We start from the raw sequence: 144,179 nt of genomic DNA, 5'->3' as shown, positions 1-144,179 counted from the left end.
AAAAAGAACCGGACGAATGTGGCGTCGTCGCTGATCCTTTAATAATCTCCGAGAGCAGTGTATTGGAGCAGAAGCGCGACTGATGTCCCCTCTACCACAAGACGTTATTCAAGTTGGGAGAGGGCTCTTAGACTTGACGTAAAAACAACACACTTTTTTTCCCTTTTGTGGCGACGATATGACGAAGCTACGAACCGACTTAATTTGACACTTTTAGTAATCGCGTGCTTGTAGGCTATACATATCACAATACCATCACGACACATTGATTTATCAACGATGTTGCTCTGTCGGAAATATTAAAAAAAAAAACCCACCATAATCTCCTGCGTTAAATAGTTTGTGCTTTCATAATTTTTAAATGAAATATGTCAAACTAATTTAGAGGAAAGGCTAAACATTGGATTTTAATCTTGTTTATCATCATGTCGAAAAAAATGATTGAACATCTCAACGTGCATACAACAAGATGGATTTAATTTTCTCTCTGGTAGGAAATGTACAATGTCTCATTAGTGACGTACATTTCATTCAAATAGTTTGAAGACAATTTATTTTGAAAAAAAAAGATATTTTTGCACGTTGTGTAATTCAAGTCACATTTTGTGATATGTGGCACACTGATAATTTCTTATGTCACGGATGTCTTCAAATATTCCATAACACAGCCGACAAATTATCGTGTGTCTACAGAGGCAATGGGGTCTCTGGTCTAAGAATGTATTAATTATTTATCACGTCGACTTGATCTGATCTAGCGTCATCTCCTGGTGTAAAGAGAGCCGGGGTTGTTGAATGCAGGCATGTCGTGTCGTCCGCGGTGAAACATGCAAGATTTATCGCAGGCTTGTCGGGCTCTTGTTGTCTGGATCAGATGGGACGACTGGCAGAATTAGCTGCTAAACTATACACAATATCCTACCCGAAACCTATTCTAGTGAAAGGGAATTCGGCGAATTTTCTTCTGCTTTGGAAATCGAAATAAAAAACTGAGTGGGTCAGTCAATAACTATTTCAAATAAATGACCAATATTACAACTGACCAACACTCGCTATATGACTGAAATGCTATGAAACACTTGTCACCTGAGAAAATTGACACTTGAATTATCGTCCTCTCTCAGTTTCAAGGTTCACTGAACGGAAGCTCAAACCATGCTCACCTGGACACAGTATTTTATATAGCGGGCCCTCTACTGTATGCCATCATATAGTGGGTCCTCTACTGTATGCCATCATATAGTGGGTCCTCTACTGTATGCCATCATATAGTGGGTCCTCTACTGTATGCCATCATATAGTGGGTCCTCTACTGTATGCCATCATATAGTGGGTCCTCTACTGTATGCCATCATATAGTGGGTCCTCTACTGTATGCCATCATATAGCGGGTCCTCTACTGTATGCCATCGAATAGCGTGTCCCCTACTATACCCTATCGAAAACTGGGTCCCCTGCTGTACCCATCGAATAGTGGGTCCCAGCTGTACCCCATCGAATAGTGGGTCCCCTGCTGTACCCCATCAGATAGTGGATCCCCTGCTGTACCCCATCAAAAAGTGGGTCCCCTGCTTTTGAAAAGCTTTGTAAAATAAAAAAACGAAACACAATATTCTATTTATTTATATTAAATTTATAAACTTCTCGGTCGACGTAAAACAAAAGCAGTGTTTATCTTAATTCTTCTTTGAAGTTCCCTTCAACGCATGATTAACTTAGCTATGAAATCGAATGTCTCGATTGCCGTCGTTTATAGCCCAACATGAAGGCACGCCCCGGCCAGTGGGTTGTGTAAACGGTCTCAAGTTTGGCCGCGGCTGTAAGGTTGGCCCTGCGCTGAGAACAGGCCCACATGTTCCTCTAGCTCGCGTCAAGCCGTGCAAACATAGCCCTACAGCCGATCATCGCCTCAGATGCCACTTGTTCGGATCTTTTCATTACCACACTCAGGACACCCTTAAGCTTTTCTAATACATTCTTTCATATTTGTCATGCTTCTAAATTTGATTCTACTACTATAATAATATTCGCACCAACCCTTTCAATAAAATTCGAATTGTGCAAGTATTCAGTTTACTTTATAGTTCCAAAACCACCGTCTAATTTATTATATCATCAAAAGCAGCGTCTAATTTATTATATCATCAAAACCACCGTCTAATTTATTATATCATCAAAACCAACGTCTAATTTATTATATCACCAAAAGCAGCGTCTAATTTATTATATCATCAAAACCACCGTCTAATTTATTATAGCATCAAAAGCAGCGTCTAATTTATTATATCATCAAAAGCAGCGTCTAATTTATTATATCATCAAAACCAACGTCTAATTTATATAATCCAAAGCAGCGTCTAATTTATTATATCATCAAAACCAACGTCTAATTTATATCATCCAAAGCAGCGTCTAATTTACTATATCATCAAAAGCAGCGTCTAATTTATTATATCATCAAAAGCAGCGTCTAATTTATTATATCATCAAAAGCAGCGTCTAATTTATTATATCATCAAAAGCAGCGTCTAATTTATTATATCATCAAAAGCAGCGTCTAATTTATTATATCATCAAAAGCAGCGTCTAATTTATTATATCATCAAAAGCAGCGTGTAATTTAAATGCGGAAAAACTAAACTGCAGCGAGACGAGGCTACCGACATTCTCCGGCACTTGGCGTTGAAAAGACTGGAGGGAAGAGCCGTGAGTTGGGCCACTTTGGTGTCATTTAGAACCTACCACTTGGCAGGTCTAGAGCTCTTTATGCCACTTGAGCCAGCATTTTCTCAGTTTACTGAGGACTGGGACACAAAAGAAGGAAAACCATCTTGAGAGAGACGCCGCACACAGGCCGGGTACTTGTGGCGGTTCGGGTTCTCCGCATAAGCCCGTATCATGTCTGTGGTGAAGCGCCGTATCGTGACAATGGAATCAGCTGAGACTGAAGCATGATATCACAGTCTCATGGCGCTCTCATTGGACGCCACAATTAGCTATTGATTTTAGCCTCGTGATAACAGTTGGACAACAACCACCTTAGTACTCACTGCAGCGCATTCTATTAACATTTTTTAAATCAACTTTTAATTATGAACACCATGTTAGTTATTAATAGGACCATCAATTTTTAAATATGTAAATTTATAAGCAGCAACCCACAAAGCGGAACACGTTATTCTTTTTATCAACAGTTGTAAACATTTTTTCTTCAATTTTTAAATGGTCAACTTTACTTTTTATAAGCTAGCCATATCATGTACATTGGATGAGATGGATTTAAAATTTTAGATCTTCCACCCTATATATTTCGTCAACAAGCCTTACCCAACGCCTCCTTGCTACAGGTGTGTTGTTTTGAACCACCTCATACCTGCGTGTATAGGGTGTACAACAGCCGTGTTGAGTTTACCCACCCGTTATGTATGAGATATACTTTTTTTCTTACTTGATGTGATGCCTTGACACGTCCCCCTTACATGTAGGGTATAAAGTGACGTGTTCAACTCACCCCCCCCCCCCAGGTAGCGGATCGTTATGTGACGTGTTGGAATATATCCCCCTCCCCCACGAAGTATATGTGACGTTGGGAGAGGTTTGGATAGTTTTTGAAAGCGCCAGGCTTAGCTTTACCCGCCCACCAGCCCAGTGAATGCGCGGTGATAATGAACATTTAATAGTGGTGAACAATCTGAAATAAATGTTCACCTTCAGATATTCGAGTTTGATAGAGAAATTGGAGAATGATGAAAGATTGAATCTTGCTGTGAAGAGAAATACGAGGCAAATCGCATTTTGCTTTTGTGTGTTTAGTATTGTGCTGTGTATAAAGAAGTGCTTTAGACTTAGCTGTGTATGGACTTGTGGGTTAAATTTGTTTTTAGAATTTGTAGGTTAGCGGGTTAATTTTTCACATAGTTTTCTCCTGTAGGCTAGTTTTTTAAGAGAGGACGAAAACAAATGCAAATAACTAATACGGCTAAGAAACTGCTGTAGGCGTTTAGAAAATAGATGACATGACAGCAGACAGGCGTAGTCGCCTCACTGGAGTTCAGATACAATCTGGCCTGATAGTATCAGTCTACATGTCAAATGCCACTACAAGCATTACCTCTCAGCTATACATTTTCAGTCCTATACCTCTTGCACCTCTCGGCTACAACATTATGGTCCTACGACCCTTGCACCTCTCGGCTACAACATTATGGGCCTACGACCCTTGCACCTCTCAGCTACAACATTATGGGCCTACACTCCTTACACCTCTCGGCTACAACATTATGGGCCTACACTCCTTACACCTCTCGGCTACAACATTGTGGGCCTACAACCCTTGCACCTTTAGGCTACAACATTATGGGCCTACGACCCTTGCACCTCTCGGCTACAACATTATGGTCCTACAACCCTTACACCTCTCGGCTACAACATTATGGTCCTACACTCCTTACACCTCTCGGCTACAACATTATGGTCCTACAACCCTTACACCTCTCGGCTACAACATTATGTACTTACAACCCTTGCACCTCTCAGCTACAACATTATGGGCCTACAACCCTTGCACCTTTAGGCTACAACATTATGGGCCTACAACCCTTGCACCTTTAGGCTACAACATTATGGGCCTACACTCCTTACACCTCTCGGCTACAACATTATGTACCTACACTCCTTACACCTCTCGGCTACAACATTATGTACCTACAACCCTTGCACCTCTCAGCTACAACATTATGGTCCTACACTCCTTACACCTCTCAGCTACAACATTATGGGCCTACAACCCTTGCACCTTTAGGCTACAACATTATGGGCCTACAACCCTTGCACCTTTAGGCTACAACATTATGGGCCTACACTCCTTACACCTCTCGGCTACAACATTATGGGCCTACACTCCTTACACCTCTCGGCTACAACATTATGGGCCTACAACCCTTGCACCTTTAGGCTACAACATTATGGGCCTACAACCCTTGCACCTTTAGGCTACAACATTATGGGCCTACACTCCTTACACCTCTCGGCTACAACATTGTGGGCCTACACTCCTTACACCTCTCGGCTACAACATTATGGGCCTACACTCCTTACACCTCTCGGCTACAACATTGTGGTCCTACAACCCTTGCACCTTTAGGCTACAACATTATGGGCCTACAACCCTTGCACCTTTAGGCTACAACATTATGGGCCTACACTCCTTACACCTCTCGGCTACAACATTGTGGGCCTACACTCCTTACACCTCTCGGCTACAACATTGTGGTCCTACAACCCATGCACCTACGAAGGTGATTCCATTATGATCCTGCTGTTGACTTGGAGAAAAGACACCCGTTCTGGGTGTTCCCGTGGAGCCCTGCGAGAAGAGACCTATTAATGTAATGAACATTTCTAAATGCTGGGGGCGCTCTAATGTGACGTGAGAGGATTTGCCTGTCTGACAGGGATGGTCGAGTGCGTGAAGCGACGTGTCCTACCCTCGACGATTAAGTTTCCTGCAGATAAGGATCTCGGTGTAATCGAATCTCGCAATTATCAGGTTGACAAAAGTGACATTGTTGACGAAATACATTGGAGACTCGATGTATTCCTTAAGGTGAAATGAGGGTCTGTATTTTGACGAGGGATTTCAAGTGTTTTAAGATGAATCTTTCTCTCACCCTTTTTTAACACACTTGCAACAGATAACGGGAATTCGTAGAGGTCCTATAGTGCTTTATACTTTTTATGGTTGCTTAGTTTTTCTTTTAATTCCCTATGTTGGAAATGTAAGTATAATTAAAATGTAAGGAAGTTTCATACATCTTTATGTGTAGACAGCTATATGTCTAATTTATTCACTAGGATATAGACAACCAATCTACAACTTATCGATAGTCTGTTAAAATAAACTTTATTAATGTGTTGCTTTTCTAAGTTCTGAAGTCGTCTCACGTTTGATAAATGTAACCTTTGTTTTAAAAAGAGACCACTAAAGTTGCTTATCGAACAATTTTAATTATACAAAATAAAATTAGTGGTATTCTTATTTAGTTTTTGTACCACCTAAACCACAGCTCTGGTGTATGACCTCAGTACTACCACTCTCTGACCCCCAGCAAACCACAGCACCATCTCTCAGTATCTGACTCCCCTCCCCTCCTAAGCCACAGCACCATCTCTCAGTATCTGACTCCCCTCATAAGCCACAGCACCATCTCTCAGTATCTGACTCCCCTCCTAAGCCACAGCACCATCTCTCAGTATCTGACTCCCCTCCCCTCCTAAGCCACAGCACCATCTCTCAGTATCTGACTCCCCTCATAAGCCACAGCACCATCTCTCAGTATCTGACTCCCCTCCTAAGCCACAACACCATCTCTCAGTATCTGACTCCCCTCCCCTCCTAAGCCACAGCACCATCTCTCAGTATCTGACTCCCCTCCTAAGCCACATCACCATCTCTCAGTATCTGACTCCCCTCCCCTCCTAAGCCACAACACCATCTCTCAGTATCTGACTCCCCTCCCATCCTAAGCCACAACACCATCTCTCAGTATCTGACTCCCCTCCCCTCCTAAGCCACAGCACCATCTCTCAGTATCTGACTCCCCTCCCCTCTTAAGCCACAGCACCATCTCTCAGTATCTGACTCCCCTCCCCTCCTAAGCCACAGCACCATCTCTCAGTATCTGACTCCCCTCCCCTCCTAAGCCACAGCACCATCTCTCAGTATCTGACTCCCCTCCTAAGCCACAACACCATCTCTCAGTATCTGACTCCCCTCCTAAGCCACAGCACCATCTCTCAGTATCTGACTCCCCTCCCCTCCTAAGCCACAGCACCATCTCTCAGTATCTGACTCCCCTCCTAAGCCACAGCACCATCTCTCAGTATCTGACTCCCCTCCTAAGCCACAACACCATCTCTCAGTATCTGACTCCCCTCCCCTCCTAAGCCACAGCACCATCTCTCAGTATCTGACTCCCCTCCCCTCCTAAGCCACAGCACCATCTCTCAGTATCTGACTCCCCTCCCCTCCTAAGCCACAGCACCATCTCTCAGTATCTGACTCCCCTCCCCTCCTAAGCCACAGCACCATCTCTCAGTATCTGACTCCCCTCCCCTCCTAAGCCACAGCACCATCTCTCAGTATCTGACTCCCCTCCTAAGCCACAACACCATCTCTCAGTATCTGACTCCCCTCCTAAGCCACAGCACCATCTCTCAGTATCTGACTCCCCTCCCCTCCTAAGCCACAGCACCATCTCTCAGTATCTGACTCCCCTCCCCTCCTAAGCCACAGCACCATCTCTCAGTATCTGACTCCCCTCCTAAGCCACAACACCATCTCTCAGTATCTGACTCCCCTCCCCTCCTAAGCCACAGCACCATCTCTCAGTATCTGACTCCCCTCCCCTCCTAAGCCACAGCACCATCTCTCAGTATCTGACTCCCCTCCTAAGCCACAGCACCATCTCTCAGTATCTGACTCCCCTCCCCTCCTAAGCCACAGCACCATCTCTCAGTATCTGACTCCCCTCCTAAGCCACAACACCATCTCTCAGTATCTGACTCCCCTCCTAAGCCACAGCACCATCTCTCAGTATCTGACTCCCCTCCTAAGCCACAGCACCATCTCTCAGTATCTGACTCCCCTCCCCTCCTAAGCCACAGCACCATCTCTCAGTATCTGACTCCCCTCCCCTCCTAAGCCACAGCACCATCTCTCAGTATCTGACTCCCCTCCTAAGCCACAACACCATCTCTCAGTATCTGACTCCCCTCCCCTCCTAAGCCACAGCACCATCTCTCAGTATCTGACTCCCCTCCTAAGCCACAACACCATCTCTCAGTATCTGACTCCCCTCCCCTCCTAAGCCACAGCACCATCTCTCAGTATCTGACTCCCCTCATAAGCCACAGCACCATCTCTCAGTATCTGACTCCCCTCCCCTCCTAAGCCACAACACCATCTCTCAGTATCTGACTCCCCTCCCCTCCTAAGCCACAACACCATCTCTCAGTATCTGACTCCCCTCATAAGCCACAGCACCATCTCTCAGTATCTGACTCCCCTCCCCTCATAAGCCACAGCACCATCTCTCAGTATCTGACTCCCCTCATAAGCCACAGCACCATCTCTCAGTATCTGACTCCCCTCCCCTCCTAAGCCACAACACCATCTCTCAGTATCTGACTCCCCTCCCCTCCTAAGCCACAACACCATCTCTCAGTATCTGACTCCCCTCATAAGCCACAGCACCATCTCTCAGTATCTGACTCCCCTCATAAGCCACATCAACATCTCTCAGTATCTGACTCCCCTCATAAACCACAGCACCATCTCTCAGTATCTGACTCCCCTCATAAGCCACAGCACCATCTCTCAGTATATGACTCCCCTCCCCTCCTAAGCCACAACACCATCTCTCAGTATCTGACTCCCCTCCCCTCCTAAGCCACAACACCATCTCTCAGTATCTGACTCCCCTCCTAAGTCACAGCACCATCTCTCAGTATCTGACTCCCCTCCCATCCTAAGCCACAACACCATCTCTCAGTATCTGACTCCCCTCCCCTCCTAAGCCACAGCACCATCTCTCAGTATCTGACTCCCCTCCTAAGCCACAACACCATCTCTCAGTATCTGACTCCCCTCCTAAGCCACAACACCATCTCTCAGTATCTGACTCTCCTCCTAAGCCACAGCACCATCTCTCAGTATCTGACTCCCCTCCTAAGCCACAGCACCATCTCTCAGTATCTGACTCCCCTCCTAAGTCACAACACCATCTCTCAGTATCTGACTCCCCTCCCCTCCTAAGCCACAGCACCATCTCTCAGTATCTGACTCCCCTCCTAAGCCACAACACCATCTCTCAGTATCTGACTCCCCTCCTAAGCCACAGCACCATCTCTCAGTATCTGACTCCCCTCCTAAGCCACAGCACCATCTCTCAGTATCTGACTCCCCTCCTAAGCCACAGCACCATCTCTCAGTATCTGACTCCCCTCCTAAGCCACAACACCATCTCTCAGTATCTGACTCCCCTCCTAAGCCACAGCACCATCTCTCAGTATCTGACTCCCCTCCTAAGCCACAGCACCATCTCTCAGTATCTGACTCCCCTCCTAAGCCACAGCACCATCTCTCAGTATCTGACTCCCCTCCTAAGCCACAACACCATCTCTCAGTATCTGACTCCCCTCATAAGCCACAGCACCATCTCTCAGTATCTGACTCCCCTCCCCTCCTAAGCCACAGCACCATCTCTCAGTATCTGACTCCCCTCCTAAGCCACAGCACCATCTCTCAGTATCTGACTCCCCTCCCCTCCTAAGCCACAGCACCATCTCTCAGTATCTGACTCCCCTCATAAGCCACATCACCATCTCTCAGTATCTGACTCCCCTCATAAGCCACAGCACCATCTCTCAGTATCTGACTCCCCTCCCCTCCTAAGCCACAGCACCATCTCTCAGTATCTGACTCCCCTCCTAAGCCACAGCACCATCTCTCAGTATCTGACTCCCCTCCTAAGCCACAGCACCATCTCTCAGTATCTGACTCCCCTCCCCTCATAAGCCACAGCACAATCTCTCAGTATCTGACTCCCCTCATAAGCCACAGCACCATCTCTCAGTATCTGACTCCCCTCCCCTCCTAAGCCACAACACCATCTCTCAGTATCTGACTCCCCTCCTAAGCCACAGCACTATCTCTCAGTATCTGACTCCCCTCCTAAGCCACAGCACCATCTCTCAGTATCTGACTCCCCTCCTAAGCCACAGCACCATCTCTCAGTATCTGACTCCCCTCCCCTCCTAAGCCACAACACCATCTCTCAGTATCTGACTCCCCTCCCCTCCTAAGCCACAACACCATCTCTCAGTATCTGACTCCCCTCATAAGCCACAGCACCATCTCTCAGTATCTGACTCCCCTCCCCTCCTAAGCCACATCACCATCTCTCAGTATCTGACTCCCCTCCCCTCCTAAGCCACATCACCATCTCTCAGTATCTGACTCCCCTCCCCTCCTAAGCCACATCACTATCTCTCAGTATCTGACTCCCCTCCCCTCCTAAGCCACATCACCATCTCTCAGTATCTGACTCCCCTCCCCTCCTAAGCCACAACACCATCTCTCAGTATCTGACTCCCCTCATAAGCCACAGCACCATCTCTCAGTATCTGACTCCCCTCCCCTCCTAAGCCACATCACCATCTCTCAGTATCTGACTCCCCTCCCCTCCTAAGCCACAACACCATCTCTCAGTATCTGACTCCCCTCATAAACCACAGCACCATCTCTCAGTATCTGACTCCCCTCATAAGCCACAGCACCATCTCTCAGTATCTGACTCCCCTCCCCTCCTAAGCCACAGCACCATCTCTCAGTATCTGACTCCCCTATCCTCCTAAGCCACAGCACCATCTCTCAGTATCTGACTCCCCTCCTAAGCCACAACACCATCTCTCAGTATCTGACTCCCCTCCCCTCCTAAGCCACATCACCATCTCTCAGTATCTGACTCCCCTCATAAGCCACAGCACCATCTCTCAGTATCTGACTCCCCTCCCCTCCTAAGCCACAGCACCATCTCTCAGTATCTGACTCCCCTCCCCTGCTAAGCCACAGCACCATCTCTCAGTATCTGACTCCCCTCCCCTCCTAAGCCACAGCACCATCTCTCAGTATCTGACTCCCCTCCTAAGACACAACACCATCTCTCAGTATCTGACTCCCCTCCTAAGACACAACACCATCTCTCAGTATCTGACTCCCCTCCTAAGCCACAGCACCATCTCTCAGTATCTGACTCCCCTCCTAAGCCACAACACCATCTCTCAGTATCTGACTCCCCTCATAAGCCACAGCACCATCTCTCAGTATCTGACTCCCCTCCCCTCCTAAGCCACAGCACCATCTCTCAGTATCTGACTCCCCTCCCCTCCTAAGCCACAGCACCATCTCTCAGTATCTGACTCCCCTCCTAAGCCACAACACCATCTCTCAGTATCTGACTCCCCTCATAAGCCACAGCACCATCTCTCAGTATCTGACTCCCCTCCTAAGCCACAGCACCATCTCTCAGTATCTGACTCCCCTCCCCTCATAAGCCACAGCACCATCTCTCAGTATCTCACTCCCCTCCCCTCCTAAGCCACATCACCATCTCTCAGTATCTGACTCCCCTCCCCTCCTAAGCCACAGCACCATCTCTCAGTATCTGCCTCCCCTCCTAAGCCACAACACCATCTCTCAGTATCTGACTCCCCTCCCCTCCTAAGTCACAGCACCATCTCTCAGTATCTGACTCCCCTCCCCTCATAAGCCACAGCACCATCTCTCAGTATCTGACTCCCCTCCCCTCCTAAGCCACAGCACCATCTCTCAGTATCTGACTCCCCTCCTAAGCCACAACACCATCTCTCAGTATCTGACTCCCCTCATAAGCCACAGCACCATCTCTCAGTATCTGACTCCCCTCCCCTCCTAACCCACAGCACCATCTCTCAGTATCTGACTCCCCTCATAAACCACAGCACCATCTCTCAGTATCTGACTCCCCTCCCCTCCTAAGCCACAGCACCATCTCTCAGTATCTGACTCCCCTCCCCTCCTAAGCCACAGCACCATCTCTCAGTATCTGACTCCCCTCCCCTCCTAAGCCACAGCACCATCTCTCAGTATCTGACTCCCCTCCCCTCCTAAGCCACAGCACCATCTCTCAGTATCTGACTCCCCTCCCCTCCTAAGCCACAGCACCATCTCTCAGTATCTGACTCCCCTCCCCTCCTAAGCCACATCACCATCTCTCAGTATCTGACTCCCCTCCCCTCCTAAGCCACAGCACCATCTCTCAGTATCTGCCTCCCCTCCTAAGCCACAACACCATCTCTCAGTATCTGACTCCCCTCCCCTCCTAAGTCACAGCACCATCTCTCAGTATCTGACTCCCCTCCTAAGCCACAACACCATCTCTCAGTATCTGACTCCCCTCCCCTCCTAAGCCACATCACCATCTCTCAGTATCTGACTCCCCTCCTAAGCCACAGCACCATCTCTCAGTATCTGACTCCCCTCCCCTCCTAAGCCACATCACCATCTCTCAGTATCTGACTCCCCTCCTAAGCCACAGCACCATCTCTCAGTATCTGACTCCCCTCCTAAGCCACAACACCATCTCTCAGTATCTGACTCCCCTCCCCTCCTAAGCCACATCACCATCTCTCAGTATCTGACTCCCCTCCTAAGCCACAGCACCATCTCTCAGTATCTGACTCCCCTCCTAAGCCACATCACCATCTCTCAGTATCTGACTCCCCTCCTAAGCCACATCACCATCTCTCAGTATCTGACTCCCCTCCCCTCCTAAGCCACAGCACCATCTCTCAGTATCTGACTCCCCTCCCCTCCTAAGCCACAGCACCATCTCTCAGTATCTGACTCCCCTCCCCTCCTAAGCCACAGCACCATCTCTCAGTATCTGACTCCCCTCCCCTCCTAAGCCACAGCACCATCTCTCAGTATCTGACTCCCCTCCCCTCCTAAGCCACAGCACCATCTCTCAGTATCTGACTCCCCTCCCCTCCTAAGCCACAGCACCATCTCTCAGTATCTGACTCCCCTCCTAAGCCACAACACCATCTCTCAGTATCTGACTCCCCTCCTAAGCCACAGCACCATCTCTCAGTATCTGACTCCCCTCCCCTCCTAAGCCACAACACCATCTCTCAGTATCTGACTCCCCTCCTAAGCCACAGCACCATCTCTCAGTATCTGACTCCCCTCCCCTCCTAAGCCACAACACCATCTCTCAGTATCTGACTCCCCTCATAAGCCACAACACCATCTCTCAGTATCTGACTCCCCTCATAAGCCACAACACCATCTCTCAGTATCTGACTCCCCTCATAAGCCACAGCACCATCTCTCAGTATCTGACTCCCCTCCCCTCCTAAGACACAACACCATCTCTCAGTATCTGACTCCCCTCATAAGCCACAACACCATCTCTCAGTATCTGACTCCCCTCATAAGCCACAACACCATCTCTCAGTATCTGACTCCCCTCATAAGCCACAACACCATCTCTCAGTATCTGACTCCCCTCCTAAGCCACAGCACCATCTCTCAGTATCTGACTCCCCTCCCCTCCTAAGCCACAACACCATCTCTCAGTATCTGACTCCCCTCCTAAGCCACAGCACCATCTCTCAGTATCTGACTCCCCTCCCCTCCTAAGCCACAACACCATCTCTCAGTATCTGACTCCCCTCATAAGCCACAGCACCATCTCTCAGTATCTGACTCCCCTCATAAGCCACAGCACCATCTCTCAGTATCTGACTCCCCTCATAAGCCACAACACCATCTCTCAGTATCTGACTCCCCTCCTAAGCCACAGCACCATCTCTCAGTATCTGACTCCCCTCCTAAGCCACAGCACCATCTCTCAGTATCTGACTCCCCTCCTAAGTCACAACACCATCTCTCAGTATCTGACTCCCCTCCCATCCTAAGCCACAACACCATCTCTCAGTATCTGACTCCCCTCCCCTCCTAAGCCACAGCACCATCTCTCAGTATCTGACTCCCCTCCTAAGCCACAACACCATCTCTCAGTATCTGACTCCCCTCCTAAGCCACAGCACCATCTCTCAGTATCTGACTCCCCTCCTAAGCCACAGCACCATCTCTCAGTATCTGACTCCCCTCCTAAGCCACAGCACCATCTCTCAGTATCTGACTCCCCTCCTAAGCCACAACACCATCTCTCAGTATCTGACTCCCCTCATAAGCCACAGCACCATCTCTCAGTATCTGACTCCCCTCCCCTCCTAAGCCACAGCACCATCTCTCAGTATCTGACTCCCCTCCTAAGCCACAGCACCATCTCTCAGTATCTGACTCCCCTCCTAAGCCACAGCACCATCTCTCAGTATCTGACTCCCCTCCCCTCATAAGCCACAGCACCATCTCTCAGTATCTGACTCCCCTCATAAGCCACAGCACCATCTCTCAGTATCTGACTCCCCTCCCCTCCTAAGCCACAACACCATCTCTCAGTATCTGACTCCCCTCCTAAGCCACAGCACCATCTCTCAGTATCTGACTCCCCTCCTAAGCCACAGCACCATCTCTCAGTATCTGACTCCCCTCCTAAGCCACAGCACCATCTCTCAGTATCTGACTCCCCTCCCCTCCTAAGCCACAACACCATCTCTCAGTATCTGACTCCCCTCCCCTCCTAAGCCACAACACCATCTCTCAGTATCTGACTCCCCTCATAAGCCACAGCACCATCTCTCAGTATCTGACTCCCCTCCCCTCCTAAGCCACATCACCATCTCTCAGTATCTGACTCCCCTCCCCTCCTAAGCCACATCACCATCTCTCAGTATCTGACTCCCCTCCCCTCCTAAGCCACATCACTATCTCTCAGTATCTGACTCCCCTCCCCTCCTAAGCCACATCACCATCTCTCAGTATCTGACTCCCCTCCCCTCCTAAGCCACAACACCATCTCTCAGTATCTGACTCCCCTCATAAGCCACAGCACCATCTCTCAGTATCTGACTCCCCTCCCCTCCTAAGCCACATCACCATCTCTCAGTATCTGACTCCCCTCCCCTCCTAAGCCACAACACCATCTCTCAGTATCTGACTCCCCTCATAAACCACAGCACCATCTCTCAGTATCTGACTCCCCTCATAAGCCACAGCACCATCTCTCAGTATCTGACTCCCCTCCCCTCCTAAGCCACAGCACCATCTCTCAGTATCTGACTCCCCTATCCTCCTAAGCCACAGCACCATCTCTCAGTATCTGACTCCCCTCCTAAGCCACAACACCATCTCTCAGTATCTGACTCCCCTCCCCTCCTAAGCCACATCACCATCTCTCAGTATCTGACTCCCCTCATAAGCCACAGCACCATCTCTCAGTATCTGACTCCCCTCCCCTCCTAAGCCACAGCACCATCTCTCAGTATCTGACTCCCCTCCCCTGCTAAGCCACAGCACCATCTCTCAGTATCTGACTCCCCTCCCCTCCTAAGCCACAGCACCATCTCTCAGTATCTGACTCCCCTCCTAAGACACAACACCATCTCTCAGTATCTGACTCCCCTCCTAAGACACAACACCATCTCTCAGTATCTGACTCCCCTCCTAAGCCACAGCACCATCTCTCAGTATCTGACTCCCCTCATAAGCCACAGCACCATCTCTCAGTATCTGACTCCCCTCCCCTCCTAAGCCACAGCACCATCTCTCAGTATCTGACTCCCCTCCCCTCCTAAGCCACAGCACCATCTCTCAGTATCTGACTCCCCTCCTAAGCCACAACACCATCTCTCAGTATCTGACTCCCCTCATAAGCCACAGCACCATCTCTCAGTATCTGACTCCCCTCCTAAGCCACAGCACCATCTCTCAGTATCTGACTCCCCTCCCCTCATAAGCCACAGCACCATCTCTCAGTATCTGACTCCCCTCCCCTCCTAAGCCACAGCACCATCTCTCAGTATCTGACTCCCCTCCCCTCCTAAGCCACAGCACCATCTCTCAGTATCTGACTCCCCTCCTAAGCCACAACACCATCTCTCAGTATCTGACTCCCCTCCTAAGCCACAGCACCATCTCTCAGTATCTGACTCCCCTCCCCTCCTAAGCCACAACACCATCTCTCAGTATCTGACTCCCCTCCTAAGCCACAGCACCATCTCTCAGTATCTGACTCCCCTCCCCTCCTAAGCCACAACACCATCTCTCAGTATCTGACTCCCCTCATAAGCCACAACACCATCTCTCAGTATCTGACTCCCCTCATAAGCCACAACACCATCTCTCAGTATCTGACTCCCCTCATAAGCCACAGCACCATCTCTCAGTATCTGACTCCCCTCCCCTCCTAAGACACAACACCATCTCTCAGTATCTGACTCCCCTCATAAGCCACAACACCATCTCTCAGTATCTGACTCCCCTCATAAGCCACAACACCATCTCTCAGTATCTGACTCCCCTCATAAGCCACAACACCATCTCTCAGTATCTGACTCCCCTCCTAAGCCACAGCACCATCTCTCAGTATCTGACTCCCCTCCCCTCCTAAGCCACAACACCATCTCTCAGTATCTGACTCCCCTCCTAAGCCACAGCACCATCTCTCAGTATCTGACTCCCCTCCCCTCCTAAGCCACAACACCATCTCTCAGTATCTGACTCCCCTCATAAGCCACAGCACCATCTCTCAGTATCTGACTCCCCTCATAAGCCACAGCACCATCTCTCAGTATCTGACTCCCCTCATAAGCCACAACACCATCTCTCAGTATCTGACTCCCCTCCTAAGCCACAGCACCATCTCTCAGTATCTGACTCCCCTCCTAAGCCACAGCACCATCTCTCAGTATCTGACTCCCCTCCTAAGTCACAACACCATCTCTCAGTATCTGACTCCCCTCCCATCCTAAGCCACAGCACCATCTCTCAGTATCTGACTCCCCTCCCCTCATAAGCCACAGCACCATCTCTCAGTATCTGACTCCCCTCCCCTCCTAAGCCACAGCACCATCTCTCAGTATCTGACTCCCCTCCTAAGCCACAACACCATCTCTCAGTATCTGACTCCCCTCATAAGCCACAGCACCATCTCTCAGTATCTGACTCCCCTCCCCTCCTAAGCCACAGCACCATCTCTCAGTATCTGACTCCCCTCCCCTCCTAAGCCACAGCACCATCTCTCAGTATCTGACTCCCCTCCCCTCCTAAGCCACAGCACCATCTCTCAGTATCTGACTCCCCTCCCCTCCTAAGCCACAGCACCATCTCTCAGTATCTGACTCCCCTCCCCTCCTAAGCCACAGCACCATCTCTCAGTATCTGACTCCCCTCCCCTCCTAAGCCACATCACCATCTCTCAGTATCTGACTCCCCTCCCCTCCTAAGCCACAGCACCATCTCTCAGTATCTGCCTCCCCTCCTAAGCCACAACACCATCTCTCAGTATCTGACTCCCGTCCCCTCCTAAGTCACAGCACCATCTCTCAGTATCTGACTCCCCTCCTAAGCCACAACACCATCTCTCAGTATCTGACTCCCCTCCCCTCCTAAGCCACATCACCATCTCTCAGTATCTGACTCCCCTCCTAAGCCACAGCACCATCTCTCAGTATCTGACTCCCCTCCCCTCCTAAGCCACATCACCATCTCTCAGTATCTGACTCCCCTCCTAAGCCACAGCACCATCTCTCAGTATCTGACTCCCCTCCTAAGCCACAACACCATCTCTCAGTATCTGACTCCCCTCCCCTCCTAAGCCACATCACCATCTCTCAGTATCTGACTCCCCTCCTAAGCCACAGCACCATCTCTCAGTATCTGACTCCCCTCCTAAGCCACATCACCATCTCTCAGTATCTGACTCCCCTCCTAAGCCACAGCACCATCTCTCAGTATCTGACTCCCCTCCCCTCCTAAGCCACAGCACCATCTCTCAGTATCTGACTCCCCTCCCCTCCTAAGCCACAGCACCATCTCTCAGTATCTGACTCCCCTCCCCTCCTAAGCCACAGCACCATCTCTCAGTATCTGACTCCCCTCCCCTCCTAAGCCACAGCACCATCTCTCAGTATCTGACTCCCCTCCCCTCCTAAGCCACAGCACCATCTCTCAGTATCTGACTCCCCTCCCCTCCTAAGCCACAGCACCATCTCTCAGTATCTGACTCCCCTCCTAAGCCACAACACCATCTCTCAGTATCTGACTCCCCTCCTAAGCCACAGCACCATCTCTCAGTATCTGACTCCCCTCCCCTCCTAAGTCACAACACCATCTCTCAGTATCTGACTCCCTAAGCCACAGCACCATCTCTCAGTATCTGACTCCCCTCCCCTCCTAAGCCACAGCAGCATCTCTCAGTATCTGACTCCCCTCCCCTCCTAAGCCACAGCACCATCTCTCAGTATCTGACTCCCCTCCTAAGCCACAACACCATCTCTCAGTATCTGACTCCCCTCCTAAGCCACAGCACCATCTCTCAGTATCTGACTCCCCTCATAAGCCACAGCACCATCTCTCAGTATCTGACTCCCCTCCCCTCCTAAGTCACAACACCATCTCTCAGTATCTGACTCCCCTCCTAAGCCACAGCACCATCTCTCAGTATCTGACTCCCCTCCCCTCCTAAGCCACATCACCATCTATCTGACTCCCCTCATAAGCCACAACACCATCTCTCAGTATCTGACTCCCCTCCCCTCCTAAGTCACAACACCATCTCTCAGTATCTGACTCCCCTCATAAGCCACAGCACCATCTCTCAGTATCTGACTCCCCTCCCCTCCTAAGCCACAGCACCATCTCTCAGTATCTGACTCCCCTCCTAAGCCACAGCACCATCTCTCAGTATCTGACTCCCCTCATAAGCCACAGCACCATCTCTCAGTATCTGACTCCCCTCCCCTCCTAAGCCACATCACCATCTCTCAGTATCTGACTCCCCTCCCCTCCTAAGCCACAGCACCATCTCTCAGTATCTGACTCCCCTCATAAACCACAGCACCATCTCTCAGTATCTGACTCCCCTCCTAAGCCACAGCACCATCTCTCAGTATCTGACTCCCCTCCCCTCCTAAGCCACAGCACCATCTCTCAGTATCTGACTCCCCTCATAAGCCACAACACCATCTCTCAGTATCTGACTCCCCTCATAAGCCACAACACCATCTCTCAGTATCTGACTCCCCTCATAAGCCACAACACCATCTCTCAGTATCTGACTCCCCTCCTAAGCCACAGCACCATCTCTCAGTATCTGACTCCCCTCCCCTCCTAAGCCACAACACCATCTCTCAGTATCTGACTCCCCTCCTAAGCCACAGCACCATCTCTCAGTATCTGACTCCCCTCCCCTCCTAAGCCACAACACCATCTCTCAGTATCTGACTCCCCTCATAAGCCACAACACCATCTCTCAGTATCTGACTCCCCTCATAAGCCACAACACCATCTCTCAGTATCTGACTCCCCTCATAAGCCACAGCACCATCTCTCAGTATCTGACTCCCCTCCCCTCCTAAGCCACAACACCATCTCTCAGTATCTGACTCCCCTCATAAGCCACAACACCATCTCTCAGTATCTGACTCCCCTCATAAGCCACAACACCATCTCTCAGTATCTGACTCCCCTCATAAGCCACAACACCATCTCTCAGTATCTGACTCCCCTCCTAAGCCACAGCACCATCTCTCAGTATCTGACTCCCCTCCCCTCCTAAGCCACAACACCATCTCTCAGTATCTGACTCCCCTCCTAAGCCACAGCACCATCTCTCAGTATCTGACTCCCCTCCCCTCCTAAGCCACAACACCATCTCTCAGTATCTGACTCCCCTCATAAGCCACAGCACCATCTCTCAGTATCTGACTCCCCTCATAAGCCACAGCACCATCTCTCAGTATCTGACTCCCCTCATAAGCCACAACACCATCTCTCAGTATCTGACTCCCCTCATAAGCCACAGCACCATCTCTCAGTATCTGACTCCCCTCCTAAGCCACAGCACCATCTCTCAGTATCTGACTCCCCTCCTAAGCCACAGCACCATCTCTCAGTATCTGACTCCCCTCCCCTCCTAAGCCACAGCACCATCTCTCAGTATCTGACTCCCCTCATAAGCCACAGCACCATCTCTCAGTATCTGACTCCCCTCCCCTCCTAAGCCACATCACCATCTCTCAGTATCTGACTCCCCTCCTAAGCCACAGCACCATCTCTCAGTATCTGACTCCCCTCCCCTCCTAAGCCACATCACCATCTCTCAGTATCTGACTCCCCTCATAAGCCACAGCACCATCTCTCAGTATCTGACTCCCCTCCCCTCCTAAGCCACAACACCATCTCTCAGTATCTGACTCCCCTCCTAAGCCACAGCACCATCTCTCAGTATCTGACTCCCCTCCCCTCCTAAGCCACATCACCATCTCTCAGTATCTGACTCCCCTCATAAGCCACAGCACCATCTCTCAGTATCTGACTCCCCTCCCCTCCTAAGCCACAGCACCATCTCTCAGTATCTGACTCCCCTCCTAAGACACAACACCATCTCTCAGTATCTGACTCCCCTCCTAAGCCACAACACCATCTCTCAGTATCTGACTCCCCTCCTAAGACACAACACCATCTCTCAGTATCTGACTCCCCTCCTAAGACACAACACCATCTCTCAGTATCTGACTCCCCTCCTAAGACACAACACCATCTCTCAGTATCTGACTCCCCTCCTAAGCCACAGCACCATCTCTCAGTATCTGACTCCCCTCCTAAGCCACAGCACCATCTCTCAGTATCTGACTCTCCTCCTAAGCCACAGCACCATCTCTCAGTATCTGACTCCCCTCCTAAGACACAACACCATCTCTCAGTATCTGACTCCCCTCATAAGCCACATCACCATCTCTCAGTATCTGACTCCCCTCCCCTTCTAAGCCACCACAGCACCGCTTTGGGTTAACCTTTGATGATAGCAACCCAGTCTAAGGCGTCACGTCCACGTCACCAACCTGTGTGGTGTATGTCGCTCATTCTCCCAACCAATACCCCCAGTCCAGCAAATGCTCAACAACAAAAAAAAAAAAACCTGATCAAATAAGGACTGACAAGCCCGGGACGTCTTGTTGCGCCGTCTGGTGAGAAACAAGGTTTGAAATGTTCATTTGACAAATTATACTTCAAAGGAGTTTGCCCGCTGTTTGAAAGCTAGTGTAACAAGTTGAAACAAAAAAAATTGATATCTAGAACTGTGTTGTTTTAAATTTAGAGAAAGCTTTTTGTTAACGTTTGCTGTGTATTTACTAAAACTAGGAAGAGGACACAATAGTAGACTCCATGATTTGAAACTATGAATGAAGACACATTGTATACGCTGGTTGATTAGTTTATTGCTGTGTTTGTAATGAAACGTTTACACTTTTTGTTGAGGGATTTATACTGGAAATTATGCTCTTTTCTATATAAATTCAATTTCGTTTGAGGGGGGTAAACTTACTTCGGAACCCCCCCCCCCCCCCCCCCTCTCCAACGAGGTGGCTGGAAGAAGCTCTGAAAAAGATAAGCTCGATTTATTCATCACCCAAGAACACTGAGCGTAACAAGAAAAGCTTTGATCCAGCTCAATTAATATTGGGGGAAAATATACAAAAATAAAACGTATGAAAAGAAAATTGTAACTGTTCTGGTGAAAAAATTGTTAAGAGGAATAGAGAAGTTAAGCTGAAGTGTGTCATTTTAGGCGTGCGTGTGGTGGTGGTGGGGGGGGGGGGGGGAGAGACGGATTGATTTTCGTGAATATGTTTGACGATGAGTGTGTATATTCGATGACAATGCAACTACAAAGTTGGTATTAGTATTAAAAATTAATTTTGACTACTCTGTATAAATGCACACGGAAAATAACTAGGTTGTAGAAACCAGGTGAGTTGATGTTTAAGAAGTAATTACATTTTTTGACGAGCTTATCGCGGAGTTTGTACTGTAGGTGAAACAATTGTATGAGGCAAATAATCAAGGCGATTTGTTGTGATTACCTTTGTACCGACTTTAATCTATGTTTAAATAATTCTTCCGATTGCTGTACAAAAAAAAAGAATGTTTAAAGCGTTTATTGTAAAAAAAAATTGAAATGCACTAAAAGTGGAAAGTCAATACATATTTATTAGTTCTAATAGATCACTGCACATTTCCTTTAGTTGTAATAGCAGATCAATATACATTTGTCTTCAACTGTATTACAACACACAATCTTATCATGACCAACGTTTTATATTTTTCTCTCCCCTGAGAGCTCTTTAAACTTCAAAAAAAAAAAGTTTCCTTCTAGCTCTCAGTTGCTGCTTGTTAGTCTATTGAGTGCGACCATTTCATGCGTCTAAAGCAATGGGTCGACACAATATGGCTGTCGTGTGATGCTACACCATGACTCGACTGGGCTAACGACGGGCCTGTTAGTGAGCTACTCGACCACCAGCCTCCACTTCCTTCCCGTCTGCCCAGGTTTTATAGTCCCATTGGCGCATGCGTGACCTGTTAGATTGTGTCCCCAGCTGCGGCCTGCCATCAATTGAAGCGTTTGATCCCTTCCGTTCCTCCCATGGTGTTTGGGGCTACAGTTTCCTGCCTCGGTCACTTACACTTTTTCTCTTTTTTCTTTTTTTTTTTTTAACTTCTGTCACTTGGACAGTGCTCGATAGTTTTTATAACCTGAAAGGTATAGAATACGAGTTATAGGTGGGAAATAAACAGATCTAGGCTATAAATAAATGGTTTTAAAATCTTTGTATTGATTAACAGCAACTGGTCATTGAAATAAAGGTCGTGCACAGCAGTTTTGACAGTGTTTCATTAAAAAAGTCATGACAACAACCACAGAAAAATCTTCTTACAACTCCAACATTTTTTTCTGTATCACTCACTACCTGGACGTGCAACATTAATTAAGAAAGTTACTTTAACTGGAGCAGCCTGGATGAAAGAAGTCGTATCATTACAGGCACCACACACAAAGACGGAACAAACAAGACGTGTTAACCAGACTTAGTGTAGCAATAGGATCTTACCTAGGATCTTACCACCTGTGGGAGTTTGACTTTGAACTGATGCCCAGGTGTGTTTTGTATCCACTCGTAAACAGCCGCTCAATAGTTGCCGACTTCAGGTTGTTTGATAGAGCACATGTAAAACATTTATTAACTGTGGGCTGTTTGATACAACTTATGTGAAACATTTATTAACTGTGGGCTGTTTGATACAACTCATGTAAAACATTTATTAACTGTGGGCTGTTTGATTCAACTCATGTGAAACATTTATCAACTGTGGGCTGTTTGATACAACTCATGTGAAGCATTTATTAACTGTGGGCTGTTTGATACAACTATAACTGAAGTTATATTTATGTTCAATTTTTATGCATTGAAGCTATTAATTTATGTAAATGCTACTGGACTATACTTATGAAATGGACAGAAGTATTGAACTTTATATAGCGGACAGAGATACTGAACTTTATGAAGTGGACAGAGATACTGAACCCTATGAAGTGGACAGAGATAATGGACTCAATAAAGTGGACATCTGCTGTTGCCTTTGGCAGGAGTAATAAAGAAATACCACAGCTAATACGTGGACGCCGTGTGGAAAAATGAAAGAATTTTTTCACTGTTTGTCCCAAATGTTCTCTGTGTTCCTTAATGTGCAGTGGAGGGAAGGCGTCCATGAATCAGCTGAGACCTGAATGACTTGTTAGATGCGTACAAGCGGGGCACCCAAGCACGAAGATGATAGGAATATTGAGTCGAACACCGGAGACATGCGGGCCACGTCCCTACTGCCTGGCTGCCCCCCCCTCTCCCTTCTCCGACCTTTGTCACCCCCGGGCCCGCCGTGTGGGCACAAATATTCAGGTAAAAAGGGGAAACAATCTCGATAAAACCGCCGGGAAGAATTGGGCAGGGGTAGAGGCGAACGACGGCATTGAGCCAGTGTACACTAGACAAAAGGTAAGGCGCGCACGCTAGGTTAAAAGCTTGTGTGAAGGGTGTTAGGATCATAATACGAAAAATATGACTCTATAAAGAGAAGATAAATACGTGAACAGCTTGAGAAAGGGAGGTAATTTTTGAATGATTTGTAGGGCAAACAATTTTTTAATTGCTGGGATGGTGCGACTTAATTAAAAGAAGAATCGGGGAGAAATTATTTTTACGACCCTGTTTATTCTCCCAGATTTTGTCTGAATGTCTACACGACATCACTAGTTTCCTCCTGATGTTCATGTATAACTTCATGATGGCGTGATTTAGATGCAGGTAATTGTCTACATTTGACGTTACAGAATGCTAAATCTATCAATCAGGCTTCTGAGTTGAAAACCAAAACCAAAAGATCCTAAGTAGGCCTACTTGTTATAAAAAAAAATGTAGTTATTGACTGTAAAATTCGTTACGATTTGGGACGACCTAAAAAAAATTGGATTCGCTTATGGCTTTTCTTCCTTCTCCAATACTACCTCTCCAAAACCAAAACGGCGAACCCTACAAACGTTAGTCTGATATCTTAATCTATATTGATATCGTTGCTGGTAATGTCCTGATGCCCTTAACACTATTGATATCGTTGTTCATACCTTAACTCTATTGATATCGTTGCCTAATTTGTTGATACCTTAACTCTATTGATATCGTTGCCTAATTTGTTGATACCGTAACTCTATTAATATCGTTGCCTAATTTGTTGATACCTTAACTATATTGATATCGTTGCCTAATTTGTTGATACCTTAACTCTATTGATATCGTTGCCTAATTTGTTGATACCTTAACTCTATTGATATCGTTGCTGGCAATGTCCTTCTCCAACCAGAGACTGATCATTAAAGTGACATGAAACAAATACATGTTACCAGGTTACTTAACCTGTACAATAGTTCACCACTAGCTTGCCCTGTACAGTATGTCACCAATAACTACAGTATGTCACCAATAACTACAGTATGTCACCAATAACTACAGTATGTCACCAATAACTACAGTATGACACCAATAACTTACCCTGTACAGTATGTCACCTACCAATGTATTGCTCTGTACGGTGTGTCACTAGTAACTTAAATTATGCAGTGTGTCACCAGTAACTTACTGTGTACGGTGTGTCACCAGTAACTTACCCTGTACAGTATGTCACCAATAACTTGCATTATACAGTGTATCACCAGTAACCTATAATGTACAGTGTGATATCAGTAGCTTGCTGTGTACAGTGTGTCACCAATAACCAACCCTGCTGTTTGTAGGGGTGGCCGGGTTCCGACAAGCCACCCTAGCCCAGCACCATCCCATCACCATCCCATCACCATCCCAGCACCATCCCATCACCATCCCATCACCATCCCATCACCATCCCAGCACCATCCCATCACCTGGGACTGTTGAGGTCAACTCACATTTCCAGGTACACCTTACATTGAAGAGTTTAACGTTAAGAAATTTAACGTTTAGGAATTTAACGAGCGGTGTTCATGAAATTTATGACATGGTGGTCTATTTAACGGATCCCTTCAAACGCATCAGTCTGGGAAACAGGTGAACGCTCGAGTAAGTAGCGTTAAAAGATGAACGCATCACGGAGTTCCCGCGGTCCCGCCTGCTAGTCCACATCTACAACACAGACCCCCGGACCTTCGTCGGTTTTACGATCGTTTAATGGACGGGAGAGGGGTAGGATGGTTGATGAGACATGCTGGAGATCGATTCTTAACGTGGTATCGATTCTGTTTAGTTTATGTTTAAAGTTTATTCAATTTCTTACCAAGTTTTATGTTAAGAAATATGTTTCTTTGAATAAATTGTCGTAAAAATTTATTTTAGTTTTAGTGTCCATTACGTTTTGAGAAAAAAAGAAAATTTAAGAAAAATGAATGCTATAGTGAGCTAGGAAGGTATTAACAGTTTTAACACGGATTTAGATCTATATTTATTTCGTTTTTAAAAAAAAATGAAATTTGTATAGTGCGTAGTTAAGCAGTCATATATAGCTGATGTATAGTTAAAACAGCCATCTAAATATCTGGTGTATAGTTCAACAGTAATTTAAATATACGTATCTGGTAAGCAGTTTAGTTTAACAGGCATATAAATATCTGATGTGTTGTTTAACAGGCATATAAATATCTGATGTGTTGTTTAACTGGCATATAAATATCTGATGTGTTGTTTAACTGGCATATAAATATCTGATGTGTTGTTTAACTGGCATATAAATATCTGATGTGTTGTTTAACAGGCATATAAATATCTGATGTGTTGTTTAACAGGTATATAAATATCTGATGTGTTGTTTAACAGGCATATAAATGTCTGATGTGTTGTTTAACCAGGCTTCAGGTGTGTTCTTTAGCTATCGTTTAGATTAGCTTAATTGCCGTGTTTATTGCGGCGTTTCTTGTTTGTCATCATTTCCCAACGTATGGTTGGTTGTGTCAGTTAGCCAAAGTTGACTATATTCTGGGTTTCAATGACTTGTAAAAAATGTAAATTGAAAAGAATGGCCTGACTAGGACTGTGTAGCAAACATTCCCTGTCGACGTTTGAAAAGGCCACCCCCTAGTATGTCCCAAACATAAAGTGGTCCAGTTTTATTGGCCCTCTCTCTAGGAGCCGGTGTAGGCCACATTGAGTTGTCCCGCTTGACTTGGTCTCTGGTGCTCTCTGACGGCCGAACGAAAATATTGGTTTATATCCCGGCCTTCCAGCGGATGGGGCCTTTATGTGGCCCTGACAAGGGCAATAGTCACTGCTGGCTGGCGCAGATAGGACGCGAGATTTTCTTTCTGTCGGTTCAACCTTTTCGGTTTCCGATGTCGCGTTTTTTTGTAATACATAGGGAAGCGTAAAGAGCGTAAATAATTTCTGTCACAATATTTCATTTGGTGTAGATCTTTGTGTAAATGTCATAATATTTCTACTGCTAAAAATCTTTTTACGTTTGTGACTATTCTTCCGTTGATGTAGGCCTAGATCTTTTTTTTTAATCTTTATGACTATTTTCTAAGGTGTAGGCCTATGTGTTTTTTGTCTTTGTGACACTTCATCTATTACTAAGTGGAGCTAAATTACTGTATGATGGATGGGTGAAATACTGTGTGTTGGATGGGTAAAGTATTCCGTGATGGATGGGTAAAGTATTCCGTGATGGATGGGTAAAGTACTGTGTGATGGGTGGGTAAAGTACTGTGTGATGGATGGGTAAAGTACTGTGTGATGGATGGGTAAAGTACTCTTGTGATGGATGGGTAAAGTACTGTATGATGGATGGGTAAAGTACTGTATGATGGATGGGTAAAGTACTGTATGATGGATGGGTAAAGTACTGTGTGATGGATGAGTAAAGTACTGTGTGATGGATGGGTAAAGTACTCTTGTGATGGATGGGTAAAGTACTGTGTGATGGATGGGTAAAGTACTGTGTGATGGACGGGTAAAGTACTGTGTGATGGATGGGTAAAGTACTGTGTGATGGATGGGTAAAGTACTCTTGTGATGGATGGGTAAAGTACTCTTGTGATGGATGGGTAAAGTACTGTGTGATGGATGGGTAAAGTACTGTGTGATGGACGGGTAAAGTACTGTGTGATGGATGGGTAAAGTACTGTGTGATGGATGGGTAAAGTACTGTGTGATGGACGGGTAAAGTACTGTGTGATGGATGGGTAAAGTACTGTGTGATGGATGGGTAAAGTACTCAGTGATGGATGGGTAAAGTACTCTTGTGATGGATGGGTAAAGTACTGTGTGATGGATGGGTAAAGTACTGTGTGATGGACGGGTAAAGTACTGTGTGATGGATGGGTAAAGTACTGTATGATGGATGGGTAAAGTACTGTGTGATGGATGGGTAAAGTACTGTGTGATGGATGGGTAAAGTACTCTATGATGGATGGGTAAAGTACTGTATGATGGATGGGTAAAGTACTGTGTGATGGATGGGTAAAGTACTGTGTGATGTATGGGTAAAGTACTCTATGATGGATGGGTGAAGTACTGTGTGATGGATGGGTAAAGTACTGTGTGATGGATGGGTAAAGTACTGTGTGATGGATGGGTAAAGTACTGTGTGATGTATGGGTAAAGTACTCTATGATGGATGGGTAAAGTACTGTATGATGGATGGGTAAAGTACTGTATGATGGATGGGTAAAGTACTGTGTGATGGATGGGTAATGTACTGTATGATGGATGGGTAAAGTACTCTGTGATGGATGGGTAAAGTACTGTGTGATGGATGGGTAAAGTACTGTATGATGGATGGGTAAAGTACTGTATGATGGATGGGTAGAGTATTGTGTTACAGGAAGCATTTCACCGTGATGGAAATCTACTGTGTAATAGCTGATTCCGTAATTTGTTTGGGGGTAATTTTCAAAGACAGGAGAAAATTATAACGCTCATTGTAAACCAATTTTGACTTTTGGGTTAATCGATTGCTATAGTTGTCCAACTATCTAGCTGATCCAGTCACATCTTTTTGTACCACCACTATGACAATTATTTAAAACAATTCATCGTATAGTCACATCAAACCATTTTGTTTTTACATTTTTCCAGGTCACAAAGAGGCGGCGTATATCTACGCCATGACCTCGGCTGGGGTCACCTACGCCATCACCCAAGCCTGCAGTATCGGCAACTTATCAACGTGTAGCTGTGACTCGACCAAGAAGGAAGGCGAGATGACGTCAGATGGCTGGAAGTGGGGCGGCTGTAGCTCGGACATAAACTACGGCACCCAGCTGGCCAGGAAGTTCATGGATGCCAGAGAGATTGCCAAGAATGCTCGCTCTTTCATGAACCTTCACAACAACAGGGCTGGTAGAAAGGTACGTCCGTTTTTATACTTTTACTGGAGGCCAGAGTAATTGAGTGCAACTCCATTCTTTAGATAATTTATTAGAACACAGTCCTGAAGATAATAGATTTAGAACATAGTTCATAGTCCTGTAGATAAATGATTGGAACACAGTTTTGTAGATAATTTATTAGAACACAGTCCTGAAGATAATAGATTTAGAACATAGTTTATAGTCCTGTAGATAAATGATTGGAACACAGTTTTGTAGATAATTTATTAGAACACAGTCATGCAGAGCAAATGCCCTACTTATTCCCGCATGGGGGTGGGGGGGGGGGGGCTTTTTCTTAACTATGGCAAAAACTTTAAGCTTGACGTAATTTGAAATGGTTGTAAAGGCTAGTGAGCGCCTGGCCTATAATAGCTGAAGTAGCAAAGTATTTATTTTATCGATGACTTTATTTAATTTTTTTTTAGACTTTTTTTTAGATTTTTTTCACTCCTGAGAGGTCTTGACGTCTATTTTATATAGACCACGCACAACTATTTCGCTAGTGCCAGTGAATAACTTTTGCCGACACTTAATTTAGGCCTTGTTTTGATAGCTGGGTCCAATATGCCCACTGTGGCTATAAATCAATAGTTTTAATGTAACACTTTAAAACTTTTTATCTTCACGAGTCCAGAACTTGTCTTTGAATCTCCTGTGTGATAAGCTATAAATGTCCAATGTCCAACCTGACATCAGTTGACGACATAATTGTCTGACAACTCGCGTGACTTGTGCCGTAACGTATCACAGCTTATGGCCACAAGAAGGCAATTCTAGCTCGTCTATCCTGTCTCAGCTTGTCAGGACGTAATTGGTTTTGGGTGCCACTAATTCTTCAAGGATTGCACATCACTTGTCTTGTCATCAGCTGTCACGAATCACACCCGGCACTTATCTTTAGCACCACGCAGATTAAAACTGAGATCATTTTAACCGATAATATCTTCACCTGAGAGAAAAAAGATAGCTCTTATAAGGCTGTTATTTTGATGTCGTTAAATTTTAACGATTTAGTTAGCATGTTTGGCTTTCAGTCTGATATCTAATCTGTCGAGCCGACGTCGGCCGAACTCCTGGGCTCCGCCTATTTGCAAATTATGGGTGTCAAGATTTCACCCAATAGTCTCAAGGTCAAAGGTCGCAGAGACCGTGCCATCCGGTGCGAGAGGGGTGGACGCTGGAGCGGCCATTAGACTCATAGTTACTAGAGGTCGCTGAAAGCAAGCGATTGTTGGCTCCGTGCAGGATTTGACTGGCCATTGTCCCTGGGTCTCTGCCACTGGATGGGCGGATCAGGGGATGTCACCCGGGGATTAGGAGCCCATGGTAATTATATGGAGTCATACTCTACACCATCCGCTAAACATATCAAGAACCATTTCAGCCAGGTAGAATAGCGCGGTGCATTTTAATGAGGATGCAAAAATTGTCCTGGTAGGGACGGCGGAAGTGGTGGGATTGTATCCTTCCGCTTGACCCCTTCCATCCACCCTTTTATCCCACCCATCCTTTTTTACCCACCCATTCCCTTTTCTCCCACATACTCCCTTTTCTCACACACATTCCCTTTTCTCCCACATACTCCCTTTTCTCCCACATACTCCCTTTTCTCCCACATACTCCCTTTTCTCCCACATACTCCATACTCCCTTTTCTCCCACATACTCCCTTTTCTCCCACCCATTCCTTTTTCTCACACACATTCCCTTGTCTCATACACATTCCCTTTTCTCATGCACATTCCCTTCTCTCCCACACCTTCGGTTTTCTCCCACATATTCCCTTTTCTCCTACCCATTCCCTTTCTCCCCTTTTCTCCCACACATTCCTCCCACACATTCCCTTTTCTCCCACACATTCCCTTTTTTCCCACACATTCCCTTTTCTCCCTTTTCTCCCGAACATTCCCTTTTCTCTAAAACATTCTCTTTTCTCCCATTCTTCCACACATTCCCTTTTCTCCCACACACTCCCTTTTCTCCCACTTACCCGTACGAGAGGTGTGATTGTGATGACAGCTTCAAGAGAGAAAATGTTGACTGCGCCCCCCCCCCCCCCCCCCGAAGAAGGTCTACCGCCCCCACGAACGAAATGGAATTTATATAGAAAATATATACTTTTGAAAGTGTCCTTCCCCCCCCCCCCCCCCCCGGAAATTGTTGTCCGGCCCCCCCCCCCCCCCCCCCACCCGAAAATTTCAAGTGCACCCCCGGAGAAAAAAGTCTGGAAAAAACACTGCAGCTAATCATCTTCAAATTATAAGCATACATATTCTTGAATTTCTAAACTTTCGGTATGATAAGTTTTACAAAACACTAGACAATATAATTTATGTTCGATCAGTGGCGGGTGATTGAAAGCTATGATAGAGCTTTAATTATATTTACGTACGGACAGTTTAAATGCATACTCTGGATACTGTAGAATTGCTTAGTTCCTCTTGTCATTATTTCTCCTTTGTCTCCCCCCCCCCCCCTCAAAGCGCTTGGCTATGTGTGTGTGTGGGGGGGGGGCTTATTTCCTCTTGTCTTTCCTAACCTCTGCGTGTGGTGACCAGAGCACGCAGGTACCCCCACGATTAAATGAAACCCTACTCTTGTAGTGACTTACTCAGTGGGGGCCTCTTTTGGCCAGGTCCTTTGATGAAAATATGACACTATTTGCTTGGCTAAATTAAATTCCGCCGCATTTCAATGATCTGCTCATACAAAGTATTGAGGCCTTGTTTATCCCTAGTAACTTGCTATACAGACGTTTTTATTGTCAATGCATGCTCTAAGATATTAAAGGAATTCTCATTGATAACAGACTTTTTTCTTAGCAATGTTTATTTGATATTCTTAACTTTTAATAGAAAGTTGATATATAAATATTTATCTTCACCAATATTTTATTAGTGTTTGTTTTGGGGTACGTTTATCTCGTAAACGTGTATTTTTAAACAATAGTTGTCACTGGTACGTTATGGGATGGTGTGGTAGGTGGGTAGAGCACACGATTGCCTACCTGAATGTTCGGGGATGCTTAACTCGTGTACCTAGAACGTCTCGCGTCCATTCGGTTCTGGTGGGTACCTGACTCACTGAGTCCACCCAGTTCTGGTGGGTACCTGACTCATTGCCCACCCAGTTCTGGTGGGTACCTGACTCATTGCCCACCCAGTTCTGGTGGGTACCTGACTCATCAATTCCACCCAGTTCTGGTGGGTACCTGACTCATTGCCCACCCAGTTCTGATGGGTACCTGACTCATCAATTCCACCCAGTTCTGGTGGGTACCTGACTCACTGTCCACCCAGTTCTGGTGGGTACCTGATTCACTGAGTCCACCCAGTTCTGGTGGGTACCTGGCTCACTGTCCACCCAGTTCTGATGGGTACCTGACTCATCAATTCCACCCAGTTCTGGTGGGTACCTGACTCACAGTCCACCCAGTTCTGGTGGGTACCTGACTCATTGCCCACCCAGTTCTGGTGGGTACCTGATTCACTGAGTCCACCCAGTTCTGGTGGGTACCTGACTCACTGTCCACCCAGTTCTGATGGGTACCTGACTCACTGAGTCCACCCAGTTCTGGTGGGTACCTGACTCACTGAGTCCACCCAGTTCTGGTGGGTACCTGACTCATTGCCCACCCAGTTCTGGTGGGTACCTGACTCATTGTCCACCCAGTTCTGATGGGTACCTGACTCATCAACTCCACCCAGTTCTGGTGGGTACCTGACTCACTGTCCACCCAGTTCTGGTGGGTACCTGATTCACTGAGTCCACCCAGTTCTGGTGGGTACCTGACTCACTGTCCACCCAGTTCTGATGGGTACCTGACTCACTGAGTCCATTCAGTTCTGGTGGGTACCTGACTCAATGAGTCCACCCAGTTCTGGTGGGTACCTGACTCACTGAGTCCACCCAGTTCTGGTGGGTACCTGACTCACTGTCCACCCAGTTCTGATGGGTACCTGACTCAATGAGTCCACCCAGTTCTGGTGGGTACCTGACTCACTGTCCACCCAGATCTGATGGCCACCTGACTGACGTTAGGGAATTTAAAGGCCGGTGACAACACTATCACTATATATGACGCCGAGGTCACAGAGACATGCGAACTCGACTTCACTTGTCCAATGAATCGCGAGGTACGAAATGGTAACTGAACTACTTTTACTTCCATTAATATCACATTTATAATATTCTGTTTATATTGTTTTTATTTTCTAACCTTCACGTTACTTAAACAGCGTGAGTGTGAATACAATGGCCAACATTCCATTGGATTGATACGACATTTTGTGAAATGTATCTGTTGTCTAATCATACTTCCCTGTCAGGCAGAACCAACACAGGGGACAATCCAGCCTCAAGAAGCTGTTTTCTCTGTATACAACCTGCCTAGCTTGTGATAATGTCAAGTCAAATAGGATTTATTGACAGCAAATATTTTGGCTAGCCCCCACTACACCAGAGCATGTTTATATCCTCCGGCTTTCCTCCTGTAATTGTGGTTTACACACGATGTCATTCAGCCCACGACAACAAAATCAGACATTTGATGTGTAGTGTGGGCATGCCAGTCGTGTGTATGTGTTACACATCATGCTGCATATTTTCCTAGTCTAAATGTGTTGCAGCGTGTTACATATGACACATTCTCGGATTTATTTTGTCACGGCCGAACATATAATTAAGCTTGGTTGCTAGACTTTTGCATGTAGCAATGTTAGACTGTTGTATGTCACATGTAGCCAATTATATGTAACAAAATTAGACTGTTGTATGGAACATGGTTAGCCATTTGCATGTAACAAGGTTAGACTGTTACATGTAACGGTGTTAATCTACTACGTGTGAAACTATTATTCTGGTAGCTAAAAAAATTGGCCACTGTCCTATAGTTGTATCTTGTCCAAGAATGTCCGCTAACTAAAAGCAAAACATGCTCAAGTTAAGCTCATCAACTCCCAAAAGATATATGATGGAATGTCATGCAAAAAACTTGCTGTATTTAATACAAACTTTTCGTCGTGAACTGCTAAAAACGATTTAACTATCAGATGCAACCTAAAGAATAATTTTTTTGGTCTACCTTTAATTTACCATTAATTTAGAGCGTGAGTTAAACACGTATCTATTTAAAAACAATGATGACTATAGAAATGTATCAACTCCCTAGGTAGGTTAAAACAATGAAGACTACAGAAATGTATCAACTCCCTAGGTAGGTTAAAACAAAGACTACAGAAATGTATCAACTCTCTAGGTAGGTTAAAACAATGAAGACTACAGAAATGTATCAACTCCCTAGGTAGGTTAAAACAATGAAGACTACAGAAATGTATCAACTCCCTAGGTAGGTTAAAACAATGAAGACTACAGAAATGTACCAACTCCCTAGGTAGGTTAAAACAAAGACTACAGAAATGTATCAACTCCCTAGGTAGGTTAAAACAATGAAGACTACAGAAATGTACCAACTCCCTAGGTAGGTTAAAACAATGAAGACTACAGAAATGTATCAACTCCCTAGGTAGGTTAAAACAAAGACTACAGAAATGTATCAACTCCCTAGGTAGGTTAAAACAAAGACTACAGAAATGTATCAACTCCCTAGGTAGGTTAAAACAAAGACTACAGAAATGTATCAACTCCCTAGGTAGGTTAAAACAAAGACTACAGAAATGTATCAACTCCCTAGGTAGGTTAAAACAAAGACTACAGAAATGTATCAACTCCCTAGGTAGGTTAAAACAATGGGGACTACAGAAATGTATCAACTCCCTAGGTAGGTTAAAACAATGAAGACTACAGAAATGTACCAACTCCCTAGGTAGGTTAAAACAAAGACTACAGAAATGTATCAACTCCCTAGGTAGGTTAAAACAATGAAGACTACAGAAATGTATCAACTCCCTAGGTAGGTTAAAACAATGAAGACTACAGAAATGTATCAACTCCCTAGGTAGGTTAAAACAAAGACTACAGAAATGTATCAACTCCCTAGGTAGGTTAAAACAATGAAGACTACAGAAATGTATCAACTCCCTAGGTAGGTTAAAACAATGAGGACTACAGAAATGTACCAACTCCCTAGGTAGGTTAAAACAATGGGGACTACAGAAATGTATCAACTCCCTAGGTAGGTTAAAACAACGAAGACTACAGAAATGTACCAACTCCCTAGGTAGGTTAAAACAAAGACTACAGAAATGTATCAACTCCCTAGGTAGGTTAAAACAATGAAGACTACAGAAATGTATCAACTCCCTAGGTAGGTTAAAACAAAGACTACAGAAATGTATCAACTCCCTAGGTAGGTTAAAACAATGAAGACTACAGAAATGTATCAACTCCCTAGGTAGGTTAAAACAATGGGGACTACAGAAATGTATCAACTCCCTAGGTAGGTTAAAACAATGTAGACTACAGAACCGTATGACTGTTATCTGCTGTGATCAAGAGCATGAATGAAAACAAAAGAATGTCACTTAAGTTTTATGGGACATGCGGCATGTGGCACATCATTCTAAGCTGTTGATTTATTGGACTAACTTAATGAGACGGTTTAAATCTTTGCCTTCATTCAGTGAATACATGTCCATGATACGTGCCGTCAAATGTTTCATTTAGCTCTATGTCAGCAGGTTGGACGCTGTTGGCTGTCGTGACTTGAAGACCCCACCCCCCCGCACTAAAAGAATGCCCGCCCCCTAAATAATGCCCCCCTCCCACTAAAATAATGCCCCCCTCCCACTAGAAGAATGCCCTTATTTAGAGGAACCCCCAACCTAGGAGAGGCCCCATCTAGGAGAACCAAAACAGACCGACTAGAACACAAGTTTGTAAACCGATCCTTTCATCTTTTCCTACGACTGGCCTAGAGAGCACTTTTATGATCTCTAAATGTCGCTAAAACTCAATGGTAGAGTTTCTAATGTTAAGATTTCTTTACAAGTTCACTGATACATTTCTTCTATTGATCTCTTGTATTTTGTCCTGATCTGGTTCGCCCTAGAACTTAATGTATCTCGCCAAGTGAATGTATTTCTCTAAATGAAATGTATTTCGTCTGATGAATGTATTTCTCTATGTGTATTTCTCGATACTAACATGCTGACATCTACATGTATTTTACCGAGAGATTCACTTTTCTAACATACGGACATCTACACAAGTTCCACACATTACTTGTTGAAACCTTCTGCGCCCTGAGCCTAGATATTAATAAAGTTGACCCATGCTTCTTTAACAAAGTTGACCCATGCTTCTTTAATAAAGTTGACGCATGCTTCTTTAATAAAGTTGACCCATGCTTCTTTAATAAAGTTGACCCATGCTTCTTTAATAAAGTTGACCCATGCTTCTTTAATAAAGTTGACGCATGCTTCTTTAATAAAGTTGACCCATGCTTCTTTAATAAAGTTGACGCATGCTTCTTTAATAAAGTTGACGCATGGTTCTTTAATAAAGTTGACGCATGGTTCTTTAATAAAGTTGACTCATGCTTCTTTAATAAAGTTGACGCATGCTTCTTTAATAAAGTTGACGCATGCTTCTTTAATAAAGTTGACCCATGCTTCCTTATAATGCTGGTTGACAGAGTATATCTGCCCACAAGTCTGAATGAGATTGAAGCCGTCTCAGACTTAGTGACATTCTTAATTGAATGTGCTGCTGGTGTACCCTATCGTATATCCTTCCATAGATGGACGGTGACTGTAATTTCTTCATCCAATTTTTCCCACAAAGATAAGACTCCTGTCCTGACAGTGGCCATTAGGTCTAAGTGTACTCTATAAATCAACACAATTAAGCCAGATTGGTACTGCAGTGTAAGGACGCAATTGTCGCAATTTTCTCCGAAAGGATCTATACCACATGGATAGCTAATCATTGGTTTACAATGGCATCAAAGGAGCGGGCCAGTCTTTGATGTCGGTGGAACAAACCGATTCGCCCATGTGAATTATGATCAGCTTGTTTGCCATGTTGTAAAACGGCCACCGCCGTATTCGCATCGACTCGGTATCGATAAAGTTGTTAAATGAGAACTGATACGGCCCACGCCTTATGTGGGCACCTATCAACTGATACGGCCCACGCCTTATGAAGCCATCTATAAGGCAAATATTGTTGATGCTCTTTTAGTTTGAACCTCGAAGACGGAGAGTAGTTCGCGGCAAAATTAAAGAAAAGGAACTTATCGGCTTGTGGTTTTTGAGTAAATACTAAAACTTCATTGTTCGTGTGTAGTCTCCCATTCATAAATCGTTTGTTCCGATTTACCCACTTTTCTTGTTGTTACGGTTTCGTTGACCTTGGCAAATCCACTTTCCTTTTGTAGTTGTAAGTTTTACAGTGGCGTGTTTGACAATTCTTGCGAATGTTCGGGATATCAGCAGTAGGGAGCAGTAGTGTGACGGGTCAGTTGTAGGTTAGATTAGTAGACTATATGTGGTGCTGTCGTGTCTATGTCGGGATGTCATATGTAGGGAGCAGTAGTAAAGCCATGTCTAGCCTCAGATAAAAGTAGACTATATGTGGTGCTGTCGTGTCTATGTCGGGATGTCATATGTAGGGAGCAGTAGTAAAGCCATGTCTAGCCTCAGATAAAAGTAGGCTATATGTGCTGCTGTCGTGTCTATGTCGGGATGTCATATGTAGGGAGCAGTAGTAAAGCCATGTCTAGCCTCAGATAAAAGTAGGCTATATGTGCTGCTGTCGTGTCTATGTCGGGATGTCATATGTAGGGAGCAGTAGTAAAGCCATGTATAGCCTCAGATAAAAGTAGACTATATGTGGTGCTGTCGTGTCTATGTCGGGATGTCATATGTAGGGAGCAGTAGTAAAGCCATGTCTAGCCTCAGATAAAAGTAGGCTATATGTGCTGCTGTCGTGTCTATGTCGGGATGTCATATGTAGGGAGCAGTAGTAAAGCCATGTCTAGCCTGAGATAAAAGTAGACTATATGTGGTGCTGTCGTGTCTATTCCAAGGCGAGATATATTTAATGTAGTTTCATATATAGGTTTAGCAGTCATCATTGTAACATTCACCTCAATGACGGAAGTTGTTCCAGAAAGAAGCAATGGTCTTTCTCTATTTGAAAAAATATGCCCGATTTAATATTAGGCTTGGCCTTCCCATTTGTACTAATCGAAAAAGGAATATTTGAAAACTAACGGCGTACAATTTTTATTCTCTAGTTTTCTTGCATGAATCCACATACCAATAGAGACCTGAGTATTTGGAACAGCCCATTGTATTCTGTGCTCGAGCAAATATTTATTGGTGTAAAATCTACTGCAGGCATTGTACATAGAGCTGTACACCACTGTGAAGTAAATACGGACATAAGTTGGTACAATAAGAGTACAATAAGGCCTACTAAAATACACAACTTACCATACATTTTCTCTTAAAAACTCAGCCTCCCATCCTTTAGGCTAATTTACTATTTATATTAAAATATAGAAGTCGCTTCAAAAAATATGATTTGCTTCTATGATTAACCAATCTAAAATGTAATAAATCTTTTCGTCGAGAAGAACGTTTCGAAAGGTTAAAATATTTTCCTGAAGTAAAGAAAAGTATTTTTAACGAAGTAATTATCAACGTCATGTTTAAGTAATATAATAGCTTAACGATGTTATTAACTATTTCAATAAACGAATTTATTTAAAATTGAATTATCGCGATGTTCTATTTCAAAAGATTGACTGTCAAATAAACCCATTTAAAAAGCTTCGATTACTTTTTTTTAAACAAGCAAAAATCTTCCGATAGTCCTAGTCTAGAGTAGCACTAAAAAGTTAGAATCTGTTTAACTTGAATCAAACAAAAAGAACCCAAACACCATCCTAAATCACCACTGATCTACGCCGGTTGTTGCAGTGTGTTGTATAGCTAGCAGTAGGGATCAGGTAGATCTAAAGGTAACTGGTCTATTGTTGCGCTTTAGAAAACACGGAGCTTTTACACTATTAGGAGACGGACTTTCAATGAGCTTTCACTAGCTAGTCCTTTGAAAGTCAGTAATCGATCCTTAAACCTTCACAAGTCATTTAAATTGTACATAGCCTAATTGTAAACAGATGTATCAATTGATATTAACTTAGTATATAAGTCAAAGATTCAATAACCGATGGCGGATCAACAGAAAAACCTTGGTTGCATGTAGCCCCATGTTAGCATGGACTTTTAAAGTAACAGTGTAATGTCTGGTATCGTAGCCAGCGGCTCTCGGTTTATTTCAGCGGAAATGTTGTCTCGTCCTTGTGACCTTTGAAGTGTTACTCCATCTTTCCTGGTCGTGGAGGGACGTACAGGTCACGTGTGGTCCTGCTCACTAGGCCCGTGTCTCTGGTCGTGTCTAGCCAGGCCATTCGTCGATTGTTAGTGCCTTGTTTTGTTTGGGTTCAAATCCTATTGGCTCACTTAAAGAGATCCGATATTTAATGCACCAAAACATGATTTTGTTCCTTTCTTTTTCCGAGTAGCCTTAAATAATAAAAAGTTAGTTAAATTAAAGCTGAATTTTTATTTTTAAATAAGCAAATGTTTTGACTTTGGTCACATTTTTATTTAAAGACACCAAACTAACTAATAACAAAATTTAGACCAAACTAACCAAAGACAAAATGTAGACCAAACTAACCAAAGACCTTTAATTTGTTTCATAGGTCCCTTCCTCTTATCCTGTTAGCCAATATGCTATTTTTAACATCAGCAGGCACAGATATGGCTTGTTGGCTGTCTGTTAAAGGGAGAATACCCGTCAGACGAGAATACCTCTCATTTCATTTCATGTTTTTTGTATTGTTACGGAAAATATTGTATTGTCAGTTCAATGTATTTACTTTAGTTCATATTTTGGTGAATACAAAACGGAATAATTGTACTGACTGACATTGATTCAAGCGTGAAAGTTCTCTCCGGTTCGCTAGTTTTAGATTTCTCAGATTTCTTTTCATCGGATTTTCGACGGATTTTTGACGAATTCCTACTACGCTTTGTAAGACTGGATTAATTAATTTAAATATTTAGCTGTGTATAAATATGTTTTTACCCTATATTTGTTTCTTCCATTTAGTTGAGTATAAAGTTGTCAGCCTTAAAACTAATATATTTCGTTTCTACTATTTAGTTGAGTATAAAGTTCATTGTCACCCATAAAACTGATGTTTTCTTTCTACTGTTTAGTTGAGTATAAAGTTGATTATCACCCATTAAACTGATGTATTGAGTTGAGTATAAAGTTGATTATCACCCATTAAACCGATGTATTTAGTTGAGTATAAAGTTGATTGCCACCCTTACAACTGATAAATTTAGTTTCTACCATTTAGTTGTCACCCATCTAACGTTGTACCATTTGTGTGTTCTGCAGTCAGTCAAGAGCAACATGATCACGGACTGCAAGTGCCACGGCGTGTCGGGTTCCTGTACCGTCAAGACGTGCTGGACCACCCTCCCGCCGTTTCGGGCTATTGGAGACGCTCTACGCAAACGTTACAAAAAGGCCAAACTCGTCGTCCCTTATCTGGGCGGCCGGACACGAAGACCTATCTCACTTTTTCTCAAACGGTCCAAACGGCCTCACCGGAAGCCCCGGCGTAGCCATCTTGTCTACCTGGACAAGTCCCCCAACTACTGTGATCACGACGAATCCACCGGCTCCCTGGGGACCATCGGCCGCTCGTGTAACCGGACCTCCAAGGGCCCCGACGGGTGCGACTTGATGTGCTGTGGGCGGGGCTACAACACGCACCAGTACGTGCGCGTCTGGCAGTGCCACTGCAAGTTTTTCTGGTGCTGTCGTGTCGATTGTGCTAAGTGTCAGAACAGGACTGAGCTGTACACGTGTAAATAGCTGGCAACCAGCACCATCACTACCACCGTGATCAGATACAACAGCCACCATCAGCACCACCGATAATAGACGACATCTACCACCAGCAGTGTATAGACTGGACTATATCAACTATTCGAATCAAACTTTAAAGCAATACTTATGCATTGTATGACATAACTTTCACCCCATCAACATTTAGTTGCCAATGTTTGGTTTCTGTATGGTATTTATTGCACGACATATTCAATCGTAAGCATAATCTTTTAATACGATCGTATCGTGTGTTGTTTTACGGCTGCCTTGTAAGCCGTATGTTAGCAGCCATTTAAAATGTGTGTAAACAATCATACATGCTGTCCTGGTAAAAAGCCATGTAAGATGTGTAAGCAGACATGTAAGCTGTCATGTGTTTAAGCTATGTAATCTGCCTTAAGACGCAGTGTAAATCAAAACTTGCCTGTTTTCTTATTTCACGAACTTGCCTGTAACATGACGAATCATTACTGTTGTCTTCACAGACTTACCTGTAACATGACGAATCATGACTGTCTTCACAGACTTACCTGTAACTTGACGAATCATGTTGTCTTCACAGACTTACCTGTAACATGACGAATCATTACTGTTGTCTTCACAGACTTACCTGTAACATGACGAATCATGTTGTCTTCACAGACTTACCTGTAACTTGACGAATCATGTTGTCTTCACAGACTTACCTGTAACATGACGAATCATGACTGTTGTCTTCACAGACTTACCTGTAACATGACGAATCATTACTGTTGTCTTCACAGACTTACCTGTAACATGACGAATCATGACTGTTGTCTTCACAGACTTACCTGTAACTTGACGAATCATGTTGTCTTCACAGACTTACCTGTAACATGACGAATCATGACTGTTGTCTTCACAGACTTACCTGTAACATGACGAATCATGACTGTTGTCTTCACAGACTTACCTGTAACATGACGAATCATGACTGTTGTCTTCACAGACTTACCTGTAACATGACGAATCATGACTGTTGTCTTCACAGACTTACCTGTAACATGACGAATCATGACTGTTGTCTTCACAGACTTACCTGTAACATGACGAATCATGACTGTTGTCTTCACAGACTTACCTGTAACATGACGAATCATGACTGTTGTCTTCACAGACTTACCTGTAACATGACGAATCATGACTGTCTTCACAGACTTACCTGTAACATGACGAATCATGACTGTTGTCTTCACAGACTTACCTGTATCATAACGAATCATGACTGTTGTCTTCACAGACTTACCTGTAACATAACGAATCATGACTGTTGTCTTCACAGACTTACCTGTAACATAACGAATCATGACTGTTGTCTTCACAGACTTACCTGTAACATAACGAATCATGACTGTTGTCTTCACAGACTTACCTGTAACATAACGAATCATGACTGTTGTCTTCACAGACTTACCTGTAACATAACGAATCATGACTGTTATCTTCACAGACTTACCTGTAGCATGACGAATCATGACTGTTATCTTCACAGACTTACCTGTAACATGACGAATCATGTTGTCTTCACAGACTTACCTGTAACATGACGAATCATGTTGTCTTCACAGACTTACCTGTAACATGACGAATCATGTTGTCTTCACAGACTTACCTGTAACATGACGAATCATGTTGTCTTCACAGACTTACCTGTAACATGACGAATCATGTTGTCTTCACAGACTTACCTGTAACATGACGAATCATGTTGTCTTCACAGACTTACCTGTAACATAACGAATCATGACTGTTGTCTTCACAGACTTACCTGTAACATAACGAATCATGACTGTTGTCTTCACAGACTTACCTGTAACATGACGAATCATGACTGTTGTTTTCACAGACTTACCTGTAGCATGACGAATCATGACTGTTGTCTTCACAGACTTACCTGTAACATAACGAATCATGACTGTTGTCTTCACAGACTTACCTGTAACATGACGAATCATGACTGTTGTTTTCACAGACTTACCTGTAACATGACGAATCATGACTGTTGTTTACTACAAGGCACCACATAAAAATCTGTGGGTTTATCACAGTAGTTCTTGAACTAAGTGCCACTATACACTAACCAGGCATGCAAAGATAACATACAACCTATGTATAATTTTTTTATATGTGCGCAGATGTTTTTCTTTTAGTTTTCATATAAATACACACTGTACAGCAATATATAATCTGTGAATGTGTGTAATTGAGATCAATTTGAGGTGTATTTGAAATGAGCACAAGATGAAGATGTAACATGTACCTATGCATTTAAACGTATTTAATTATGTGTGTACTGTGTCTTCACCCGCCGACTGTATGTAAGAGTTATGTCTGCTATCATTGGCTACTCCATCAACATAATCTCGTCTATTATGCTGAGCTCTGTATTTCGCTGAGTCAAAGCTTGACACGCACATTTGATTTACAAACTGATGGAGTGTTTTAAAAACTGACAACTGTTTTTTTTTTCACCCAATATTTAATGTGCGGGTTAGTTGAATGAATGGGATCCACGGGGTGTGAAGTTGTCCTGTGCTCGCGAGACTCAATGTGTGGTACAACCAGTCACGGTGAGGCTCCTCCAGCACCTTGCATGCCAGCCCCGACACAAAGACAAGACACCACCACCATCTTGTGCCAGCCGCGTCATTGGGAGTCGAGACAAAGAGACGCCACTTCTCCACCCAGCGTGGGGTAAGCTTCACGTCAGCTGGTATCTCCCAGGTCAAACGGTGCCGTTCTACATTCAATCACACTCAATTATAGGCAAAGAATGGCTAGCAAAAGTAAACGTTGGCTGGAGGCGTTAAGAGATCCGCGCTTCCCTCCGGCACATTGAAATCTTTCCTTTCTCCTGCACAGCAAGAGCTCCTCAATAGGCAGGCTCGCATCTCCTCCTATATATATATATATATATATATATATATATATATATATATATATATATATATATATATATATATATATATATATATATATGTAGGATCATAATCCCTGTATAGAAAATTCTAGCCAGTCACTGCATGTTTATTAATGATAAATGGTCATTATTTATGTATCGTGAATGTTGAAAAAGCAGAATCGATTGAGAGTAATAGCGTTGCTTGGGGGACGGCATTTCGGTGGTAATAGTAGATTTACTAAAAACTAGCTTTGGATCGCTTGGTACCTGTAGTCATCTGTGATGGTGTGGTGATTGTATCAAGAAAGTCACAGAAAAAAAAAAAAACACAGGAAGAAAAACACAGAAAAAAAGTCACAGGAAACAAAAATCACAGGAAAAAAAACACACAAAATAAACCGGGAGTGATGTCCCCTAAACTTTCTCGAATATTCTTATATAACTTGGAATATAGACATGATTTTTAATTACTTAAACTTTTAAAAATAGAATAGAATCTCATAGAAAAAAAGAATCGCGCACCAAGTGAACGCCAAAACAAAATGTGCATAATAGTGAGCAATATTATTAGTACTTTATACATTTACATGCGTTTTTTGAGAAATCGGAAATAGCGTAAATTAGTACTTCCGGTCAACGGAAATTACTCACAATTTGACAGAAGGTAGAGAATTAGATCTTTTACTTACATGTGAAATTTCATTGATCTATCTGAAATAGTACTCAAGTTATAGGCTTTTGAAATTTCGTTTATAGTTAACACTTCTAAAGCCCACTTAACTAATTTCATTATATAAGTTGAGGTTGCTGTGTAAATTACGTTATAGAATTTTTACGTAGTGGTGTTATAAACAATAATTCTATTAAAGTTTATAAATATGCTACAAAAAAAATCCACATCAATAAGCACTGAAAATTTTACAATTCTTAATATTTAAAATCAAATTATTTATTAAAAGATTTTTGTGACTTTTTTCTGTGACTTTTTTTTCCGTTTACCGGTGTGGTACCGTTTGGATGGTATGAAACTTCACACAACAAATTAATTTAGTTGTCTGTTTCTCTTATGTTTGAAACCATTTGACAATTATCCACCATGCTAAAATTGCGTAGACAACTTATTTTGGGATGACCACTAGACCACTGGATAAGACCACTAGACAGACCACTAGATAGACCATTGGATAAGACCACTAGATAGACCACTGGATAAGACCACTGGATAGACCACTGGATAAGACCACTAGACAGACCACTGGATTAGACCACTGGATTAGACCACTGGATAAGACCACTGGATAGACCACTAGATAGACCACTGAATAAGACCACTGGATAGACCACTGGATAAGACCACTAGACAGACCACTGGATAAGACCACTAGACAAACCACTAGACAGACCACTGGATAGACCACTGGATAAGACCAGCTGTTGAAGGACTATTACATTATCTGCCTCTGCATAAATATCTGAATTTTTCTGTTTTTCTCTATATGCAACGGGTCTAGACATGCACCGACCTTATTCAACTGCACAATGCAATGCTACAATAGTTTGTTTCTTGCAGTCTTAAAGTAAATGGTTTTTATGAAGATGTATAGGAGGTTAACTGACGTTTATTCGCTGGATACGTTCCTTCAACATTTTTCTTTTTTTTTTTTAAATATAATATTTAATGTCAATGTACAATTATATGTCATTGTAAAATTGAATGTCAAGATTAAACCGAATGTCAATGTAAAATTGAATGTCAAGATTAAACCGAATGTCATTGTAAAATTGAATGTCAAGATTAAACCGAATGTCAATGTAAAATTGAATGTTAAGATTAAACTGAATGTATAACCATCAAGAAAACTGTTGCTTTATTTTTAACATTTTAAGATACTTTAGCAGACGGCTGAACTCCTGAAGGACATGTATTGAGTGGGGGAGTCTTGTGATTGGATCAACTCTTACGTATAAAAACTCATGTTCGACCTAAACAATTTTTGACATTTTTTTTTCGACGGTAGAGGACAGTTCTCTTAGTCCTGACGACACAAACCACCTGTCCTGCTCATATAAATAACGCCCCCCCCCCCCCAGCTACCACAACTAACGACTTTGTTGTTTTAATGTTGTATAGTTTTCTAAGTGAAGCTCTAGTTATAAGTGTAGCACAGATTGTAGGAAAAAAAGTCACAGGAAAAAAAAACACAGGAAAAAAAAACACAGAAAAAAAGTCACAGGAAAAAAAGTCACAGGAAAAAAAGTCACAGGAAAAAAAGTCACAAATATATATTTGCATGATATTTGTTAATACTTTTATGTATTAATATTTAGAGAGTGCAAATTAACTTAGGATTAATTAAATTTAATGTAATGTGTGTAGGCTGTATACGCATGGGAATTTTTATAATTCATCTAAAATTATTTATTATGAAGTATGTAGATTGTAATTATTTTAAACTTAAGATTAGTAGCATTTAATAGAATGCTCCAAAGTCCACGTTTTTCATCTTGTTTTTTTTTAAATACCAATATTAAATTACCGTGAAATGTTAAGTTCATCTGACTTGCTGCCCTCAACTCATGTCAACAATAGTTATGTTTAGTTCAACCACCTTTACTGCCCACATTTATCACGCTCATTACATAACAAAACTTAGGATCAAAACAGAAAGCCGACAAGGTTCAAAGGCTGTAATTGACACTTAACGTCAACAACACACAATATGTTCGGACAATCCCTACTGAGGAGAGGCCGACCAGAGAATAGCCTACGGCAAAATGTGCCTAAATTTCTTTTATAATTAACTTTTCTACCGCGTATTTAACTAAATACGTAACAAAAGTTGAGATTGTTGTGTTAATTATCTTAGAGTATTTTTACTTACAATTGTTATACATCATAATGCTTTTAACGTCTATAAACAATTTATGCTATAAAAAAATACAGCCCACAACAACAAACATACACAATTTTACAATTCTTAACAAATTAATAAAAATATTTCTAAAAAGATTTTTGTGACTTTTTTTCTGTGACTTTATTTCTGTGACTTTTTTTCCGATAAAATTTTTCCACTGTGACTTTTTTTCTGTGACTTTTTTTCCTAGCAAAAACTGTGACTTTTTTTCTGTGTTTTTTTTTTCCTGTGACTTTTTTTGATACGTCTAGCACCCGTTACAAGCGTAGCCCCAATGATAAGTGTAGCACCTGTTACAAGTGAAGCTCTAGTTATAAGACTAGCACCTGTTATAAGACTAGCACCTGTTATAAGTCTAGCACCTGTTATAAGTGATAGCACCTGTTATAAGACTAGCACCTGTTATAAGTGATAGCACCTCTGGAAACTTTGCTACCATACGAATGTGTCTCTAGACCTCGGCCAACATGTAAAGGTAGTTTAGTACCTAGAGAATTCTAAAAGAACCCAAAACGTTATAAACAAAATTGGAAATTAACTTCGAATCGTAGATCAAACATTTACATCATCAAAACATCAAGAAACTGATTTAAAATAAATACAAAATTTATTTTACCGGCTCCATTAAATAAACTGAAGTTAATTTTGCGAAGTGTTGATTTTTGTCTATGTTGAAACTCTGAAGAAAGCATTGAAATGCATAAATCTAACGATCTGTTTTAGTCGCGATATTCTTAAAGTTTAGTCTGCTTTGGGTTTTTTTTCTTCATAACCACCTCTATAATGTAAACAGTGCGCTGAAGTAAAATACGAAAATAAATTTCGCTGTAAAAATGTGACTGCCGCCTCCCATAGAAGCTCCTCTTATGGGGTGTTGTGCAATGATTGCTGGATTTTCAAAAGCTTAAAAGATTGAGCGAGCCACGGGGGTATCAGGAGGAAGACCTGGGGTATTACCTGGGCTGTAAAGCTGCAGTTAAAACCCAATATGTTTTTAAATTCAGTTCGAGCTGAAGGATGGCGGCGTGCTAGCAGTTTAAGACCGCACCGGACGGGGTATAAAAAATTTTTCTGGCCACCGTGACACGTCACAAAACGTTCTTACCCAGAGGTGGCCAAGTCTCACGCCTCTGTCTCGGGGCCACCAATAAATGGCCAACATGCTCCACTGTACCTGATGCTCGTGTTCGTTTCCCTGACGTCTGCTGGTGCGTGTCACCCCACCCATACACCTACATGACGTGTGATGGAGGGTGACACCCCCACCTCGACATGACACCCCCATCTGACACCGCTCCTGTTGGAGGGCTCCCCTGAATGAATTAGTGCTACAGGAAAGTTTAATTTGTCGGCCAATCACCGCCCGAGCCGGAGGGCCGTCGATCGGTTGATTGGTGACATTTATGTCACGTGCCCTGCCAGCACCGGCACCTAGGTGTGGGTCGTTAGTTACACGGACCCCGGGGTGAAGGTCGAAAGTTAAACTTGCCCGACCCGGAGATAGCAGGGGCGTCAAGTGCCAACCTAGGCGGTACATTTCTTGCCAACAGCCGGCTGATTTCCCTAGTGTTCCATCTCTCCTCCGTGGGTGAGGTCTCTACCGCCCCCCCCCCCCCCCGGTCCGCCCCGCCCCAGCCGTGGGTGAGGTCTCTGCCACCCCCCTCCCCCAGTCCTGCCCACCTCAGCCGTGAGTGAGGTCTCTAAACCCCCACCCCCTCCCCCGGCCGTGAGTGAGGTCTCTGCCACCCCCACCTCGGCCTGCCTGGACCAGGGTCAGCACGGTGTACTCCATGACCTCCCGGACTGCTACAGGTTCCTGTCTCCAGCTGAGCCGATACGTCAAGGTCACGCCTGATTGGTGACAGGAAAAATGGGCTTTAAATAAACTCGCGGACAAAGATGTATTAATTGTATTGATCACGTGACTCGATGTGTTGATCACGTGACTCGATGTGTTGATCACGTGACTCGATGTGTTGATCTCTGAGGATGTGTTGAGGAAGTGCTGGATCCAGTCAATACCTGAGACATCTCTAATTACCTATGTGCTAAGGTCAGGAACGTCTATGGTCAAACTTGTGCCACTGCTAGGGTTGAGACAAGGTCCAACATACTCGGGTGGTCTGAAACAACTGACATGGAAGACACAATGTCCGAGTGGCCGGTCCAGCTGGATTCTACAGTAGGAAATTTGTTAACCTATTTTCGATAGAAATTTGTTGTTTGAAAATAGTTCGCATGATTTATTTTCAATGGTGATATTTGATTTGCAGCTGAATACAAAATAATACTTACATGACAAACATACGCACACACACAGAGATATACACACTGGCACAAACGAGAAAAACATCCACACAAACACACACACACACGATCAACCCACTCACACGCCGACAAAGGACCGTAACTCCCGGGTACCTGCCTGAGTTTGCCGACTGTCTGCCCTGTAATGCCCTGGACAAACGGATGGCGACACACACCCTACCCTCGTGCGGACCAAACGTGATCTTTCCATCACGACATAGCTCCGGACGGACCCGCCCTAATCCTTGATCTCTTCAAACGTCCGGGGTATGGGGGAGGGGGTGGGGGAGTACTCACGGGGGCCCCGGGCAGTGTACCCGCCGCGCCACCGCCAGCAAGTCAAAGAGAGATTACTCTCCTCCTTAAGCCGGTAAACATCCACCTCTTAAATATTAAACAAATAGATGACTCCGAGTGTTTAAAAGAAATCAGATAGTTCAAAAAAAATTCTTCAATCGCGGTTAGGTAAAAAAATACATCTGGTAAAAAAAAACGAAAAGCGAGAAGTATGTCAGAAGAGGTATGTTAAATAACATATCTTTATCGTCGGGCGTCTTATGTCTATAAATATTGCGGCGCTCAAATTGGGGGGTGTCATCTGAAAAGTTTGTGATGGGCTCGGATTTCCGCCCGTCACTAGACCGGCCATTGTGCGGGAAGGCGCGACGTCGGCCTAGTTGGGGCGGCCGCACCAGACAGAGAGTATATTTACGTCACGTGACTCAATCTTACCACGGACATGCGCATTGAGGGACATCTACCAGCGGTAACAGGACAACCCTAAGACAGAGACCGGTTTTTGTGTCTGCGGGAAAATTAAGACCCATTGCAGCGGTGTTTGTGTGATTGGTTGGGTAAACACGAGGCCCTTTACGGCCAGCCGGAGTTAGATGCGATTAGACGAGGTCTATTGACAGGCGAATCTGTGGTCTCTCTAGACAAGACGGTGACCGGAGAATGTTCTAGATCCACTTCTACAACTCCATGCAACCCGTTGCTCGTGTTTATATGTTACGGTCAAAACAAAATTTTTGTCGAATCGCAAACTGGCCGGCCGAATCGCGAAATATCCAATCGTTTCATTGATTTCGGACTTTGTCCAACTAGTTATTGGAGAATTGGCGATATTGTTACGGGCGATCAGCCAAAGTCGGAATATGAAGCTGACATATTTTGTGTGTTCGTGCATTGTTGAGATGACGACAAGTTGAACAACAGACACCTACACGGAGCTTGAAATTTTTTTAAATTTCAAGATAGTAATAACAGTAGTGATGTCTAGGTCCTTTTTATTTGGGATGTGTGGTGCATGTATTTTTAAGAGTGGCAGAATTATAATAGTTTATGGGGTTAAATCATTACATATGTATCTCTCTATCTTTGTATGTGTAGCTATTTCTGATAGCGCGATAACTTGAGTACCGTTACAGCTAAGTTGATGGAATTTTATATGTAAGTATTAAATCAAATTTGTAATTATGTCAACTTTTTAACGATTTCCGGTAACAGGAAGTGAAACTTATTATACTTTTCGTTTTTCAAAAGCCTATAACTTGAGTACTATTTCAGATAGATAAATGAAATTTCACATGAAAATTCTCTTCCTTTTGCCAATTTTCAGTAATTTACGTACCCCGGAAATAGTACTTTACGCTATTTCCTATTTCTAAAAAAACGCATTTGAATTTATAAATTCCTCACTATTATACACATATTTTTGCCGTTCACTTGGTGCGCAATTATTTTTTTTCTACGAGATTCTACTCTATTTTTAAAAGTTTAAGTAATTAAAAATGGATTTAAAATCATGTATAAATCCCGAGTAGCCATCCCACGTAGTGTTATAAAAAAATATTCGAGAAAGTTTAGGGGAGATCACTCGCGCTTTATTGGTTATTGCTTTCAGACATTGTTCTCTAGGTGGCACTTAAAACATTCTAGATCACTGGATAGGTCTGGTCATCTGTACAGCAGTTTCTTAAATCGTGTACTGAAGATTACATCATTTTTATTTTTATCAATCGTCAACCTAAAACCCAAGGTCTAAAACTTAACAAGAACAAATAACAACGCCATTTACAAACTCCATTAAATAATGATGCGTGGTTTCTGGCTTTTCGCGAAGTGGCCGCTCTTCTGACCTTCGTCACACGCACATACGCACACAAACACGCACTTATCGGAGGTCTATTTATAGACTCTCAAACCGCCCCACCATAACGCCTGAAACTGATTGCTTTACGTCATTTATTGCAGTAACCCCTGTCAAGTGACGTCATCCCTATCCACCGTCTGTAGCGTGTGTACACGTCATAAAATGACGTACGATACCGTCAGGATTTGTTGTGTATTACGTCACTGGCACGTTTATGGCCAGCCATATCATGGACGTGTTTGTAAAGTTGTATGGCAACAAGATGGCGCGCTCAGTCATGTTCATCCAGTTACCCACCCAAAGCCCCCACCCAAAACCCACCCACCCAAAGAGTTGAGCGGGAAAAAGAGAAACAGAAAAACAGTCTCGAAGGAAAAACTTTATCGGGAAAAAGTCACAGAAAAAGTCACAGAAAAAAAGTCACAGAAAAAAGTTACAGAAAAAGTCACAGAAAAAAAGTCACGAAAAATGTTTGAAGAACTATTTAGATTTACTAGTTGATTAAAATGATAGTTATAAAATGTTTGGTGTTTATAAACCTTAAAATCAGTATCATGTTTTAAAATCTGACTTTTGTTTTCGTAAAAAGTAAAAATACTATAAACTAATTTACACAGTAGCATAAAATTGTGGTAAACTTTATGTGCTGGTAGGAGAAACAAGTCACAGGAAAAAAGTCATAGGAAAAAAAGTTACAAATGTGTATTACATGGTATTTGTTAATACTTTTATGTTTTCAGAAAGTGCAAATCAACAAACGATTAAATAAATGTAATGTAAAATATTTAAATATACGTGTGTAGAATGTATTTGTGTGGTAATACACGTAAAAATATTTCGTCTGGAGTGTGTAGGCTTTAATTCTGTTATAGAAATTAATTAAGTAGAATGTTCCAACCTACTCAGTTGTCATCGTGGTTTTAAGATACAAACTTTAAACCAGCGGGAGATGGGAAGAAAACATTTTAAAGACAAAAGTTGAGGTTGCTGTGTAAATCATCTTGTAGTATTTTTAATTATTAATGTTCTAATCCATCATGCTTTTAAATTTTTATAAATATGCAACAACAAAAAACACCACCCACATTAATAATCATCCCAATTTTAACAATTCGTAACAATTAAATCAAAATATTTCTTAGAAAATATTTTTTATTGACATTAGTACTGGGACTTTTTTTTTTGCGATAAAATATTTCATTTGTGACTATTTTCCCCGCAAAAACCGTCGCTTTATTTTTTATTTTTATTAACACGTTTTTCTTAACTCATCTTCGCGTTTGTTTGTTTGTTTGTTGTTAAAATTGACATCGAAAATTAGCCCACTTCTGATTGCTCTAGAGACCTGAAATTTGGCATGCATGCTACTTTCGCCTAACAATTTCAGATGGCGCGCTCAGTCATGTTCATCCATCTACCCAACCAATACCCACCCACCCTAGGCCCACCAAACCAAAGCCCACCCATCCAAAACCCACCAACCCAAATCCCACCCATCCAAAACCGATTGTAGGAAAAAAAGTCACAGGAAAAAAAAACACAGGAAAAAAAAACACAGAAAAAAAGTCACAGGAAAAAAAGTCACAGGAAAAAAAGACACAGGAAAAAAAGTCACAAATATATATTTGCATGATACTTGTTAATACGTTTATGTATTAAATATTCAGAGAGTGCAAATTAACTTAGGATTAATTAAATGTAATGTAATGTGTGTAGGCTGTATACGCATAGGAATTTTTATAATTCATCTAAAAATATTTAGTATGAAGTATGTAGATTGTAATTATTTTAAACTTAAGATTAGTAGCGTTTAATAGAATGCTCCAAAGTCCACGGTTTTAATCCTGTTTTTTTTTAAATACCAACATTAAATTACCGTGAAATGGTAAGTTCGTCTGACTTGCTGCCCTCAACTCATGGCCACAATAGTTATGTTTAGATGTTTAGTTCAACCACCTTTACTGCCCACATTTATCACGCTCATTACATAACAACACTTAGGATCAAAAAAGAAAGCCGACAAGGTTCAAATGCTTTCATTGACGCATGACGTCAACAACACAAAATATGTTCGGACAATGCCTACTGAGGAGAGGCCGACCAGAGAATAGCCTACGGCAAAATGTGCCTAAATTTTTTATAGTTAAATTTTCTACCGCGTTTTTAACTAAATACGTAACAAAAGTTAAGATTGTTGTGTAAATTATATTACAGTATTTTTACTTACAATTGTTATAAACCATAATGCTTTTAACGTCTATAAATAATTTGTGCTATAAAAAAATACAACCCACAACAAGAAACATACAAAATTTTACAGTTCTAAATAAATTAAAAAAATATTTCTAAAAATATTTTTGTGACTTTTTTTCTGTGACTTTATTTCTGTGACTTTTTTTCCAAAAAAAATTTTCCACTGTGACTTTTTTTCTGTGACTTTTTTTCCTAGCAAAAACTGTGACTTTTTTTCTGTGTTTTTTTTTTCCTGTGACTTTTTTTCCGTTTACCCCAAAACCCACCCACCCACCCTAGGCCCACCAACCCAAATCCCACCCATCCAAAACCCACCAACCCAAATCCCACCCATCCAAAACCCACCAACCCAAATCCCACCCATCCAAAACCCACCAACCCAAATCCCACCCATCCAAAACCCACCCACCCAAAACCCACCCATCAAAAACATACCCACCAACCCAAAGCCCACCCATCCAAAACCCACCAACCCAAATCCCACCCATCCAAAACCCACCAACCCAAATCCCACCCATCCAAAACCCACCAACCCAAATCCCACCCATCCAAAACCCACCAACCCAAATCCCACCCATCCAAAACCCACCAACCCAAATCCCACCCATCCAAAACCCACCAACCCAAAGCCCACCCATCCAAAACCTACCCATCCAAAGCCCACCTACCAAAGCGGTGAGCGGGAAAAAAGTCACATAAAAACAGTCACGAAGGAGAAACTTCATCGGAAAAAAGTCACAGAAATAAAATCACGGAAAAAAAAATGTCACGAAAAATGTATGAAGAATTATTTAGATTTACTTGTTGATAATTATAAAATGTTTGATGTTTAGAAACTTTAAAATCAGTATCATGTTTAAAAATAAACCGGTAGTGATCTCCCCTAAACTTTCTCGAATATTCTTATATAAAACAACAGGGGATGGTAACTGGGGATATAGTTATGATTTTTAATCCATTTTAAATACTGAAACTTTTAAAAATAGAATAGAATCTCAGTAAAAAACAATTGCGCACCAAGCGAACGCCTAATAAAGGTGTGTATAATAGTGCGCAATAGTATTAGTACTTAATAAATTTACATTAGTTTTTTGAGAAATCGGAAGTAGCGTAAATTACTACTTCCGGTCAACGGAAATTACTCAAAATTTAACAGAAGGTAGAGAATTAGATCTTTTACTTACATGTGAAATTTCATTTATCTATCTGAAATAGTACTCAAGTTATAGGCTTTTGAAAAATTCAAAGTAGAAAAAGTACCACTTCCGGTTGTCGGAAATCGCTCAAAAGTTGATCTGGATCTACGATTTTGATATAATACTTATATATGAAATTTCATCAACCTAGCTCTAACGGTACTCAAGTTATCGTGTTTACACACGGACACACAGACACACAGACGCACACACAGACACACACACACACACAGACATACGGACAAGATTGTAAAATTATGTTTTTCCGTATCAGTGAGGTGTAAAACGTCGAGATTTGTAAAAATCTCGATTTTTTTTTTGCACGATTACAATACTTTCTCTATACTACGTATATACGAGAAAGTAAAAATCTGACTTTTGTTTTCGTAAAAAGTAAAAATACTATACGCTAATTTACACAGTAGCATCAAATTGTGTACAACTTTATGTGCTGGTAGGAGAAACAAGTCACAGGAAAAAAAGTCATAGGAAAAAAGTCACAGGAAAAAAGTTACAAATGTGTATTTGCATGGAATGTGTTAATACTTTTATGTTTTCAGAAAGTGCAAATCAGATTAAATAAATGTAATGTAAAAGATTTAAATATACGTGTGTAGAATGTATTTGTGTGGTAATACACGTAAAAATATTTCGTCTGGAGTGTGTAGGCTTTAATTCTGTTATAGAAATTAATTAAGTAGAATGTTCCAACCTACTCAGTTGTCATGGTGGTTTTAAGATACAAACTTTAAACCAGCGGGAGATGGGAAGAAAACATTTTAAAGACAAAAGTTGAGGCTGCTGTGTAAATCATCTTGTAGTATTTTTAATTATTAATGTTCTAAACCATCATGCTTTTAAATTTTTATAAATATGCAACAACAAAAAACACCACCCACATTAAAAATCATCCCAATTTTAACAATTCGTAACAATTAAATCAAAATATTTCTTAGAAAATATTTTTTATTGACATTAGTACTGGGACTTTTTTTTTTTTGCGATAAAATATTTCATTTGTGACTATTTTCCCCGCAAAAAACCGTCGCTTTATTTTTTATTTTTATTTTTACTGTTTTTTTTACGCTCACAGATGAGAAAGTTGTATAGAGTCGACATGAAATCGCTTAAGTAACCAGTGAAGGTATTGTTGTTTACATTTTATAACGTTAGAATATATTCATGCAACTTAAAAACAAAAACAAACGTTTTATTTTATTTTCTCTCCTTTTGTATGCCTACATAATTTCAGTGCCATGGGCGCCCCCCACTTATCTACGACAATAGGGGGTGTGTGGATGTAGAGATGAGTGGTATGGTGTGTAGGGGCGCCAGTATGGGGAGTGGGATAGCATCATATCAATTAGACTTTCACCGGTTCTTCCCCATCCCCCACCCTCCTCAAATCCCTACCCCCACTCTACACCCCGCCCCTTATATATATATATATATATATATATATATATATATATATATATATATATATATATATATATATATATATATATATATATATATATATATATATATATATATATATATATATATATATATATATATATATACATATATATATATACATATATATTCTGGTTGATCAACCCTACCTAATGTGTGTATGTGTGTGTGTGTGTGTCGACTGTCACCCCCACACGAGGAGGGGGGGGGGGGGTAGGCAGTGGCACCGGGCTCCTGTTTTGACCCAGTCATCAGTCTTATTAAAGGCCGACACCTCAGCTAAGGCTGGCTGTCGGAGCCCCAGAGATTGAGATCTGGAGGGTCGGGTCGGATATCTGGCTCATCCCCCGGGCCAGCCAATCAAACGCCTGATGACGGATCACGTGGGCTGTCTCCTGGGGTGATGAGACGCTCCACAAACCACATGTGGCAAAGTCCCGTCTGTCAGAGCTACATAGATCATTTTGTATCAAGCAGGTCTCACTCCTGCTGTTGGCGATATCAAATGCTCTTTCTGTTGATAACAGCAAATGCTCTTTCTTTTGACAATACCTAATGCTCTTTCTGTTGATAACATCAAATGCTCTTTTTGTTGACAATACCTAATGCTCTTTTTGTTGACAATACCTAATGCTCTTTTTGTTGACAATACCTAATGCTCTTTTTGTTGACAATATCAAACTCTCTTTTTTAAACAATATCCGGTGATATTTCTTTTTACGATTTTGGTATTTATTCCGCCTTTTTTGTCATTATTTTACTTGTCAGCTTTATGCGGGTTGTTTTAGTCATCACGTTGGCAACCATAACGGCATCGTGATGACTATACAATCAGATAGACTCTGCTTCACCTGCTTCTACTAGGTCTTGAAACTATACATTTATTTGCAGATCAGGATTATTTGTAAACATTTTCCCATGTTTGAATTCCCAAATTAAAACAGTTTTAATGGCCAGTTTGAAGACCCGCTGTCTCCGATGATGGTTGTTGTGATGGTTGTTGTGATGGTTGTTGTGATGGTTGTTGTGATGGTTGTTGTGATGGTTGTTGTGATGGTTGTTGTGATGGTTGTTGTGATGGTTGTTGTGTTGGTTGGTGATGTCCTGGTCACGTTGCTGTGGTAACGTGTCCGGGTCGTTGACGTCTTGACACATCAGATGACCAAAGTCCAGCCCGGCTGGCCAATCACGCAGATCATCAAACGACCGATCATACAGGTCATCACATGACCTCTCATAAAGTCTGGTCTGCCTCAGGTTACAGTCAACCTGCCGTTGTCTGCCTCGTTAGATATGATCTTAATGGTGTTTTATATGGACGGACTGACCACGTACATTGGTTTACATTCTTCATATATATATATATATATATATATATATATATATATATATATATATATATATATATATATATATATATATATATATATATATATATAAGTGTGTATATTATGTATACATATATTTGTGTTTTCATATAATTTGTTCCCTTGTGTGATAGCAATACATTTTTCTCTGTCCCATTACACCATTAGCCGTTTCACCTTTCAACATTCCTACTCCTGTTATTTGTAGAGTGGGTTCCAATTAGTTTGGGGACAAAGCGTCCACTAAATTAGCACCACTAGTAGTGGACACTGCTTTATGGTCCTGCTTGCTGTGAGAAGTGAAGATAAGATAATTAAGCTAATTACTTGACCTGAGACTAATTTTTTACAGTCTAGGTAGTTTTAGAAAAAAAAAACAACCACACGTGAAGTTAATATTTAGTGGGGATAGTTAGTTGTGTAAATAGTTGTGTGAATATTAAATTGTGTGAATATTTAGTTGTATGAATATTTAGTTGTGTGATTAGTTGTGTGAATTGTTTGTGAATAGTTAGTGTGAATAGTTAGTTGTGTGAATATTTAGATGTGTGAACAGTTTGTAGTGTGAATAGTTGTGTGAATAGTTAGAGTTGTGAATAGTTTGTTGTGTGAATAGTTTGTTGTGTGAATAGTTAGTTGTGTGAATAGTTAGTTGTGCGAATAGTTTGTTGTGTGAATAGTTTGTTGTGTGAATAGTTAGATTTGTGAATAGTTTGTTATGTGAATAGTTAGATTTGTGAATAGTTTGTTGTGTGAATAGTTAGTTGTGACCTGAACTGACCTGATAGTGTTTGTACATACGTCGTGTATGTATCACACTAGTACTCAGGGCCAGCACCATACCTGTGTGTTAATAAAAATTAATTTTCGTCCATCCTTAATGAACTCGATACCCCGCGTACCCCCACCATCTCTACCAAAAAATCTCGAGACGTTGAATGATTTGACGGAGGGACAAATTGAACGATGTTAGCACCCAAGATAATGAAGAGGTTTGTGTTGACTGGGGTCATAGACAGCAATTTAAGGCACTGACCAGGGGTTGTCACGTGATGCTTTTCTTAACGGGTGGACAACCACAAGTCGCACCCCCCCCCCCCCCCACCGGATCTCCCCCACCCCTCCCATTAAGTTACTTTAACTAGCCATCTCAAAAACTGAAATGCCGGTGTTTTGTGAGCTGTGGCCGGCCTCGCCCCGTGACCCTGGCCAGGGTCCACTGCTCGGGTCACTCATGCGGAACGGACTATGGTCTTCTCTCTCTTGTCGTTCCTGGGCCGGGCCGGCAGACCGGCGACCGGCTGAATGGCACCGAGCAGTCAAGCGTAGCCCCCCTCCCCTTTAAATGACGCATTAGTATTTGACCGTGTAAGTGGCCAGCCTTTCTGGTGTAATGGCTATCATAAGGGGCGGGAACTTGTGGTGATTATGCCCAGAGAGCCGCGATAGGGCAGATAATGCCACCTCGGTCTGTATCGTAGGGACCACGGACAAATGCCCGGACAATAAACTCCGCCCGTACTTGACTCCTTGACGCGGCGTCGGTCGCTAATAAACCTGTCAGAGGGTGTTCCCCATGACGTCATAGATGGTCAGTAGCTGACCAGACGAGCACTTGTGGCCGAGCAGGTTAGCGCCAACAGTCGGTGACCTGTGAGCCGGGTTCAAATCCCGCTACATCCAACAAAACCCACGCGAAAGCTGGAAGAACAAAACAACCCACTAATAAAAATTCTACACTTCCTACGGCTGCTAGATCCAGCTCACAATGCAAGCTACAGCTCCTCTCAATATATAGCTCATAAATTACAGCCTCCAATAATCGACATTTGACACTAATGCGTGAATAAAATTTACTGATATCTACTTTTTTGTTTATTAGTTGTTACATGTTGCAATTCTATTGTTACTTCCTGTGTTAATTCTATTTTTTGCTGCTGTTTCAATTCTATTGTTAACAAAATAAATATGGAGCTGAAAATAAAAGCAACGGAATAAAATCTTTATAAACTGTCATATCAGTATTTAAACTACAAAAACTTTTTATAAACAGAAGTCAAACTCCGATCCCTATCAGCCCCCCCCCCCCCCGCCCTGTCCCCTCTCTTCCCCCCCCCCCCCCCCCCCCTGCCGTCTAACTATCCCGACTTTTGGTAGCTACCGTCAAATTGAATGGACGTGGAAAATACGGGAACTATTTTAACGACTCTACGGTCGGAATTTATTATTTAGAAAAACATTTCATTGTCGCCTCCCCCTCCCCGAACCTTAATCAGCGGTAACTTGGGTAAGTCTATCTAGGTAAAACCCCAACCCAACCCACCCAACCCAACCCACCCATCCCAACCCAACCCATCCCCCAGCCAAATTGAATGTATTAAAACTTGCCCGTGGGCAGCTCGAAGTTCGTGTGATGGAAAGTAAAACCAGATTCTGCTAATGGTTGTGTGGGTGGGGGTAGGGGGGAGTTGGGGGCGATGATTTAGGCGATAAAAGTCCTCATAATGTACATATACAATCGAGACTGCTTTAATAGTTTCTCATCAATCATTGCATGGAGGGGCGGGGGCAGTGGGACTTTAGTGTGTGTTGTTTTCCAACGCGTGGTTGTCTTGAATAAACACCACACCTCCATTGTCAGGCGTTCAAACACAAGCTTTCATCTTTTTTAACACAGACCAGTCATTTAAACACAACATTTGTACTCATTAGTTTGAAAACACATACACCCGCTTTAATGTGTTTTGATATAGACAAAAACATTTTAGAAAAGTAGTTTGTAGCTGAATCAAATTTAGCCAAAGCTATGCGTCAAACAGGCACGATATGTAGATGGTGAGCGGTCTATAGCTTTAGTCTATAGCTGCGATATATTGCTTTAGTCTATATCTGCTATATATTGCTTTAGTCTATATCTGCGATATATTGCTTTAGTCTATTGTTGTGAGCTTTAGTCTATGGCTGTGAGCCATAGATTTAGTATATTGCTGTGCCTACAAAATATAGCTTGAAGTCACATGTCGAGTCACAGACAACAGCTTAATTAGTTTTACACATGGGTCCCCTCAGTGTGTGTTACACAGGGGGGCCCAGTATGTGTGTTAAACAAGGGCCTACACATCATGTGTTACACAAGCACCCCCCCCCCCCCCCCCCCAGTGTTACACAATCATAGTGTGTTAGAAATGTTAAAAATATCGCACACGATGATCCTGTTTATTTGTTTCTATAAGATTATATAGCTTAGCTTATTTTCCTAAAATATAAAAATCGCTCTCGTTATTTTTGAGTGTGGCTATTAGTATTATAAAATAAGAAGTGTAACATAAATTAATTTAAACGAAGAGGTTTGGTTTTATAAGGGAGACAATTCAAGCAATACAACGAAATTTTAGTAAACACTTGGTTAACTCCCCTTTACACTTTCGACCACAGCGAAGAACCCGTAAAGAAATAAATTTATTTAAATGATGTAGGCCTGTAGCAAACTACTGAAGGAGCTATCCGTGTTTTTGATAGGTTCACAACCTTCACGTGACCCAGCTCTGGTTGGTCCCACCTTATATGGTAGGTGTCGGATAAATTAGGTCATGGTTGGCAGTTCTAACAATTACTAGAGGGGTGACTGGCTTTATCAGGAACAAAGTCGTTTACATTTTGACTGGGTAGTCTCTTTAGACTCTAGTGACTCCTACGTTTTGGTGACTTCGATATGTTGGGAATTGTGACTCCTCACACTTATTTTAAGAAAACAGAAACACCTTTAACACAAAACCCATAAACACAACAGTCCCAAACAAACACAATAACCCCAATTTTAATGGTCCCCATAACTCACAAATTATTCAACAAGATCAAAAACATTTCAAAGTTACCCAGACATTTATTTTAGTTTGACAATAACAAATGTACAAGTAGAAATGCTGTAAAGTATTTAAACGTACCAGCAGAGATAAAAATATGTCCATATGTGCTCAGTATGTTTGACAGGAAAAACTACACACATATAACATCATCAACAGTTAAAGCTAACACAACTATGTTATCATAGACAGAGGTGTCTGCCATTTGCAGATTTCGGAGTTAAGATTCTAGCTTATAATATCAACTCTGAAATTAGATTTTCTTTTTCAAACAATTAAATTCACCATTTTATCAAATATAATTTAAGTTTGAAGAAATCATTCACCAGATTATCAAATATAATTTAACTTTGAAGAAATCAAACATTTTAGGGCTTTCAAACTGTCAATTCTGCTACAACCAATGCCAGATAAATCCAACTTCATCACCTAATATTAGAATTGTAATTAAATAAAACAAACCACTCAACTACATGGATCCTAAATATTTTTTGCAATTAGTTAATGCAAGAGTAATTTTTTAATACATGTAAAATACAAGCTGAACAACAGTAAATATGAAATGATGATGGGGCTTACAAATTGGTTTGACCTGTTAACATTTTTGGCTTCAGTGGATCTGTTTTAAAAGATGTGCAACAATTGTTTCAACATTTTAAAAGATGTGCAACAATTGTTTCAACATTTTAAAAGATGTGCAACATTTGTTTCAACATTTTAAAAGATGTGCAACAATTGTTTCAACATTTTAAAAGATGTGCAACAATTGTTTCAACATTTTAAAAGATGTGCAACAATTGTTTCAACATTTTAAAAGATGTGCAACAATTGTTTCAACATTTTAAAAGATGTGCAACAATTGTTTCAACATTTTAAAAGATGTGCAACAATTGTTTCAACATTTTAAAAGATGTGCAACAATTGTTTCAACATTTTAAAAGATGTGCAACAATTGTTTCAACATTTTAAAAGATGTGCAACAATTGTTTCAACATTTTAAAAGATGTGCAACAATTGTTTCAACATTTTAAAAGATGTGCAACAATTGTTTCAACATTTTAAAAGATGTGCAACAATTGTTTCAACATTTTAAAAGATGTGCAACAATTGTTTCAACATTTTAAAAGATGTGCAACAATTGTTTCAACATTTTAAAAGATGTGCAACAATTGTTTCAACATTTTAAAAGATGTGCAACAATTGTTTCAACATTTTAAAAGATGTGCAACAATTGTTTCAACATTTTAAAAGATGTGCAACAATTGTTTCAACATTTTAAAAGATGTGCAACAATTGTTTCAACATTTTAAAAGATGTGCAACAATTGTTTCAACATTTTAAAAGATGTGCAACAATTGTTTCAACATTTTAAAAGATGTGCAACAATTGTTTCAACATTTTAAAAGATGTGCAACAATTGTTTCAACATTTTAAAAGATGTGCAACAATTGTTTCAACATTTTAAAAGATGTGCAACAATTGTTTCAACATTTTAAAAGATGTGCAACAATTGTTTCAACATTTTAAAAGATGTGCAACAATTGTTTCAACATTTTAAAAGATGTGCAACAATTGTTTCAACATTTTAAAAGATGTGCAACAATTGTTTCAACATTTTAAAAGATGTGCAACAATTGTTTCAACATTTTAAAAGATGTGCAACAATTGTTTCAACATTTTAAAAGATGTGCAACAATTGTTTCAACATTTTAAAAGATGTGCAACAATTGTTTCAACATTTTAAAAGATGTGCAACAATTGTTTCAACATTTTAAAAGATGTGCAACAATTGTTTCAACATTTTAAAAGATGTGCAACAATTGTTTCAACATTTTAAAAGATGTGCAACAATTGTTTCAACATTTTAAAAGATGTGCAACAATTGTTTCAACATTTTAAAAGATGTGCAACAATTGTTTCAACATTTTAAAAGATGTGCAACAATTGTTTCAACATTTTAAAAGATGTGCAACAATTGTTTCAACATTTTAAAAGATGTGCAACAATTGTTTCAACATTTTAAAAGATGTGCAACAATTGTTTCAACATTTTAAAAGATGTGCAACAATTGTTTCAACATTTTAAAAGATGTGCAACAATTGTTTCAACATTTTAAAAGATGTGCAACAATTGTTTCAACATTTTAAAAGATGTGCAACAATTGTTTCAACATTTTAAAAGATGTGCAACAATTGTTTCAACATTTTAAAAGATGTGCAACAATTGTTTCAACATTTTAAAAGATCTGCAACAATTGTTGCAACATTTTAAAAGATGTGCAACAATTGTTTCAACATTTTAAAAGATGTGCAACAATTGTTTCAACATTTTAAAAGATGTGCAACAATTGTTTCAACATTTTAAAAGATGTGCAACAATTGTTTCAACATTTTAAAAGATGTGCAACAATTGTTTCAACATTTTAAAAGATGTGCAACATTTGTTTCAACATTTTAAAAGATGTGCAACAATTGTTTCAACATTTTAAAAGATGTGCAACAATTGTTTCAACATTTTAAAAGATGTGCAACAATTGTTTCAACATTTTAAAAGATGTGCAACAATTGTTTCAACATTTTAAAAGATGTGCAACAATTGTTTCAACATTTTAAAAGATGTGCAACAATTGTTTCAACATTTTAAAAGATGTGCAACAATTGTTTCAACATTTTAAAAGATGTGCAACAATTGTTTCAACATTTTAAAAGATGTGCAACAATTGTTTCAACATTTTAAAAGATGTGCAACAATTGTTTCAACATTTTAAAAGATGTGCAACAATTGTTTCAACATTTTAAAAGATGTGCAACAATTGTTTCAACATTTTAAAAGATGTGCAACAATTGTTTCAACATTTTAAAAGATGTGCAACAATTGTTTCAACATTTTAAAAGATGTGCAACAATTGTTTCAACATTTTAAAAGATGTGCAACAATTGTTTCAACATTTTAAAAGATGTGCAACAATTGTTTCAACATTTTAAAAGATGTGCAACAATTGTTTCAACATTTTAAAAGATGTGCAACAATTGTTTCAACATTTTAAAAGATGTGCAACAATTGTTTCAACATTTTAAAAGATGTGCAACAATTGTTTCAACATTTTAAAAGATGTGCAACAATTGTTTCAACATTTTAAAAGATGTGCAACAATTGTTTCAACATTTTAAAAGATGTGCAACAATTGTTTCAACATTTTAAAAGATGTGCAACAATTGTTTCAACATTTTAAAAGATGTGCAACAATTGTTTCAACATTTTAAAAGATGTGCAACAATTGTTTCAACATTTTAAAAGATGTGCAACAATTGTTTCAACATTTTAAAAGATGTGCAACAATTGTTTCAACATTTTAAAAGATGTGCAACAATTGTTTCAACATTTTAAAAGATGTGCAACAATTGTTTCAACATTTTAAAAGATGTGCAACAATTGTTTCAACATTTTAAAAGATGTGCAACAATTGTTTCAACATTTTAAAAGATGTGCAACAATTGTTTCAACATTTTAAAAGATGTGCAACAATTGTTTCAACATTTTAAAAGATGTGCAACAATTGTTTCAACATTTTAAAAGATGTGCAACAATTGTTTCAACATTTTAAAAGATGTGCAACAATTGTTTCAACATTTTAAAAGATGTGCAACAATTGTTTCAACATTTTAAAAGATGTGCAACAATTGTTTCAACATTTTAAAAGATGTGCAACAATTGTTTCAACATTTTAAAAGATGTGCAACAATTGTTTCAACATTTTAAAAGATGTGCAACAATTGTTTCAACATTTTAAAAGATGTGCAACAATTGTTTCAACATTTTAAAAGATGTGCAACAATTGTTTCAACATTTTAAAAGATGTGCAACAATTGTTTCAACATTTTAAAAGATGTGCAACAATTGTTTCAACATTTTAAAAGATGTGCAACAATTGTTTCAACATTTTAAAAGATGTGCAACAATTGTTTCAACATTTTAAAAGATGTGCAACAATTGTTTCAACATTTTAAAAGATGTGCAACAATTGTTTCAACATTTTAAAAGATGTGCAACAATTGTTTCAACATTTTAAAAGATGTGCAACAATTGTTTCAACATTTTAAAAGATCTGCAACAATTGTTGCAACATTTTAAAAGATGTGCAACAATTGTTTCAACATTTTAAAAGATGTGCAACAATTGTTTCAACATTTTAAAAGATGTGCAACAATTGTTTCAACATTTTAAAAGATGTGCAACAATTGTTTCAACATTTTAAAAGATGTGCAACAATTGTTTCAACATTTTAAAAGATGTGCAACAATTGTTTCAACATTTTAAAAGATGTGCAACAATTGTTTCAACATTTTAAAAGATGTGCAACAATTGTTTCAACATTTTAAAAGATGTGCAACAATTGTTTCAACATTTTAAAAGATGTGCAACAATTGTTTCAACATTTTAAAAGATGTGCAACAATTGTTTCAACATTTTAAAAGATGTGCAACAATTGTTTCAACATTTTAAAAGATGTGCAACAATTGTTTCAACATTTTAAAAGATCTGCAACAATTGTTGCAACATTTTAAAAGATGTGCAACAATTGTTTCAACATTTTAAAAGATGTGCAACAATTGTTTCAACATTTTAAAAGATGTGCAACAATTGTTTCAACATTTTAAAAGATGTGCAACAATTGTTTCAACATTTTAAAAGATGTGCAACAATTGTTTCAACATTTTAAAAGATCTGCAACAATTGTTGCAACATTTTAAAAGATGTGCAACAATTGTTTCAACATTTTAAAAGATGTGCAACAATTGTTTCAACATTTTAAAAGATGTGCAACAATTGTTTCAACATTTTAAAAGATGTGCAACAATTGTTTCAACATTTTAAAAGATCTGCAACAATTGTTTCAACATTTTAAAAGATGTGCAACAATTGTTTCAACATTTTAAAAGATGTGCAACAATTGTTTCAACATTTTAAAAGATGTGCAACAATTGTTTCAACATTTTAAAAGATGTGCAACAATTGTTTCAACATTTTACTCTGTTGGGTTATCATCATAACAATTTTAAAAATATTTGTTGAGATTTTTTTCACAGTAGGAAGGGCATTAAGGAGAAGCGACTAACCTGAATAAATAAATAAATACAGACTCACCAACCCAAGCCTCAAAATGTGGACTGAACCCTAGTGACAGAATCACCAAACCCTATCTCACCAACCCCCACCTCACCAACCCCCACCTCACCAGAAAATGTTAACCAGATATTACCTATAACAAAAATGTACAGAGAGGTGTTGGGCTCAAACAATGAGTAACATTTGTGTTTGACACATATTGAGCAAGAACTCGTCATAAAAGTACAAAAATGAACAGTCTAGCCAATCCTTACAATTAATGTATGTCTCATTATTAAACAAAAAATTAACAGTCTAGCTGAACCTTACAATTAATGTATGTCTCATTAAACAAAAATTTAACAGTCTAGCCAATCCTTACAATGATGTACGTCTCATTACAAAACAAAATGTTGAACTCACGCACATGAAATAAAGGCAAACCCCTGTGGCAAATAAAATGTGGATGGTTTTCTTGTCCATTTGGACAAAAATGTGACGTTCAAGAAAATAACTTATATAATGTTACACACTTTACATAATGTTAGTACACATATTTTTATACAAGAAATATCAGACTGTACGTAAGTTAAATATCAAATATCAGACTGTACGTAAGTTAAATATCAAATAACAATTTTCTTCACAGCTGGGGTGAAATTAGAAGTCGTTAAACTTTAGTTTGAATTATTTTCACAACTGTTTAATTAATTAAAATATTTAATGGCATTTAATATATTAAATATAAATAGCATTTTATTGTTTTTAAAAGAGTAAAAAGTATAATGAAAAATGTTTTAAAATTGTAATTGAATTTTAAATTTTTTTTTATGTCTAGTTAACATTTTGTATGTAATTACATACATACATATGTGTGTGTTTGTGTATACATATATATATAGATATAACAAATGTTAAATTTAACAAGTGACACAATCGTTTATAAAATGAAATAAAAAAATGGAGATTGCACCAAGATTGTTCTAGAAAAATTGGTTACGGATGTTCCAAATCAAAAGCAAGCTGCTACCTATGTAAAGCAAGGCACATTTAATTGGACAGCAAAATCAAAATGTATCAAATGGCGGAGCTATACAAATGTCAATCCTCTGTTCACAAAAAAAATGTTCACGTAAGAAAATGACTAGCGATATAATTAAAATAATTGAAATGATAAACAAAAATATTTTTCTCATTTGACAAAAATACCTTCTTAATTACATTTATAGAATTAAATCAACTCTACTTCATCTGTTCCATACATTATCTGATCTGAAAGTTTTAAAACTGTAATCAAGATTAATTAACAGCACTTAACTAATCAGGAAGAGCAACGTTAATACTACCATCATTAATACCAGTTAGCTCCCTTGTCAAGTTGAGTGAAAGTCCGTTGTTTGTTATGTTTTGTTTAGCAAGAAATCAAATGGCTTTCACAGGGCTGTAAGTATGAAGTAAATAAGGTAATTAGTGAGTAATTAAAAACTGTTCCTCCCAGGACCAGACCAAATCATTGTTAAAATATGCATTCAACAATTTTTATATTATACAATGGTTTTGCCATTTATTCATTTAGGGGATAAACTTGTAAGAGTTGACACCGTTTGAATTAATACTGTTAATATGAATTTTTTTAAATGAACACACTTGTAAGTATTATACAATCCATTGACTGTCTCAATGATTGTCTCAATGATTGTCTCAATAAGACTTGGGTGTCATATGAAGTTACATTTTTTGCATTATAACAACACCATCTAGATTATCTCAACAATCTAGACAGCCTGTCTCAACAATTTAGACAGCATGTCTTAACAATCTAGACAGCATGTCTTAACAATCACTCAGCACAGAAATTATTCCCCAGCAGTCACACTCAAATGTAGAGATTAGCAGAAATAAATATTAAAGAGAAATAAAAGGTCACTCAGGATTAAATAAATGAACAATTAAAGGGAAGTAACTCTAAAGTAAAATGACCTAATTGTGTTACACAAACAAGCCAGACAACTCTGACTAAAAACAAACCTACAAAATTGTTTCCCACAAAGAAGTGGACAATCAAGATTCACATTAAAAAATTTAAAAACTTATAAAAAATGATGTAGAATAAAAATCTAAGGCAGTTAAGTTCAATTCATGTGTACCCAGGTGCATGCCAAGATAAAGAAAAAAAGGACATTACAGTTTCTGAACCCATTCACACCAACAGCATTGAAAACAGTAGGTCAAAAACAAGAAACACATTTCATGGGTGATTTTGTGCGTTTAGTTGTACAGCTTTGTTGTAGGTTCTCTTCTTGGCTGACTGGATGAATTATGTGACTAATGTTGTGTTGATACATTGTGACTGACTGAATTAGGTCTGTGGGTGAATTATGTTGAGTTTATACATTGTGGTTTGAAGCTGATATTTTTTTAGAGGTAATTTAAGTAGGTGTATTCAGGCAAGTATGAGTTGAGCAGGACCTAATTTGACAGTTGAGCAGGACCTCAAGAGATGAGCAGGACCTAGTCAACAACAGGTTTGACGACGACCTTCCCCCCTCGTAGCTCCGTGTGTATCCCCGCCTCCCTGAGTGCCGCGATGTGGCCAGCCATGCCCTGTAGTGACATGCCAGATAGGATGTCCCTGTTTTCTCTGTTGTTCTCCACCAAGTTCCTGATGGCCAGGACCACCCACTGGGTGATGACTGAAACAAAAAGTTGGGAAATTTAGACACGGAGACATAAACATATGGTTAAATTTACACAGAAAAAAATAATTAAATTAGTAATTTTCACACAAAATTTGGACTTCTTTTTTCTTTGCTCTTAATTGTAATATTGTAAGGGATTCCCTTCGACATAATTAAGTATCACAATTCTTGAAATGCGCCCAGTAGGTCATTGGCCCAAATTTCAGCCTGCTTTTCTTTTTGGATTTACTTCCATAACTTTTGTCCATCCGAGAACAAACTACAAGTTGAAAAAAGAAACCAGTAAAAAAAATAAAAGGTTGACAGTGACAAGGTTGGCTTACAAGGGTTGTGACAGTCTAACATTGTCATATCCAGCAGCAAGGGGATGCCATCCAGTGTCCGCACCTGTAGGTGAACAACAATAGGTCAGGCTGGTCACTTTTTAAAACATTTCTTCAAATGAGAAACTATTGACTGCTGCAGCATACATTCAACAAAAATTTAAAATGAATGCAGACAAAACATAAGGTAAATTATCTACAACTAGCCATAAACTAAAGTCAAATAAATTATCTACAACTAGCCATAAACTAAAGTCAAATAAATTATCTACAACTAGCCATAAACTAAAGTCAAATAAATTATCTACAACTAGCCATAAACTAAAGTCAAATGAATTAGCTACAAGTTGCCATAAAGTCAAATGAATTAGCTACAACTAGCCATAAACTAAAGTCAAATAAATTAGCTACAACTAGCCATAAACTAAAGTGTCTACCAGATCTTGGTTAGCTCGGTGTTTGTACGACATGTTGGCAATGAGTCTGATCAGGTCTTTCTTCAAGCCAAACACCGGATGATGTGGATCTATGTTGTCCATACCGGATGCCTTCTCCTCCCTGCTGAAGACGTTCCCTCCAGACTTGCCGATGTCATTGATGCTGCGCAGTAGATCTAATGGGGGGGGGGGGGGAGAGGGAAGTAATGTTATTAGGACATATAATGTGGCGGTTACCAGTAGCGTAGCGAGGGGGGGGGGGAGGGGCGCGGGGGGGGGGGGACGACGACGACATATGTCCCCGGGCGCCGACCTTAGGGGGCGCAAAAATGGGTTGGAAAAACAAATTGAAAGTATGAGGGGGGGGGGTGCAAATCGAAATCTTGAGGGAGGGGGGGGGTCAAATCGAAAAGTTTGTCCCCCGGCGCCGGGAATGGTCGCTACGCCTCTGACGGTTATATCACATTTAAGTGAAAATAGATGTAGCTTTAATGAATGATATTTTCAGTTGAAGAGTTGTATAAAGTTGTAGGTGAAATTTGGTGTAAAATTTTTAATGGAAAGGATTTTTACTGACAGGAGAAAGAAGCATAGCTCAATTTTTAAACTTTACAATGGAGCATTTAAGAAACCTGTCTGATGGAGCAGTGTGAGGGTGGGGGTTTTAAGAAGGCGGTAACGAATGAATCCAACAACACGCAGTTCAAGTTCAACTATAATTGTTCTTTATTAAAATGATATATATGTTCAAGTTTCTACCTAACTGATCTACACTGTACTATTTACTTCTACTACTGACTGTTCACCATACTACTTACTCCCACGACCAATCCTAACACTATCTACATTCTACAACCTAACACCTTCTCTACTCTTCGCTATCTAATCATGATCTCCTAACTATCTACATTCTCGGCCGTCTCTGACCGCTACCTAACACCTTCCTGGCCTATCGCTCTACTGCCCCACGCCTCAGTGGTCAGCTGACCGTCCCACGTGACCGGTCAGCCCTGTGCGCCCATTGGCCTCTCTAACCAACCAACTAGGCCTATAGTCTGTTTCTGCTAACCTATATCTGCTAAACATGTCTGACGTAATCTTGCGTCATCACATATCTCCCTCCCTTTCTGTAGCTGACAAATTATATTTTTCAGCGTCTGCTACTAATCTAATACATCAACTACTATCTATCTTACTACTCTATTCTATCCCTAACATCAATCATGTAAATCAAATACAAAATGGGACAGCACAGTTTACAAAAACATAAAATCTTGTGTCTGTGTTCCTGAATAAAAAAAAATGTCATTGTTCTAGTTCTTGTGTAAGTATCTAGACGTCTGTGGTGTCTCTGCTTGATAATGTATGTCTATGTTATGGTATGTGTGAATTCAATCATGTGTAACTCAGTTCTGGCTAGGTTGCCGTGTACTGGCCTTGAGCCAATCTTAGTGGTAATGTGTAACTGGTTGAACGGCTCAGCGAGCAGTGTAAGTGTAGGTGTAAGTTATGTAATTGTTGGCGTTCCTCTGTGGTGGGTGGGTTGTGGCGTTGGTCTACGTAAGTTCCCGTGAGGCGGGTGTAGGCGTAACTTTCGTTGGTCCATGTGATGACGCAACAAACTCAACGCTGGTTGAGACGTCCACGTAGAGTGGTTATACGATGAACTGGAGCTGTCTGATGCGCTGGTGAACAATGACGTAACATTCCGACGCTGGGAACTTGGACGATGGGTCTTCTACCCTTTGTATGTGCCGACGTAGGTGTACGTAGCTGGCGGTCTGTTATTCAACTCCAGTGCGGGGGCGAAGCGGTGGCGATGCGTCCGCTATCTTGACCAGGGCAATTCTCTGTTCAGTAGGGCTGGCCGCTGTCCAGGTAATTCAACGTAATCAGGGCTTCAGGTGGCGGCATTCTTTGAAGTGTCTTCCTCATCTCGTCTCATTCTGTGTAAGCGTTAGTGGGTCTGAAAATGTGTATTACGAGACTATGAGCAATGGCTTTACGTGAACATTTTAGTGCCCGCGCAGACAAGTATCTAGACAGAGGTACCTTCCATTAAAAAAAACCTCAATCCCAAATTTAAACGTGCTGAACATTTGTCTGGCGGCATAACAAACATTAAAAAAATAACATTACAACATAACCAAATAAAAAATCAGTACACTCTAATCTAACAACAATCTGTAAAGCCTAATAAACTCAATAGACGTAAACACTACTAGAGCTTAGAAATAGCTTCACAAAAAAGAATAGACATGTAAGTGTATATAAATAATCGTGCCGTTTCAAATAACATTTGAACACGTAATCATATAGTGGAGCAGCTCTCACTATCTGACTTCTGACAAAAACTGGCTGGCTTGACTTAATGACTGACTTCACTTTTGACTTCAGTAACTTGACTTATTTCACTTTAACTGACTTCACTTTGACTTCAGTAACTTGACTGACTTCAAATTAACAACTGACTTCACTTTGGACTAACTTGACCTCGACGACTTCACTTCAATTCAACTTAAAAGACTTCACTGACCGACTTAAACTTCGACGACTTAAACGTCTTCACTTTGACTTCAAAGACTTTTCCTTGGCTTCAACTACTTCAATATGACTTCAAATAATTCACTTTGTCTTCAACAACTTCAATATGACTTCAAAGACTTCACTTTGTCTTCAACAACTTCAATATGACTTCAACGACTTCAATATGACTTCAAAGACTTCAATATGACTTCAAAGACTTCACTTTGACTTCAACAACTTCAATATGACTTCAAGGATTCACTTTGACTTCAACGACTTCAATATGACTTCAAAGACTTCAACGACTGACTTAGATTAACCTTACTTCAACTTCAAAGACTTTAACTTTGACTTCAAAGATTTCAACGACATCACTTTGATTTCAAAGACTTCACTATAACTTTGACGATTTCACTTCTTTACTATGACCTCAACGACTTTAATATAACTTCAAAGACTTTTCTTTGACTGCAACATGACTTCAACAACTTATTGACTGACTTAACTGACTTCAAATAACCTCTTTGACTTCAGTTCTGACTTATACTTCACTGACTTCAATAACACAATTGACTTCAGTTTGACTACACTGACTTCGACTTCAACTATATCGACTTCATGCCGATTTTCTCGACTAATTAGATCAACACAAAAACTCGACTTGACTTCACTATTATGTCCGTTGTTCAAAATCATTTATGGAGACAGTCCGGGTCACATTCTTGGTCATGGGGTTGATGTTCTAGGGCAGTTGCGTGTTATCTATGTGTTGTACTTTCCGTTTCACTAATTCTAACGCTAACTCTGCTTTTGTTCTTGACATGTTTTACTATCTTGACTATCTTGTTTTCTAACTTATTCTCTACAAATGTTTCAACTTCTTCTCCTGTTTTGTCTAATGGTATGCCCTGTTTATAGCATTGAAACTCTGCCTCCATGGTTGTGTATGTGTATGTGTGTGTGTTGAGGAAAGTCAAAATAACTAAGGCAACAGTGCGTAACAATAGAATGTGTAAGGCAGAAAAACCGCTGGCACAAACTATCCAGCACGGGTATAAACCCAAACGTTTAAAAAAAATGATGGAAGGTACTTATCTTTGTGAATATGGAGACAGTTCCCTTGTGTTCCAAACTCGTTCCGACTGAAGAAGTCCGCTCTGTGATGAGTTAGAGAAAGCAATACACAAGTCGTACTCCGTCATGAGTAAACCGATATACTTTCTTTCCCGTCCTCGATCTGCGGTTCGTCCCGAGCTCCGCCAGATGTGAGGTTGGTGATTTTAGGAAGGCCGGAACGAATGAATCCAACAACACGCAGTTCAAGTTCAACTATAATTGTTCTTTATTAAAATGATATATATGTTCAAGTTTCTACCTAACTGATCTACACTGTACTATTTACTTCTACTACTGACTGTTCACCATACTACTTACTCCCACGACCAATCCTAACACTATCTACATTCTACAACCTAACACCTTCTCTACTCTTCGCTATCTAATCATGATCTCCTAACTATCTACATTCTCGGCCGTCTCTGACCGCTACCTAACACCTTCCTGGCCTATCGCTCTACTGCCCCACGCCTCAGTGGTCAGCTGACCGTCCCACGTGACCGGTCAGCCCTGTGCGCCCATTGGCCTCTCTAACCAACCAACTAGGCCTATAGTCTGTTTCTGCTAACCTATATCTGCTAAACATGTCTGACGTAATCTTGCGTCATCACAAGCAGTTAAGACAGACTCTGATGAAGCATATTAGATGCCTGTTTGAAGAGGCAGGAAAAACACCTGTCTGATGGAGCAGGTAAGAAAGACACCTGTCTGATGGAGCAGGTAAGACACCTACCTGATGGAGCAGGTAAGACACCTGTCTGATGGACCAGGTAAGAAAGACAACTGTCTGATGGAGCAGGTAAGAAACCTGTCTGATGGAGCAGGTAAGACACCTGTCTGATGGAGCAGGTAAGACACCTGTCTGATGGAGCAGGTAAGACACCTGTCTGATGGAGCAGGTAAGACACCTGTCTGATGGAGCAGGTAAGACACCTATCTGATGGAGCAGGTAAGACACCTGTCTGATGGAGCAGGTAAGACACCTATCTGATGGAGCAGGTAAGACACCTGTCTGATGGAGCAGGTAAGAAAGACAACTGTCTGAAGGAGCAGGTAAGACACCTATCTGATGGAGCAGGTAAGAAAGACACCTGTCACTTACTGATGGAGCAGGTAAGACACCTGTCTGATGGAGCAGGTAAGACACCTATCTGATGGAGCAGGTAAGAAAGACACCTGTCTGATGGAGCAGGTAAGACACCTATCTGATGGAGCGGAAAAGACACCTGTCTGATGGAACAGGTAAGAAAGACACCTGTCTGATGGAGCAGTTAAGGAAGACACCTGTCTGATGGAGCAGGTAAGACACCTATCTGATGGAGCAGATAAGACACCTGTCTGATGGAGCAGGTAAGAAAGACATCTGTCTGATGGAACAGGTAAGAAAGACACCTGTCTGATGGAGCAGGTAAGGAAGACACCTGTCTGATGGAGCAGGTAAGACACCTATCTGATAGAGCGGAAAAGACACCTGTCTGATGGAACAGGTAAGAAAGACATCTGTCTGATGGAACAGGTAAGAAAGACACCTGTCTGATGGAGCAGGTAAGGAAGACACCTGTCTGATGGAGCAGGTAAGACACCTATCTGATGGAGCGGAAAAGACACCTGTCTGATGGAACAGGTAAGAAAGACACCTGTCTGATGGAGCAGGTAAGGAAGACACCTGTCTGATGGAGCAGGTAAGACACCTGTCTGATGGAGCAGGTAAGACACCTGTCTGATGGAGCAAGGAAGACACCTGTCTGATGGAGCAGGTAAGAAAGACACCTGTCTGATGGAGCAGTTAAGAAAGACACCTGTCTGATGGAGCAGGTAAGACACCTATCTGATGGAGCAGGTAAGAAAGACACCTATCTGATGGAGCAGGTAAGACACCTGTCTGATGGAGCAGGTAAAACACCTGTCTGATGGAGCAGGTAAGAAAGACACCTATGTGATGGAGCAGGTAAGACACCTGTCTGATGGAGCAGGTAAGACACCTGTCACTTACTGATGGAGCAGATAAGACACGTGTCTGATGGAGCAGGTAAGACACCTGTTTGATGGAGCAGGTAAGACACCTGTCACTTACTGATGGAGCAGATAAGACACCTGTCTGATGGAGCAGGTAAGACACCTGTCTGATGGAGCAGGTAAGACACCTGTCTGATGGAGCAGGTAACACACCTGTCTGATGGAGCAGGTAAGAAAGACACCTGTCTGATGGAGCAGTTAAGAAAGACACCTGTCTGATGGAGCAGGTAAGACACCTATCTGATGGAGCAGGTAAGAAAGACACCTATCTGATGGAGCAGGTAAGACACCTATCTGATGGAGCAGGTAAGAAAGACACCTATCTGATGGAGCAGGTAAGACACCTGTCTGATGGAGCAGGTAAGAAAGACACCTGTCACTTACTGATGGAGCAGGTAAGACACCTGTCTGATGGAGCAGGTAAGAAAGACACCTATCTGATGGAGCAGGTAAGACACCTGTCTGATGGAGCAGGTAAGACACCTGTCACTTACTGATGGAGCAGATAAGACACCTGTCTGATGGAGCAGGTAAGACACCTGTTTGATGGAGCAGGTAAGACACCTGTTTGATGGAGCAGGTAAGACACCTGTTACTTACTGATGGAGCAGGTAAGACACCTGTCTGATGGAGCAGGTAAGACACCTGTCTGATGGAGCAGGTAAGACACCTGTCTGATGGAGCAGGTAACACACCTGTCTGATGGAGCAGGTAAGACACCTGTCTGATGGAGCAAGGAAGACACCTGTCTGATGGAGCAGGTAAGAAAGACACCTGTCTGATGGAGCAGTTAAGAAAGACACCTGTCTGATGGAGCAGGTAAGACACCTATCTGATGGAGCAGGTAAGAAAGACACCTATCTGATGGAGCAGGTAAGACACCTATCTGATGGAGCAGGTAAGAAAGACACCTATCTGATGGAGCAGGTAAGACACCTGTCTGATGGAGCAGGTAAGAAAGACACCTGTCACTTACTGATGGCGCAGGTAAGACACCTGTCTGATGGAGCAGGTAAGAAAGACACCTATCTGATGGAGCAGGTAAGACACCTATCTGATGGAGCAGGTAAGACACCTGTCTGATGGAGCAGGTAAGACACCTGTCTAATGGAGCAGGTAAGACAGACACCTGTGACTTACTGATGGAGCAGGTCAAGAGGTCAGCGTCCTGCTGTATCGCGGGGTACATGACCACATGTTGGGCTGCCATACTGAGGATCTCCAGCTCTTTAGCGATGACCAAAGCCATCTGGACAGACAAAAATTGTTAGCGATGACCATTTGGACAATGACAACAATTGTTAGTGATGACCAAAGCCATCTGCACAACGACAACAATTTAGTTAATAATGAATAGCACAGATACTGCCAACAATTCCTGCAAATGTTTTAAAAAACATTTATTTCACTATCATAACTGATGGATAATACTGATCGTTTACATAATGTATTATAAAGCCAATAGTCTATGCTGTCATCAGCAGTAACGTTTAGTTAGATCACTTGTGACGACATGCACGTGCAAGCTAAAGCTATTTGAGATATAGAATGTACGTATATTGTACAATGGGGCTAAAATAAAACTGTAAACTTTCAAATAGACAATCTCACATAATTCACAATGGATCATTTCTAATACTATGTATTTACTTAATACAGTATTACAGTCACAAACGTCAGTTTTGCTGTGAAATAAAAAATCTAATTAATAATCACAAGTTAAACTTTTTAATCTTAACAAACAAACAAAAAAGGATAATTCAAATCATTAGCATACCCAGGGGCTTGCGACCCCTCCCGGCGCCCGGGGACAAAATTTGAATTTGGCTCCCCCCATATATTTTTTATATTTATAATACAAAATAGCATCTAAAATGAGCTTATTTTGGCGCCGTAATGGCGCCCCTAGGGTCGGTGCATGGGGACATATGTAACCCCCCTCCACGTCGCTACGCCTCTGAGCATACTCATTAATATATTGAACATAGTTAAAATTATAATAAGCCAGCGAGGAAAATAGTAAGTACGTTTGTTGGCAGACATAAGTTCTGTCTGGGTGGTAGACACCCCCCCCCCCCCCCATTCACACGTGGGATGTTTTTTTAGCCCCCCCCCCCCCCTTCTTGACGATGAATGGACTACTGTCAGCTGAGCGGGCAACTGTTATCTAGGTCAAACACTCCATCTTGAAATCAGACTAGAAGAAATATCCCACACGCCGCGAGAGACGGGTTTTGGCGGGAAACGAAACGGATATGAGAAACTTCCACGTAACTTCCGGCTATATTAAAATCTCAAAGTTCACGTGTTATTAGAAAACGTGATGGAGGTTGGGGGAGGGGTGCGTGGGTGGGGGCTGTTCTAAGTGCCTCGGGTAAACGCTGGATATTTAAGGCAAATTGTACAACAGATGGTAGCTTAGATGGTAGAAGAGATGTTAAGGTAATTGTTTGAAAAGATTTTCTAAATTATATCAAGTATATGAAAAAAAAAACGATGATTTAGATAAATGAGTTATGAATAGTATAACTGTTCTTTCAATATTGCGATGTGCTTATAATTATTCAACAAAGTTATAATTACAAATATTAAATTATGTTTAATAATACCTGTGTACTAAAGTACAAATATATTGTATATTTCTGTCATTTCTGTCAAAGTTTTGTCGCCTCCCTAGCACCAGTACACCCGCACCCCTTCCCCCAGCACTAGTCCACACCTCCCGACAAGGGTTTCTTGCAGACTTTTTTCTCCGGGGGGGGGGGGGGGTGGGGGCGGGGGGGGGGGGGGAGGGGCACGATATTGTCAGGGGGGGGGGGTGGCGGACACTGGATAAAGTATGTTTTCTATATAATTCAATTTCGTGCGGGGGTGGGGGGGGGGGGGCGGTAGACATACTTCGGGGGGGGGGGACGCCTAGAAGAAACTCTGCTCCCAACTTGAAGAACGCTGAACACAGGTGTGACGTTCAAGACTAGAACGTAGGACACAACCAGACGTCAGCCACAGAGACATCGAACCATCCGGCTGGGTACCAGCGGGATGAGACCTGTGATGGTAGGGTGGGGGCAGGATGGTAGTGGGATGGTACAAACGTGGTGGTTGTTTGCTAGAAGGATGGTTGCAGGATGGCAGGTACAACATATAAAAAGCCTTAAGTAAACTCGTTTAAGAAGTTAATAAAATGTTATTTTGTTCTTTTATTGCTTTAATTTCTACATCAACATTTAATTTAACTCATTAAGATAATGTTCAAAACATTAATGCTAATTTAAAAAAAAAATTAAAATATCTATTTTTATAACTAGAACTATCTGTCGAGAAACATCTGTAACATTTATTTAATTGGCAAAAAGGTATTTCTAATTTAGTAATGTATTATTTCAAACCCAAGAGAACAACAAGAAAATCAAAAAGAAGAAAAGCGAAAAAAACAAAACTCAACAATAAAATAGAGATTACACGACAGAACACGAAGTGAGGAAAGGGTGATCAAATACAGCAAAAATATCCATGCTTTAGTGAAAGTAGGTTACATACTACATAACGATATAAGTTAGCTAGTAAAAGTTAGATCTACATCTAAAAAAAGTAAAATTAATGCAGTTAAAGTTAAATAATAAAATATTAGTTGTTTTTTTTAAAAATAATTTAATTTAGTATCAGCCACAAGCAAGCAAACACAGAATAGCAAGATCAAACCAAGCATGGCACAGCAACTACCGACTAGACCACAGCATCGACTACTGTTGTAATGCTAGTTTATGCTAGTATCGATGTCTAAGTATCGACTATATTATTTACTCACAATGATCGAGCTCTGGGGAGACATGAAAAAAAGGCAGGTTAACGACACACGATGTTGAACACACCTTCCATGTGCTCAGTGCAACCATCCAAAGCAAGGACGCTCCTCAAATCTTTACTCACAAAATGGCCGCAGTCATTATTGTATCTAGATCTTTTAATCCAATATTTCAAGTCCAAAAAGTGTGATGGACAAATTTGGAATTTTGAAAAATAATGTTAGTAACTGAATTTTAGACCTCAATTCGAGTTTTAAAAAAACAAAATTGAAAAAAAAAAACCCATGCAATTTGAGAAGTGGGCGGGGGTCGTTGTAGACTGAGATGTGACGTCATTTTTAGGGGTTATGGATTTTTGTAACAATGCCTGATGATGGGGAAAAGGGGTGGGGGGTATTTTTTTTTTTAAAAAGGCTGGATGTCATTTATGGATGACCCCTAGTTATAAGATCTTAACATAAGTCAAAGACAGTACCCCCCCCCCCCCTCCAAAGATCTGTGAAGATTTGAGAAGCGTCCATCACATTTAGCACACAGAGCTGCGTAAAGTCATGTATGATTCAATTAATGCGCACGGCAAATGCGACGCGACATGAAGCGATAGAAAGGTGCCCTGGCCCTAAAGCCTAGCACTGACGGACTGGGCTGGGGGGTGGGGATAGCCCACAATCATCGGGCTAATGGCTCTATAATTCATGGTTCATTAATGCTACATTAATACTTCATTATGTCTTGGTGGCTAATGCAGGGGATGCAAATTTCTCGTGCAACTGCTGAGGTTTGCAGGGTAGAATTATAGGGGGGGGAGGGGGGGAACACGCGATGGAGGGTGTTTGTTAGGGCAATTAGTACAATCTAAAACTTGACCAGGGAAGTTAGTAAAACCTAATTCAAACTGGTTTTTAAAATTGGCTGCTATAAGTGGGCGAAGTAGGGGAGAGGAAAGCTACATAGGCTGGTGTAAGGTGGGGTCCACCTTCATTAACATATCCCTAACCTCCGCACTCAGTCTGTGAAATATGGGAAGCAGGAAGCTTCTTAATTAGAGCATCACTAATGAGCCCACTTCCTGTGGCTGGGACAGACAGTCAGCTGAGTCCAGAGTCTGAGCTGCAGGGAACTTTTGGCCAGATAAAAAGGCGAGGACAGAAGCCAAAGGAGAAAACACGAGGAAGCGAGGGCTGGAGTAGCACTGCTATGGCGAGATAGATGTCCGACAGCTAACATATACAAAAAAGCACGTGACGTCTTAAAAGCGTGTGACGTCACAAACAAAATGTGATGTAATAAAAGTGAATGACGTCGTACAAGCAGGTGTAATGTCACGTGTTAAAAAAATGGACATGACGTCACATTAAAAAAAACGTCTCACCTCCTGGTCTGTGGTCTCGGGGGTCTTGAGGGTCAGGATGAGGTTGCACTCCCTCTTGACGTCATCCGCGATGAACTGGAGGTTCGCCTGGGAGATGGCGAACTGGCCAGGGTCAAGGTCACCACAGCTGGCGTCGTCGGGCAGCTCCACCATCTCTGCCAGCATCACCTCCATCAGCAGGAGTCTGAAACGGTAATCAGAGTTCGGAGTATGAAACAGGAATCAGATTTCGGAGTATGAAACGCTAATCAGAGTTCGGAGTCTGAAACGGTAATCAGAGTTCGGAGTCTGAAACGGTAACCAGAGTTCGGAGTCTGAAACGGTAATCAGAGTTCGGAGTCTGAAACGGTAATCACAGTTCGGAGTATGAAACGGTAATCAGAGTTCGGAGTATGAAACAGTAATCAGAGTTCGGAGTCTGAAACGGTAATCACAGTTCGGAGTCTGAAACGGTAATCAGAGTTCGGAGTCTGAAACGGTAATCAGAGTTCGGAGTCTGAAACGGTAATCAGAGTTCGGAGTCTGAAACGGTAATCAGAGTTCGGAGTCTGAAACGGTAATCAAATGAGAGTCTGGTCAAATGGGGATTCGAAGTCTGAAGCACTCATGTGAGCGTTCGAAGTCCGAAGGAGTCGCGTGTGAGTTGGAAGTCTGAAGCAGTCATGTTAGTGATGGAAATAGTTCTTCATAATACTGGAGCGAATCTTCTTCAACAATATAGAACAACGTAAACTCCGCCATCAGATTCTATGGCTTTGCTCCTATAGCCTGTGTCCATTCAAGAACAATCTGCGAGGTAGCAGTTGCATTTCGTCGTTTTCCCAAATACAGAAGTTAACGTTTTAATTTATTGAATGGAAGTTTAATTCGTGAGAAGACTCATTAGTTATTTAGTTTCACTAGACGGTGTGGCGAGCAATGGTACAGGGGTGATGGCGGGGGTGTAATGGTGATGGTAGGTTTAGTGGTATGGCATATTTAGCAGTTAAAAACAACAGCAAATCAGCGTATAACTTTGTGGACAAAAGCCTTTCTTTTCTCCACATAAAAAAAACCAAGCCAGCAGACAGTATTGGGTGTTTAAAGCAAGTAGACTGTGGGCTGGTGGACTGTGGGCTGTTGGACTGGTGGGCTGTGGGCTGGTGGGCTGGTGGACTGTGGGCTGGTGGGCTGTGGGCTGGTGGACTGTGGGCTGGTGGACTGTGGTCTGGTGGACTGTGGGCTGGTGGACTGGCGGACTGTGGGCTAGGTGGACTGTGTGCCGGTGGACTGTGGGCTGGTGGACTGTGGACTGGCGGACTGTGGGCTGGTGGACTGTGGTCTGGTGGACTGTGGGCTGGTGGACTGGCGGACTGTGGGCTGGTGGGCTGTGGGCTGGTGGACTGTGGGCTGGTGGACTGTGGTCTGGTGGACTGTGGGCTGGTGGACTGGCGGACTGTGGGCTAGGTGGACTGTGTGCCGGTGGACTGTGGGCTGGTGGACTGTGGACTGGCGGACTGTGGGCTAGGTGGACTGTGGGCTGGTGGACTGTGGACTGGCGGACTGTGGGCTAGGTGGACTGTGGGCTAGTGGACTGTGGGCTGGTGGACTGTGGATTGGCGGACTGTGGACTGGCGGACTGTGGGCTAGGTGGACTGTGGGTTGGTGGACTGTGGGCTGGTGGACTGTGGACTGGCGGACTGTGGACTGGCGGACTGTGGGCTGGTGGACTGTGGACTGGCGGACTGTGGACTGGCGGACTGTGGGCTAGGTGGACTGTGGACTGGCGGACTGTGGACTGGCGGACTGTGGACTGGCGGACTGTGGGCTGGTGGACTGTGGACTGGCGGACTGTGGACTGGCGGACTGTGGGCTGGTGGACTGTGGACTGGCGGACTGTGGACTGGCGGACTGTGGGCTAGGTGGACTGTGGGCTGGTGGACTGTGGGCTAGTGGACTGTGTGCAGGTGGACTGTGGACTGGCGGACTGTGGGCTAGGTGGACTGTGGACTGGCGGACTGTGGGCTAGGTGGACTGTGGGCTGATGGACTGTGGACTGGCGGACTGTGGGCTAGGTGGACTGTGGACTGGCGGACTGTGGGCTAGGTGGACTGTGGGCTGGTGGACTGTGGACTGGCGGACTGTGGGCTGGTGGACTGTGGACTGGCGGACTGTGGGCTAGGTGGACTGTGGACTGGCGGACTGTGGGCTAGGTGGACTGTGGACTGGCGGACTGTGGGCTAGGTGGACTGTGGGCTGGTGGACTGTGGGCTAGTGGACTGTGGACTATGGGCTGGTGGACTGTGGGCTAGTGGACTGTGGACTATGGGCTAGTGGACTGTGGGCTAGTGGACTGTGGGCTGGTGGACTTTAAACACAAGACATTTCCGGCGTCTTAATATCTAATCAATTGTAAGGGTAAATGATCGTCTGTTGTCAAATTCTGGGGAAGGGGAGTAAGAGGGTCAGGCACGCGATTTAGAACTCTTTCTTTTATCATGCGTGTGGATCGTGTTGCGTAGATGGTGTTGTGTAGATGTTGTTGTCTTGTGGATGGTGTTGTGTGGATGGTGTTGTGTGGATGGTGTTGTTGTGTGGATGGTGTTGTGTGGATGGTGTTGTGTGGATGGTGTTGTGTGGATGGTGTTGTGTGGATGGTGTTGTGTGGATGGTGTTGTTGTGTGGATGGTGTTGTGTGGATGGTGTTGTGTGGATGGTGTTGTTGTGTGGATGGTGTTGTGTGGATGGTGTTGTGTGGATGGTGTTGTGTGAAGGTTTTTTTGTGGATGGTGTTGTGTGGATGCTGTTGTTGTGTGGATGATGTTGTCATGTGGATGGTGTTGTATGGATGGTGTTGTTGTGTGTATGGTGTTGTGTGAATGGTGTTGTTGTGTGTATGGTGTTGTGTGGATGGTGTTGTGTGAATGGTGTTGTCGTGTGGATGGTGTCGTGCGGATGTTGTCGTGTGGTAGTGAAGTCACGTGAAACGTCATGTTGAGATATCACGTATTGCATTTGTCGATGGTGTATGGCGGCATTGGGTGATGACGTTATCTGCTAAGGTCATGCAGTAGCTCTGAAAGTTGTAAAACGATGTGACGTCACGAGGTGAAGGTCAACTACTGACCACGTTTGTTGGGCCAGACATTGTCTCTCTGACACAACAAAAACAGCCAGATGATCCCACATTATCCTGAATTTAAAGAGTTATCCCACGCTATCCTAAATTGTTAGCTACACAGGAAGTTCGCCTGCAGACAGTTTCATTCCATCCCTGCCATCAGAGTTTAATTTAGCCACACGTTCTCATTAAGCCTAATGAAACAAAGTGCACTTTCTCGAGATTAATGAAAAAAGTTAAGACTTGTCATTTTGCTAAGGGGGATAAAGCAACTTAATATGTTTGTTAAACAGTTCGGGCATGAAAGAATCTTATGCTGGGTCGCAGACGTCACGGAAGTACACAAACATCGATGACGTCACGGAAGTACACAAACATCGATGACGTCACGGAAGTACACGAACATCGATGACGTCACGGAAGTACACATAGTGACGTCACGGCAGTTACACAAACGTCTATGACGTCACGGCAGTAAATAAGCATCGATGATGTCATAGCAGTACAGAACCATCGATGACGTCAGAACAATACGCCTGTCCAACAAACATCGATGACGTCACGGCAGTACACACACATCGATGACGTCACGGAAGTACACCTGTCTTGCAAATGATCGCCTGAAGGATGACACCTTGATGACTAGTGACCCCAGTAATCCACCTGTCAGTAAGGAACCCAGCCAGTGTTGCCTCTAATCGATACGATCGTCTGGTAACTGTCACACCATTTTACCACACATTAAACTCACATTACATCAATCAATGGCTAACCACTTTATCCCTAAACACAACCACCACACCACTAACTGCATACCTAAACACAACCACCAAACCACAAATCATATCCCTGACCACATAATCTCAATCCACAACCACCATTCCACTAACCACAACCTCCACACCACTAACCACAACACCACTAACCACAACCTCCACACCACTAACCACAACCACCACACCACTAACCACCACACCACTAACTACATCCCTAAACACAACTACCACACCACAAATCATATTTCTAATTACAACCACAACATCCCTAACCACATAATCTCGAACCACAATCGCCACAACCCTAACCACAACCACCACACAACTAACCACAACCACAACACCACTAACCACAACCACTAACCATATTCCTAATTACAACCACCACACCCCTAACCACAACCTCCACACCACTAACCACAGCCACCACACCCCTAACCACAACCACCAAACCCCTAACCACACCCCTAACCACAACCACCACACCACTAACCACAGCCACCACACCACTAACCACACCCCTAACCACACCACTAACCATTGCCACCACACCACTAACCTCCACACCACTAACCACAGCCACCACACCACTAACCACAACCTCCACACCCCTAACAACAACCACCACACCACTAACCACAACCACCACTAACCACAACCACCACACCACTAACCACAACCTCCACACCACTAACCACAGCTACCACACCACTAACCACACCACTAACCACAGCCACCACACCACTAACCACCACACCACTAACCACAACCTCCACACCACTAACCACAGCCACCACACCACTAACCACACAAACAAAGATCAATAGCATACAGCATCTCCCCTCAAAGAAAACCTTTAATGAAGTTAACAGGCAGCAGAACTTGGTCAATGACGAACGTTTATAAAACAGATACAGCCATGGGGGTGTTGCTACATGAATATAGCAGGAGCTGTCCGATCAGGTCAGCAGTCACATGACGTCAGCAGTCACATGAAGTCAGCAGTTATATGAAGTCAGCAGTCATATGACGTCAGCAGTCACATAAAGTCAACTGTCACGTTAGTCATCTGTCAAATACAGTCAGCTGTTATATACAGACAGAAGTCACATGAAGTCAGCAGTCACATAAAGTCAGCAATCACATGATGTCAGCTGTCACGTTAAGTCAGCAGTCACGTTAAGTCAGCAGTCACATAAAGTCAGCAGTCACATAAAGTCAGCTGTCACATAAAGTCAACTACCACAGGTAGAGCTTTCATGAAGCATTACCACACCACAAAACCTCCCAGCTAAGATACAATGTGCTGCCCACTTAAGATAGGATTTTTTTTTTTGTGTTTTAAAAATCAGAAAGAAAAAAAAATCGATTTTTTTTCCCCAAGGTCAGTAAACAACTTGCTCTCTTGCGTATAGTGGCATTAACGGCTCGGGTTGTTAATTAATTAGCCAGATGATAATCAGAGAAATCAAACTTGAAAAAGTGCATATTAATTGAGAAAAACACCGTAAGGCGGGTAATGAATCGGACAGTCCCAATTATATCATTAGCCCAATCAGTGTTAGTTAGACCTAGGGTTATGGGCGTCTTCATGTAAACAACTGAACTGTGGGGTACAGTAGAGTTGTTGGATCAGTCAACTGTGGGGTACAGTAGAGTTGTTGGATCAGTAAGCTGTGGGGTACAGTAGAGTTGTTGGATCAGTAAACTGTGGGGTACAGTAGAGTTGTTGGATCAGTAAGCTGTGGGGTACAGTAGAGTTGTTGGATCAGTAAACTGTGGGGTACAGTAGAGTTGTTGGATCAGTCAACTGTGGGGTACAGTAGAGTTGTTGGATCAGTAAACTGTGGGGTACAGTAGAGTTGTTGGATCAGTCAACTGTGGGGTACAGTAGAGTTGTTGGATCAGTCAACTGTGGGGTACAGTAGAGTTGTTGGATCAGTAAGCTGTGGGGTACAGTAGAGTTGTTGGATCAGGGTACAGTAGAGTTGTTGGATCAGTCAACTGTGGGGTACAGTAGAGTTGTTGGATCAGTAAGCTGTGGGGTACAGTAGAGTTGTTGGATCAGGGTACAGTAGAGTTGTTGGATCAGTAAACTGTGGGGTACAGTAGAGTTGTTGGATCAGTAAACTGTGGGGTACAGTAGAGTTGTTGGATCAGTAAACTGTGGGGTACAGTAGAGTTGTTGGATCAGTAAGCTGTGGGGTACAGTAGAGTTGTTGGATCAGGGTACAGTAGAGTTGTTGGATCAGTAAACTGTGGGGTACAGTAGAGTTGTTGGATCAGTAAACTGTGGGGTACAGTAGAGTTAGTGAACTGTGGGGTACAGTAGAGTTGTTGGATCAGGGTACAGTAGAGTTGTTGGATCAGTAAACTGTGGGGTACAGTAGAGTTGTTGGATCAGTAAACTGTGGGGTACAGTAGAGTTAGTGAACTGTGGGGTACAGTAGAGTTGTTGGATCAGGGTACAGTAGAGTTGTTGGATCAGTAAACTGTGGGGTACAGTAGAGTTGTTGGATCAGTAAACTGTGGGGTACAGTAGAGTTGTTGGATCAGTAAACTGTGGGGTACAGTAGAGTTGTTGGATCAGGGTACAGTAGAGTTGTTGGATCAGTAAACTGTGGGGTACAGTAAAGTTGTTGCATCAGTAAGCTGTGGGGTACAGTAGAGTTGTTGGATCAGTAAACTGTGGGGTACAGTAGAGTTGTTGGATCAGTCAACTGTGGGGTACAGTAGAGTTGTTGGATCAGTAAACTGTGGGGTACAGTAGAGTTGTTGGATCAGGGTACAGTAGAGTTGTTGGATCAGTAAACTGTGGGGTACAGTAGAGTTGTTGGATCAGTCAACTGTGGGGTACAGTAGAGTTGTTGGATCAGTAAACTGTGGGGTACAGTAGAGTTGTTGGATCAGTAAACTGTGGGGTAGAGTTGTTGGATCAGTCAACTGTGGGGTACAGTAGAGTTGTTGGATCAGTCAACTGTGGGGTACAGTAGAGTTGTTGGATCAGTCAACTGTGGGGTACAGTAGAGTTGTTGGATCAGTAAGCTGTGGGGTACAGTAGAGTTGTTGGATCAGGGTACAGTAGAGTTGTTGGATCAGTAAACTGTGGGGTACAGTAGAGTTGTTGGATCAGTAAACTGTGGGGTACAGTAGAGTTGTTGGATCAGTAAGCTGTGGGGTACAGTAGAGTTGTTGGATCAGGGTACAGTAGAGTTGTTGGATCAGTAAACTGTGGGGTACAGTAGAGTTGTTGGATCAGTAAACTGTGGGGTACAGTAGAGTTGTTGGATCAGTAAACTGCAGTAGAGTTATTGGATCAGTAAACTGTGGGGTACAGTAGAGTTGTTGGATCAGTAAGCTGTGGGGTACAGTAGAGTTGTTGGATCAGGGTACAGTAGAGTTGTTGCATCAGTAAACTGTGGGGTACAGTAGAGTTGTTGGATCAGTAAACTGTGGGGTACAGTAGAGTTAGTGAACTGTGGGGTACAGTAGAGTTGTTGGATCAGGGTACAGTAGAGTTGTTGGATCAGTAAACTGTGGGGTACAGTAGAGTTGTTGGATCAGTAAACTGTGGGGTACAGTAGAGTTAGTGAACTGTGGGGTACAGTAGAGTTGTTGAATCAGGGTACAGTAGAGTTGTTGGATCAGTAAACTGTGGGGTACAGTAGAGTTGTTGGATCAGTAAACTGTGGGGTACAGTAGAGTTGTTGGATCAGTAAACTGTGGGGTACAGTAGAGTTGTTGGATCAGGGTACAGTAGAGTTGTTGGATCAGTAAACTGTGGGGTACAGTAGAGTTGTTGGATCAGTAAGCTGTGGGGTACAGTAGAGTTGTTGGATCAGTAAACTGTGGGGTACAGTAGAGTTGTTGGATCAGTCAACTGTGGGGTACAGTAGAGTTGTTGGATCAGTAAACTGTGGGGTACAGTAGAGTTGTTGGATCAGTAAACTGTGGGGTACAGTAGAGTTGTTGGATCAGTAAACTGTGGGGTAGAGTTGTTGGATCAGTCAACTGTGGGGTACAGTAGAGTTGTTGGATCAGTAAACTGTGGGGTACAGTAGAGTTGTTGGATCAGTAAACTGTGGGGTAGAGTTGTTGGATCAGTCAACTGTGGGGTACAGTAGAGTTGTTGGATCAGTCAACTGTGGGGTACAGTAGAGTTGTTGGATCAGTCAACTGTGGGGTACAGTAGAGTTGTTGGATCAGTAAGCTGTGGGGTACAGTAGAGTTGTTGGATCAGGGTACAGTAGAGTTGTTGGATCAGTAAACTGTGGGGTACAGTAGAGTTGTTGGATCAGTAAACTGTGGGGTACAGTAGAGTTGTTGGATCAGTAAGCTGTGGGGTACAGTAGAGTTGTTGGATCAGTAAACTGTGGGGTACAGTAGAGTTGTTGGATCAGTAAACTGTGGGGTACAGTAGAGTTAGTGAACTGTGGGGTACAGTAGAGTTGTTGGATCAGGGTACAGTAGAGTTGTTGGATCAGTAAACTGTGGGGTACAGTAGAGTTGTTGGATCAGTAAACTGTGGGGTACAGTAGAGTTGTTGGATCAGTAAACTGTGGGGTACAGTAGAGTTAGTGAACTGTGGGGTACAGTAGAGTTGTTGGATCAGGGTACAGTAGAGTTGTTGGATCAGTAAACTGTGGGGTACAGTAGAGTTGTTGGATCAGTAAACTGTGGGGTACAGTAGAGTTGTTGGATTAGTAAACTGTGGGGTACAGTAGAGTTAGTGAACTGTGGGGTACAGTAGAGTTGTTGGATCAGGGTACAGTAGAGTTGTTGGATCAGTAAACTGTGGGGTAGAGTTGTTGGATCAGTAAACTGTGGGGTACAGTAGAGTTGTTGGATCAGTAAACTGTGGGGTACAGTAGAGTTGTTGGATCAGTAAACTGTGGGGTACAGTAGAGTTGTTGGATCAGTAAACTGTGGGGTACAGTAGAGTTGTTGGATCAGTAAACTGTGGGGTACAGTAGAGTTGTTGGATCAGTAAACTGTGGGGTACAGTAGAGTTGTTGGATCAGTAAGCTGTGGGGTACAGTAGAGTTATTGGATCAGTAAACTGTGGGGTACAGTAGAGTTAGTGAACTGTGGGGTACAGTAGAGTTGTTGGATCAGGGTACAGTAGAGTTGTTGGATCAGTAAACTGTGGGGTACAGTAGAGTTGTTGGATCAGTAAACTGTGGGGTACAGTAGAGTTAGTGAACTGTGGGGTACAGTAGAGTTGTTGGATCAGGGTACAGTAGAGTTGTTGGATCAGTAAACTGTGGGGTACAGTAGAGTTGTTGGATCAGTAAACTGTGGGGTACAGTAGAGTTGTTGGATCAGTAAACTGTGGGGTACAGTAGAGTTGTTGGATCAGGGTACAGTAGAGTTGTTGGATCAGTAAACTGTGGGGTACAGTAGAGTTGTTGGATCAGTAAGCTGTGGGGTACAGTAGAGTTGTTGGATCAGTAAACTGTAGTAGAGTTATTGGATCAGTAAACTGTGGGGTACAGTAGAGTTGTTGGATCAGTAAGCTGTGGGGTACAGTAGAGTTGTTGGATCAGGGTACAGTAGAGTTGTTGGATCAGTAAACTGTGGGGTACAGTAGAGTTGTTGGATCAGTAAACTGTGGGGTACAGTAGAGTTAGTGAACTGTGGGGTACAGTAGAGTTGTTGGATCAGGGTACAGTAGAGTTGTTGGATCAGTAAACTGTGGGGTACAGTAGAGTTGTTGGATCAGTAAACTGTGGGGTACAGTAGAGTTAGTGAACTGTGGGGTACAGTAGAGTTGTTGGATCAGGGTACAGTAGAGTTGTTGGATCAGTAAACTGTGGGGTACAGTAGAGTTGTTGGATCAGTTAACTGTGGGGTACAGTAGAGTTGTTGGATCAGTAAACTGTGGGGTACAGTAGAGTTGTTGGATCAGTAAACTGTGGGGTACAGTAGAGTTGTTGGATCAGTAAACTGTGGGGTACAGTAGAGTTGTTGGATCAGGGTACAGTAGAGTTGTTGGATCAGTAAACTGTGGGGTACAGTAGAGTTGTTGGATCAGTAAGCTGTGGGGTACAGTAGAGTTGTTGGATCAGTAAACTGTGGGGTACAGTAGAGTTGTTGGATCAGTCAACTGTGGGGTACAGTAGAGTTGTTGGATCAGTAAACTGTGGGGTACAGTAGAGTTGTTGGATCAGTAAACTGTGGGGTACAGTAGAGTTGTTGGATCAGTAAACTGTGGGGTAGAGTTGTTGGATCAGTCAACTGTGGGGTACAGTAGAGTTGTTGGATCAGTAAACTGTGGGGTACAGTAGAGTTGTTGGATCAGTAAACTGTGGGGTAGAGTTGTTGGATCAGTCAACTGTGGGGTACAGTAGAGTTGTTGGATCAGTCAACTGTGGGGTACAGTAGAGTTGTTGGATCAGTCAACTGTGGGGTACAGTAGAGTTGTTGGATCAGTAAGCTGTGGGGTACAGTAGAGTTGTTGGATCAGGGTACAGTAGAGTTGTTGGATCAGTAAACTGTGGGGTACAGTAGAGTTGTTGGATCAGTAAACTGTGGGGTACAGTAGAGTTGTTGGATCAGTAAGCTGTGGGGTACAGTAGAGTTGTTGGATCAGGGTACAGTAGAGTTGTTGGATCAGTAAACTGTGGGGTACAGTAGAGTTGTTGGATCAGTAAACTGTGGGGTACAGTAGAGTTAGTGAACTGTGGGGTACAGTAGAGTTGTTGGATCAGGGTACAGTAGAGTTGTTGGATCAGTAAACTGTGGGGTACAGTAGAGTTGTTGGATCAGTAAACTGTGGGGTACAGTAGAGTTGTTGGATCAGTAAACTGTGGGGTACAGTAGAGTTAGTGAACTGTGGGGTACAGTAGAGTTGTTGGATCAGGGTACAGTAGAGTTGTTGGATCAGTAAACTGTGGGGTACAGTAGAGTTGTTGGATCAGTAAACTGTGGGGTACAGTAGAGTTGTTGGATTAGTAAACTGTGGGGTACAGTAGAGTTAGTGAACTGTGGGGTACAGTAGAGTTGTTGGATCAGGGTACAGTAGAGTTGTTGGATCAGTAAACTGTGGGGTAGAGTTGTTGGATCAGTAAACTGTGGGGTACAGTAGAGTTGTTGGATCAGTAAACTGTGGGGTACAGTAGAGTTGTTGGATCAGTAAACTGTGGGGTACAGTAGAGTTGTTGGATCAGTAAACTGTGGGGTACAGTAGAGTTGTTGGATCAGTAAACTGTGGGGTACAGTAGAGTTGTTGGATCAGTAAACTGTGGGGTACAGTAGAGTTGTTGGATCAGTAAGCTGTGGGGTACAGTAGAGTTATTGGATCAGTAAACTGTGGGGTACAGTAGAGTTAGTGAACTGTGGGGTACAGTAGAGTTGTTGGATCAGGGTACAGTAGAGTTGTTGGATCAGTAAACTGTGGGGTACAGTAGAGTTGTTGGATCAGTAAACTGTGGGGTACAGTAGAGTTAGTGAACTGTGGGGTACAGTAGAGTTGTTGGATCAGGGTACAGTAGAGTTGTTGGATCAGTAAACTGTGGGGTACAGTAGAGTTGTTGGATCAGTAAACTGTGGGGTACAGTAGAGTTGTTGGATCAGTAAACTGTGGGGTACAGTAGAGTTGTTGGATCAGGGTACAGTAGAGTTGTTGGATCAGTAAACTGTGGGGTACAGTAGAGTTGTTGGATCAGTAAGCTGTGGGGTACAGTAGAGTTGTTGGATCAGTAAACTGTAGTAGAGTTATTGGATCAGTAAACTGTGGGGTACAGTAGAGTTGTTGGATCAGTAAGCTGTGGGGTACAGTAGAGTTGTTGGATCAGGGTACAGTAGAGTTGTTGGATCAGTAAACTGTGGGGTACAGTAGAGTTGTTGGATCAGTAAACTGTGGGGTACAGTAGAGTTAGTGAACTGTGGGGTACAGTAGAGTTGTTGGATCAGGGTACAGTAGAGTTGTTGGATCAGTAAACTGTGGGGTACAGTAGAGTTGTTGGATCAGTAAACTGTGGGGTACAGTAGAGTTAGTGAACTGTGGGGTACAGTAGAGTTGTTGGATCAGGGTACAGTAGAGTTGTTGGATCAGTAAACTGTGGGGTACAGTAGAGTTGTTGGATCAGTTAACTGTGGGGTACAGTAGAGTTGTTGGATCAGTAAACTGTGGGGTACAGTAGAGTTGTTGGATCAGGGTACAGTAGAGTTGTTGGATCAGTAAACTGTGGGGTACAGTAGAGTTGTTGGATCAGTAAGCTGTGGGGTACAGTAGAGTTGTTGGATCAGTAAACTGTGGGGTACAGTAGAGTTGTTGGATCAGTCAACTGTGGGGTACAGTAGAGTTGTTGGATCAGTAAACTGTGGGGTACAGTAGAGTTGTTGGATCAGGGTACAGTAGAGTTGTTGGATCAGTAAACTGTGGGGTACAGTAGAGTTGTTGGATCAGTCAACTGTGGGGTACAGTAGAGTTTTTGGATCAGTAAACTGTGGGGTACAGTAGAGTTGTTGGATCAGTAAACTGTGGGGTAGAGTTGTTGGATCAGTCAACTGTGGGGTACAGTAGAGTTGTTGGATCAGTCAACTGTGGGGTACAGTAGAGTTGTTGGATCAGTCAACTGTGGGGTACAGTAGAGTTGTTGGATCAGTAAGCTGTGGGGTACAGTAGAGTTGTTGGATCAGGGTACAGTAGAGTTGTTGGATCAGTAAACTGTGGGGTACAGTAGAGTTGTTGGATCAGTAAACTGTGGGGTACAGTAGAGTTGTTGGATCAGTAAGCTGTGGGGTACAGTAGAGTTGTTGGATCAGGGTACAGTAGAGTTGTTGGATCAGTAAACTGTGGGGTACAGTAGAGTTGTTGGATCAGTAAACTGTGGGGTACAGTAGAGTTAGTGAACTGTGGGGTACAGTAGAGTTGTTGGATCAGGGTACAGTAGAGTTGTTGGATCAGTAAACTGTGGGGTACAGTAGAGTTGTTGGATCAGTAAACTGTGGGGTACAGTAGAGTTGTTGGATCAGTAAACTGTGGGGTACAGTAGAGTTAGTGAACTGTGGGGTACAGTAGAGTTGTTGGATCAGGGTACAGTAGAGTTGTTGGATCAGTAAACTGTGGGGTACAGTAGAGTTGTTGGATCAGTAAACTGTGGGGTACAGTAGAGTTGTTGGATTAGTAAACTGTGGGGTACAGTAGAGTTAGTGAACTGTGGGGTACAGTAGAGTTGTTGGATCAGGGTACAGTAGAGTTGTTGGATCAGTAAACTGTGGGGTAGAGTTGTTGGATCAGTAAACTGTGGGGTACAGTAGAGTTGTTGGATCAGTAAACTGTGGGGTACAGTAGAGTTGTTGGATCAGTAAACTGTGGGGTACAGTAGAGTTGTTGGATCAGTAAACTGTGGGGTACAGTAGAGTTGTTGGATCAGTAAACTGTGGGGTACAGTAGAGTTGTTGGATCAGTAAGCTGTGGGGTACAGTAGAGTTGTTGGATCAGTAAACTGTGGGGTACAGTAGAGTTAGTGAACTGTGGGGTACAGTAGAGTTGTTGGATCAGGGTACAGTAGAGTTGTTGGATCAGTAAACTGTGGGGTACAGTAGAGTTGTTGGATCAGTAAACTGTGGGGTACAGTAGAGTTGTTGGATCAGTAAACTGTGGGGTACAGTAGAGTTAGTGAACTGTGGGGTACAGTAGAGTTGTTGGATCAGGGTACAGTAGAGTTGTTGGATCAGTAAACTGTGGGGTACAGTAGAGTTGTTGGATCAGTAAACTGTGGGGTACAGTAGAGTTGTTGGATCAGTAAACTGTGGGGTACAGTAGAGTTGTTGAATCAGGGTACAGTAGAGTTGTTGGATCAGTAAACTGTGGGGTACAGTAGAGTTGTTGGATCAGTAAGCTGTGGGGTACAGTAGAGTTGTTGGATCAGTAAACTGTGGGGTACAGTAGAGTTGTTGGATCAGTCAACTGTGGGGTACAGTAGAGTTGTTGGATCAGTAAACTGTGGGGTACAGTAGAGTTGTTGGATCAGGGTACAGTAGAGTTGTTGGATCAGTAAACTGTGGGGTACAGTAGAGTTGTTGGATCAGTAAACTGTGGGGTACAGTAGAGTTGTTGGATCAGTCAACTGTGGGGTACAGTAGAGTTGTTGGATCAGTAAACTGTGGGGTACAGTAGAGTTGTTGGATCAGTAAACTGTGGGGTAGAGTTGTTGGATCAGTCAACTGTGGGGTACAGTAGAGTTGTTGGATCAGTAAACTGTGGGGTACAGAGAGTTGTTGGATCAGTAAACTGTGGGGTAGAGTTGTTGGATCAGTAAACTGTGGGGTACAGTAGAGTTGTTGGATCAGGGTACAGTAGAGTTGTTGGATCAGTCAACTGTGGGGTACAGTAGAGTTGTTGGATCAGTAAACTGTGGGGTACAGTAGAGTTGTTGGATCAGTAAACTGTGGGGTAGAGTTGTTGGATCAGTCAACTGTGGGGTACAGTAGAGTTGTTGGATCAGGGTACAGTAGAGTTGTTGGATCCGTTAACCTGGGGGGGACAGTAGAGTTGTTGGATCAGTAAACTGTGGGGTACAGTAGAGTTGTTGGATCAGGGTACAGTAGAGTTGTTGGATCAGTAAACTGTGGGGTACAGTAGAGTTGTTGGATCAGTAAACTGTGGGGTACAGTAGAGTTGTTGGATCAGTCAACTGTGGGGTACAGTAGAGTTGTTGGATCAGTAAACTGTGGGGTACAGTAGAGTTGTTGGATCAGTAAACTGTGGGGTAGAGTTGTTGGATCAGTCAACTGTGGGGTACAGTAGAGTTGTTGGATCAGTAAACTGTGGGGTACAGAGAGTTGTTGGATCAGTAAACTGTGGGGTAGAGTTGTTGGATCAGTAAACTGTGGGGTACAGTAGAGTTGTTGGATCAGGGTACAGTAGAGTTGTTGGATCAGTCAACTGTGGGGTACAGTAGAGTTGTTGGATCAGTAAACTGTGGGGTACAGTAGAGTTGTTGGATCAGTAAACTGTGGGGTACAGTAGAGTTGATGGATCAGTCAACTGTGGGGTACAGTAGAGTTGTTGGATCAGGGTACAGTAGAGTTGTTGGATCAGTAAACTGTGGGGTACAGTAGAGTTGTTGGATCAGTCAACTGTGGGGTACAGAAGAGTTGTTGGATCAGTAAACTGTGGGGTACAGTAGAGTTGTTGGATCAGTAAACTGTGGGGTACAGTAGAGTTGTTGGATCAGTAAACTGTGGGGTACAGTAGAGTTGTTGGATCAGTCAACTGTGGGGTACAGAAGAGTTGTTGACAGAGTCATCGTAATGTTCATCGATATCTGAATCTGTAGGATCAAGATCCACTGGTGAACTTTGACACCTGTGGTAGAAAATACTTCTAGGGGAAATCATATAACAGTTGACTGTATTTATACACAGGACGCGTGGCCTAGCGGTAGAGAGCTAGACTTCTAGCCCTAAAGTCTCGACTTCGAATCCGGGATCAAGCCTGTCTTTAATTCCACCCAACTCTGATGGTTACCTAACTCACGTTAGGGAAAGTAAAGGCGACTGGGCATAGTGCTGACCACACAATCCCTTCGTGTCTACTTCTTGTGTCGGGCAGGAAAGGGAAAAGATGAGATGTTTGTACATGATTCGTGTGTAGGGAACATGAGCAGAGAACAGGAGGAGCAACAAAACAACACCAGCAAGACAATGAACACCGCTAGGTAGGTAAAGCAATCTTATGTGGCCATGAGAGAGCTAGCATAGATTTATATTGAAAATATAAAAAGAACAATCTTTAATGTGAACAACACGCTATGTGGTCTGATTGTACAAACACTGCTGTGGGAGAGACGATCATGAAAACTGCAGACGTTACACATTTAAAAAATTTTTTTTAGAATAAGTGATGGAGTCCCAAAGTAGGACTAAAAATATGACTGCAGCCACCCCTTTCCACTGGAGTTTATTCAGGTTAGTCACGAGGGTTGTACGAGCTGATGTGTTTTTCATTAGTTTTAAATTTCTACTGATGACAAATCGATGGAGTCAGGACCCCAGTCAGCTGGTACTGGAGGGTACCACGACACAGTTTTAGGACCACTGAAAAATAAGCCGTACTAAGACAATACAGAGTTGCTGTTTTCGGCAACGTCAATCAGGGCACATTTTGCCGAGGACATTTTGTCAGTGACATGTTCAATCACTACAGAGCGGATTGAAAACTGTTGAACATTCTCTGAACACGCGACTTTGTCGTGACTAGTGGAGATTGGCCAACAATTTAGAGTCTCTAGCTGAAAGAAGCTTAGTACTACTTTAGTACTACTAGTTTCTAGGTAGAGGATAGTACCACCATTTCTAGTAGAGGATAGTAGCACTAGTTCTAGGAAGAGTATTTTTTACCAAAGGCGGACTCTATCAGCCGTTAAATGAAATGTTAAGGTAACAAAACATTTCTGTCAAATAAACATTGTCGACCCAACAGACTCAATGCGAATACTAATCTAAAACTAGAATAATTATTCAAAGAATAAACATTATTATACTATTTGATAACATTCACATAAATAATTATTAGCATTAATGATTTGTGATCGGCTGTAGATGTCTACTGCCCGCGGACGATCAATTCTACACAAATCAAACATGCAAATGTGAGGGCCTGGCCGGAAACGGAGATGTCGTAAGCCGGACTGCCGGGTCCCGCTGCCGGACGCTGGATCAACGTAATACAGTGACCTCTATGCATACATACATAGCACCAGATGTTGACGTGCGGGCGACAATATTGGGAGTTGCTTCCCTTGGGTTGTAATGGGCAGATAATCTTAGCACGGGTTGAACCACACGAACGACAACTCTAGCAGGTAACTCGCGCAAGATCTCTGCACACTGGTAAACTAACCACGAATTGTTAAAGCCCTGTACATTTGATATGCTATGTGATCGATTTACGTGGACGGCCACTGTTGGGTAAATGAACACCTAGAACCTGTGCTTCTGTTTACCACAGCTCGCTATAAACGAAGGCCCAGACAAACAATCAAGTCCTGCACATTTGAGTTGTTTTACCTGGTAGAGCTCGTTCTCGGTGTAATCTCAGGTCTAGAGCCATGGTATAGGTCTAGGGTCGAGAACATTAACCCCCCCCCCCCCCCGCTTTTCTGAAGAAACCTAACCCTATAGCTAAGACTAACCCCATCAACCCTAACACCAACTCTACACCTACATCTTACCCCAACCCTAACCTAACCCTATCCCTAACTGGATGGGGGGGGGGGGGGGGGGTAACGTCGGGGAAGGAAAAAAATACGGGTTAATTGACGGGGGGGGGGGTAATGCCCTGCTCCCATAGGTCTAGACTCAGGGAATGATTCTTAAGTTTAGATTCACAGTATAAATCTCGAGTGTGGAGTCATGGAATGAGTCTAGAGTCATAGAAAAACTCTCGTGTCTAGAGTCATGAAACAGTCCATGATGGCATAAGGTCTAGCCTTAGCTTCGATATTAATCAGAAACCTTAATTAAACAACAGCCATTGTCAATGAGAGAATAGTGACGTTGTAATGCATTTTTCGGACCACATTAATCTTTCTGTAATTTGAAACAATAAACGGCTCCCAATTCCCCAAGCACACCTTTTCTCAAGCGGAGTAGACAAAGACAAACATTGTCTAAAGATTATTCCCCTTTGCGTTCGCTCCGTTCATTACAAAATCAGACAGAAGTGTATTGAACGACTAAAAGACTGAAATCACTGGCCCCTTAAGCTAATCAACGGCCTGGATAAAAAAAGGACATTGTCAAAGATCGATCGAACTATTTTCAAATATTTTGTTGACTGATTCAAAGAATTTCACGTCATTCAAATGGCGAATTCTTTCAAAATATGTTACATGTTTATGTTTATATATGTGTGTATGAATATAAAATATTTATTTGTATATATGTATATATATATATATATATGTTTATATGTATATATTTATGTATGTGTATGTGTATGTGTATGTGTATGTGTATGTGTATGTGTATGTGTATGTGTATGTGTATGTGTATGTGTATGTGTATATGTATATGTATATGTATATGTATATGTATATGTATATGTATATGTATATGTATATGTATATGTATATGTATATGTATATGTATATGTATATGTATAAGTATAAGTATATGTATATGTATATATGTATACGTATATATGTATATATGTATATATATACGTATATATGTATATATATATGTATATATATATATACGTATATATGTATATATATATGTATATATATATATACGTATATATGTATATATATATATATATATATATATATATATATATATATATATATATATATATGTAGATATGTAGATATGTATATATGTATACACTCCAAGTCTCCTATTTAAAAACCTCAAGTCAACCGGGGCAGAGGCGTAGCGACCCTTCCCGGCGCCCGGGGACAAACTTTCAATTTGGCGCCCCCCTCGGGAGCAAATTTTCAATTTGCACCCCCCTCAAACTTTCCATCTGCACCCCACCCCCCCCCTCAAACTTTCGATTTGCACCCCCCCTCAAACTATTTATAATGCAAAAGTGCAGCTAAAATGACATTTTAATTAGTTTTTACAACCCATTTTGGCGCCCCCTAAGGTCGGCGCCCGGGGACATATGTACCCCCCTGCCCCCCCCCCCCCCCCCCATCGCTACGCCTCTGAACCGGGGCAGCAGTGTTGAACACGGCACGTGTAAGATAGCGGTCCAGATGTAAACACACGGGCAATGTAGGAGCAATTAGCCCGGGTACAGGCAGGGTAACAAAATCAGTTGAAATAACATGGCGCATGAAGCCCACTCATGAGGGGGGATGATCCAGTCTAAAGCCCACTGTCATGTCGGAGTTGATCCAGTCTAAAGCCCACTGTCATGTCGGAGTTGATCCTGTCTAAAGCCCACTGTCATGTCGGAGTTGATCCTGTCTAAAGCCCACTGTCATGTCGGAGTTGATCCAGTCTAAAGCCCACTGTCATGTCGGAGTTGATCCTGTCTAAAGCCCACTGTCATGTCGGAGTTGATCCAGTCTAAAGCCCACTGTCATGTCGGAGTTGATCCTGTCTAAAGCCCACTGTCATGTCGGAGTTGATCCTGTCTAAAGCCCACTGTCATGTCGGAGTTGATCCTGTCTAAAGCCCACTGTCATGTCGGAGTTGATCCTGTCTAAAGCCCACTGTCATGTCGGAGTTGATCCAGTCTAAAGCCCACTGACATGACGGCCAGTCTAAAGCCCACTGACATGACGGCCAGTCTAAAGCCCACTGACATGACGGCCAGTCTAAAGCCCACTGTCATGACGGCCAGTCTAAAGCCCACTGACATGACGGCCAGTCTAAAGCCCACTGACATGACGGCCAGTCTAAAGCCCACTGACATGACGGCCAGTCTAAAGCCCACTGACATGACGGCCAGTCTAAAGCCCACTGACATGACGGCCAGTCTAAAGCCCACTGACATGACGGCCAGTCTAAAGCCCACTGTCATGACGGGGGTTGATCCAGTCTAAAGCCCAACGTTCCACAAATAAAGACAACCTTCGAGCGTCGTGTGATCACAAAAATGTTCTCGCTGGGCGGTCGCTTTTAGAGCACAGTTGTACATCAAGGAGAACGTTTTTAGGCCAACAGTAGGACAGAGATGGTAGGACCAACTTGGTAGGACAATGATGGTAGGACAATGATGGTAATACAAACTTGGTAGGACAATGATGGTAGGACAATGATGGTAGGACAAACTTGGTAGGACAATGATGGTAGGACAAACTTAGGGGGTGGGGGGCAATGATGGTAGGACAAACTTAGGGGGTGGGGGGCAATGATGGTAGGACAAACTTCGGGGGTGGGGGGGGGCAATGATGGTAGGACCAACTTAGGGGGGGGGCAATGATGATAGGGCAAACTTGGTAGGACAATGATGGTAGGACAATCTTGGTAGGACAATGATGGTAGAGGTGTGGGGTGCCTACAACGGATGGTGTCTGTCGCAGGCTCGTATAGATCACGTGACACCGAACGATGCCCTGGGCGTAAGAAAATGAAGCGGAAGATTTAAAGAAAAAAATGTTTCTTCATTAGTGTCATATTGACAGGTCATCTTGACCGGACTTCAAGTTATCTAGTTAACATTTTAACATTGGACTGTCTCGTGTGTCTTTTGTCGGTGTCTTCCATATTTCGTGTCCCCCCACATACACACACACAAACCAAAACTACGACATAACATAATAGTACGACGCACCGACATCATACTACGACACACCGACATCATATTACGACACACCGACATCATATTACGACACACCGACATCATATTACGACACACCGACATCATACTACGACACACCGACATCATATTACGACACAACATCATACTACGACACACCGACATCATATTACGACACACCGACATCATATTACGACACAACATCATACTACGACACACCACCATCATATTACGACACAACATCATACTACGACACAACGACATCATATTACGACACACCGACATCATATTACGACACACCGACATCATATTACGACACAACATCATACTACGACACACCGACATCATATTACGACACAACATCATACTACGACACACCGACATCATATTACGACACACCGACATCATATTACGACACACCGACATCATATTACGACACAACATCATACTACGACACACCGACATCATATTACGACACAACATCATACTACGACACACCACCATCATATTACGACACACCGACATCATATTACGACACAACATCATACTACGACACACCGACATCATATTACGACACAACATCATACTACGACACACCGACATCATACTACGACACGACATCATACTACGACACACCACCATCATATTACGACACACCGACATCATATTACGACACACCGACATCATACTACGACACGACATCATACTACGACACACCACCATCATATTACGACACAACATCATACTACGACACACCGACATCATATTACGACACAACATCATACTACAACACTCATCGACATCAAACTACGAAACACGGACACTACGCAGTCTCTACAGCTATAGACATAGTCCTTTAAGACTCGAGTGGGCAGCTCAACAGTGGATAGTGGTCAGTCGGACAGACTGGCAGTGAACAGCCGGACAATAGACAGCCTGACAATAGACAGCCTGACAATAGACAGCCGGACAGTCGACAGCCGGAGCGGACGATGAACAGCCGGACAATATACAGCCGGACCGGACAATGAACAGCCGGACAATGGACAGCCGGACAATGAACAGCCGGACAATAGACAACCGGACAATGGACAGCCGGACCGGACAATGAACAGCCGGACAATGGACAGCCGGACAATGAACAGCCGGACAATAGACAGCCGGACAATGGACAGCCGGACAATAGACAGCCGGACAATAGACAGCCGGACAATGGACAGCCGGACCGGACAATGGACAGCCGGACCGGACAATGAACAGCCGGACAACAGACAGCCGAACAACAGACAGTCAGAGCTGGACAATAGACAGCTGGACAGTGGATAGCCGGACCGTACAGCCGGACCAGAGTCTCCAGCTGACACGTGTCAGACAATGATTGGACGAGATCGTTCGTCTGCTGGGTGCCACGTGTGATTACATCCCCGGACATGGCCGCCATCAATCACGTGACACTGGATGCAAATCGTCTGCTAGGAAGACAAGCAGTCGATCGAACAGGACATCACCGTGGTCAAGATCTATACAGCTCACACCCTTATGGCACACGGCAAAGCACAGGTTAAAACCTCTCTACACCGATATATAATGTGTGTCTCAGTGTTTGAGTGATTGTGTCTGTTTGTATTTTGGTACACATGTACATCTGCCTGTTTTAATACCGTGTCGCCCAAAAGACCGATACCTAGGCGCACGATGCCAGTTCTAATCTCATCGAATCAACGTGTGACACGAGTGAATTTGTTCCTGGTAAAGTCATTTCAGCCCTCGCCCACAGCCACAAGTATTTGCTCGCGTTCCGGTTTTTTTTTCGCCTCCGTGAGAGCAGAAATGAACTGCCTGCAGCCATGAGTTGGGTCACGTGGTATGGCTGTCGTGGTCTTCTAGCTGCTCACAGCACGTGGGTCAATATAGGCATATGGGGCGGGTGTCAGACACTTGCAGGGTGTGTCAGACAGTCACCTGCAAGCAGGGTGTGTCAGACAGTAACCTGCAAGCAGGGTGTGTCAGACAGTGACCTACAGGGTGTGTCAGACAGTGTGTCAGACAGTGTGTCAGACAGTGACCTGCATAGTGTGTCAGACAATCACCTGGAGGGTGTGTCAGACAGTGTGTCAGACAGTGTGTCAGACAGTGACCTGCATAGTGTGTCAGACAGTGACCTGCAGGGTGTGTCAGACAGTGAGAAAGTCCCACATATTGTGTCAATGACCTGAACAAGAAAGTGACGCATACACGCAGGAGGATTTCTTGACATCTTGGCTATAGAGAACGTGGATACGATTTTTTTAAAACAAAGTTTAAAATTAAAAAGTTGGAACATATTTATGGGGTGTTGCAGAAGGCATTTGACGAGCACAAATTGATACGGTTGGGGAAGGGGGAGTGTGTTAACAGAACTCATTTGTAGAGAGGGTGGGGTAGAGGAGGTGGGGGTAGAGGGGGTGGGGTAGATGGGGTGGGGTAGAGGGGGTGGGGTAGAGGAGGTGGGGGTAGAAGGGGTGGGGTAGTGGGGGTGGGATAGAGGGGGTGGGGTAGAGGGGGTGGGGGTAGAAGGGGTGGGGTAGAGGGGGTGGGATAGAGGGGGTGGGATAGAGGGGGTGGGGTAGAGGGGGTGGGGGTAGAAGGGGTGGGGTAGAGGGGGTGGGATAGAGGGGGTGGGGTAGAGGGGGTGGGGGTTGAAGGGGTGGGGTAGAGGGGGGTGGGGTAGCGGAAGAAGAAGAAAAAAAGAAGGGTTTAAAGAATAGAATCTTTAGGTCTACCATTAGTGACCCACATTTGACATTAATAATTAGATTACCAAGTTGTTTTTATGTAATCAACTAAATATTTCATTTTTTGTCAACATGCGCACCGTCCAAGATGAAGACATAGGAAGAATAGTTGTGTTAATGGACATAATTCATTAGGACGTCTTGCCGTCTGCACAAAAAGCAGCCAATTAGGTGAGCCAAGTGCTCTCAGCTTCCTCCGTGAGCAGGCCACAAGATGAAGCCGGTTACAGCTCATTGTCTGGCTCCCATGCCGGTTACCGGAAGTGGACGACTAGTCTCCACTCACAACACGTGACGCGGAAATATCAAGGGGAGGGGGATGGGGTCGGCATATCATAGATATAGAAGGCGTGTCGTGCATAAGGTGGGCGTGTCGTGATTGATAGGCGTGTCGTATTCGGTGGGCGTGTCGTATTCGGTGGGCGTGTCGTATTTGGTGGGCGTGTCGTATTTGGTGGGCATGTCGTATTTGGTGGGCGTGTCGTATTTGGTAGGCGTGTCATATTTTGTAGGCGTGTCGTATATGGTGGGCGTGTCATGTATGGTGGAGGTGTCGTGTTTTGGCGCGCGTGTTAGTGAAGTGATTGTGCTGGGTGTGTCGTGAGGTGGGAGTGTTCATGTGACGGCGAGTAATGTTATTGGTGTGGTTGTGAATGTCCTAATGTGACTGAAGATAAAACTTAAAACTTATTTTCTGTTATGTCTCATGTCACATATTAATCCGACCTTCAAGCTTTTACTTTATTCTAGCTCGAGTTTAGCAAGACTAATTAAAAAGCAATTAATTATGATTGCTGTCAGATATTGCACGACAAAAACTGTGATGAGGGAAGGAAGGGGACGCCTTAATGGCGCCCATCTGCATGTCAGGAATATCTTTTTGGTGCGGTAAATCGATTTTCACTTTTAAAGATTCTAAATATGATATTTATGAGTTCACAAACCTGTTCGTAACATTGTAAAGATGATATTTGTGAATTCACAGACCTGTTCATAACATTTTGTTAACGCCCCCACCTAACACTTAGTATTTACCTGATCCACAGCCTTTTTATACTGACTACACTGAATTTGTATGTGTGGAGGGAGGGGGGGGAGGAGGAGAGAGAGAAGACAAGGATGAAAACAACTTTCCTGTTAAAAAAATTGTTTTAGAACTTTTATTTAAAAATCTAGCAAAGCAATTAAAAGCAAAAAAAAAAAAACTGTCAGTGTAAAAAAATAAATTAAAAACAAAATGTGCTAGTGTTGTCCTACTATGATCCACCGTAGTGGATGGGCTGGTGTTGTCCTGCTATGATCCACCGTAGTGGATGGGCTGGTGTTGTCCTGCTATGATCCACCGTAGTGGATGGTCTGGTGTTGTCCTGCTATGATCCACCGTAGTGGATGGGCTAGCGGTGTCCTGCTATGATCCACTGCAGCGGTTGAGTCAGTTCTGCCCTAACTTTGGTCAGTTGTTAGTAATGTACTACAGGTGATGGTGGTGGTGGTGGGGGGGGGGGTGCACTGAATGTCCCATCAAGAAAGATTAATTCTTGGATGGCGCAGTTATGGTTGCCAGACAAAAATCTCTGGGCTCGATCAACATTGGGTTGCCATCAACAGAACGCAGATTTGTACAAGGCTTTCCGACCAACAAATGACACCGTCAACAGAACGCAGAACAAGGCTTGCCGACCAACAAATGACACCGTCAACAGAACGCAGAACAAGGCTTGCCGACCAACAAATGACACCGTCAACAGAACGCAGAACAAGGCTTGCCGGCCAACAAATGACACCGTCAACAGAACGCAGATTTGTACAAGGCTTGCCGACCAACAAATGACACCGTCAACAGAACGCAGAACAAGGCTTGCCGACCAACACATGACACCGTCAACAGAACGCAGAACAAGGCTTGCCGGCCAACAAATGACACCGTCAACAGAACGCAGATTTGTACAAGGCTTGCCGGCCAACAAATGACGCCGTCAACAGAACGCAGATTTGTACAAGGCTTGCCGGCCAACAAATGACACCGTCAACAGAACGCAGATTTGTATAAGGCTTGCCGGCCAACAAATGACACCGTCAACAGAACGCAGATTTGTACGGCCAACAAATGACGCCGACTTTGTTTCTTTCAACACTAGCGGCCGTGTAAGACGTGAACATAAATACGTAAGCCTCGTTTGATTGTCTGTCTGTCATGAAGTGGGGCAGCCAAGGTCAGTGTGACCGGGATCAGAACCAAGTTGAACGAACGAGATTCACATAACTGAACTAACGCACGGCGCTAAAATAGCATGCCATAAAAACATGGCGCAGCACCAAAAATAAACATAAATTCGGCTATAAAGCTATATTGGTCGGTGGCTTCAAAATCTTTTTAACAGTATTGGGGGGGGAACAATATTTTTTATTGTTATAGCTAAAAAAAATTGGCACATTTTTTAGATGGTTTAAAAGAAAGTTCCTACACTTGTTTATATATTTGTTTTATCTGTTGCATAAATGTATACACATAATTTGTATCAACGGATGTAAATTTAGTCGGATAAACATTGTCTACATTAACTGCTAGCTAGTATCGTGTCACTAAAAAACGGGAACAAGGAAGACGGTAGGGGGTGATGGGGTACATTGGTTACAATAATTGTCATGTCTACATATTCAAGTATTGGTCCAAAAAGGTAAAGGTAGGTTTGCATCCCCATTAAACATATTCAACTGTTAAAATAGCTTTTAACTCAAAATGGCCACCAACACCTGGCCTATAAAACAGTATTCCCTGGCCAACATGCCAACATAAAACAGTATTCCCTGGCCAGTATGCCAATGGTTAAATCATGTCTATTTAAAGTTCTTCTAGCCAATACCTTGATGTACTACAAAATGTGTCAGGTATAAATACAGACAAATCTATACACAAACGTTCCAGCTATTTAAAATACGGGGAGGGGTGGGGAGGTCTTGACACGGCCTGCACAATGTCATGCTAATATTTCCAGATCATTCCATTTTTCCTGTCAGACAAAGAGACGGCTGGGGCTGCCAAATGACGTGATCACTGTCACGCCGGCTGACGTGATCACTGTCTGTCGTGTCACAAGACAAAGTCTGCACGATTGTACGTGGGGGCGGTGCTTGTATAGAGTCAACTCAATAGAGGAGACCCTTCAACTGTGTGCACCTTAAGACCATGACAAGAATGTGATTGGCAGTTTAACAACTTGAATCTTACAAATTCAGAACAGCCATCTTGATATGAAATACATAGTCTTGGGTAATTACTGCTGAATCTGAAGTTTTCTAAAAGCAGATCTAAAGTTTTCTAAAAGCAGATCTAAAGTTTTCTACTAGCAATTGTAGTGAGAGGGGGAGGGACGCAGCTAAAAGCCTGTGGTTTGACACGAGACTATTTGAGGACCGTCGTTGGGGGGGGGGGGGGGGGGAGGCAGCTAAAAGCCTGTGGTTTGACACGAGACTATTTGAGGACCGTCGTTGGGGGGGGGGGGGGAGGCAGCTAAAAGCCTGTGGTTTGACACGAGACTATTTGAGGACCGTCGTTGGGAGAGGCAGCAGAAAGCCCGTGGAACTCAAGCAAAAAATGTGATACATTTAAACAAGCAGACGACCGAAGAATCCAATTTTTCTACTTTGCATTAATTTCCTGGCGGAAATTGTCTTTAAATGAAGTAGGAACTCGCCGCCTCCACATCCGCTACCAGGGCCAATGACCGTCCTACGTTAGAACAATTGCTGGCTCTGTTTGGTCAACTCTAGGCCCTTGTTCAATGGTTGGATGTGGACTAGCTAGTAGCTAGAGACTAGCTAGTAGTGAGGGATTAGCTAGTAGATAGGGACTAGCTAGTAGCGATGGACTAGCTAGTAGCGAGGGATTAGCTAGCAGCGAGGGATTAGCTAGTAGCGAGGGACTAGCTAGTAGATAGGGACTAGCTAGTAGCGATGGACTAGCTAGTAGCGAGGGATTAGCTAGCAGATAAAGGCTAGCTAGTAGATAGGGACTAGCTAGCAGATAGGGGCTAGCTATTAGCGAGGGACTAGCTAGCAGATAGGGGCTAGCTAGTAGCGAGGGACTAGTTGGTCGATAGGGACTAGCTAGTAGCGAGGGACTAGTTGGTCGATAGGGACTAGCTAGTAGCGAGGGACTAGCTAGTAGATAGAGGCTAGCTAGTAGATAGGGTCTAGCTAGTAGATAGCTGGCTAGTTAAAGGGGGATAGCTATTAGTAGATGGACTAGTAGCGAGGGACTAGCTAGTAGCAGCAATGATTTAGATTAACGACTTTCGGAACACAGATTAGGTTGAATGATAGACTTTATACTGGATAAACATTGGTTGGGTAAACTGAAAGGACATTGATTGGGTGTTAAAGACACCCTACATGAACACTGACTGGTGTTATGGTGAGTGCGTGTGGCGAATCTAGGTGAGTGTGGGATGCCTGTATGTATGTGTGGGATGCCTGTATGTATGTGCGGGATGTAAAGTATGTAGATTTGTGGCATGTATTTGGTGGTGGGGATGTCTGTGTGTGTGTGTGTGTGTATGACCAAAGCTTGTGTAGATCTGATGTGGCATGGCTCTGTGTAGATGGGGTTATGTGTGCTGTATGCCTATGAATGTGGGATGCATGTATGTTCTGTCAAAATATGTGGTTGTGTGGGATGTATGAGTGTGTTGTATGTCTGTGTCTAGAGGTGATGTCTGTGTGTGTGTGGGATGTATGAGTGTGTTATATGTCTGTGTCTAGAGGTGATGTCTGTGTGTGTGTGGGATGTATGAGTGTGTTATATGTCTGTGTCTAGAGGTGATGTCTGTGTGTGTGTGGGATGTATGAGTGTGTTATATGTCTGTGTCTAGAGGTGATGTCTGTGTGTGTGTGGGATGCCAGTATGTGTGGGATGTATGTGTGTGTGTGTGTGTGTGTGTGGGATGTGTGTGTGTGTGTGGGGGATGCCAGTGTGTGTGGGATGCCAGTGTGTGAGGCCCATAGATGTGTGTGTGTGGGATGGCTGTGTGTGAGGCCCGTAGATGTGGGTGTACTAAAAAAACACAACCAAATCGAAAGATTTACCCTAAGACCCCACCGATCTACATAAATCAATAGCCAGTGTATGATGCAATGTTTATTATGTGGGAGATGAAGACTGACGGCTACACTGAAATATCAACAACGTTAACTGGGCCATCCAAGGGCCTTTCATGCTGTGTGTGAGGGGTAGGTGGGGTGAGCGGAGGGGGCTGTTCACTATATGTTTATACTACACCATAAAGAACGTGTATTAAAACCTGATATTTGTTTTGGTTTAATATACAGCAATCTGCCGTTGGGTGCTCAAATATTTAGGACACTCGAATGATACTTCACGATTTGAATTTATTCGGCGACTTTTTTTTATATATCAGTATCCCCTAGAGTGTCCTTGTCTGTCAATGCCCACTAGACTGTCCTTGTTGAACAATGTCAACTAGACTGTCCTAGTTGACCAATGTCCACTAGACTGTCCTTGTTGACCAATGTCCTCTACACTGTCCTTGTTGACCAATGTCCACTAGACTGTCCTTGTTGACCAATGTCCACTAGACTGTCCTAGTTGACCAATGTCCACTAGACTGTCCTAGTTGACCAATGTCCTCTACACTGTCCTTGTTGACCAATGTCCACTAGACTGTCCTTGTTGACCAATGTCCTCTACACTGTCCTTGTTGACCTATGTCCACTAGACTGTCCTTGTTGACCAATGTCCACTAGACTGTCCTTGTTGACCAATGTCCACTAGACTGTCCTAGTTGACCAATGGGTTGACCCATGTCCACTAGACTGTCCTTGTTGACCAATGGGTTGACCCATGTCCACTAGACTGTCCTAGTTGACCAATGGGTTGACCCATGTCCACTAGACTGTCCTTGTTGACCAATGTCCACTAGACTGTCCTAGTTGACCAATGGGTTGACCCATGTCCACTAGACTGTCCTAGTTGACCAATGGGTTGACCCATGTCCACTAGACTGTCCTTGTTGACCAATGTCCACTAGACTGTCCTTGTTGACCAATGGGTTGACCCATGTCCACTAGACTGTCCTTGTTGACCAATGTCCACTAGACTGTCCTAGTTGACCAATGGGTTGACCCATGTCCACTAGACTGTCCTTGTTGACAAATGTCCACTAGACTGTCCTAGTTGACCACTGTCCACAAGACTGTCCTTGTTGACCAATGTCCACAAGACTGTCCTTGTTGACCAATGTCCACTAGACTGTCCTTGTTGACAAATGTCCACTAGACTGTCCTTGTTGACCAATGTCCACTAGACTGTCCTTGTTGACCAATGTCCACTAGACTGTCCTTGTTGACAAATGTCCACTAGACTGTCCTTGTTGACCAATGTCCACTAGACTGTCCTTGTTGACAAATGTCCACTAGACTGTCCTTGTTGACCAATGTCCACTAGACTGTCCTTGTTGACCAATGTCCACTAGACTGTCCTTGTTGACAAATGTCCACTAGACTGTCCTTGTTGACCAATGTCCACTAGACTGTCCTTGTTGACCAATGTCCACTAGACTGTCCTTGTTGACAAATGTCCACTAGACTGTCCTTGTTGACCAATGTCCACTAGACTGTCCTTGTTGACCAATGTCCACTAGACTGTCCTTGTTGACCAATGTCCACTAGACTGTCCTTGTTGACAAATGTCCACTAGACTGTCCTTGTTGACCAATGTCCACTAGACTGTCCTTGTTGACAAATGTCCACTAGACTGTCCTTGTTGACCAATGTCCACTAGACTGTCCTTGTTGACCAATGTCCACTAGACTGTCCTTGTTGACCAATGTCCACTAGACTGTCCTTGTTGACCAATGTCCACTAGACTGTCCTTGTTGACCAATGTCCACTAGACTGTCCTTGTTGACCAATGTCCACTAGACTGTCCTTGTTGACAAATGTCCACTAGACTGTCCTTGTTGACCAATGTCCACTAGACTGTCCTTGTTGACCAATGTCCACTAGACTGTCCTTGTTGACCAATGTCCACTAGACTGTCCTTGTTGACCAATGTCCACTAGACTGTCCTTGTTGACCAATGTCCACTAGACTGTCCTTGTTGACAAATGTCCACTAGACTGTCCTTGTTGACCAATGTCCACTAGACTGTCCTTGTTGACCAATGTCCACTAGACAGGAATTCGGGGCTAGGACCGCTGACGAGCCATAGAGTGACGGGCTAAGATGGGCCCACTCAAATATTTACAATCAAACAGCAGTCCAGCATCTTGAGGTAATCGTGTCGCACGTTACCATAGCAACCGTATCAACAAGAGCCAGTCCGACACGTGAGCAGGACGTAATACACGAAATAGGAATAAAACACGCCCACTCATTGAACGGGTCAAACGGTGCAATCTAACAGCTCGTTCTGTGATAGACGTTTGTATAGGGGGTTCTATAGGCTACATGTAGTACAAATAACAGGCTACATGTAGCACAAATAAAAGGCTACATGTAGCACAAATAACAGGCTGCATGTAGCACAAATAATAGGCTACATGTAGCACCAATAATAGGCTACATGTAGCACAAATAATAGGCTACAAGTAGCACAATGTATAGGCTACACCTAGTACAAGGCACAGGCTACACCTAGTATAAGGAAGAGGCTACACCTAGCACAAATTAAAGGCTATATGTACTACACAAAAAAAGAACAGCCACAAGACAGAAGGTAGCACACAAAACTTTATACAGGTAGCCAAAGTAGTATCAGGCAACTCACAGACTACAGGTAACATAAAGACAGGTAGCCAAAGTAGTCTCAGGCAACTCACAGACTACAGGTAACATAAAGACAGGTAGCCAAAGTAGTTTCAGGCAACTCACAGACTACAGGTAAAATAAAGACAGGTAGCCAAAGTAGTTTCAGGCAACTGACTCACATACTACAGGTAACATAAAGACAGGTAGCCAAAGTAGTTTCAGGCAACTGACTCACATACTACAGGTAACATAAAGACAGGTAGCTTTTAAAAAACACATTAGGGAGTATCACATGACATTCGAATCCTGTCAACCGGAAGTGACACGACGAGATATAAATAGATCATACAGTCACGTGATGGCCACTAGATCGGGTGTCGAAAGCGACAGTCGACACGGAAAGAAGACAACACAAATATTTTAAGTAATGAGGAACCAAAGGGGTTTTTGTTTTGTGTTCGGGGGAAGTGGGGGTTGGGGGGGAGGTTGGAGGTGTGTGTGTGTGGGTGGGTGTGTATGTGTGTCTGTGTTTGCAGGACCTCAAACAAAACCTAAAAGAGGACAAGGAAAACCTCTGTTAAACTAATTAAGAATGGAAAAATTCAGATGTCCTTAGCCTAAAAAACCCCACGCCAAGACAAAATCCCCCAACGTCCAATTTTAGGACAGACGGACACAGAAATGCAAAGCGGCGTCCATCAAAATGATGACGGTGTAAGTGGAGTGGCCTAGCAAGCTAGTCTAGAGCCCGCCCGGAGAGCGACTAGCGAAAGACGATCCTACGTTTTAAAGATGGCGGCCACACGCAGAGAAGGCGCTTGGGTCGGAAAATTGCAGGAAGTGACGTCAGCTATGATGTGACCTTGAGCTGGACAGGTCGATTCAAGAAATATTATTGGGGGCCAATTAGCACTCGATGCTAGTCCAGAGATTACACGAGTGGTGACATAGCACGCTTTTTTTTACAGCTGATACAATTGTGATGACGTCGTAATAATCTTTTATAGCTGATACAATTGTGATGACGTCGTAATAATCTTTTACAACTGATACAATTGTGATGACGTCGTAATAATCTTTTACAGCTGGTACAATTGTGATGACGTCGTAATAATCTTTTACAACTGATACAAGTGGCATACAAAATGAATGACGTAGAACACTATTTCCTACGGCTAATATATATCGGTAATTGTGACCAAACACAACAAGATGGAGGATATCAACTTTGTTCGGCTCAGTCAGTTCCGCTTGCTTGCATTGAGTGGTAATGGAATAGCCTGTCAAGTTCGTTCAACCATGTTCTTAACTTAAGGTACATCGGTAGTGGAACCCTCACAGTATTTGGTAGTGGAACCCTCACAGTATTTGGTAGTGGGACCCTCACAGTATTTGGTAGTGGAACCCTCACAGTATTTGGTAGTGGAACCCTCACAGTATTAGGTAGTGGAACCCTCACAGTATTAGGTAGTGGAACCCTCACGGTATTTGGTAGTGGAACCCTTATAGTATTTGGCAGTGGAACCCTCGCAGTATTTGGCAGTGGAACCCTCACAGTATTAGGTAGTGGAACCCTCACGGTATTAGGTAGTGGGACCATCACTGTATTTGGCAGTGGAACCCTCACAGTATTAGGTAGTGGAACCCTCACGGTATTAGGTAGTGGGACCATCACTGTATTTGGCAGTGGAACCCTCACAGTATTAGGTAGTGGAACCCTCACGGTATTAGGTAGTGGGACCATCACTGTATTTGGTAGTGGAACCCTTATAGTATTTGGCAGTGGAACCCTCGCAGTATTTGGCAGTGGAACCCTCACAGTATTTGGCAGTGGTATTAAAAGGTGAAACCCTCAGACAACGCTGATGTGTCAGATACCAAGTTATGTGTCAAGTCCAGTAGAATGTCAAATTCAGGTGCAGGAACTGTGGTTGTACCAATCATGTAACGACCATCTGTATATGTACTGCCACACCTTTCGTCCTTACTAGTCAACAAACAAAGAGACCAATGTCAGCTTTCAACGCCAAACAAGCTATTAAAACAATTTTCGCTCCACTTTTTAATCCCAGATTTAAAAAAAAAATAATTCCAGCCACCAGACTGACGATGATTAGATAGCCGGGATATCGATCGCTTAAATCTACCTAGGCAGTGGTGGAAGTGTTTTTACGGCGTCAAGCCGAGTTATCTGCCCTTTTGTTTCTATACGCGAGTTATCTCCCTGTTTGTTTACCCCAACAAGTGAAGAAGGGCGAGAAAAACGAACCCACCGCCGCCACAACCTTACAGCCGTCGGTTGTGTGCATTCATTTCAGGGGCAGCTGATGTTGTCACTGTTAGACACCTACAAATGTACACAACTACATTGCGCAATTTAATGGGGGGGGGGGTCTACGACAAAAGCCCGTAAGACTGAAGACATGAGGCCCTCGGGCGAATGAGATTCATCCAATTGCCCGGATGGGACAAATGGTCGAACGGGACAAATGGCCGAATGGGTCAATTTTCCGAAAGTCACAAATAAATCTAATTTTGTTGAGTACATTTTATTAAAAATTTACCAAATTTTATATCTAGTTATAACTGATAATTAAAAAATGCAAACTTAAAAACATAAACAAAGTGTAGTGACAAAAATTTGGAAAATGCTGGTACATAATTAGGGTACCACCACTCGTGTGGCCAGCTCTTAAGGCCGACATCGACCTTTAAGTCAGATTGATGGCCTGGTCTTTAGTTCAAGGTCATGAGTTTTTAAAGTTCTGGCCAGAAAAATATTTGACCTAACTTTACAGAGACGGTAGAAAAGTCTAAGCCTTGATGTGGATATTAAAAACATATGACTCTCGTCAGGATGTCAACGTGTTTCATGTAGGACGGTGATGACATGTGATGACATCTAGCGCTGCTCACTGCCAGCTGATAATAGCTAAATGTCAGGTGGTGACATCCTGACTAATGACTCGGTAATTAGAGTAAACTCATTAAAAGGCAGCAGGTTCTTGTGTCGTGAAGCTTATCAATTAGTGACAGCGTTTAATATGATCAAACTGACCGTCGCCAGAATAGAAATAAATAGAACAGACATTCTTGAAATAACCTGTAAGAAATTCCATACAAATGGCAGATATCAAATGTAGACAGCAAAGATCTGGATTAATGTAGAAGACACGCAACGACGATATTGCGCCAATAGATCATATGAGCTGGGTTGATATAGACTGTATCAAGCCAATGTTGTATCAGGTGAGTTGGGTTGATATATAGTTGAATGCAACCACAACAATTGTATCACGCCAATGCTGTAAAGCTACATAGATCAGAGCCATAGTGACACAGCATTTAAACATTGATTTTGATAGATGTTAATAAATGTTGATGGTGTTGTGCATAGTATCAGCCTGATAATAAAATCAACAGATTTTCTTCACAGACGGTGTCGGCTAGGAACCAAAATATCCATTAGCCTTATTCCACAATGGATTTTATTTCATAAATAGATTAAATGTCCACACAAATGAGTATGATATATTTTAAAACTTTAAAATAAGACTAGGAATAACTTCAAATATGGTATAGGTTTACATGGAGGGGTGGGGTAGAGAAAAAGATTTCTCCTAAACAATCACCAGTCTACAAGCCGTCCTTGAAGCATGCCAAGGACACGAAGTTGCAGTTCTTTAGAAGACAATTGAAACTGGACACGGTACTTCTGATTTAAATCGATTGTCTGAGATTATGTTTGGTGGTGACAGCCGTCAGATTAGGCAGCACTTGACAGGCGAAAGTTGTGTGTTTAACACTTGGGGGTGGGGACGTGATGGTGTGGGGGTGAGGTCAGGTCAGGGTGTGAGGGCAGGTGTGGGGGTGAGGGTAGGTGTAGGGGTGAGGGTAGGTGTGGGGGTGAGGGCAGGTGAGTAGAACATGTGGGTGGGGAAGTGATGATGAGGGGGTGAGTAGAACTTGTGGGTGGGGACGAGATGGTGTGGGAGTGAGGGCAGGTGTGGGGGTGAGGGCAGGTGTGGGTGTGAGGGCAGGTGTATAGAACTTGTGAGTGGGGACGTGATAGTGTGGGGGTGAGGGCAGGTGTGGGGGTGAGGGCAGGTTAAGGGTAGGTGAGTAGAACTTGTGGGTGGGGACGTGATGGTGTGGGGGTGAGGGTAGGTGTGGGGGTGAGGGTTGGTGTGGGGGTGAGGGTTGGTGTGGGGGGGGGTGAGGCCAGGTGTAGGGGTGAGGGCAGATGAGACAAGCCTAGCTGATGGTAAGTCATCTATTTTAAGACGGTGTAGCGATCGTTTTTAACATCCTGACGTCTCAACAGAATCAAGTTCCAGTTAAACTCTTTTGTTTTCCTTCCAGCATTTTTCCCCTTTCAGACAGGCTGCTGTTGCATAGCGTGTTAAAAAAAACTTTATGATGTGTTCTTTAACGTTTTTTTTAGGGGGGGGGGTCTTTCAAAGTTGTTTCTTTAAAATTCTAATTGTGTGTGTTTCTAAAATTGTGTTTTTCATGTATTTCGTAATGTCACATTCAACATACTCCACATTCAACATACTCCAAGTTATTTTTTGTGACGTTTTATTTTTTTTTTACATTACATGTGTAAAACAAGATTATGTATTTCCTCGATTCTTCGTTAAAAGCAGAAGTCGGTCCCCGAAAGCCTTAAGTAGGTACCCACAGTCATTGGTAGGTCCCCACAGAGCCATGGGTAGGTCTCTATAGAGCCATGGGTGGGTCCCATGGCTCATTGGTCACTTTGATACAGTCACCTACTTAACACTTCAATTGTTTGACTGCGACTGGATAAGTAAACAACCTAGCACAGTTTTCCTACAACAGCAGAACATTTCATCTACCTGCCACAGCTTCGACTAGATGCGAACCCTGAACGCCGACACGGGCTGAGAGAACTATCCACCCACCCACACGTTTACAATCTAGGCCTCAGTGAACTATAAAGATGAGCGGTTCTCACGTCTGTTAGCGTGGGTGGAACCAGACTTGATGGGAACCTTTGAATGGAAGTTCTAACGGAAATGTTTCAAGATAAATAGCGTCTTGCTAAATTCATGAAAAACATTCATCTAGTTGCAACAAATCCCAGGCACAAAACGGATGCAACAAATCCCAGGTACAAAACGGATGCAACAAATCCCAGGTACAAAACAGATGCATCAAATGCCAGACATAATTAGTGTATCTAAAAAAATCCTATAATGTATAGAAAGACCAGACAAGGGATCAAATTTCCAGAGAACAGGAAAAGTTTTCAGACAAAAGGGATGCAGGAGGCACAGAAAAACGGGGAGAGATATCATAGTTCAGATATTGATTTCTGCATCGGCAGCTCTATGCTGCCTGTTTTAGTGAGCCGCTGAACAGATCAAATCTTTCAGGTGCTTGAATTTTAATTGGGGAGATCCTGGAATATTCGTGTGTTGACCGACACACACAGTGTGTATCTACACGTACACACGTAGATGATCACACACACATGTACACACACAAATGAGCACACAGACGGATTACACACATAGCCTGACGTACGTACACTGACGTTTAGACATTGACATATGTACAAAATGACATGTACACACATATAAATGTACAGCCATTGATGTAGTTTACTGAGGTAGACATATTTCAGAATATACACAGATGTGCATAAGACAAAGAATAGACCGGCCAAGTCGAAGGTGTTTTAGAAAGACACAGGTAAAAGTGAGGTATGTCTGGAATTTCAGGTGAGGAACGCCCAATCGTCAGTCGACACGGACATAGATAAACTCGTAATTTTGGGGAAACAACAAGGAAATGTAAGGAACTTTCACAGGAACCTGCTTTATGTAATGGGGTGTAAGGCGGTGACCACAAATGTAAGGAACTTTCACAGAAACCTGCTTTCTGTAATGGGGTGTAAGGCGGTGACTACAAATGTAAGGAACTTTCACAGAAACCTGCTTTCTGTAATGGGGTGTAAGGCGGTGACTACAAATGTAAGGAACTTTCACAGAAACCTGCTTTCTGTAATGGGGTGTAAGGCGGTGACTACAAATGTAAGGAACTTTCACAGAAACCTGCTTTCTGTAATGGGGTGTAAGGCGGTGACTACAAATGTAAGGAACTTTCACAGAAACCTGCTTTCTGTAATGGGGTGTAAGGCGGTGACTACAAATGTAAGGAACTTTCACAGAAACCTGCTTTCTGTAATGGGGTGTAAGGCGGTGACTACAAATGTAAGGAACTTTCACAGAAACCTGCTTTCTGTAATGGGGTGTAAGGCGGTGACTACAAATGTAAGGAACTTTCACAGAAACCTGCTTTCTGTAATGGGGTGTAAGGCGGTGACTACAAATGTAAGGAACTTTCACAGAAACCTGCTTTCTGTAATGGGGTGTAAGGCGGTGACTACAAATGTAAGGAACTTTCACAGAAACCTGCTTTCTGTAATGGGGTGTAAGGCGGTGACTACAAATGTAAGGAACTTTCACAGAAACCTGCTTTCTGTAATGGGGTGTAAGGCGGTGACTACAAATGTAAGGAACTTTCACAGAAACCTGCTTTCTGTAATGGGGTGTAAGGCGGTGACTACAAATGTAAGGAACTTTCACAGAAACCTGCTTTCTGTAATGGGGTGTAAGGCGGTGACTACAAATGTAAGGAACTTTCACAGAAACCTGCTTTCTGTAATGGGGTGTAAGGCGGTGACTACAAATGTAAGGAACTTTCACAGAAACCTGCTTTCTGTAATGGGGTGTAAGGCGGTGACTACAAATGTAAGGAACTTTCACAGAAACCTGCTTTCTGTAATGGGGTGTAAGGCGGTGACTACAAATGTAAGGAACTTTCACAGAAACCTGCTTTCTGTAATGGGGTGTAAGGCGGTGACTACAAATGTAAGGAACTTTCACAGAAACCTGCTTTCTGTAATGGGGTGTAAGGTGGTGACTACAAATGTAAGGAACTTTCACAGAAACCTGCTTTCTGTAATGGGGTGTAAGGTGGTGACTACAAATGTAAGGAACTTTCACAGAAACCTGCTTTCTGTAATGGGGTGTAAGGCGGTGACTACAAATGTAAGGAACTTTCACAGAAACCTGCTTTCTGTAATGGGGTGTAAGGCGGTGACTACAAATGTAAGGAACTTTCACAGAAACCTGCTTTCTGTAATGGGGTGTAAGGCGGTGACTACAAATGTAAGGAACTTTCACAGAAACCTGCTTTCTGTAATGGGGTGTAAGGCGGTGACTACAAATGTAAGGAACTTTCACAGAAACCTGCTTTCTGTAATGGGGTGTAAGGTGGTGATTAAATCCGACCACACGGGTTGGGCGCCAACACAAAAATACGCCAACCCAACCACACGAGTTGGGCGCCAACCCAACCACACGAGTTGGGCGCCAACCCAAACATACGTGTTAGGTGCAAACCCAACCACACGCCCAACCACACGAGGTGGGCGCCAACCCAATCACAAGAGATGGGCGCCAACCCAAACATACGTGTTAGGCGCCAACCCAACTACATGCCCAACCACATGAGGTGGGCGCCAACCCGAACATACGTGTTAGGCGCCAACCCAACCACACTCCCAACCACACGAGGTGGGCGCCAACCCAAACATACGAGTTAGGCGCCAACCCAACCACACGAGGTGGGCGCCAACCCAAACATACGAGTTAGGCGCCAACCCAACCACACGAGGTGGGCGCCAACCCAACCACACGAGCTGGGCGTCAACCCAACCACACGAGGTGGGCACCAACCCGCACTGTCTCGACGTGCAACCAGAGACAAAAACAGGGGCCAATAATTCCAAACAGGAGCAACAAGCGAGATAACCCCATCTTAAAGTAGAATTTAAGAAGCTTAAAGGGCGGTAAGCGGATCAGCCATTTATTTAATCATCTCCCTTGTCCCTAGCAGGAAACATGAAACAATGGCGGGACACCACTGGTCGTTTTGTTTCTTTAAGCCGCTTAGGTTTTTTTTTCTTAAGTCATTTTAAGTTGGCTCCATCAATCTGGTATGGCGCTTGTGCTGACATGCCACAAGAGCCGGGTGCATTGAACAGTTGGCTCACTGGGCATTAGATGTTGGTGCACAGTTCGAGTACTGAACAATGGTGGTGCAATATATTCGGTGCAATGCACAAGAGCCGGTGCGCTTTGCAAGAGTTGATGCACCGATCAAGATAGTGCACTATGTACAACAGTTAGAGCACCATGCAAGAACACGTACACACGTATCTTTTTTTTTTTTTTCTTTTTTTTTAAACTTTTATTTTCAATAAAACATTACAACGCGTGTGAGAGCATTAGTCTGTAGAAACATACAGAGGTTTTTCGACGACAAAATGTCCATACGAGTGAAAAGATAGTGAATGTAATAATGGCAAATAACGTGGTGAAGCTAAGGTTGATATGTACAAAAATGAAAGGGGTAACAATTATAAGGGATTGAATTATAAGAACGGTAGTGAAGACCATTCGAATCCGAGTAAATGGTGCTGTTATGAGGACCAATCAATGTGATGTAATGTATGAGGTATATATAAAGGCGTACTAGTACAAGTTGTTCATAAAGATATTTTATTTTGCCTCAGAAATGGGTAATTGGTGTTTATTAAAATTCGAAGTAGTTTGCTTGACAAATACTCAATAACACAATAAAAATCGATGGTGTGTTTGTTTTTAAAAAAAAAATAACAAATAAAATATTTAAGTGCTTAATCGTGAAAAAAATGAATAAACAATAACCAGTCATGTGAATTAAGGCAGAACGTTAAAGAAGAGAAAGAGTGCTAGATGATTTGTATTGAGTGATTATTAACTTCCTGGTCATGCTAATAGCGCCAGCTATGATTACCGCCCCTGTTCGAGTAGCTCCCCTTGGTCTGATCAATACTTCCGGCGCTGTAGAGATTGTAGCTCTCTCCACCATAAAAAGGTTTGTTAAAATATCATGGCTCTACAAGATCTAATTGGCACCACGCTGCTACAGACGGGCTGCATTTTGTGGATTTGTTCCATGGATTAATGAATGACAGCGCTAGACAAGGAATCATAGGTATAATTTTAGACTAACAACCAGATAATGATCAGTAGACACGGAGACCTAGACAAAACCTAGATAGACCTAAATAGAATGACAGAGCCTTCAAAATATAGCCCACGAAGTGACCCAAGAAAGAGCAGCTAGTGAGAGCCCAGCGTAGAGTCCAAGAGTCCTAGGCAAAGTCCTAGACAGGGAGCCCTAGACAGGGAGCCCTAGACTGAACCTCTACACATAAGACAGGGAGCCCTAGACTGAACCTCTAGACATAAGACAGGGGGCCCTAGACTGAACCTCTACACATAAGATATGGAGCCTTAGACTGAACCTCTACACATAACACAGGGAGCCCTAGACAGAACCTCTACACATAAGACAGGGGGCCCTAGACAGAACCTCTACACATAAGACAGGGGGCCCTAGACAGAACCTCTACACATAAGACAGGGGGCCCTAGACTGAACCTCTACACATAAGATATGGAGCCCTAGACTTAACCTCTACACATAAGATATGGAGCCCTAGACTGAACCTCTACACATAAGATATGGAGGCCTAGACTTAACCTCTACACATAAGACAGGGGCCCTAGACTGAACCTCTACACATAAGACACTGAGCCCTAGACTGAACCTCTACACATAAGACAGGGAGCCCTAGACTGAACCTCTACACATAAGATATGGAGCCCTAGACAACCTCTACACATAAGACATGGAGCCCTAGACTGAACCTCTACACAAAAGATATGGAGCCCTAGACAACCTCTACACATAAGACAGGGGGCCCTAGACTGAACCTCTACACATAAGACAGGGGGCCCTAGACAGAACCTCTACACATAAGACAGGGGGCCCTAGACTGAACCTCTACACATAAGATATGGAGCCCTAGACTTAACCTCTACACATAAGATATGGAGCCTGTAACGTTTTCCTATCTATCAGCCAAATAGAAGGAGAACGTCCCCGGATTCTTTTTTCGGGGTCATATGCAAATGCCTTACGGCCTAAGTGGATGAACACTTAACACAACGACCCACTAGGGCTCGAATTTAATGTCTAGGGAAGCTAGTGGTACTATTGTAATTAACACTCATCCAATCTACATACGACCTTTTAATCAGCGAACACAGTTGTGGCAGAACACAAAGATGAACTAGATAAAATATTTAATGTATAAAATATCAAAAACCCAACTTACAAAATGCAGGAAAAAACTCTATCACAGATTTCTACACTGTCTAAAGAACAGCTACAGGCCACACAACACTGCTGTAGCTTCAAGACTTACTTAGCGACAAGTAATATTAAACTAGAAGACTAAATCAACTGAAGAAAGCAAGGCACACACAGGTCTTAAGTACTCTCACGTTCAAATGGTCAGAGTCTATAGCCGGACAATATGGACGGCTGCCTGATCAAGGTAAAACTGCCTCGTAGACTGCCAGGTCAAGATAAACTGCCTCGTGTTGCGAGTGTGCAGTGCAATTAAAGACTTCTGTGACAGGGGAGGTTATCCTCAACTCATGTCGCCATTGGTTGGGATAATCATCTGATCAGAATCATTCAATCAGATTTTAATGGAAAATTTCTATGTCTCAAACACCTTAATAAGTCAGTGGAAAAACCCCAGGTGTTACACCATCATTCCATATAAGGAATTATACAATGTCAAAATAAAAATGACTCGACCTAAGTAGGTCACATCCCCTCCCTTTTTGGAAGTGACAGATAGGTTCCACAAAAACATACATAGGGAACCAATCTGGCAATGAAATAACAAAAATGTTTTACAAATGTAGGCAATCAAAATCATAATACCAGATGAAAATATCCCTGAACATAAAAGGGAAGTAACTCCAACTTTTACAATTGGTGAAAGGGGAGTAACCCTTCAAAAAGTAATTATACATCAAAATCCCTCAAAAAAGGGTATTACAATATTTCCATGTGGATATTAAAAGTGGTAAACCCGCCAGGGTAAGACCTTTATTTCAATGACTAGCTACAATATCAATGGAGCCATATGAGACATATTATTATAAAAGATTACATATAATCAAAAACCACCTTTAATTAAGGTTCACCTGAGAATAAACAAAATATTCAACAGAATTGGAATTTTGAAAAATTCTAACTCACACCACTCATTTTCATATGAGTGACACTCAAACAAAACCTGTTTATGGTCCTAATGAACCACAAAGCGTGTCACATGATCAATGTGTGTAACAAGATTTTACATCCTTGACAAACAATCAGCCACAACATTATCACTACCCTTAATGTGTGAAATTTCCAGATTAAAATTTTGGAAATATAAGCACCATCTCAATATTCTTTGATTTGTCTGTCCTAACTTAGAGGTAAATTTCAGGGGATCATGGTCAGAAAACACTCTGACTGGATTGGTTGAAGAAGAGACATAGACTTCAAAATGTTGTAATGATAAAACCAAAGCTAAAGCTTCTTTTTCAATAGTAGAATAATTCTTTTGGTTCTCATTTAACTTCCTGGAAAAAAAGGCAATGGGATGGTCAATTCCCATGTTGTCTTCTTGAAATAGGACTGAGCCAATGGCTAAGTTGCTAGCATCAATGGCAAGTTTAAAGGGCTTGCTAAAATTTGGTGCAGCCATAACAGGAGCATTTGATAGAAATGACTTAATGGTTAAAAAAGCTTCTTGACATTTATCTGACCATTCAAACTCAACACCCTTTTTCAATAATGCAGTAAGAGGTTCAGCAATAGCTGAAAAGTTTTGACAGAACCGCCTATAGTAACCAGCCATCCCAAGGAACTTTTTGATCTCTTTACAATTTTTGGGAGGTGGCAACTTTACAATAGCATCTACTTTAGCTTCAATGGGCCGAACTTGGTTCGTTCCCACTTGATAACCCAAATAGGTAATTGAAGCTTTACAGAAATCACTTTTATGTAAGTTTACAGTAAAATTAACTTCAGACAATTTTCTAAAAAGGTTAGTCAATTGAACAATATGTTCTTCAAAAGTATTAGAAAATACAACTATATCATCTATGTAGGCCTCACATTGGTCTATGTCAGCAATGACAGAGTTAATGACCCTCTGGAAAGTTTGACCAGCATTTCGCATACCAAAGGGCATACGTTTGTATCTATAAAAACCATTAGGGGTTACAAAAGCAGATATTTCTTTTGCACGGTCAGATAAGGGGATTTGCCAGTATCCTGAAAGTAAATCAATTTTGGAAATTATCTTAGCTTGACCAACTTTATCAATAACGTCCTCTATCCGAGGTAAGGGATAGGAATCAGCTTTGGTGAGCGCATTCACCTTCCTAAAGTCGGTCACAAACCTGAAAGATCCACCGTCTTTCGGGACTAGGAGACATGGGGAACTCCAGTTGCTGAAACTGGGCTCAATGATATCATTCTTGAGCATATAATCAATTTCATCTTTTATCAAAGCAGCTTTTTCCGGGTTAACTCTATAGGGGTGTTGTTTAATGGGTTTTGCGTCACCAACGTCTACATCATGAGGGGGAACCTTCGCTTCTTTGGGGACATCCCCAAAAATAGAGGGAAATGTCTCAAATAACTGAGACAATCTATGGCTTTCCTCTGTGGACAAATGCATAAGGTGGACATTCAAATTATCTAAAAAGGAAGAATTTACCAATTTTGGGGGTTTCAATTTATCATGTATCACATCATCAGAAACATTTGAACATACAGGTAAAGTAATTTTAGCTGTGGATTGAAAATTGTTACAATTATCATAATACTTTTTCAGTGAGTTAACATGATACACGGTCTGTTTCTTTCTTCTGTCGGGCGTATTGACAACATAGTTCAAATCACTTAATTTTGAATGCACAGTAAAGGGTCCACAATATCTCAAGGATAACGCATTGTTCAGATTAGGCACTAACACAAGAACTTTGTCGCCTGGATTGAATGTTCGTTTACAAGAACTCTTATCATACAGTCCTTTCATTCTCACTTGGGCCTTTCTTAAGTTCTTGTGAGCCATTTCGCACACGGCTTTCAGTCGAACGTGAAAATCGTCGAAGTTTTCCACAGGATGATCGCTGGTACCTGTCCACCGTTCATGTATCAGCTTCAGGGGGCCACGGACAGAATGTCCAAACACAAGTTGAAAAGGCGAGTAGCCTAAAGAGTCCTGGACACAGTCCCTCGCGGCGAAAATAATCTAAGGAACAGACTCATCCCATTGGGTGTTACTGTTAGCGAATGTCCTTAGCATGGTTTTGAGGGTTTGGTGGAACCTCTCAAGTACGCCTTGAGACTGAGGGTGGTAGGCTGAGCTGGTGATGTGGGTAACGCCTAGCTTGGCTAGCGCTTCCTGAAAATGGTGACTGGTGAAGTTGCTGCCTTGATCTGTTTGCACGATTCTAGGTAATCCAAAGGTAGTGAAGAACCGGGTCATGGCTCTGACTACAGTCTTTGCCTTAATGTTCCGTAAGGGAATCGCCTCGGGAAAACGGGTACTTGAACACATAAAGGTAAGTAGGTACTCGTTGCCCGCCTTGGTTTTAGGCAAGGGACCTACACAGTCCATGACGATTTTAGAAAAAGGTTCTTCTAATACAGGAATCGGACTCAAAGGGGCCTTAGGAATTGTCTGGTTTGGCTTTCCGGCCAACTGACAGTTCGTGCAACTTCTACAGTAACGCGACACATCTTTTCTCATTTTGGGCCAAAAGAACAGTTCTTTGATCTTCGCCGTCGTTTTAGTGACACCTGGGTGCGCTGACATTGGATGGTCATGTGCCAGCTTAAGTATTTCATGCCGATAAGGTGGAGGGATCCACAGCTGGTTTTTACCCAACCATGGTTCGGCCGGTGAGGCAATCACTGGTATAGCGCGACGAAAGAAGAGGCCGTTCTCGGAGAAATATTCTCCATCGTCAGATGATAGAGATTTTTCGACCGTTGCTTTGAGTTCCGCGTCGACTTGCTGAGCTTTAATGATGTCTTCCTGAGATATCCTCAGGGGTAAGCCCAAGCTTGTGTTTTCTGGAAGCATAGACTCCAGTTTGGGAGTCGAATTTCTTGACGATGATGGTAGATGTGGTTCAGACGTCGTGTCAGCCAATTGTTTGGTCTGGCTTCTTGTCACCGCACATGCAGGATACAGTTCATAATCATTATCTGGAACTGTTGACAAAGGGTCTGAAACCGTACAGGGGTATACTTTGCTTCCCGCAAGGTCATTCCCTAGAAGTAGGTGTACTCCTGGGACAGGAATACTATCTATCACACCTAAAATGACCTCACCTTCGACGAGATGAGGTTTCAGGGCAAACTTGTGTAGAGGGACGACAGGTGATTTTGTCCCCACTCCCTGGATAATGGAAATCCTTCCGGTGTTCGTCTCAGGTGTAATGTCCATTGAACTTTTCAAAAGGAGTGATTGTGACGCTCCGGTGTCTCTTAGGACGGTGATATTCTTCTGAGACAACGGATCACCTGGTTTGCTAATGATGGCTTCGGCAATAAAAGATGAAAAGTCAACTTTTCTCGATCTCTCGAGATCGGTAGACTCGGAAGAAACTGGATGGTGGCGAGAACAGTCAAAATGTGACTGCACATAATGTGTGGAGACTTGACTACCTTCTTGCGGACACTTAGGGTTAGAGTCCTTTTGAATTCTAGAGTTCATAGTTGAACTGGCTGCTTGAGGGGATAGAGCATAGTGCGCGGAAGTACGCACCACCTCTCTGTTATTCTGAAGACGTTTGTAACAGTCCTTGACAAGATGCCCAGACCTTTTGCAGAACTGGCATACTGCTCGACGATTGAGAGTTGATCTTGGTTTCTCTCTGGACTGTGATGCCTTCAAATGTTGGCCAACAGGATGATTGCTGCCAAAAAGGGGAAGCACGGGGTTGAGGCGGTTTCCTGACACTGGTGGTTTCTTATGCACCAACATATATGTGTCAGCCGACTCAGCAGCCTTCTGGATGTCAGTTATCTTGTTATCCAGTATGTGTAGTCGTATCTCTTCAGGCAGGGACGATAGGAATTCTTCCCTTAAGATAAGAGACCTGAGTTTCTCAAACTCAGAAACTTCCTCAGAGTGTAGCCACCTTGAGAATATTTTCTCCTTTTCAAAGAGAAATTCCACATATGATTGTGTGGGTAACTTGCGGAGTGTTCGGAATTTTGTCCGATAGGCCTCGGGCGTCTGTGCGTAGGCCTTCAAAATGGCAGTCTTGACCAAACTATAGTTATTTTGAACGTCGTGAGAGAGTGCCTGGTATGTTTTTGCAGCTTTCCCAGTAAGGACAGAGCTTAATAGAGCAGTAATGGAAGTTTCGGGCCATTCACATGTCTTCGCTAAACTCTCAAACGAGTTAAAGAAAACGACCAAATCTGTTTCATCAAATTTAGGAACTAATTTCCCAAATTTGGCAATCACTTGCCCTACCGACAACTTTTTTGGATCTACCAGAGAAGTAACATCACTAACTTGACCAAACTCTAATTCCAACCTCCTCTTATCTAAAGCAATTTTAGCCTCTATCTCCTGTTTCTCTAAAGCAACTTTCTCCTTCTCTAAAGCAATTCTAGCTTCTAATTCTACCTTCTCTAGAGTTTTCTCCTCGCGGAGTAACACATCCGCCAACAAACTTTCATCAAATACTCCTTCATTAATGAAATGAACAACAATTTTATCTCTCAACACCTCTGACTTCTGCGTAACAGAATAATCCAATTTCAATTCCTTAACTACACTAACCAAAACTTTTCTACTCAACTTCTCGACCTCTTCAAAAGTAGGATTAGCCAAAAAAGACTCCATAACACTAACTTGAAAATCACAACAAGCCTAGATTCTTTAAATTAATACACAGCGTTGGGCCGTGTACTTGACCTCTAAATGTAGGACGTGACACGTCTGCTTATTTGACCTAGATACTCTAGCCTGAGCGCGCGTTGTAAGAACACTGCGCTACTGGATATAAAAACAACTAAATCCAACTAACCTTAGTATTCAACTGATATAACCAACAACTGGAACGACAGATTAAATCCCGGACGAGCCCCCACTTTGTAACGTTTTCCTATCTATCAGCCAAATAGAAGGAGAACGTCCCCGGATTCTTTTTTCGGGGTCATATGCAAATGCCTTACGGCCTAAGTGGATGAACACTTAACACAACGACCCACTAGGGCTCGAATTTAATGTCTAGGGAAGCTAGTGGTACTATTGTAATTAACACTCATCCAATCTACATACGACCTTTTAATCAGCGAACACAGTTGTGGCAGAACACAAAGATGAACTAGATAAAATATTTAATGTATAAAATATCAAAAACCCAACTTACAAAATGCAGGAAAAAACTCTATCACAGATTTCTACACTGTCTAAAGAACAGCTACAGGCCACACAACACTGCTGTAGCTTCAAGACTTACTTAGCGACAAGTAATATTAAACTAGAAGACTAAATCAACTGAAGAAAGCAAGGCACACACAGGTCTTAAGTACTCTCACGTTCAAATGGTCAGAGTCTATAGCCGGACAATATGGACGGCTGCCTGATCAAGGTAAAACTGCCTCGTAGACTGCCAGGTCAAGATAAACTGCCTCGTGTTGCGAGTGTGCAGTGCAATTAAAGACTTCTGTGACAGGGGAGGTTATCCTCAACTCATGTCGCCATTGGTTGGGATAATCATCTGATCAGAATCATTCAATCAGATTTTAATGGAAAATTTCTATGTCTCAAACACCTTAATAAGTCAGTGGAAAAACCCCAGGTGTTACACCATCATTCCATATAAGGAATTATACAATGTCAAAATAAAAATGACTCGACCTAAGTAGGTCACAAGCCCTAGACTGAACCTCTACACATAAGATATGGAGCCTTAGACTGAACCTCTACACATAACACAGGGAGCCCTAGACAGAACCTCTACACATAAGACATGGGGCTCTAGACTGAACCTCTACACATAAGATATGGAGCCCTAGACTGAACCTCTACACATAAGACATGGAGCCCTAGACTTAACCTCTACACATAAGATATGGAGCCCTAGACTGAACCTCTACACATAAGACAGGGAGCCCTAGACTGAACCTCTACACATAAGACAGGGGGCCTTAGACTGAACCTCTACACATAGTCATAAGAAAGGGAGCCCTAGACTGAACCTCTACACATAAGACAGGGGGCTCTAGACTGAACCTCTACACATAAGAAAGGGAGCCCTAGACTGAACCTCTACACATAAGACAGGGAGCCCTAGACTGAACCTCTACACATAAGATATGGAGCCCTAGACTGAACCTCTACACATAATATATGGAGCCCTAGACTGAACCTCTACACATAAGACAGGGAGCCCTAGACTGAACCTCTACACATAAGACAGGGAGCCCTAGACTGAACCTCTACACATAAGACACTGAGCCCTAGACTAAACCTCTACACACAAGAGCCGTAAAACAAACCACACAAACTTCGGCCACAACTACATACAAGGTACACCTCGAAGGTAGACATACATACATACACGTATCGTACACAGATATGTAGGTAGAACATACAGTCCACGATCGGATTAGAGATAGTTGTCATAGTTATTTACCTGACCGTAATACACCCGCTAGTGGTCATTGTTGATTATTATTTATCTTACAGCCGTCATGTAGAATTAGATGTGTACCCATTTTTTTCTATACATGTTGTTTATACTGCCATCACATCGTAGTGCGAGTATTGAGGCCCACTTTTGTAATAGTACCAGTCTCAAGAAAACTACACATTCTACGAACCAGCCTAGTGGGTCAGTTCTCTTATAATCTAGAAGTTTCTAGAAAACTACATACAGGCTGTGTGGGTCAGATCTCTCATAATCTAGAAGATTCTAGAAAACTACAGACAGACTGTGTGGGTCAGTTCTCTTATAATCTAGAAGCTTCTAGAAAACTACATACAGTCAGTGTGGGTCAGTTCTCTTAAAATCCAGAAATTTCTAGAAAACTACCTACAGACTGTGTGGGTCAGTTTTCTTATAATCCAGAAATTTCTAGAAAACTACATAAAGTCTGTGTGGGTCAGTTCTCTTATAATCTAGAAGTTTCTAGAAAACTACATACAGGCTGTGTGGGTCAGATCTCTCATAATCTAGAAGTTTCTAGAAAACTACATACAGGCTGTGTGGGTCAGTTCTCTTATAATCTAGAAGCTTCCAGAAGCTGTAACCTACAGACTGTTGAGGCAGCACGCGAGCGAGCAGGCGACAAGGTTATGACTTGAGACGGCATCAAAAAGATGTAAAATGTAATTTCTGGCTCCACTGTCTGGTAGTCACAGCAACCACCCACGGGCGGGCGGACAGGCAGGAAACCACCCACGGGCGGACAGACAGGCAGGAAGACACCCACAGGCTTACTGGATATTAGCTACTAAATATTAAATTGCGACATTTCGTTATGGAGTGGAACAGACATTGTGGCTATAACCAGGGAACATAGAGGGAACAACAACTAGGGAACAACAACTAGGGAACAACAACTAGGGAACAACAACTAGGGAACATAGAGGGAACAATAGCTAGGGAACAACAACTAGGGAACAACAACTAGGGAACAGCAACTAGGGAACAACAACTAGGGAACATAGAGGGAACAATAGCTAGGGAACAACAACTAGGGAACAACAACTAGGGAACAACAACTAGGGAACAACAACTAGGGAACAACAACTAGGGAACAAAAACTAGGGAACAACAACTAGGGAACAACAACTAGCTACCCAACTCCCAATTTTTTATTGTTACCGTGTTATTGTTAGGTGTGACGCGGCTATATTAATTGACACCACTGATTATCTCTAAAATAACCACGAAAAATAAAAATACTACTAAGTGACTGGCTGAAAGAATGTGCGAGACCCCCCCCCCCCCCCCCCCCCCACTTTACATCCGATAGAAGAACACAGAGATTTATGAAGACAAGTGAGCTCATTTGTCAGCACTTTGTTTATTTGTCAATTTGGAGAGTGGGATATTATTGGTTTAGAGTCAGGCAGAAGTCAGTTGAGGCTGGTCTTATAATGGGTAGGTGTGTGTGGGGGTAGGGGGGGGGTTAAGGTCAGTAGAGGCTGGTCTTATAATTTAATGGGTAGGTGGGGGGGGGGGGGGGTCAGGTAATGCATCCTGTGTTAGATGCAGCATTTCGCCAGGCCATTGACGCTCATAATTTACTGTTATGCAACAAGACAGAAACTGACCAACGACCATCTAGATTTACTGTAGTGTTACAAAACTAGAACAGTCCAATCAACAAAACAGGGTCCCTTACCTTTCCTTGTGCCCCATCTTTTTGTACAGGGTCGGCAGGAACAAATCGTTCTTCAGCATGTCCTCAAGGACATACAACCTGGGGATACACCAAGGTCAAGGTTAAATAGGTCGGCAGGAACAAATCGTTCTGCAACATGTCCTCAAGGACGTACAACCTGGGGATACAAGGTCAAGGTTAAATAGGTCAGGTTAGCAGTCTATACACCGTATGTTAGCCGTATATATACCGTATGTTAGCCGTCTATAGCTCGTATGTTGGCCGTCTATAGCTCGTATGTTGGCCGTCTATAGCTCGTATGTTAGCCGTCTATACACCGTATGTTGGCCGTCTATAGCTCGTATGTTGGCCGTCTATACACCGTATGTTAGCTGTCTATAGCTCGTATGTTGGCCGTCTATACACCGTATGTTGGCCGTCTATCCATCAAATGCTGCCTGTACTGGCGTGGACATAGAGCTCTGGACAGATCAATGTTTGGACCGAGCCTTACATAGGCCGGCAAGACGGTGCACTCTCGCGGCCAATTTATTGCTTTTAATAACAGGGGGTAATGTACTAGAGGGGTGCTGGAATAAGGGGGGGGGGGGTAATGTACAGAGCTGGAATAGGGGGTAATGTACTAGCGGGTAATGTACTAGGAGGGGAGGGTAATGTACTAGGGGGTAATGTACTAGGGGGTAATGTACTAGAGGGGTGCTGGAATATGGGGTAATGTACTAGCGGGTAATTGCTAGGGGGGGGGGGGGGTAATGTACTAGGGGGTAATGTACTAGGGGGTAATGTACTAGGGGGTAATGTACTAGGGGTAATGTACTAGCGGGTAATGTACTAGGGAGGTACTGCAATAGGATGGTCACTACATATTAGAGGATGGTCATTAGATTAGAGGCTATTGAAATAGGGTGGTCACTAGAGTAAAGGCTATTGAAATAGGGTGGTCACTAGAGTAAAGGCTATTGAAATAGGGTGGTCACTAGAGTAAAGGCTATTGAAATAGGGTGGTCACTAGAGTAAAGGCTATTGAAATAGGGTGGTCACTAGAGTAAAGGCTATTGAAATAGGGTGGTCACTAGAGTAAAGGCTATTGAAATAGGTTGGTCACTAGAGTAAAGGCTATTGAAATAGGGTGGTCACTAGATCAGAGGCTATTGAAATAGGGTGGTCACTTATTAAATGCTACTGAAATAATCACTACATTTTGGAGGCTAATGAAATATGATGGTTACTACGTATTGGGGGCTACTGAAGTATCAACAAACGTGAGTTTGAGCCCTTAATAACCCTAAACAGCCATGCCTTGACCCTACCTCCCCATCCCCAGCTCAGTCAGGCGACATTATAATCCTATCCAGATTACGTCAGGTCAGGTTCACAAGCCGACGTCTAATCGCCATCAGCTGTTATTGGGATACCCCTCTAACTAGCAGACGCTAATCTTAATCCTGGATCTGCGACATTCTGACCTAGTTTTGCGGGGTGAGACTGGCATTAAATCCAGTCTGTATTTCAGACATTTTTCTCTGGGAGGGGTAGGGGCAGATATTGTTTAAACTATATATTTAGGTATATACATTATATTTTGCTGGGGGGGGGGGGTGGATGGACGTACTTTCGGGGGGTGGTAGCGGTGCCATGTACAGGTCAACCGATTTTTTTACAGATACCAAATGTCAAGGCTTTTAGGAAAGGTCAAGGATGTTGACGAAAGTTCAAGGTTTACGAGAGCGACCCTGGCATGGCTGAGATACCTTCCTGCTTTTAGCGCAGAAACGTCAAGGTGTTGACAGCGAACTTGTAAAAGGTAAACACTAAGGCACACAGAGCTACGTCAAAACGAAACATTTTCCAGTCAGATACAGAACACACTTTACATATACACAGCCCAGAACTTAACACTAGTGTGAGAGAACTGGCACATGCCTACATTGTTGGGAAGTGATGTTCATTAAACCACTGAGATTAGAATGGACAGTACAAGGCTCAACATATAGTTCCAGTTACTGATACGGGGTTAAAGTTAATACCTGTAGTGGTTGAGGGTTTGGGTTAGATGTTCGAGAGTAAGAGATAGAAAATATAGTGACTCGGTCAGGATTAAAACGGGAAGTAAGGATTATGATTATAACTGAAAGGACAGAGGGTTTATATAGGACTTTAGAATTACAACTAGAACTAAAACGTTAAAATTACAACTGCAATGACCGTGTGTTTCAATGAAAGAATCCAATACGCTGAACAGCACCGAATGATAAGCGACAAAACAACTGCTAGTGTAAGACGCCTTGCTGTTAATTAAGACATTTTGCCAACAGAGGCGTCCCGTTGCTAATTATGACGTCGCGATGCTAATTGCTCTCATGCTCACCCAAACCTGTATCTAAAGGTCAAGGTTCATCGGTTCTTTTCCCAGTGCTATCTATCTTACATGGGTCACTGTTGCAGCATAGCTCAGTAGTCTTCTCTTCAATGGCTGTTAGCCTTCTGTCTTGCGATGTTTTTATTTATAACCTGTCTGTCTCAATGTCTTCCCTTCAATGGCTGTTAGCCTTCTGTCTTGCGATGTTTTTATTTATAACCTGTCTGTCTCAATGTCTTCCCTTCAATGGCTGTTAGCCTTCTGTCTTGCGATGTTTTTATTTATAACCTGTCTGTCTCAATGTCTTCCCTTCAATAACTGTTAGCCTTCTGTCTTGCGATGTTTTTATTAATAACCTGTCTGTCTCAATGTCTTTCCTTCAATAACTGTTAGCCTTCTGTCTTGCGATGTTTTTATTTATAACCTGTCTGTCTCAATGTCTTCCCTTCAATAACTGTTAGCCTTCTGTCTAGCGATGTTTTATTTATAACCTGTCTGTCTCAATGTCTTCCCTTCAATGGCTGTTAGCCTTCTGTCTTGCCATGTTTTTATTTATAACCTCGGCTGTTTCTCTCGATACAGCCCTGTCAAGTGCTGCTGAAGTCACAGAAACAGCTCAACTCTACACTATCTGCCCTAAAGATCGTCTTGTCCAAAAGAGTAACGTAATTTAAACCTTACATAAGTGTAGCAGATGATGTAGAGTTCGTCTGTTTCTTTGACAAACATTGAGGTCAGGCGCCTTTACTCTCCGCGACTTAAATCGTGAAATCTTTTCCAGATAACCCCCCCCCCCCCATACAAAAAAAAAGATGATTAAAAAAGAGGATATGAAAGTTGTACTTTTATTGAACAAGGTGAAATTGTAAATAATTTGCATGAAAGGTTTTGATTTCGGAACCTGAAACCTTAGCCCTCAAGGAGCTGGCAAAATGTAGCGTGCGCTCGGTTCGGCACTTGTGCACTGCAGTAGTGGCGGGGCTTAACTGGAAAGGACCCAGGTCGGTACTCGCGGGTTCTACGGCTCCACCAAGCCATGCTCATCAACACATGTGTCTTAAGCTACAAACCAATGTCGATACTAATATATGTACAGTACAAGTAAGAATTTGAAATATCGATACTTCACAACTTCAATTAACGATACTTCAACTTTCACCAGCGATATTTCCACTAACGATATCTGTGTGATTGCGTGGTGGAAATGTGTGAGTGTGTGGGTTGTTCTGAAATTTGAACCTCAGCTTTAAAAACAAAAACTCAATAGGTGCTTGAGATTGACCTTCAGTTGCATTTAGCTCCAGTGGGTCAAAGGTTACAACAAACCTACTCCGCCGTGGAACATTGTCACATGGCGCTTTGTCGACAATAATTAGTCTCGGTCTTAATTGGGTCAAGGCCATGTGTTTGTTTTGTTTTCAGCCACAACCTACGAGACAAACAACCAGGTGGCCAGGAGCCCCACATACGATGACAGTGTGGACAAGAGGAAGACGAATGTGCAGTTATTTTTTGATACACGCGAACCTTGTAGGAAAAATAGGCGGGATTATCTAACCTGGGTTTATTGATGTTTGCAGGACGTGTTGACGTTTGTTTGCCGGGATCAATAAAGCCAGTCTCAATCTTTTAACTAACTTTATGGGAGACTCTTTCATTAGGCAGACACTCTTTCCAATTTAAAATGTTTCATTAGGCCGACACTCTTTCAAATTAAAAATGAAATAATCTACCAGGCTATAACACTCACACACCAGCAAACAAAATGACCTACCATACACACATACACCAAACAAAATGACCTACTTCCACACTCACATACAAAAACAAAATGACCTACCCCCACACCACCAACAAAATGACATACTCCCACACTTACACCAACAAAATGACATACTCCCACACTTACACAAACAAAATGACATACCCCCACACCAAACAAAATGACATACTCCCACACTTACACAAACAAAATGACATACCCCCACACCAAACAAAATGACATACTCCCACACTTACACCAACAAAATGACATACTCCCACACTTACACAAACAAAATGACATACCCCCACACCAAACAAAATGACATACTCCCACACTTACACCAACAAAATGACCTACCCCACACCAAACAAAATGACATACTCCCACACTTACACCAACAAAATGACATACTCCCACACTTACACCAACAAAATGACATACTCCCACACTTACACCAACAAAATGACCTACCCCACACCAAACAAAATGACCTACCCCCACACCACCAACAAAATGACATACTCCCACACTTACACCAACAAAATGACCTACCCCACACCACCAACAAAATGACATACTCCCACACTTACACCAACAAAATGACCTACCCCACATCAAACAAAATACCTACCCCCACACCACCAACAAAATGACATACTCCCACACTTACACCAACAAAATGACATACCCCCACACCACCAACAAAATGACATACCCCCACACCACCAACAAAATGACATACCCCCACACCACCAACAAAATGACATACCCCCACACCACCAACAAAATGACATACCCCCACACCACCAACAAAATGACATACTCCCACACTTACACCAACAAAATGACCTACTCCCACACTTACACCAAACAAAATGACATACTCCCACACTTACACCAAACAAAATGACCTACTCCCACACTTACACCAAACAAAATGACATACTCCCACACTTACACCAACAAAATGACCTACTCCCACACTTACACCAAACAAAATGACCTACTCCCACACTTACACCAAACAAAATGACATACTCCCACACTTACACCAACAAAATGACATACTCCCACACTTACACAAACAAAATGACCTACTCCCACACACACCAAACAAAATGACCTACCCCACATCAAACAAAATGACCTACTCCCACACACACCAAACAAAATGACCTACCCCCACACTCACAACACCAAGAAAATGACCTACCCCCACTCCACATCCTTCTGTGCTGTGGCCTCTATACACGTCAGGACAATGTCCTGGGCTGAGGTGCTGGTCAGCAGGCACTGGTCACTTCTGGCAACAGTTTTCAGACAGGTGTGCACCACCATGCAGGTGTAGTCGCACACCTTGCTGTCAGCGTGGTGCAGGAAAAGTCTGGACATTAGAAGATTCAAGGCTTTTAGACAACCCTAGACCAACATTAGAAGATTCAAGGCTTTTAGACAACACAGGCAGACCCTAGACCAACATTAGAAGATTCAAGGCTTTTAGACAACACAGGCAGACCCTAGACCAACATTAGAACATTCAAGGCTTTTAGACAACACAAGCAGACCCTAGACCAACATTAGAAGATTCAAGGCTTTTAGACAACACAGGCAGACCCTAGACCAACATTAGAAGATTCAAGGCTTTTAGACAACACAGGCAGACCCTAGACCAACATTAGAAGATTCAAGGCTTTTAGACAACACGGGCAGACCCTAGACCAACATTAGAACATTCAAGGCTTTTAGACAACACGGGCAGACCCTAGACCAACATTAGAACATTCAAGGCTTTTAGACAACACAGGCAGACCCTAGACCAACATTAGAAGATTCAAGGCTTTTAGACAACACTGGCAGACCCTAGACCAACATTAGAAGATTCAAAGCTTTTAGACAGGCAGAACCTAGACCAACATTAGAAGATTCAAGGCTTTACTTTAGAAAACACAGGCAGACCCTAGACCAACATTAGAAGATTCAAGGCTTTTAGACAACACAGGCAGACCCTAGACCAACATTAAAATAAAAATAAATATTATAGGAAAAGCCAGGACATTAAAACAATCAATGTTTTTAGAAAACACATTTGGACAGCTAGCCCAAGATTAAAATGGGAAAAAAAAATCATTGAAATTTGAGGAGGGGGATGGAGGGGGTGAGTGGAGAAGGAAATAACCAAAACAATTTTCAGATTTTAAGTTTGATATGAAAATACAACACACTCATAGCACTGTGTTTTATAACCTGCTACACTTTCACTTCTAGAGCTCACTTAATAACCATTATTCAGGTCAACTGATAAAACATAACATTCACCTGCTATACGTATGGACAAAACAGGTACAGACATGTTCACATATCACACCATCACATAGTGCTGACGGCTGACAATACATACATCCTTCCATACTGTACTGAAGGCATTCACTGTGGGGAATTAGCCAGGGTGGGAATGGGAGGCACCCACTCAAACTTAGAGCTAACATACTTGGCCCTATAGTTATGTGTTGAAGGCGGCAGTTTGTAAACTTATCATCCTAGAATCATCCTAAGGTATTCAGAATAGCAACATCTAACATCACTAAATACACAGAATAGCAACAACACTATAAAAACATCATGAATACAGTACAGTATAGTAACATCCTGGCATCATTTTTTTTTAAACGGTCAATTTGAAAAAAGGCCTCTGTACCTACAGTTGCGTTATTGAATAGATTGAGATTATATTTTACTGAGATGAAGTAACATATAATGATAACCTCCTTACCTAAACTGATTTAAGAATAAATCCCATATCACTTTTTGGTTCTGTGTATTGGAGACGCAGGCGTTCCCCAGAAACTGTGTGGCACACTTGATGACATTTTCACTGTCTTTCTGAGCATCTATGGTGAGAATCTTCTCTGTGATTGTCTTTACATTCTCTAAAAGGTCCAAACATGAGGAAATACAGTTTTGCACCTCGGTGTTCAATGCACAGGCCTGACGCAGACAGCGAAATCCTTCAGCAGCACAGGCTTGAACCTGCTTTGATTGGTTGTCATCATTGTGGCCAATCTTCTCACACAAGCACTTCAAGGTTTCATTCAGAAATTGCAAAAAAGTTCCAGGCACAACAGTCCTGAGGTGAAAAAAATATAAAACTGTCAACTCATGGATCATAAAAATGTGGTGCTTTTATTATGTTAGTGGAAACTAAAAACTGTAATCATTTTAGGTTTTAAAAGTTTGAGCACTACTCTAAGCTCCCACTTTACTAAGTTTTAGATTTAGTGTTGGAATTTTAGATGGGCAGAGACCATGTTTAGGGTTAATGTAAGACTATTAGAGAGGATACAATTGGTTCATATGCTACCTAATGTAGTGAACTACTACTTGAAAGTGAAAAAAAGAAACATTTTGGGTTGAATAATTTTTTATTATTTTTATCTTTTATATATATTTTAGTAATTATTAGTACTGTATGAAACAGTTCTCAGGGGTAAGAGTTTAATTGATGATAATGTGACTAAGAACTGGTGTTAGAGCTAAGACTATGTTAAGGATTAATTAAATGCTGCTGAATCAGGAGTTTCTGCTACAGGCTAATATTATCTGTGTAGTTTCTGTTGTTTTTTTACGATTAAATAATTAAGCTTAAATTTTAGTAAAGTCTATTCCATCTATCACCACATTCAGAGTGTATCTACAGTTTCACATGAATGAACATTCCAATGATAGTTGCCACTGCTACATTCCAATTTTATCACCACATTCAATCTGTATCTACTACTAATAGTATATTTAAAAAGTAAGGCATGAAAATTATAAGGCATGTAAATTATAGAATCATAAACAAATTGCTAGTTATACAAACAATAATAACAAACTGAACTCTCAAATATGTGATAGTTTTTATCTATAATATAAATATGTTCAACTTTCCTCCTATTAGTGATGAAGAAAGAATCACAAATGTGTGTGTGGTCAATAAATTATTTAGGTAAGCTTTTAATGTACCACTTTCAATGGTCAAATATATCTACACCACAACTGTGCTTTATTCATCTCGTGTGAAACTAAAATGTATGCTTCCTATCATATCCCTTCCACACAAGCAACTGTCTCCTTTGTTTTGTCTATTATTCTACTCTTGTCATGTCATACTTACACTTTTCTTATTCTATCACAGCAAACAAAACCAACAGCAAATACTCTCTAACCAATTTATGCTGTCATATGTCATTACTATCTATCTAGTTAACATAATCAAGTGTCTCTGTACTTCAGTCAGTCCACATGTACCATCAACCCAACATACTACATAAACAAAGCTATGCCATAACAGCAACAAAAAGTTCAAGTATTTCTCTGCCTACCTACACCATCAGACACTACAATTACAACTTACTGAACTAGTCTAAACTATATAGACCACCTCAACTATTTTAATTTAATTTAATTAGGCCTAAGATACATAAATGACGTCACACTTTTTTGATGATTTTTACCTTCCTCCCTCCCCTCTATCACACTTCGTCACAAACAGTCAGACCCCCCCCCCCCTAAAATGACGTCACACCTCAGCCTACAACCCCCCCCCCCCCCCCCCCCCCCTCAAAATTGCTGTTGAATTTTTCTTAAAACATCGATATTTTTCCAAAATCTTGTCAGAACTCTGTCAACATAGAGTATTTTGATCAATTCCTATTACAATTTATTAAAACCGTTTTCTTAAACGCGAAATAATGGCTAAAACTCATTTTCTAACATAGCTTTTTTATAATACACAAAAGTGACGTCACACCATATGAACCCCCCCTCATCACACACCGTCACAAAATTATGGACCCCCTCCCCCCTACGAGTGTGACGTCATTTATGGACGACCCCATATTCGTCATCCCTATACTAGTATAATCCTATATATGACTAGGGGCCTTTATCCCATATCAATGTTCGACTATCATCAATCATAATTTATAGTTTATAGTCTTATAGATCTAGATTCTAGGTAGAAATATGATATTGATATTTAATTAATATTAATATTAGGATAAAATCAATATTAAAATTTAATTTAGAATAATAATAATCATATTCTATAGATCTAGGTCTGTACTCATTACTTACAGTTATACTTATACTATAGGAGTGAATGTTTAGTGACAGATTGTAGATATAGCTACTACTATCTAGATCTAGTTATCTAGCTAACTACTGACTAGCTACTAGATCTAGATTCTAGCTAGGCTAGAGAGGCTCTTCTAAAATCTCTTCAACCCTCTTCTACTCTTCTACACTTCTGGATCTAATCTAGATTTCTAGATTCTAGATCATAAATTTTTTTTTAAATATTTCAAAAGTCCTGAAAAAGCCCTAAAATAATACTATTAATACTAAAATAATTTTAAAAATATAATATAGACTAGATCTAGATTTCTTCTAGATCTAGGCCAGGCCTAGGATACTATTTCAATTTGAGTATTGCGGCCTAGGCCTAAAAATATTTTTTTTTTAAATCCCTAAAAAAATGAAATAGGTAAAATCACGATATAGCGTCGGAAATTATTGGGTAATGTTCGTTGAGTTTCGGTAACATTCGTTACTGTAAACCATAGTTTATTTGACCGTTGGAAAAAAAATAAAGTCAAGTGCATTAAATTAATGTTTTAACTTAATTTAATGTTTAACTGACAAAATTAGCAACAATTAGTAAATCTAAATATTATTAATAAAGTCGAGTGTAGTAATTAATGTTTTTTTAAGAAAAACAGAAAAAACCTGCAGAAGATTTGCGACAACCAGCTCTAGTTCTATTAGTAAAATAAGACGATTAGATTTACTAAAGTTAAAAGTAGTAAGAAGAACTAGAATAATGTTTAGTAGCAGCAATAATTAGCACATACACTTAAAATAATTAGAAATACAAAATAATTAGCAAAACAGTATTTAAAATGCAACTAAAATCAATCCTTGCACATTTTTAAACATAATGTATTAAAAATAATATGGCGGCAAATAAATGATGGTTTACAGTATTTCCGGTGGTTTCCGGAACGGCTCGACACCGAACGCCATGGTTTTATTGTTTTTTACTGCTGTACAGTTCCGGAATAATAACCGACGCTATATCGTGATTTTACCATGAAATAACTCACTTCAGTCCGTTATCGTTTGCTAATATATTTTGTAAACAGCTTTTAGTTTGATCCCAATCATTATTCAAGCAATGCTGAACACACGTCTCCGCTTGAGTAAGTAATTCATCCATTGTTGTTATTTTGTAATTCCAACTCTTCTGGCTTGTCAGACGTATTTATGATTTGAAACAAGATTTCGTTCTGACTTCCCTTGGTGGTTTGTTTACAAATTTATGATCCGAATAGGAATCAAGTGAGAATGCTCCATTCTCGAATTCCTAGCCGAGTGCTCAGAGTGTCACAGAAGCACAGCAATCGGTGTCCTAAAACTATTGAAATTGACATTTTCACATACAGAATAATATTTATTTATTTGGTATTTGTTATTTATTTTTCCCCTTCAGATTTAGATAAAATATTGTTAATAACTGCTTGCAGTAATAGTAGTATCTACATTAATGGGAAATATGCTTGTATAATGCGCAACCTGAATTGATATTTCGAACAAGGGAATTAACTTTTAAAAAGTATTTCTATTACATAGTTTTCAATGTTATTTCCCTTAAATTAACAATGTTTCAAAGTACCGAGTCGGTATATTAAATTCCGAAGACTCGGCTGATGATAACAAAAAACTGTCGTTTAATCAAATGCGAATTAGGGTTTAAAAATTTAAAATATTCTCCTGATTGATCATCAATACCCCTATTTTTAGTTATAGAGCCTATTATACTAAATATGTTTAAAATGAATGTGATGGTGGTCAAGTGAAATATAGCATAAATATAACGACGTTATTCTATTTATTTTATCAAAAAAAAAAGTAAGGTTGATTTCTAAACCAAGGTTGACGACGTTGCGTGCCACTTCATAGATTAGAGGTAAGAAAGTTCTATATTGTTCAATAGCGACTTGTCTCAGCCACTTCGCATCCTCCCCTATTTAAATCAGAATTGGATTTTTTTTCGGAGGGTGGGAATGAGCTCACAATACAACAATTAAAACTAAATAAATGTGATCAATTTAAAAGACACCGGACTGTGTCGATCTAATAGGAATTTTACCAACTGTCTTTAGCTTTGATAGCTACGATGTATTTAAATAAAACCAACCGTCTTTAGTTAGCCACGGTGTAGGCTATTTAAACATAACCAACCGTGTCAAGTTTTGATCCACATCTCGTTAGAAGATTGAGAGGGAAGATGAAGCCTGATGGAGGGATGGGTCTGCCTCCCTCAGCTGGAGGCTAAGTTTGTCATGTTACGCATGAGTGACGCTACGTACCTGTCACAACCGTCCTCCTCCCCTCCTAACTTCCTCCCTCTCGTCCCTCCGACCCCCACCCTGATGTTCATTGTTTTAACCTAAAAGGTCTCGTGATAGATCGCACAAAAATTCGCCCAAGGACATAAAACATCACCAATGTGGGGGGGGGGGGGGGGGGGGGGGGGGGGGGGGGGGGGGGATAGAGAACATCACCAATATGTGAGGGCGGCCGTACAGCCTAGTGAAACGGGTTACATTTAGTGTCGTCATAGGCGGATCTAGTCCCCCCCCCCCCCCCCCCCACAAATAACAGTAAGAAAAGGATTTAGAGAAAATGGACCTATCGACAAAAACTAGTCCTTTGCATAGTTGTAGTTGCACGATGTTTCTCTTCTGTTTCTTAAGGTGTGCAAGTAGGTCACGGGGACACGTGGACGATTAGCTGCGCCAACACACACACATATACACACGCATATACACACACGGTCACACATTTGTATCTTAAATGTGAAATAGTAGATCTGATAATGCGCATGTTAGAAATTAAAATAGAGCTGCCATTCTGTCGTGTGAGGTAAGGAGGGGGTTGGGGATGGTGAGCTAGTCTCGGGGGGGGGGGGGGAGGATTTATCTACAAAATAAAAGTTGTTTAATTGTCCTTGCAACCGTAGGCCCTATCACTTAGATGTAATTGCGTGCTTAAAATAAACTAAACATCAGACAGGAACCCCTTGTTGGAATTATTTTTAATGGGACACTGAGCGACAGTTTAGATAACGGCCTACTAATGGATCTAGTGGCGCCCCTGATTCGGGTACGATATCGCAGCTACACATTGTAGTCCCGAGGCTATGTTTTGATTCTAAACAAATCGGTGGGCGCTTCTTTTTCTCGCCCCGTCCTCTAGATCAGTGGCGTAGGCAGGCAGGGGTGGTTGGGGGGTGGGGGGTGTAAAACCCCACCACCCCCCCCCCTCCCCCCAATGGACCCCACTGTAAGAAAAAATTTACAGTCATAATACCACTGTTACTTATTTAAATCTATATCTGAATCATTATATATGTATAATTATATATATATATATATATATATATATATATATATATATATATATTATATATATATATATATATATATATATATATATATATATATAATTGTATCTAACAGTCATCTATAACTGACGCTATGTTCACTCTGAGTTAGTTATCCCCCCCCCATCTCACCACCTAAAGCCGGACAGGCTATTGTGTAGAGCGACATTACTGTCACACCTAGGTACACGCTGGGTTGGATAATTGACCTAAAGTGACCAGACAGTGGTGAATGAAGTTGAACCCACCCCCACCCCCTCCCACCCCCCAACCCACCCCGAACTGATCTGTTAAGTACAAGTAGAAAAAACGCATAATGATCTAACCCATACCTTATCATTATGTTAAAAATGATCTTAAAAGAGCACAAAACAGTAATTAATTTAACAATGAATGATCTATATATATAATTCTCTTCTGGGAGCCGTTAGAAAACAAGCTGCAAGAGCGCCTTTGCAGTCCCCTCTCTTCCTCTCTATCACTTTCACTACCACCCCCCACCCCACCCCCACATGATCTGGTGAGCTGTGGTTCACTCTAAATGTTTACAAATCGTAGAGCCGGGTTTGTGGACGGCTATTAGGGGCAGATAATTAGTTTGAAACGATTTTAAACTTACAGGAGGTAACTAAGGGGAGGCTGCTTTCACGGGGGAGGGGGGGGGGGGGGGGTGGGGGAAGGGGGGGGGGGGGCGGGTTTAGTGTTTTAAAGCAAATATTTTCAGTGGCAGCATTGGTACTGTCGAATTCACAAATTATGAATTACTGAAAAGTAGAAAATAAAACAACTAAATAGCGGCGTATGATGCGCCGCGGGTCTGCTCGTATAAAATACAAGACTAACATATATATATATATATATATATATATATATATATATATATATATATATATTTTTTTTTTTTTTTTTAAGAATATAGTCCTGGTTCCTGTAATTGTGCAATACCAGCTTGATAATCTTGATTTTATATCAACTCTGATTTTAACAACTTTTACAACGCTGTAACATTTTAGCATTTATGATGACAATATATTTAATTCTGATTGTAGACAATATTTTTTGTAAAAACGAATAGTGTTGAACTATTTTATTATATACAAAAGTAATTACTGATCTGTTTTGACATTTACAATTAAATTTGTAGAAATATACATATTTATATTAAGAGGACTGTCACACCTAGGTATACGCTGGGTTGGATAATTGACCTAAAGTGACCAGACAGTGGTGAATGAAGTTGAACCCACCCCACCCCCTCCCACCCCCCAACCCACCCCGAACTGATCTGTTAAGTACAAGTAGAAAAACGCATAATGATCTAACCCATACCTTATCATTATGTTAAAAATGATCTTAA

The 144,179-nt window shown here is 42.3% G+C and overlaps 2 protein-coding genes across 2 annotated transcripts; one reads left to right on the top strand and one right to left on the bottom strand.

Annotated features, from left to right (window-relative positions):
- The first annotated feature begins 28,175 nt into the window (after positions 1–28,175).
- Positions 28,176–40,816, top strand: LOC131935884 (protein Wnt-7-like). Its single transcript, XM_059292611.1, has 2 exons — positions 28,176–28,439; positions 39,845–40,816. Exons 1-2 carry the CDS (start codon positions 28,197–28,199, stop codon positions 40,325–40,327), a joined length of 726 nt encoding a protein of 241 aa, XP_059148594.1. The 5' UTR covers positions 28,176–28,196; the 3' UTR covers positions 40,328–40,816.
- Positions 40,817–68,295: 27,479 nt separating this feature from the next.
- LOC131935887 (ataxin-10-like) lies at positions 68,296–140,812 on the bottom strand. Its single transcript, XM_059292614.1, has 9 exons — positions 140,481–140,812; positions 137,108–137,461; positions 135,551–135,721; positions 130,214–130,291; positions 80,181–80,364; positions 76,143–76,251; positions 69,345–69,520; positions 68,908–68,971; positions 68,296–68,578 (listed from the first exon to the last, which is right to left on the bottom strand). Exons 1-9 carry the CDS (start codon positions 140,591–140,593, stop codon positions 68,397–68,399), a joined length of 1,431 nt encoding a protein of 476 aa, XP_059148597.1. The 5' UTR covers positions 140,594–140,812; the 3' UTR covers positions 68,296–68,396.
- Between the last annotated feature and the right edge of the window lie 3,367 nt (positions 140,813–144,179).

This window comes from Physella acuta, unplaced genomic scaffold (genome assembly GCF_028476545.2).
Source record: "Physella acuta isolate Inbredline_101_S28 unplaced genomic scaffold, ASM2847654v3 ptg000162l, whole genome shotgun sequence".
NCBI lineage: Eukaryota > Metazoa > Mollusca > Gastropoda > Physidae > Physella > Physella acuta.
This window is presented reverse-complemented; position numbering and strand designations above follow the sequence as displayed.

What these genes read in the sequence shown, in the direction of transcription:
- LOC131935884 (XM_059292611.1), top strand. Translation starts at nt 28,197, where the DNA reads ATGACCTCGGCTGGGGTCACCTACGCCATCACCCAAGCCTGCAGTATC. An exon ending in ACAACAGGGCTGGTAGAAAG is followed by an intron (nt 28,440 to 39,844) that starts GTACGTCCGTTT and finishes TGTGTTCTGCAG; the next exon opens with TCAGTCAAGAGCAACATGAT.
- LOC131935887 (XM_059292614.1), bottom strand. Translation starts at nt 140,593, where the DNA reads ATGGATGAATTACTTACTCAAGCGGAGACGTGTGTTCAGCATTGCTTG. An exon ending in CCGAGACCACAGACCAGGAG is followed by an intron (nt 76,252 to 80,180) that starts GTGAGACGTTTT and finishes TTGTCTGTCCAG; the next exon opens with ATGGCTTTGGTCATCGCTAA. An exon ending in GTTAGACTGTCACAACCCTT is followed by an intron (nt 68,579 to 68,907) that starts GTAAGCCAACCT and finishes TTTTTGTTTCAG; the next exon opens with TCATCACCCAGTGGGTGGTC.